This window comes from Hippopotamus amphibius, chromosome 15 (assembly GCF_030028045.1).
Source record: "Hippopotamus amphibius kiboko isolate mHipAmp2 chromosome 15, mHipAmp2.hap2, whole genome shotgun sequence".
In the NCBI taxonomy this organism is placed as follows: domain Eukaryota; kingdom Metazoa; phylum Chordata; class Mammalia; order Artiodactyla; family Hippopotamidae; genus Hippopotamus; species Hippopotamus amphibius.
Window position 1 is genome coordinate 48,462,791 of NC_080200.1, and position 144,179 is coordinate 48,606,969.

A 144,179-nucleotide genomic window follows, 5' to 3' on the forward strand; every position below is an offset into this window, starting at 1 on the left:
AGTGAATTAACAGCTGTTTTTGAAATTCTCTGGCTGCTCATTTTCTTTTCTTTTCTTTTTTTTAAGATTTTTTTATTCAGTGTGGACCCTTTTTAAAATCTTTATTGAATTTGTTACAATATTGCTTCTGTTTTTTTATGTTTTTGTTTTTTGGCTACAAGGCACATGGGATCTTAGCTCCCCGACCAGGGATCTAACCCACACTCCATGCATTAGAAGGCAAAGTCTTAACCACTGGACTGCCAGGGAAATCCCTGGCTGCTCATTTTCTACTGTACCATCCTTGATCAATAAATGCAGGCATATTCTAATCTACTGGGCATTATATAGTACTTGTCCATTACACATTTTGTAAGCATTATTTGACATTGTAGTGTTCTGACATTTATTTCAGAGTTTTACAGGTTGTGGTTAAATCTACCAATTTCCATTAGTTTACAGGATTACTAATAGCCACATAAAGTTGATGGAAATAATCAATAACAATCTAAAATAAGGATATTGATGGAAAAATCAATAAATCTATAATAAGAATAAAAAAAGTTTAATTTGGGGCAAACTGAGGACCATAACCTGAGAGACACAGATTCAAGAACTTGAATTGTGTTCCACCAGACTACAGAATGGGGGAGACTTATAAGGGCAAAAGCTTTTATACCTTAAAAACTACATAAGCTGTTTGTCAAGAATTAGGATTGGAGCTGGGAAAAGTAAGGGTGCTTGCTGAGCAAAAATTGGTTGGGGTCCAAAATGGTTGCATAATTTCAAGGGGAGAACTTGAGATCATAACTTTGTAGCTGCTAGCAGATATTGTTTTGAGAATGGCTGGTGGTGTCCTTGAGTCTGATACAGTCCAGGAAATCCAAGTTCTCGATGATGCTGGAATGTGTCTAAAAACGTGTCCTCAGTGGCCACCTAGCTCCATTTTGGATGACTGAACCACAATTACTCCATTTTGGTTTTCAAATGCACTTTTTTCTTAAATGGTTAAAGCAGATGTAAAGCAGATGCATATTCAATAAGCCACGGATATGCTCTTTTAGTTAGCACAAATTTCAAGTTGTCATGTATAGGCCAGAATGATGTCCTCATACCACAATATGTGAGAGTTTCTCCCATCAACAATAATTATTACCTAAGATTTCAGAGTAAAAAACAATAACTGACTTTGATTTTTGTCATTGTGAAGGAGTGTTTAGATTTGTGGCCACATATGGGTATTTTGTTAAGTAAGAACCCTTTTTCCAATAATACATATGGAAATTAGGGTACATATAGCTGGACAAGCCAGTAACTCTGTACCATAGCAAGCATCCATTCTTTACGTTGCTACATTGATGATAAATTAATGCACATACATGACTGTATTGGGAACAAACATGGTTGATAATGGCAATGATGTTGATAATGAAAACACTACATTGTGGAGAATTTGTATGCTAGTACTATGCTAACTTCCTATAAGCTGCATGTTATTATCTTATGTAAAAAATACTGTTTAAACTGTGGGTCTAAAAACTAGCTCTGACACTTACTATCTGTATGATCTTTGTCAAATTACTTAAATTCTTCATGCCTCAATTTTCTCACAGGTATATGTTGCTATAAAAATTAAATAAATCTTTGTATTAAAAATAACTATGACTGTGATAAAAGTTCAGAAGAAAATTAATCACAATACCTTGTGAATCAGGTACGGACTATTATCTTTTGATACAAGAAATAGCTGAAAGCTAGTGATGTGGGATAAATACCCAAAAGTCTCAGATAATAAGGAATAGAGCCAAGCTAGATGCTTATATTTGAGCTTTATGACTTGATAACTGCAACTAAATCCACAGCTATATGGTCCAGCATCGGACATCTGGCCTAAGCTGGTTAATTTAGAGTCTATTTCCAAAATATTTTAAACTCAAAATAGAAAAGACTCTCAGTTGCTCTCTGGATTGGATGGTGTTAAATCTGAACCTCATGTATTTGTATATTTCATCAATTTGAGAAGGCTTAGGTCAAAGCCAGAAAGAAGAGAGGGAGAGACAGAGAGAGAGAGACAGAGACAGAGACAGAGACAGAGAGGCAAAGAGAAACTCAAGTACTCAAGCCCCTAACTCTAGTTTTCATGAGCAGGAAATGCCCAGCTGCTTCTTTACTCCTTTCATTCCTTCCTTTCCACACTTAATTTGATTTTATAATCCAATAAATTCTTCTTTTTTTGCCTAATCTAGTTGGAGACGGGTTGTTATTGCTTATCGTTACCATCAGCAGCAATATCTTACATCTTCTAGATTAACTGCCTTAATAAGTAACCCAATTTATTAACAAATAAAATTAATTTTGAAATACCAAGCGAATGCTCATGTTTACTTCAAGAAGAATCAACTTACTATCTTAACAGAAAAGCATTGTTTATTTCAAAATTCTGGATCAAATTATCCCATAGGTAAAATCCCATATCTAATTTTGCAATACAAATTGTGTGCTCTGTTTTTCTCATTATTTTAGGAAATATATGGGTTATTGTTTTTAATTATCAGGTAAAATGTTCCTAAAATGAGGAGAGCATGTTCTTCTCAGGCTCAAATAAATTTGAGTCACTTACTCAACTGATTGTTGGGAAAAAAGTTATTGATTGTAAAGGATCAACATGGTACAGTGCTAGGAAGTCCAAGATACAATCCAAAGTATATTTGGTGTCATTTAAATTGCCTTGAGGCAACATCTCAACATATTAGAGAAGAATAAGGATGAGGGAAAGAAGAGGTGGAGGAGAAGAAACAGCTTCTAAAAGTTGGTAGATTGTGAACGTGTTCTTATTCATATATATGTATATATTAATAAATATTCTACTTTTATTAGTCTTGAGGACTTTAGGAACACTTGATATGACCTTTGGTGTATTATGTAACTTACTTTTTCAAAATAATGAGTATTTAAATTACTAATATATTCATATTTACATACTGTAATACAGTGGTAGTAAAGTCAGCTGTTAAATTCCTTTTTAATTTATTAGTATTATATATATCTCCCTACTTACCTGCATGATATATGTTTTTAATGACAGTTCACTGATGTAACATGGAAAATAATGTATTAATAATTTATTATATAACATTTAAATAACATTCAGAAAAGTTTTACAGTTTACAGGTTATGCGAAAATGAAACACAACCTAATAAACCATTTTTCTCCCACTACTTTTCAGGAGAAACAGACAATACATTGAATTTGACTTCCTGCTGAAGCTGCAGATAATGAGGACTTATCATTGCCTACCACTATTCATCTGGACCTATATGCTTCATACAATTGATGCTATCCCATTTCAAGAAAAAGCTAACAGTGATTTACCAAGTGAAAGGATAGTGGGTCTGACACAAGATGATGGTAAAATGCTACATCGCACCAAACGTGGCTGGATGTGGAATCAGTTCTTCTTGTTGGAAGAGTACACAGGTACAGACACCCAATACGTAGGCAAGGTAAGAATTATATATGTTAAGTCTAAAAGCTGAAAGTGATAGTTATTTTTTGCAGCAACTTTCCACATCACTAATGATTATTTTAATATATTTGGCTAATGGTGACATGCAGAAGGCATCATATTGTAAATTCTTTCTATAGGATAGTGTGAAGAATGTGCTTTATTCAGGTAGTTGGATTAGGTCAGTATCCATAATAAGCCTCAAAATAACTAATTTGTGGACTTAATTTCTTGTTAATCAGCTAGATGTGTTTTAATTTTATGTGTGTGCATCTAAAAGATTAAAAAAAAACTTTCTTTGAAATTTAAAGTCATGTGTAAATAACTTAGTGTTATATGAGGCAAAGCAAAATGCAATTGTAATATACCAAAAGTTACTAAAATGTATTGGTCTCTGCTGATGAATAATTTATCCTAATTAAGAATAGTATGCTGTGTATGAGAAATAAGTAAACGAATACTTCTAGATGCTTCTATTACTTAGTCAAACTGAACTACTTCCTGCCTGTAATCCAGACCAAAGGGTTTAAAGCAGAAGAGGAAGAAAAGAAAAAAGAAGTAGAAATAAGACACTACCCTTTGAAAGATTTAATTCCATTTTAGTAGCAGCACGTGAAAAGTTGCTCATTAGCAGTCAGGAGCAAATGGCAACAGGGAATAGGTAACTCACTACTTGTACCCAATTTTGAGGAAACAGATTTAATACCTGTCTCCTCTTTCTTCTGTGTCTTGAAATAGATGACATGATCTTTCTGCCATCCAGAATTTTCTATTTATCTATCTTCCCCTTACCAATCTTATTCATACTATTCCATACATACGATAGTTCCTTTGTTCACTGTGAATTATTCCCAGATTATGCCCATTGCTGAGGCACTTTCAAATTCTGAGCATAAAACAAAATAAATAAACATTACTACTAACATTGCCCATAGATTGTACATTCACTTATATTTTATTGTTGGCACAAGACACTGGAAGTGACTCTAATGGTATAAATATGGTTTGACTCACTGGCAACATCAGGCAAATAAGATAGAATCAGCCAAAAATGAAAACATGAAAAGTACCCAATATCACAAAAGTTATGCTTATCGCTGTTAGATCAGAAATACATTTATCTGTGAAATTGCCAAAATCTTGGTCTAATTCTTCATTTTCTGCGTGTGACAATATATACATATTTTTTTTCAAATGCAGCTTCCTTTATTGGAAGCCTATTATTTCCTCTTCTTTTGATATCTCTTTCCTCTGGTTCCATAGGTTGTACTCATTTTGCCCCATACAGTTCACTTGCTGATTCTTTTTTTCCTCTTATTTCTCCTCAGGTTAGTCTATGGCACCTTCCAGTACCCCTCATTTAACATCACTTTTCACACTATAGTTAATAACTAACATCAGGATATTACTGGTTCAACTGACAAGTGTTTGTGTCTAAGGATTTGAAATTGCCTTATGATTTTTTTTCTAAAACAGTGTATAAAGGACGCATTCAGTTCATGGGGCCTTGCACAAAGGGATTTATCCTTGGAGATTCACAGATATAGAAGAATAGATACAGATAAAAAGAGATATTTGTAATCTTAAGGCAATCAAGGCTCCACTATAAGCATTTATTTTTAGCTATAAACAGAAATGGCTCCTTCTAAAAATTGAGTGCATGTTGATTAATTGACCACCATTACTGCACTGACATTTAAAAATATATATTATGCTTTAGACCTTTTTGCTTCATTTTGCTGGTTTTTAATTAGTTCTGTAATCTGTCAAAAATAGTGAGTGGGTGCCTAGTTTTATTAAATTATTTTTCATAAAATATTTTATCACTTGTCTTGGGAAAATAATCTCTTTTTCACCATGGATAAGTTAAGATGTTCAATTTTTGTATGCCTGTTTATCCTTGACAACCAGATCATGAACCCAAAATAGAAAACTCATTAAATTAACCAGAATATTTTCAAATGAGGATAGTCAAACCAAAACTTTGTGTCAACTATTTTTATATTATCTATGAAAATAATACTTATGCGAAAGAGAAACATCAACCAAAAAAAGCCCCACCCTACTTTTTGTAAAATAATACTTCCTCTGTTTTGTAAGAGGGCTTTGTCTTAGATATGCTGTGCACCATGTATTTAGTTCATTATAAAAATGTGATTTCAAGTACTCCTTAGCGTTTATTAAGCTCTTAAGGGTTTGTAAATTCTCTCCTAACCTGTTCTCCTGGCTTTTGACATTATTATTCATTTGCATATACACAGACTAGTTAGGTCTCACCCCTGAACTTGGTCAAACACAAGTCTGATGACAATTTGAGTTATGATGACAATTTAATTTTTTGAATGTCATACATATTGTCTTTTTGACCACTTTGCTCTGGCTGCCCAGGGTAAACTCAAATCAAGTCTTCTAGGATCTCCTGCATTGGCAATATCCTGTGTGAAGTAAAGACCCACTGTATTTACCATGCACCAAAATTGGAAAAGAACAGAAGTTTCTAATGGGAAGAGATTTTCATAGTTTTTGTTTTTTATTTTGCAGAAGCTAGGTATCACATAAAATGGTAAAATACATTAATTTATAGATGATATAAAATTGTATAAAGTTGGAAGGATATTTAATCCTTGGATGTAAAATGTAGGGTTTGACCCTGAATTTAAAGGAAGCTGTCTTAGCACAAATAAAGTGGCAGCAGCAAAATTTAATAAATGTACAAGTGCACACACACAAACATGCAGCTTGCAAGGTTCAGTCCTGATTGTGCCATTCAATAATGGTGCAGAACTTATAAGTCAACTAAACTTTCCAAACTTCAGATTCTTGTTAGGTTAAATTAAAATGTCATTAAGATTTCTTAACTCCAAATTTCTGATATTTTCTAGGATTGTGGAGGGAGCTGGATCTGTAGGTAGGAAGTGCTAGTAAAAAAATAAAAAATTGCCTGTGGGTAAATCCAAGGTGGTGGGATTGCATATAGCAAGATAAAAGAAACACAAACACATGTGTGCACATACACACATACATCTACACAAAGGTTAGTCTAATGGGATGAAGTTAGACCACTACTATGAACGGCCCCAAGTCCCATGCTGAGATGTTGTTACACACAACATGGGATGTGAATCTGTGTTAAAAGCTCTTGTACAAATTCATTGTGAGTGGAGCACAAATCTGGGATGATCTGTTGCTTTCAGTGTCAGGATGTACTGAAGGATCAACAGGATGAATTATGAGGATATTTTTATAAGGAAATACTATAGAATATTTTCTTATGTCATTTCAGATGTTTGCAATACAAGACAGAAAAGTCAGACATGTTGAACTAAGAACAATTTTTGTTTTCACAATAATGCAAACCAAGGTTTACTAATTCTGCTTTCTATAATAAGGGACACCTTTGGTTCTTACTCAGGAAGATTACAAAGTCATAACAATTGCCATGTAGTTTAGCAGTAATTTAAACAGACATGTGCTTGAATTGCTTGGGTAGAATAGTAATACTGCTTAAGAGAAGAATTAGAATAAATTTAACAAGAAGCATAGCAAAGGCTCCTACTATTCTGTTAGAGAAACTACATATGCAATTGATTATTTACACATTTGATATAGATCTTGAAAAAATCCATAGTTATGGATTAATAATCAAGTGATCATATATCTATAATTACTGACAACTGAGCAGAATTTAAGTATTTTATTTTAATATATGTTAAAACATATATTGTATGAAGAGATACATTTACAGAGATAATGTTTATTATTTTTGAAGGAAACAGTATTCATACAATAATTTTGAAATATCAAGTTAATTGACCAATACATTTTAATTCAAAGATTTGTATTTTTTCATTTTTATTCTTTGGCTGCACCGTGCCAAAGCATGTGGGATCTTAGTTCCCCACCAGGGATCAAACCCAATCTCCCTGCATTGGAAGCATGGAGTCTTAACCACTAGGTGGCCAGGGAAGTCCCAAAGATATGAGTTCAACAACTGCCCTTGCTTTGCTAAGGGCAGTTGTCAAACTGCCCATAAATAGTCACCATCTAAGTTTAATAGAATATCTTTTTTACAGAATTAGCTCTCAATTTTTCATAGTTTCAATTCCAAAATGTTTACTGTTCCATAGCTGAAATTATCCAAAGTATAATCATAGAATTCTGAATTGGAAGGGAATTTAACATTCATGAAATTCTTGGTTACAACTGGATACTGTTGGTGTAGGTGTTAACTAAAATGATGAGAAACAGAAGTACCAGCTGACAAATGGTTAGGAGTCTGATTTATATTAGACTGAGTATCGAATGGTGGGATGACTCTCTCCCTTGTACTTTCATATGTTGATGTGTGCACTAAATATAGATATTTTCTCCAAGCATGTATAAAATAATGTACTTGGATAGGCGATTTTCTCTTAGGCTTTTAGGATATGACAGCATGATATAGAGACAGAAATCAAGTCTGAAATTTCCTGAAGGATATTTGATAAATTTTTATAGCACATTATAGTGTTTTTCAGAATCTAAATAAATGATCTTTATAAAGGTTTTAGACTGTTGTTACTTATAGTGCAGTACATGTAGGAGCTGCTTCTAATTTATGGGCACACTGTATCCTAAAATGCTCTCTATAGGTTCGTTGTTTAAAGCTAAGAACATATGAGAAAAATATTAAGCATTAAGGTTAGGTGCTCAGGATAGTCTACAAAGGCTTATTTCATACTGAATTCTATAGAAAATCTACTTTTACAATAGACTGCTGTCATTTCATTCTTACTGCCAATCCCCTCTCTGCCGGTACTGTAATACTACATCTCTGCACCATTGCATCAGCACACTAATGTAGTCTTTTCACTTGACTTTATTTAACCTTTAATTCTCAAAAATATATTGCACACTGTTTCCTGAATGATATCAATCTCTTGGACAAAATGTATATAGAAAAATGACATTTACTTAGGCAGATTTCAGTGTTCAATATCATTGTATATTCCTTCCTATGTTCTATAGTCCCATAATTAGGTAGCCTTGGCTCCAGGCAAAGTGAAAGCTTTCCATTTCCAAATACTTGACCTCTCTCTGATCATGTTCACAGACCCTTTTCCAGGGAGTATCTAACACCCTTTTCCATAATCTCATCAATTCTCTTTGCTTTAAGTCCTACATCAGGTACACCCTCCTACATAAAGCCCATCTTCATTCTCCCCATCTAGAATTTCCTGTCAAAGTTATGAAATCATCTATCAAAATGTTATTTATGGCAAAATTTAATTACTTTTGTTTACTAGTTTGTCTCCTAGAATCTGTGACCTTTGGGATTTGAATTAGTGTTAGATTTAAGGTTTTTTTTTTTTTACATTCTCAAAATATTTGACACCATATATATATACTCAAAATTAATATTCAGTTTCCATCTCAATAGATCTTTATTGAGTATTTATTAATCTGGGTACTGAGAGATTGACACTGTAAAGCACAGAATGAGAAGAGAAAATATATTTCCTTTGCCTGACACGTTACACCAAGGTTGATTCCTTTTCTCTATTTCTGTTATACTTGAGGGCCCTAAATGTAACCATGCCCCTTCCATTTTGCTCTAGGACCTCAAAACAGCACATACAGTTTAGAACCATTTCACTCCAAAATAATTACTACCTTATTAATATAAATAATTTCAAGTAGGTATTTAGAATTAAAAAATAAAGTTCTGATGAAAGTAGGAATTATTACTACTTCTAGAAATATTTTCATTTAAAATATGTGAGCATTTTTTTTCTGGAATGTAACAAACCATTCAAAAAATATTAGAATGTGGTCAAAAATATTTGTATGATTGCCAATTATATGTGTGATTTTTCCTGATTATCTTCCACCAATTTCAGTGCTTTTGAGCTATTTCTAATACTCCAACATTCTCTTCCTCTACTTCCAAACTTGCAGAGGATCAAATGCACCCTTACACACTCATCAGTGTTAAAAAAAAGAAGAAAATAAAAGAAAAAAGGAAGAAAGAAGTAGAAGTAGTAGATTCTTCAGAAGGGTACAGGGAGAGTGATGGGGGAAAGTATTTAAGCACAAGCAGCATTAATTATTATTACTAGGAATAATTATCATTATCATTATAATAAAAGAAATGTGTGCTACTTACAAAAAACAGGTCCAGAAAATTCAAAAGTAATTTAAAAAAATCAAAGATAACTATAAGTATACCACCAAGAAAAGGTTAAAATGTTTACATATCTGTACTTATTTACTAGTTATATTTTCTTAACATTGATTTTCTATTGTCTATAAATATTTTATTTTGCCTTTCTCATTCAATGCTATGTTTTTGGATATTGTTAAAATGTCAATATTAGCCATGTCATATTATATCATATACATAATCATAAACATTTGAAAAATTTCCAAATGTTCTATTTAGACTGTCTGGTTTTGTACATGTGAGTGTAAACACACACACACACTCCCACTTCTCTGTGATGAAAATTTTGTAGTTTTTAATTTTTAGTGTGTTTTAAGTTATCTTTATTTAGGCTAAATTACTGAAAGTGAAGTTTGTAGAGACAAAGATATGAATGAGTTTAAAGCTCTGGGTGCATATTAGTTAATTGCATTTCAGAAAATTTATACAACTTTTCTTCCAACAACATAGGACATTTGTATGTTGGATATTTATTTGTAAAGTTATCAGTGTCTTTTAATATGGATGTTAGTCCTGCGCATTACTGTGCAATTTTATCTTGAAGAAATGAACACCTACAGCTGAACACTATGTCCTACATAGTGTGGGACACTATGCTGAGTCTTAAAAATAGAATCATTAAGATGAATTGGTCCTTATCTTAGGAATAGATAGAAATAGCTTATTGTAGATAGAGAATTTCCTAAAATGCTATTATTCCTGGCCTGCTAGGAGAAAGACCTAACAAAAGTCTTGATTTAAGGGAAAGATGACACATTTTTTTTTTCCTTATCCAATAGACTGAATTCCTAATATCTAAACTTTCACCTAAACTGGAATCATTCTCCAAATTAATGATGTTTGTTTATTTGTTAATTTAGGAACTTCCATATTTACCTATTCCAGTGAACACATATTTTTTACCAGGTAATCACAAATTTTCCTTGTGTAAATCTTTTGTGATTTGTCCACAGTAAGTCCTAGTAACTCACATTAAAGATTTTATAGCTATGGTGGTGGTGCTCATGAGAAAGGTGTTAGAAAAGTATTCTAAAAAGTGTCCAGCCTTCTTTACAAAGATTTCATAAAGTAATTGTTGTCACTCTAGAGATGCTGTTAAATTTATAATTAGTGGAATTTCCTCAGTAAATATTCTGTTTCTCAGCCAGAACTTCCTAGTGATTTGATTGCTATAAATCATCATAGTCAGAACTATACATTGAAAAATAGAGGCAAAAACAAGAGTTCAAGGTTAATGAGTAAGTGACTTGGCAAATCTAAGGGAAAAGAGGCCTTTTTCTCCTACAGTGGGAAACGATATGTTTGTATACTTTTATTTTGTGGGTGTTTCAACTCCCTCAGTACTTTCTAACAGCAAAATTTTTTTTTTTAATTAAAATTATATTCTCCCACAGTTCATATTCTATTGTTCTTACTCTGTGAATACACTTAAGATTTGTTGCTATTGTGTGTTAATGGTTTTAGAAAAAATTTCAATTTTAAAAACTATTTTGGTAAATGTCTTAATACTTAAAGAATGTGTATTGCTTAGTAACAGAGTATAATATTCTGCAATCTTAGATAAAGATGATGATAGTATTTTTCAGTTCTCTGTCATTACAGTTTGTGTATCTCCTTGTTCCAATTCTTACCGATAGAAGAATATTGAACATTTCTACTTAAAAAAATTCTCCCTATACCTTTGTCAATTTTTTTCATTTATTTCTATGCAAGTGTTAGGTGCAAGGCCAATTATCTTTTACATTTCTGATTAATTGATGTTTCATCATTATGAAATATTATGCTTTATCTTTGGTAATACTACGAGTACTTGCTTGAAGTTTACTTTGCCTGATCGAAATTCACCCATGCCAACTTGCATATGGTTGTATTTTTGTGGTTTATCTTTTTCTATCCATTTGTGTTCAGTCTTTCTGTGTAATTCTATTAAAAATGCAGCTCTTGCAAACAGCTCAGAGTTGGTTTATGGTTTTTTTATCCAGTCTGATAATCTTTAATACTTAATTGGAATGTTAAGTCCATTCATATAAAATGCAATTATTGATATACTTGGATTCGAGTCTACCATTTTCTTATTTTCTTTTGCCCCATTTGTTTTCATACATTTGTTTCTGCTTTCTTACCATCCTTTGGGTTAATTGCATATTTTTTAAATATCTGAATTTGTCCTTTATAATTCATCCTTAACTTATACTGTAAATTGAATTAATATAATATATTTTACAATTGTTTGCAACATGTTTACAATTACTATAGTAATCTTACAACAATATAATTTCCCTAGCCTGTAGAACTTTATTCTATTTTTGTCATATATTTTTCTTCTGTATATATTATAAAGTACATCATACATTGCTAATGTTTATTATTTAGGCATTTTATTATTTATTTAAAAGCAAAAAATTTTAAAAAGTATTATATTATGTGATTACCATTTCCAGTCATGCTTTTCACACAGATCTTAATTTCTGTGTGCTATCATTTCCCTTCAAACTGAAGACTTCCTTTAGTATTAATTGTAGTGTGAATTTCCTGGAAGCAAATTTTCTTAGCTCTTTTTAATTTGAAAATATCAATATTTGACTTATTTTTGGAAAACATTTTAATTGGATATAGAAATATATATTGATCTGACAGTTTTATTTTTTTTCCTTTCAGCACTTTAAATTTTTGCTACATTGCATTATGGATTCTCTTACATTTAATAAGAAGCCAGTCATTATCCATATCATTGTTGCTCTGTACATAATTAGTATTTGTTGCTGGTTGCTTTTAAAGTTCTGCCTGCATCACTGGCTCTCAACATATCTTAGCAAGTATCTTACTTTGATACCTAAATGTGTTCTATTAATCCTGCTTGGTATTCACTGGCCTTCTCAGGGTTTTTTTTTTATCCCATCAAATTAAAAAATTTACAATCATTCTATTTTTGTGGCCAGTTCTGCAAAATTAATAAACAGCATGGGCATGTAGACTTAAGCTACTCAAACATCGGAATGACTGAGAGTACAAAGACATGAAATCCCAAGTGAATGTGATATGCATAAGCAGCAACTTCCATGAATTCAAGTTGAAATATGAATGTTAGAAACATTAAAGGAGACCAAAATGGAGAAATACAATGTGCTTAGAGATTAGAAGATTAAAAAAATAATCTAAAGATTAAATGCCATCACAAACAATATACCTGTGTATTTTTTAACTTTATTTTGAATTAATTTCAGACATTCAGAGGATCACTCAAACTGTACAAAGAACTATACAACATTCAGCAAGATTTACCAATTATCAATATTTCACCCAATTTGTATTTTTTAAAGCTCTTTATTGGAATATAATTGCTTTACACACTTGTACCAGCTTTTGAGGTACACCAAAGTGAATCAGCTGTGTTTATACATATATCCCCATATCCTGTCCCTCCCGCAACTCCTTCCCACTCTCCCTGTCCTGGCCCTCTAAGGCATCACCCATCATTGAGCTTATCTCCCTTTGTTATACAGCAACTTCCCACTAGCTATCTATGTTACAGTTGGTAGTGTATTAATGACTATGCTACTCTCTCACTTTGTCCCAGCTTCCCCTTCGCCCCCTGCCCTGCCAAACCCATGTCCTCCAGTCCATTCTCTGCACCTGCATCCTTATTCTTGCCCTGTCACTGGGTTCATCATTTTTTTCTTTTTAGATTCCATATATATGAGTTACCATACAGTATTTGTTTTTCTCTTTCTGGCTTACTTCGCTCTGTATCACAGGCTCTAGGTCTATCCACCTCATTACATATAGCTCCATCTCATTCTTTTTTATGGCTGAGTAATACTCCATTGTATATATGTGCCACATCTTCTTTATCCATTCATCTGTTGATGGGTATTTAGCTTGCTTCCATGTCCTGGCTATTGTAAATAGTGCTGCAATGAACATTATGATACATGTTTCTTTTTGGATTATGGTTTTCTCTGGGTATATGCCCAGTAGTGGGATTACAGGATCATATGGTAGTTCTATTTTCAATTTTTTTAAGGAACCTCCATACTGTTTTCCATAGTGGCTGTACCAACTTACATTCCCACCAACAGTGCAGGAGAGTTCCCTTTTCTCCACACCCTCACCAACATTTATTGTTTCTAGATGTTTTGATGATGGCCATTTTGACCAGTGTGAGGTATCCCTCATTGTGGCTTTGACTTGCATATCTCTAATGATTAGTGATGTAGAGCATCTTTTCATGTGTTTATTGGTCATCTGTATGTCTTCTTTGGGGAAGTGTTTATTTAGGTCTTCCACCCATTTGGGGATTGGGTTATTTGCTGTTTTGATATTAAGCTGCATGAGCTGCGTGTATATTTTGGAGATTAATCATTTGTGCGTTGCTTTGTTGGCAAGTATCTTCTCCCATTCTGAGGGATGTCTTCTTATCTTGTTTATGGTTTCTTTCACTATGTAAAAGCTTTTAAGTTTCATTAGATTCCATTTCTTTATACTTGATTTTATTTCCATTATTCTAGGAGGTGGGTCTAAAAGGATCTTGCTTTGATGTATGTCATAGAGTGTTCTGCCTATCTTTTCCTCTAGGAATTTTATGGTGTCTGGCCTTACATGTAGGTCTTTAATCCATTTGGAGTTTATTTTTGTGTATGGTGTTAGGAAGTGTTTTAATTTCTTCCTTTGACATCTAGCTGTCCAATTTTCCCAGCACCACTTATTGAAGAAGCTGTCTTTTATCCATTGTATATTCTTGCCTCCTTTGTCAAAGATAAGGTGCCCATATGTGCTTGGGTTTACCTCTGAGTTCTCTATTCTGTTCCATTGATCTTCCTTTCTGTTTTTGTGCGAGTACAATACTGTCTTGATCACTATGGCCTTGTAGTATAGTTTGAAGTCAGGAAGCCTAATTCCACCAGCTCTGTCTTTCCTTCTCAAGATTTCTTTGGCAATTTGGGGTCTTTTGCACTTCCATACAATTCATAAGATTTCTTACTCTAGTTCTGTGAAAAATGCCATTGGTAATTTGATAGGGATTGTGTTGAATATGTAAATTGCTTTGGGTAGTACAGTCATTTTCACAATGTTGATTCTTCCAATCCAAGAACATGGTATGTCTCTCCATTGGTTTATATCATCTTTGATTTCTTTCATCAGTGTCTTAAAGTTTTCTGCATACAGGTCTTTTGCCTCCTTAGGCAGGTTTATTCCTAGATATTTTATTCTTTTTGTTGCAATGGTAAATGGCAGAGATTCCTTAATTTCTCTTTCTGCCTTTTCATTATTAGTGTATAGGAAAGCAAGGGATTTCTGTGCATTAATTTTGTATCCTGCTGATTTATTAAATTCATTGATTACTGCTAGCAGTTTTCTGGTAGAGTCTCTAGGGTTTTCTGTGTATAATATCATGTCATCCGCAAAGAGTAACAATTTTACTTCTTCTTTTCCAATTTGGATTCCTTTTATTTCTTTTTCTTCTCTGATTGCTGTGGCTAAAACTTCCAAAACTATGTTGGATAATAATAGTGAGAGTGGGCACCCTTGTCTTATTCCTGTTCTTAGAGGGAATTCTTTCAGTTTTTCACCATTTAGAATGATGTTGGCTTTTGGTTTCTCATATATGGCTTTTATTATGTTGAGGTAATTTCCTTCTATGCCCATTTTCTGGAGAGCTTTTATCATACACGGTCGTTGAATTTTGTCAAAAGCTTTTTCCACATCTGTTGAGATGATCATATGGTTTTTATCCTTCAATTTGTTGATATGATGTATCACATTGATTGATTTGCGTATATTGAAGAATCCTTGCATCCCAGGGGTAAACCCCACTTGATCATGGTGTATGATCTTTTTAATGTGCTGTTGGATTCTGTTAGCTAGTGTTTTGTTGAGGATTTTTGCATTTATATTCATCAGTGATACTGGCCTGTAATTTTCTCTTTTTGTGCCATCTTTGCCTGGTTTTGGTATCAGGGTGATGGTGGCCTCATAGAATGAATTTGGGAGTGTTCCTCCTCCTGCTATATTTTGGAAGAGTTTGAGAAGGATAGGTGTTAGCTTTTCTCTAAATGTTTGATAGAATTCGCCTATGAAGCCATCTGGCCCTGGGCTGTTGTTTGTTGGGAGATTTTTAATCACAGTCTCAATTTCTGTACTTGTGATTGGTCTGTTCATGGTTTCTATTTCTTCCTGGTTCAGTCTTGGAAGATTGTATTTTTCTAAGAATGTATCCATTTCTTCCAGGTTATCCAATTTATTGGCATAGAGTTGCTTGTAGTAGTCTCTCATGATGTTTTGTATTTCTGAGGTGTCCGTTGTTACTTCTCCTTTTTCATTTCTAATTCTGTTGATTTGCGTCTTCTCCCATTTTTCCTCATGAGTCTGGCTAATGATTTATCAATTTTGTTTCTCTTCTCAAAGAACCAGCTTTTAGTTTCATTGATCTTTGCTATTGTTTTCTTCATTTCTTTTTCATTTATTTCTAATCTGATCCATATGATTTCTTTCCTTCTGCTCACTTTGGGGTTTCTTTGATCTTCTTTCTCTAATTGTTTTAGGTGTAAGGTTAGGTTTTTTATTCAAGATTTTTCTTGTTTCTTGAGGCAGGACTCTGTTGCTATAAACTTCCCTCTTAGAACTGCTTTTGCTGAGTCCCATAGGTTTTGGGTTGTTGTATTTTCATTGTCATTTGTTTCTAGATATTTTTTTGATTTCCTCTTTGAGTTAATGATTTCTTGGTTGTTTAATAGTGTATCATTTAGCCTCCACGTGTTTGTATTTTTTGCAGTTTTTTTCCTGTAGTTGATATCTAGTCTCTTGGCGTTGTGGTCAGAGAAGATGCTTGATATGATTTCAATTTTCTTGAATTTACTGAGGCTTGATTTGTGACCCAAGATGTGATCTATCCTGGAAGATGTTCCATGTGCACTTGAGAAGAAAGTGTATTCTGTCGTTTTTGGATCGGATATCCTATAAATATCAATTAAGTCAAGATGGCCTAATGTGTCATTTAAAGCCTGTGTGTCCTTATTTATTTTCTGTTTGGATGATCTGTCCATTAATGTAAGTGGGGTGTTCAAGTCTCCTACTATTGTTGTGTTACTGTTGATTTCCCCTTTTATGGCTGTTTGCATTTGCCTTATGTATTGAGGTGCTCCTATGTTGGGGGCATAGATATTTACAAGTGTTTTATGTTCTTCTTGGATGGATCCCTTGATCCTTATGCAGTGTCCTTCCTTGTCTCTTGTAATAGTCTTTACTCTAAAGTCTAATTTGTCTGATATGAGTATTGCTACTCCAGCTTTCTTTTGACTTCCATTTGCATGGAATATCTTTTTCCATCCCTTTACTTTCAGTCTATATGTATCCCTTGTTCTGAAGTGGGTTTCTTGTAGGCAGCATATAGAAGGGTCTTGTTTCTGTATCCATTCAGTCAGTCTGTGTTTTTTGGTTGGAGCATTTAATTCATTGACATTTAAGGTGGTTATTGACATGTGTGTTCATATTAACATTTTCTTAACTGTTTTGGGTTTGTTTTAGTAGGTCTTTTCCTTCGCTTGTGTTTCCTACTTAGAAAGGTTCCTTTAGCAACTGTTGTAAGGCTGGTTTGCTGGTGCTGAATTCTCTTAACCTTTGCTTGTCTGTAAAGCTTTTGATTTCTCTATCGAATCTGAATGAGGTTCTTGCTGGGTAAAGTATTCTTGGCAGTACGTTTTTCTCTTTCAGGACTGCCATTCCCTTCTGGCCTGCAGAGTTTCTGAAGAAAAGTCAGCTGTTATCCTTATGGGTTTTCCCTTATATGTTATTTGTTGCTTTTCTCTTGCTGCTTTTCATAATTTTTCTTTGTGTTTAAATGTCATTAGTTAGATTAATATGTGCCTTGGTGTATTTCTCCTTGAGTTATTCTGTATGGGACTCTCTGTGCTTCTTGGACCTGATTAATTATTTCCTTTCCCATGTTGGGGAAGTTTTCTACTATAACCTCTTGAAATATTTTCTCAGGCCCTTTCTATTTTTCTTCTTCTTCTGGGATGCCTATGATCCGAATGTTGGTGCACTTAATGTTGTCACCAAGGTCTCTGAGACTGTCTTCCATTCTTTTTATTCTTTTTTCTCTTTCCTGTTCTGTGGCAGTTATTTCCCCCATTCTATCTTCCAACTCACTTATTCATTCTTCTGCCTCAATTATTCTGCTCTTTATACCATCTAGAGTATTTTTAATTGCAGTTATTTTGTTTTCCAATACAGTTTGTTTGCTCTTTAGTTCTTCTGAGTCCTTTTTAACTGTTTCTTGTATTTTCTGTATTTTGTTATCAAGATTTTGGATCATCTCCACTACTATTACTCTGAATTCTTTTTCAGACAATCTTCCTATTTCCTGTTCATTTATTTGGTCTTGTGGGGTTTTTTTCCTGCTCCTTTGCCTGCATGGTGTTTGTTTTCTCATTTCATTTAATTTATAGGATTTGCTATCTCCTTTCCCTATGCTGCCTAGTAGTAATTCCTCTTTTTTCTGCCCTCTGCCCTCTATGGTGGGGCTTGTCCAGTGACTTGAGTAAGCTTCCTGGTTGTTGGGTCTGGCGCTTGCTTTCTGGTGTGTGGCTCTGTTTCTTTTCCCTATGATGAGCAGGACCATGTCAGGAAGTGTGTTTTATGGTATCTGTTAGTTTAATATGGCTTTAGGTCTGTGTGCTGATGGGTGGGTTCGTGTTCCAGTCTTGTTTGTAGTTTGCTGTGAGGTGTCCAGCACTGGCAGTTGCAGACAGTCATGTGAAGCTGGTTCTTAGACTCTGATACAGGGCTCTGTGAGACTTCTCTGCAATTAATCTTCCCTGTGTCTGAGGACTCCCTAGTAGTCTAGAATCCTGGATTTTGTGCTCCCTCCCCAGAGCCTCCTACTTGACTTCTGATGGAGTAGTCCAGACTTCAGAGCTTGCTTGTCCTGGCAATAAAGGGGTTTAAAGAAGACTGTCCAAGCCCCTGACTAATGACAGAATGTTGAGTCAAACAAATACTAAGTCAATGAAACACATACATGTATAAGACACACAAATACTGAATCCAATAGGACATAAGGCACTAGAAAGACCTGACAGAAGAACCTCAGTATTCCATCAGTGAATCAAAGAGAAAACCAACAGAAATTCAAAACCAAAAAACAAAAAAACAACAAAAAAAAACCACACAAAAACAAACAAACAGACAAACCACACATACACAAACACACATACAGGGAGAATTTGAAAGCTAGGATGAAAAATAATAAAGAGCAAGAATACCACCAGACAGGCTGAAGATTCTGAGAATGAAATCAGACAATTATACTAAGAACTAAAATAAAGACAAAACCTAATAATAATAACCATAGCAGTGTGTCATCTGGAGAATAAAGCAAGGAAACAGAGCAGACCAATAATATTGCTATAAGTATATTAAGATAAAATAAGCTGAAAAAGGATAGAAGACAGGTCAACAGAAGAGCATAGCATGACTGGAAATATGAAACAAAAAAGAAAGATATAGAAATGTATAAAGGATAGAGATGAAAAGAAGGTAGGAGAGATAGAGTCAGCATTATAAAAAACTTAGCTAGAAATAGAAATATATAAAAAGGCTAAAAGTAAAAATAGTATAAGAAATAGAATAAAAAATATGTTATAAAACATGTAGGTCCCTTAGGACTAAGGTTGTAATTAATAAAATAAAATAACAAAAAACAAACAAAACAAAAAACTAGAACTGACCCCAGAATGGACCAGATCAATGGAATTAATAATAATATTTCTGTTTCCTTATGGTCTCAGCTGTAAGTGTCCTTCTACCTGCCTTGGGCTTTTTGTGTTACTCTGTGACCAGCAAAGCTTCCTTTATTGTTCATTTGTAAGTGCTGGCATATGGGGAGAGAGGGTACAATTGTGGTTCCTTCCCCTGGGAGTGAGTGAGCAGTGGTGCCCTGCCTGGGTCATGACGTCTTGGGTGGCTCAGGCTGAGAGAGTGACTCCAACCACAGCTCCCCTCCCCTGCTACAACTCCACTGGGGTGCCCTGCCTGGGTCACTGCTGCTCAGTCAGCCATGGTGGTGCCTGTTGCAGAGAGATGCTGGTGGCTCAGGTGTAAACAAAATGTCTCCAGAGCTGGACCACTCTGCAGACTTTTGGCTCTTGGCTGCAGGCACTCTAGGCCAGCCCTGCCTGGGGGCCTTTGTTATCCCGGAGTGCATTATCCAGGCCCATAAGGATCCTTCCTTTGTCCCTTGCAGGCACTGAGAGAGAGTGGTTACACCCACAGTTCCTCCCCCCTGCTTGTGAGTCAGCAGTATTGAGCCGCTGCCATGGCTGCCCCCCCTTTCCATGGTAGGCACTCTCTGCTGCAGATTTCTTCCCTCCTTTCCTCTCAGTCTGTCTCCCCACTGCCAACAATGTTTCTCACCCTGAACCCATTCTCCAGTTCCCACATTCTAGCTCCCAGACCCCCTCTTCAGCTGTGATCCGATGTCTCAGTCCAGACATGCTGAGCTATGGTGCGGACCCTCCGTGTGTCTCTCACTCTTTCCCATTGGCCACAGATCAGGTGCTTCACCCTCTTTGAACAGTCACAAATGCCTCCCTTCTGATCCAGGGAAATTCCCCATTGGAGAAGGGGTTTCCCCATCAGATAAGGGGCATTTCCCTGAATTCAGCAATCTCCCCTCTGTTTCAGATCCCTCTACCCCAGGGTGTGGGACCCGTCCCTTTCCTTTCTTCTCCTCCTCTTTCTCTTTTTTTTCCCCCCTCTGTCCTACCCAATTATGTCAGGATCTTTGCAGTCCTTTCTGGTATCTGAGGTCATTTGCTGGTGTTCACCTGGTTCTCTGTGGGAATTATTGTGTCTTTTGGTGTATTCCTGATGCATCTGTGAAGAGGGATGCATTCCACATCCTTCTATTTCATCACCATCTTTCTTTTCCCCAATTTGTTTTTATCACCCTATTTATACAGATTTTACATTATGACTGAACCATTTAAATTTTGTCATTACTTCTTGGACTTGTCTCTTCCTGAACTCTATATAAGGTTTGAAGTAGTTGCAAACCCACAATAATTTGGCAAGATTGAACTCTAATTTCTATTTCCTGCTGATGAAATCCACAACTCCTTAGCCTTCTTGCTGACATTTTCTACTAAGTTTTTTGGAGTCAGATATTGTGCATGTGAAGTTTAGACATCTACTTGGAGATGTTAACAGAGACATAAGGGTTCCATTCTCTGTGACCCTCTCCTCCCTAAGACTGGGCTCTTCAGTTTCTATCTTCTCTGGCAAACCCAAACCAACCACTGTCTCCTCAGCCCACTAATACTGCTTCTTCCTTCTTGGGCCCTAATTATATATTCCTAACTGTATCTGGAAAGTTTCCTTAGAGAGAAAGTCTGGTAGTGATATTAGGCCACACAAACTTAACTCATGGTCATAGGCTTTGCAACACCACCTCTTTTGATTGGTGTTTTGTGTCATCAAGCAGTTTTGTATGTCTGTATATCCTTTGTTTGGGTCATGCTTTCATAATTATTCTCAGTGGATATATTTGTCCAGTGCAACTACCTGTGAGGATAAAAATCTGAGTATCAAGATTGCTTTTGAGAAAACACATCATGATGTGAATATGCACGTTTCATGAACCAGTAAGGCTTATTACAATATTGTAAGATTTAAAAATGTTTCAAATGTGCTAAGTCAAAATAAGCTCTCTTTTTTTTTCCCCAAAGGTATACCTATTATTTCTGTTTCATGGTTTATTATATTAGGTAGGACTTTCAGAGTATTTTATATCATAAGTGATAGTGTGAATCAGTTCCTTTCTGTGATTCTATACAATACAATCATTGGTATTTTAAGGTTCTCTGACATGTTAATAAACATGTGATTCCCTGTTTTCTTCCTGGCAAAGAACTTAGACCTTCAAATGGAAATCTGCAGTGGTTACTTGTAAATGTTTTCTATTCACTTTTTGTTTGGACCAGCAAGTCTATTTTAGAGTCGCATTTCTGCTTTTGCATTCACATCTCAAATCCCCTTGTGAACAATGATAAATGTCCCTTCTTTCTAGGGCAATTTTGAACACCTCCACTCAATCTACCAGTACATCAATGAGAGAATGAGGGCAGAAGTCAGGTGTCACTAGTTAGCTTGCATCTTTTGAACTGTCTACTCTTCTACTGTGTACATAACAATTATGTAAAATAAACATTTTGTAAAAATACTTCCATTATATCCATTCAGACTGGCTTATTCTTTGAAAGTATAGATTTTTTCCCCCTAGTTCAGTGTCTGGCATATATTAGCACTCAATTCAGTGTTGATAGTAATTTAGGTTTTTGAGCACAGGACTGTGATGTTATCATCACTGTTATAATCACTGCACTGATTAAGCACAAGATAGAGCTGAAAATGAACAGGCAGATAGCTTCCAAACCTACTGAACTGCTTTAATGGAATTTTGCAAAAGGAAAAAAAAAATATCACATATCATGCCTTTTTACTTATTCATTTTCATAAGTACAAAAATGATTATTTTGCTCATTAAAGATGGCCTTTTCTTAACATCAAGACATGATTTTAACAAAATGGAGCAGAAGAGGGAAAAATTAAGTTTTAAAATATATTATCCAAGATACTTAGGTAAAATTGAGCCACACTAAATAATGTAAACATTACATGTTATTTTGTTAATTTTTAATGTATTTTAAAAAGTAAAGATGAATTGTAAACACTGTTTTAACCTTAAATTCATTCATGATATTAAATGCATATATATGGAATATAAAATATTGGTACTGATGAGCCCAGTGGCAGAGCAAGAATAAAGATGCAAATGTAGAGAACGGACTTGAGGACATGGTGGGAGGGGAGGGGTGAACGGGAAGCTGGGACAAAGTGAGAGAATAGCATTGCCATATATACACTACCAAATGTAAAATAGATAGCTAGTGGGAAGCTGCTGCATAACACAGGGAGATCAACTCAACGATTGGTGATGACTTAGAGGGGTGAGATAGGGAGGGTGAGAGGGAGTTGCGGGAGGGAGGGGATATGGGGATATATGTATAAATACAGTTGATACACTTTGTTGTACAGCAGAAATTGGCACAACAGTGTAAAGCAATAATATTCCAATAAAGAACTTAAAAAAAAAACCCAGAAAATGAAATCACAATACAAAAATGAATGAAAGTCCATAGAAAAAAATATTTATTAACACTTTTCTGGAGATATATTAAAGTAGAGAGACAGACACTCAAATCAGTGAAACTTTCTTTTTTCTTTTTTCTTTTTTTTTGATAGAATCACTTGAAAAGCTTTGGTCATGGAAGGAGTTGAAATTGATGAATATTGTTCTATAACTTTATGTTTGTGATAAATTTAAATTCAGTCTCAACCGTATATCAATAGTTAATATGCTTTGCACTGCTAATCTTCAAGGAACTTTTTAAGTAAAAGAATACAAAATAAAATAGATGCCATAAAGGTGACTGCAAACTAAAGTACAAAAGCAAATGATATATTTATTCAATCAGATATCTAGCAGGACCTTGCACATGCTGTACTGACCTTAGTAACTTAGGTTTTTCAATTTCTTAGGCCATTAACTAAAGTCATGGTGTAGAGCTAATATAGAGAGCACATTGAGTAATTAATCTTAAAGCCCATCTCATGATCAGGTACAACTTCAAAGTTAGGTAAAATATAAAGTTACTATTATATTGCTTCAGTTAGCAATCCTAAGAATAAGACTCAGTGTTCTCAGTCTTCAGTTTTTCCTCCTATCTGCAACCTGCATCTCAAGTGCAGTCCCAGAAGACATTTTTAAATGTTTGGCCATATGCCGTAAGTCCTGATAAGAATTCTTTTAATATTTTTCCTCACATGGGTACAGAAAAGCATCCAATAGAAAAAGTACAACAAATAGATTCAAGAAATACCAATGCACTGAGTTTATCATTGATGTCATCTCTTTTTATTCCTCTTTTGTGGTTGATCTAGTTATGTTGATTTGTCATCCAAATTCATAAGTGTGGTGATGTATCTGTTGCTTCTGTCAGTCAACAGTCTCTCAAAGTCTCTTGTCAGCTTTCTTATAGTATTGAATTCCTGATTTTTTTTTTTTCTGCTTACAGGTCACTTTTCTATACCTCCTCAGAGTACTTTTTCTAAATTATGTGTCTCAGTGTTATCCACTCTAAACATTTTAAATGTTTCTTGCTTAGGGAAAAAGCTCAAATGTTGAGATTACCATTCTTTATTTTTTAATTAATTAATTAATTAATTTATTGGCTGCACTGAATCTTCATTGCTGTGTGCAGGCTTTCTCTAGTTGCGGCAAGCGGGGGCTACTCTTCGTTGTGGTGCACAGCTTCTCATTGCAGTGGCTTCTCTTGTTGCGGAGCACAGGCCCTAGGCCCACGGGCTTCAGTAGTTGTGGCACACAGGCTCAGTAGTTGTGGCTCACGGGTGCTAGAGTGCAAGCTCAGTAGTTGTGGCGCACAGGCTTAGCTGCTCTGCAGCATGTGGGATCTTCCTGGCCCAGGGATCACACCCATGTCTCCTGCATTGGCAGTGGATTCGTAACCACTGTGCCACCAGGGAAGTCCCAAGATTACCATTCTTTTTAAACTCTTAACAGTGGAATATTCACTATGATTCACAGGATAATCACACTATATTTAATTTGCCATTTAACCCCCACCTCTCCACAGTTTATTTATACTCTCCAATCTATTCTCTGACTGTTAAATCTTGTTCACTTTGAAAGGTCTACATTTGATATCACTCTTTATGATCCATTTACCCATCTGCCAGGTAGCAGTTGCTGTTTCCTCTGTGATGTTACTGTATATTTTATAGTATTTTTTAATCTTCTTATCACAATTGTATCTCTCTCTCTGTGTGTATGCATTTGTGTGCATGCTGTGGAAAAAAAATCCTCTTCAAATTTAGTGCCCCTGGTACAATACAGGCATATGTACACACACACATTAGAGCAACAAGAACGGCTTTCTTTAAAAGGAGATTAAACTTTGCAAGCAAATATTCTAAGGCAAATCCTGTTGTCAAAGTACATTTCAACCTGTAGTTGATTTTAGAACATATACAAATAATATGATGCATGATAATGATTCACTCTAAACTCCCTTCTTTTTCACTTTCAGGTTTTTATATTTAATGAATTTTGTGCATTGAGAGTGCAATGGATAATACTATTTAAAGCTGTTCCTACTAAACAGGTATTTCTCTAAAGTTGAGATGAAATAGTGAGAGTGATAATGCATTGCTTTAGTTAGCACTCCCCAGAGTATAAAAATTTGCCTCTTTAAAATGATGTGTTCAAGGCTATAACCTTCATTTGTATTCTATGAGATATAATATGACTGATGAATGAATCCTAATTTTCTCTCATGTCATTTCACTCCTGGTAATATGTGCTTCATCTTGACCATTTTTATAGTGAATAATGCTGGAATCATACAGTACACATTCTCTTTTCTGACTTTCGGTTAAGGCTAGAAATAGAGGCTCCTTTTTTTAGCTTTGCATAAAGCTGAAAAGAAGCAGAGTTTGCAATTATGTCACAAGGAATTTCATAGAATAAAAGGTAGCTGAAATGTGTGAATTGTGATAAGAATGGCCTCTTCTGTGTCAGAAGCATTTTTGAGCTTTTCACTGCTAACATTCTTTTCCTCGCTATGGATCAGAAAATTTAGAGGAAATGAAAGTTTATGCTGGTATTCAATTTGAATTATGTGTGAAGACCCCAGGACCATTCTTATTGTATTCACAGTAGACATTTGAATTACTGTGAGACTTGCAACATTTGTGAGAAAAATCACCTTATTTATATGTATACAGGTATACAAGACAAGGTCAAATTTGCAGAGTGAGTTTTTTCTCAAATAAATAAGGTCTAGTCTATGTAAATATATGGAAAAATTCAGTGACGGTAGAGAAATGAAGATAACTAATGAAAAAACTTCAAGCTGTACTCAATTATTCTGTCATACTTCTTTGGAGTTGTTGCAATGATTTTGTTATTTTCTATGTTTATTTTAGGCTAACTAAATATGTAGCTTGATATAACTTGAACAATGTAGCTTGGTCATAAGTATCCAAGCAGCACAACATTGGGAAAATCATTTATATGACATGTGGAACCACATACAACATGTATCTGTATATATATTGATGTAGTGTTTGTTTTTCCTCATATATTCCCAAGGTTAGGTAATTTGTTAGAAAAACTATAAATAAATCTGTAAGGATTATCCTTTACAATACAATAATGTGATTTATGGTCACTTACTCACCTGGCTACTTGAAAAGTTTAATTGATTAGAAAGAACAGTAATTTAAGGCCAGTAACTGTATAATTTCAATTATAGGTAAAAAGAAAAAGTCAGTGACTATTTAATTTTGTGACATTTCCATAAAAATGAAAACCTGACACTTCTCAAAATATTAGAATTCAGGATTTACTACTGTTTTAAACACTCATTTTAGTTTAAAAATTCAGTGTCATTAAAAATACTCAAGAACTTAAAATTAGTTTTGTTATGAAGAAAGTTTGAGACCCATGACTTACCTTGAAAAAGATATATATCTATACACACACACACACATAAATTTTTTTAACCCACTCATCAGAAGACAAGAAAAAACAAAAATCTAGAATTCTTGATATCAGTTAGCAATAAAACAAGAAAAAGGGAATTAAAAGAAATAAGTGTATATATCAAGCAAAGGAAATTTTGAATTTTAAAGTATTAATACAGTATAATTAAACTCTACAACTATGTATTGATATCTGTTCGTTCTAGGCACTATGCTATATGACATCTAAGGTTTACAATGAATGTTTATAAAAATCATATAGTCCAGTGGCATGGGGATCAGGAGCATACACCCAAGGGAAAAAGCTAAATTTTTTTCAAAACCCACTTAATTGGAATCTCTGCTCTTGCTTACTTCCATGCTCTAATTTATGACACTGTTATTTCAAATATGTAAAATGATAACCATCCCAAAAATCTTTTTCTGGCCAATTAACATAAGAACAGATTCTCTACCTCACTCACAATAACAAAAATAATATCAACACACTTATTAAATGTAGTTCTTCACCAATGAGCCTTGTAAAAATGAAAAAGTTTGAGACTTGGCAAGGGATTTTGAAGTGTATTTTAGCTGTAAGTATCCAAAAATGACAGAAGATAAAATAACAGTTAATAGTTGATGTTGTCACTCTCTTGCTAGAAATGTACCCATTAGATATAATCTCAGAAATATTTGAAGATATATGTACACATGTATTTATTATTCAATATATCGCACTATATTATAACCAATGACAACAACAACAAAAATGACCTAAACATCCATTCACTGAAAATTGCTTAAATAAGAATGAACAATTCCTTCACAGGGAAAAATGAATATAGGAAACTACTTAAAATGATACAAGAAGCTATCTGAGGTAAATTTAGTGAAAAAAAAAAAAAGAAAGAAAGAAAGAATGGAAAGAAAAGAAAAGGAAAAGTGCAGGAGACCAAATTTTAGGAGGACAGATAACACCAGTTAATATTGCATATGTATACCTCTGATATATTAGATTGTATTTCAGGTCAATGAAGTAAGGACAGATAGGATCTTTATATTCACTTTGGTTTATATATTTATAAGATATCTTAATTCTTTGTCATCATCACATGTTGCTTGCACAGTAAGGAAAATACTAACACTTGTATTCAGTTCTGCCTGGGATGACATCCTGTCCAGACTTGGCCTCATCACTCTTAAATTCTAGGCACTTCTACCAAAGCTTAGACTGCCTAATCATAGCAAAATCCTTATTGTCTTTAGATCAGATTATGTTTCTTATACCTCCAGCATTTTATAAATGGTTTGATCTTTTTTAAGTTTCCTGAACCATCTTCCACATCTTTGGTTTGCCATCAACTGGCTGTAACACCTATTCATCTTTCAAAATTTACCTCATATCACCAATTCCAGAAAAGTTTCCCCCAGATCTTCTCTGGGTTTCCTCTCTTCCCTGAACATATTTCTAAATATACTTTAATAACACCATTTTATATTTCCTTTGGGTGTTTCATATTCTGCTAAAATGTAAATCCATCAAATTAATGTTTATGTTTTTTACCTCTGCAGATATAATGCATTGCATGGTGGCTGGTACACAGTAGGGTCTGTAATTTGCATCTGATGAAAAAGTAAAAGAAGACTATAAGAAATAACAAATAGAGTTTTAAAAGGCTGGATGTAATTTAGAATAGTTAGTGTGAGTACCTTTCACTGTTTCACCATTTCTCTCTACTACAATGTAAGCTCCATTCAGCAGGCATTTTCACTCGTGTATCTCATTGTGATATTCCTAATGCCTAAAAAAAGTACCTGAAATAAATATATGTATATATATTCCAGTGATCTCTGGGGATCACTTCACAGTGTCCAGTGAAATACTGTATCATTTTAAAAAGGAATAATTACCAATCTGCACTAATGTTCATATGATATACGGTAAAGATCAACTTGCATTTGTGCCCATCACTCTAGGATAATATATACAATATTACAATATGAAGTAAAAGCTCCTGGGTTTCTCTATTTCAGGAACTTTTAGAAGAAAGCTAATGGTGGTTATTGATTGATAGATTGATGATTGATTTGGTGCTCATTTCACATATTTGTAGCAAGCTATAAAGTATTAATCTGTAATGCTCTGGTTGGGCTCAAATGTCAGCAACGAACAGTTGCTGTCACCGCAAACCAGGAAAGATAGATTTGACATTCAATGCCTTTGTACTTAACCTTATTTTCTCTATATACTTTGAGAGTCTAAGACATACATGGCGTATCCAAAATAGATTTAAAAGTAGTCCAGCAGAGAGCACCCCAAAGTGGACTGGAGCCAGAAGCTTGATTAGCTGCAATCCTACAAAGGAATGTAAATTATTTGGGTACTCTTTTATGCTCTACATTTTCCTCTAGGCAAAACAAGCACTATTCCTTTAAAAGGGCAAAAGTCTCAGTGCTATAGATTGAAGATTCTATCATTACCAGTGGTTATAAATGATCAATTCTGATATGATTTAGTGAGTTCTGATCAATTATTATTCAGTACTTGTATGTATCATAGTAATTGTATTCACAAATAATAGTAACGGGTAGTTTTTTAACATTTATATTCTCATGAAATCACTGAAGATTAACTTGTTGAAAGAGAATAGATATTTTTTTGTAGGGAAATATATAGACTCAGTTTTTAGGAGGGTTCTTTATATTAAGAAAATAATTCTTGTTTAGAAAAAAAATTTTTAAACAGATTAGATAGAGTGTGAGATCATTACATCAAAATCAAACTCAACACATAACAGTAGGTAAAATGAGAAAGTTAGGGCTTTTTGCTCCTATTGGAGGATAGTACAACAGAAGAGGACAGAGATAAGGAGATAAGAGGCTAGCTGCTTTGATGAAAGGTCAAAAAAAGTTAGTAATAAAACCATGCATTTGGTAGTAGAAAGGGCTCTAAGATAAGGAACACAGTGCTAAGTTTCTGTATAGTGGTCGAAGTGACTCTATGCTAGGGCTTTCATATAATAAATAAAATCTCCCACAACAAAATTAAAATTATGTATGGATCTGTTAGTAGTTATATTGGTTGGTTCATTGATTGGCTTGGGTAGAAATTAAGTGGTTTAAATTACTTTTTTCTCATTTTCTTTACTTAAAAAGTATTATAAGTGGGATGATCTGGAAAACACGCAAGAGAAGAAGAGTACAAGTGATAGAATATAGGCATGCTTGATAATTGTTCAGCTAAATGGAGAGGACTCTGCATTTTAGTAAGATATTAAAAGGGGTTAGTGCAGTTCTACTTAAAATTTCAAAAGGTTAGAATATGCCAACTGATACCCCAGTTTACAACTGGAGCTATAATGTATATTTGAAAATTAATGTCACTTAAATGACAAGTGAAAATATTCAAAGCTTCAAGATCATATGAATTTTCTCCTCTTAATACCTACTAGTCATTAAAATGATGCAACTTTTTTTTTTTTCAGATGCACTTTTTTATTTTTATTTTTTTATTTTTTTGGGGGTACACCAGCTTCAATCAACTGTTTTTATACACATATCCCCATATTCCCTCCCTTCCTTGATGCCCCCCCCTCGAGTCCCCCCCACCCTCCCTGCCCCAGTCCCCTAAGGCATCTTCCATCCTCGAGTTGGACTCCCTTTGTTATACAACAACTTCCCACTGACTATTTTACACTTGGTAGTATATATATGTCTGTGCTACTCTCTCGATTCTTCTCAGTTTCCCCTTCACCCCCTGCACCCTCCCATACCTCGAGTTCTCCAGCCCATTCTCTGTATCTGCATCCTTGTTCTTGTCACTGAGTTCATCAGTACCATTTTTAGATTCCGTATATGTGAGTTAGCATACAATATTTGTCCTTCTCTTTCTGACTTACTTCACTATGTATGACAGATTGTAGTTCTATCCACCTCATTACATATAGCTCCATCTCATCCCTTTTTATAGCTGAGTAATATTCCATTGTATATATATGCCACATCTTCTGTATCCATTCATTTGTTGATGGGCATTTAGGTTGCTTCCATGTCCTGGCTATTGTAAAGAGTGCTGCAATAAACATTATGGTACAAGTTTCTTTTGGGATTATGGTTTTCTTTGGGTATATGCCCAGGAGTGGGATGACTGGATCATATGGTAGTTCTATTTGTAGTTTTTTAAGGAACCTCCAAATTGTTTTCCATAGTGGCTGTACCAACTTACAGTCCCACCAACAATGCAGGAGAGTTCCCTTTTCTCCACACCCTCTCCAACATTTGTTGTTTCCAGACTTTGTGATGATGGCCATTCTGATTGGTGTGAGGTGATACCTCATTGTGGCTTTGACTTGCATTTCTCTGATGATGAGTGATGTTGAGCATCCTTTCATGTGTTTGTTGGCCATCTGTATGTCTTGTTTGGGGAAATGTCTATTTAGGTCTTCTGCCCATTTGTGGATTGGGTTATTTGCTTTTTTGGTATGAAGCTGCATGAGCTGCTTGTATATTTTGGAGCTTAATCCTTTGTCCGTTGTTTCATAGGCAATTATTTTTTCCCATTCTGAGGGTTGCCTTTTAGTCTTGTTTATGGTTTCTTTTGCTGTGCAAAAGCTTTTAAGTTTCATGAGGTCCCATTCGTTTATTCTTGATTTTATTTCCATGATTCTAGGAGGTGGGTCAAAAAGGATGTTGCTTTGATGTATGTCAAAGAGTGTTCTGCCTATGTTTTCCTCTAGGAGTTTTATAGTGTCTGGCCTTACATGTAGGTCTTTAATCCATTTGGAGTTTATTTTTGTGTATGGTGTTAGGAAGTGTTCTAATTTCATTCTTTTACATGTTGCTGTCCAATTTTCCCAGCACCACTTATTGAAGAGGCTGTCTTTTTTCCATTGTATACTCGTGCCTCCTTTGTCAAAGATAAGGTGCCCATATGTGTTTGGGCTTACTTCTGAGTTCTCTATTCTATTCCATTGATCTTCCTTTCTATTTTTGTGCCAGTACCATACTATCTTGATCACTGTGGCCTTGTAGTATAGTTTGAAGTCAGGAAGCCTAATTCCACCAACTCCATTTTTCCTTCTCAAGATTGCTTTGGCTATTCGGGGTCTTTTGCGTTTCCATACAAATTGTAAGATTTCTTGCTCTAGTTCTGTGAAAAATGCCATTGGTAATTTGATCGGGATTGCATTGAATCTGTAAATTGCTTTGGGTAGTACAGTCATTTTCACGATGTTGATTCTTCCAATCCAGGAACATGGTATGTCCCTCCATCTGTTTGTGTCATCTTTGATTTCTTTCATCAATGTCTTAAAGTTTTCTGCATACAGATCTTTTGCCTCCTTAGGCAGGTTTATTCCTAGGTATTTTATTCTTTTGGTTGCAGTGGTGAATGGGAGAGTTTCCTTAATTTCTCTTTCTGCTCTTCCGTTGTTAGTGTATAGGAATGCAAGAGATTTCTGTGCATTAATTTTGTATCCTGCTACTTTACTAAACTCATCAATTAGTGCTAGCAGTTTTCTGGTAGAGTCTTTAGGGTTTTCTATATATAATATCATGTCATCTGCAAAGAGTGACAATTTTACTTCTTCTTTTCCAATTTGGATTCCTTTAATTTCTTTTTCTTCTCTGATTGCTGTGGCTAACACTTCCAAAACTATGTTGAATAACAGTGGTGAGAGTGGACACCCTTGTCTTGTTCCTGTTCTTAGAGGGAATTCTTCCAGTTTTTCTCCATTGAGAACAATGTTGGCTTTTGGTTTGTCATATACGGCTTTTATTATGTTGAGGTAATTTCCTTCTATGCCCATTTTCTGGAGAGCTTTTATCATAAATGTATGTTGAACTTTGTCAAAAGCTTTTTCTGCATCTATTGAGATGATCATATGGTTTTTATCCTTCAATTTGTTGATATGATGTATCACGTTGATTGATTTGCGTATATTGAAGAATCCTTGCATCCCAGGGATAAACCCCACTTGATCGTGGTGGATGATTTTTTTAATGTGCTGTTGCAGTCTGTTAGCTAGTATTTTGTTGAGGATTTTTGCATCTATATTCATCAGTGATATTGGTCTGTAGTTTTCTTTTTTTGTGACATCTTTGCCTGGTTTTGGTATCAGGGTGATGGTAGCCTCGTAGAATGAGTTTGGGCGTGCTCCGCCTTCTGCAATATTTTGGAAGAGTTTGAGAAGGATAGGTGTTAACTCTTCTCGAAATGTTTGATAGAATTTGCCTGTGAATCCATCTGGTCCTGGGCTTTTGTGTGTTGGGAGATTTTTAATCACTGCCTCAATTTCTGTACTTGTGATTGGTCTGTTCATGGTTTCTATTTCTTCCTGGTTCAGTCTTGGAAGATTGTATTTTTCTAAGAATGTATCCATTTCTTCCAGGTTATCCAATTTATTGGCATAGAGTTGCTTGTAGTAGTCTCTCATGATGTTTTGTATTTCGGAGGTGTCCGTTGTGACTTCTCCTTTTTCATTTCTAATTCTGTTGATTTGCATCTTCTCCCTTTTTTTCTTGATGAGTCTGGCTAATGGTTTATCAATTTTGTTAATCTTCTCAAAGAACCAGCTTTTAGTTTTATTTATTTTTCTTATGGTTTCTTTCCTTTCTTTTTCATTTATTTCTGCTCTGATCTTTATGATTTCTTTCCTTCTGCTCACTTTGGGGTTTCTTTGTTCTTCTTTCTCTAGTTGTTTGAGGTGTAAGGTTAGGTTGTTTATTCGATCATTTTCTTGTTTCTTAAGGTAGGACTGTATTGCTATAAACTTCCCTCTTAGAACTGCTTTTGCTGAGTCCCATAGGTTTTGGGTTGTTGTGTTTTCGTTGTCATTTGTTTCTAGATATTTTTTGATTTCCTCTTTGATTTCTGTAGTGATTCCTTGGTTGTTTAAGAGTGAATTGTTTAGCCTCCATGTGTTTGTATTGTTTGCAGTTTTTTTTCCTGTAATTGATATCTAGTCTCATGGCGTTGTGGTCTGAGAAGATGCTTGATATGATTTCAATTTTCTTGAATTTGCTGAGGTTTGATTTGTGACCCAAGATGTGATCTATCCTGGAAAATGTTCCGTGTGCACTTGAGAAGAAAGTGTAGTCTGTCGTTTTTGGATGGAATGTCCTATAAATATCAATTAAGTCGAGATGGTCTAATGTGTCATTTAAAGCTTGTGTGTCTTTATTTATTTTCTGTTTGGATGATCTGTCCATTGATGTAAGTGGGGTGTTCAAGTCTCCCACTATTATTGTGTTACTGTCGATGTCCCCTTTTATAGCTGTTAGCATTTGCCTTATGTATTGAGGTGCTCCTATATTGGGGGCATAGATATTTACCACTGTGATATGTTCTTCTTGGATGGTTCCCTTGATCATTATGTAGTGCCCTTCCTTGTCTCTTTTAATAGTCTTTACTTTCAAGTCTAATTTGTCTGATATGAGTATTGCTACTCCAGCTTTCTTTTGACTTCCATTTGCATGGGATATATTTTTCCATCCCTTCACTTTCAGTCTATATGTATCCCTTGGTCTGAAGTGGGTTTCTTGTAGGCAGCATATAGAAGGGTCTTGTTTTTGTATCCATTCAGCCAGTCTGTGTCTTTTGGTTGGAGCATTTAGTCCATTTACATTTAAAGTGATTATTGACATGTGTGTTCCAATTACCATTTTCTTAATTGTTTTGGGTTTGTATTTGTAGGTGTTTTCCTTTTCTTGTGTTTCCTACTTAGAAAAGTTCCTTTAGCACTTGTTGTAAGGCTGGTTTGGTGGTGCTGAATTCTCTTCACTTTTGCTTGTCTGGAAAGCTTTTGATTTCTCCCTCAAATCTGAATGAGATTCTTGCTGGGTAGAGTATTCTTGGCTGTAGGTTTCTCTCTTTCAGGACTTTCAGGATATCCTGCCATTCCCTTCTGGCCTGCAGAGTTTCTGTAGAAAGGTCAGCTGTTATCCTGATGGGTTTTCCCTTATATGTTGTTTGTTGCTTTTCTCTTGCTGCTTTTAATATTTTTTCTTTGTGTTTAATTGTCGTTAGTTTGATTAATATGTGTCTCGGTGTATTTCTCCTTGGGTTTATTCTGTATGGGACTCTCTGTGCTTCTTGGACTTGGTGAATTATTTCCTTTCCCATGTTGGGGAAGTTTTCCACTATAACCTCTTCAAATATTTTCTCAGACCCTTTCTTGTTTTCTTCTTCTTCTGGGATGCCTATAATTCGAATGTTGGTATGTTTAAGGTTATCACTGAGGTCTCTGAGGCTGTCTTCTAGTCTTTTTATTTTTTTTTCTTTTTCCTGCTCTGTGGTGTTTATTTCTCCCATTCTATCTTCCAAATCACTTATTCGTTCTTCTGCCTCAGTCATTCTGCTGGTTATAGCATCTAGAGTATTTTTAATTTCAGTTATTTTGTTATCCATTGCTGTTTGTTTTTCTGAGTTCTTATGAACTATTTCTTGTACTTTCTCTATTTTGTTATCGAGATTTTGTATCATTTTTACTATCATTACTCTAAATTCTTTTTCAGGCATGTTTCCTATTTCCTCCTCATTTATTTGGTCTTGTGGGTTTTTTTCCTGCTCCTTTGCCTGCATGGGGTTTCTTTGTTTCCTCATGGTTGTCCAAGCTTTTGGGGTTGCTTGTCCTGGTGATAGAGGTGTTTATAGAAGACTGTCCAAGCCTCAGACTAATGTCCAAGTATTGGATTAAACGAATATTCAGTCTAGGAAACACATACATGTATAAGACACACAATTATTGAATCTGTTAGGACATAAGGCTCTAGAAAGACCTGACAGAACCCCAGTGTGCTATCAGATATTCAAAGAGAAACCCAGCAGAAATTGACAACTGAAACAGAACAAATCGGAGACAAAAGCAAAAGCGAACAAACAACAAATAACACCCTATACATACAAACATCAATCCAGGGAGATTTTGTAAGCTAGGATCAAATATAGAAATGAGCTGGAGTACCGCCAGAGAGAATGGAGATTCTCAGAATGTAATTAGACAACTGTACTAAGAACTAAGATAAAGACAAAAGCCTAATATTAATACCAAGGCAGTGCATCATCTGGAGAATAGAGCAAGGAGTCTGAGCAGACCGATAGTGTTGCTTATAAGTATGTTAAGATAAAATACACTTAAAATGGCTGGAAGAAAGGGGAACAGAAGAGCGTAATGTGGTTGGAAATATGCAAAGAAAAAGAAAGGAATAGAAGTGTATAAAAGAAAGGGATGAAAGGAAAGTATGAAAGATATTTTGTCCGTACTACCAAAAACTTAGCTAGATATAGAAGTATATAAAAAGGCAAAAAAAAAAAAAAAAGAATAAAAAATATCCTTAAAAAATTATGTTGTAAAACTTGTAGATCCCTTAGGGCTAAGATCGTATTTAATAAATCAAAAAAAAAAAAAAAAAAAAAAAAAAAAAAAGAGAGAGAGAGAGAGAAAGAAAAAAAGAAAAAAAATCCAGGACTGCTCCCAGAATGGACCAGTTCAATAGGTATTGATACTACTATTTCTGTTTCCTTAGCGTCTTAGCTGTAAGTGTCCTTCTCCTTGCATTGGGTTTTTTTTTTTTTTTTTTGCGTTATTCTGTGACCAGCAGAGGTTCCTTTATTGTTCGTCTGTAAGCCTCGGTGTGTGGGGAGGGAGAGGGTACAATAGTGGCTCCTTCTTCTGGGAGTGAGTGAGCAGTGGCGCCCTGTTGTTTCAGTGAGGCTTGGAGGTGCCTGTTGCAGAGGGCGCTGGTGGCTCAGGCGTACACAGAAAGTCTTAGAGTTGGGCCTCTCTTGGGGTTTTTTCTTTTTGATGCTGGTTTTTTTTTTTTCCTCTCTCGGCAGCCTCCTTGCTGCTGGCGTTGCAAGGAGTTTTAATCTAGCCCCGCCCAAGTGCCTAAGGGTGCTTGTTATCCCTGAGCGCCTTAGGTGGCCCACAGGGCGTCTCTCCACTGCCTGTTGCAGAGGCACCAAAAGAGAGGGAGAGGCTATGCGCGCGGCTCATCCCCCCCGCCCGGGAGCCTGCAGCCTCCAGCCACCATCACGGCCGGGCAGCTCTCAGGGACCGGCACTCCTCTGCGCGGACCTCCTCCCTCCTGTCCTCTCGGTCCGTCACCCTACCGGCAACAATGTTTCTCCCCCTGAACCAGCTCTCCGGTTCCCACGCTCCCGCTCCTGGACCCTCCTTTCAGCCGCGGATCGATGTCTCAGTCCGGGAACGCTGAGCTGCGCTGCTGACCCTCCGTATGTTTCTCACTCCCTCCTGTCTGCCACAGCTCCGCCGCTTCACCCTCTTTGAGCCCTCGTAGATGCTTCCCTACCGGCTATGTCGGGCTCCCCGCAGCCCTTTCTGGTGTCCGAGGCCGTCTGCTGGTGTTCAGCTGGTTCTCTGTGGGAATGACTGCATCCTTCCGTGCATTCCCAATGCATCTGTGGAGAGGGATGCACTCCACGTCTCTCTACTTCGCCGCCATCTTTTTTCTCCATGATGCAACTTTTTAGTTTTAGTTTGTTTCTTAATTGAACTATTGATATTTTAGAGAGATATTTATTTTTTTGAAGTAACTGATTGTCTTTTGTATGTTGGCAAAATTTATGAATATTGTTCTCAATGGAAAGCCTCCAGTGCCATAACTATGTTATTAATTGGAAAGTCTAATGTGATACCTATGCTTTCAGCTGTTCTATAATGGCTTAGGTGAACTCAGTGTCCATGAATGAACTGTCTTGATTTTATCACCACGTTTAACTAATAACTTTACTGAGTATAGAATTAATTTTCAAAATTACTTCAACATGAACATGGACAGCATTGATCACTCCTTTATCATTTAGTGTCCAAAGTTGTTGATGAGAACATTCCTGGGCAGGTGGTCTCCTCACTGGAAGCATTTAGGATGCTTTCTCTTTATGTAGTCTTGTTAAAACTTCATGATAACAGGAGAGAAAGAAAATCAAAAGTAAAAGGATCCAAATTCTTATGTTTCATCACTTTATCATTTTTTAAACATTTTTGGAAATATTACTAACATAAAATTAATAACTTTGAAGTACATAATTCAATGGAATTTAGTGCATTTTCAGTGTGCAACCATTACTTCTAGTTCCAAAACATTTTATCACCCCTCATATAAGCCCCATATTCACTAAACAGTCATTACCTAGTCCCCCCAACTCCAGCCCTGTCAACCACTAACCTGTTTTCTGTCTTTAAGTATTTACCTATTTTGGATATTTCATATAAATGGAATCTATACAGTGTGATCTCTTATTTCAGGCTTCTTTAATTTAGCATAATATTTCTGATGTTCATACACACTGTAGCACATATCTGTCCTTTGTTTCCTTTTATAGTTGAGTAATATTCATTACACAAATACACCACATTTTGTTTATCCATTCATCCAGTAATGGATCTTTGGTTCCACATTTTTGCTATTGTGAATAGTGTTGCTATCAACATTCAGGTAAAAGTATTTGTTACAATACATGTTTTCAATTTTGGAGGGTATACAATTAGGAGTGAAAATGCTGGGGCATATGATAATTATATTTTTAACTTATTGATGTTATAAAAGCCTTTTCATGTTTTGTTTGTCTTTTGTATATCATATTTGGGAAAAAGCTATTCAAGTCCTTTAACCATTTTGTAATTGTATTGTATTTTGGTGTTAAGTTATAAGAGTTCTTTATATATTCTAGATACTGGACACTTATCAGACACATGTTTTGAAAATATTTTGTCCCATTATGTAGGTTATGTTTTTAGTTTCCTGATAGTGTTTTTTGATGCACAAAAGTTTTTATTTGTTTGTTTGTATTTGTTTTTTCTATGACATCCATTTTATCTAAGTCTTCTTTTGCTGCTTGTAAGTTTGGTGTCATATGTAAGAATCCACTGCCAAATCCAAGACCATGGAGATTTACATTTAAGTTTTCTTCAAAGAGTGTTATATTTTTTAGCTCTTAAACATAGGGTCATTGATCTGGCTTGAGTTAATTTTTGGCACCATGTTATTTTTATCCCTACTCTCGACCAGTCATTCTCATTAATATTTTGCCTAGGTTCTTATTACATAGATTCCTTCTGGATTTCCAAATTGTCCTTCTTTTATAGTGAAATATTTTACTAGGGTGAATGTAAGTTCTTTCTGGGTATAATAAACACACAATTTAGAATTTCTTTAAAGTAAATTAGTCTTCATTGTAGTGATGCAGTATCTTCTGGGTGCAGTTTTTTAATCTTAATTTACTTACTTTCAAGTCACCAGTTTTCTTCAAACCTATCATAAGCATTTTTGTCTGTTCATATCTCTGTCTATTATTATAGCCATTACCCCCTAATTTTGTAGGTGATCTTTCTCTTTGTGCATATAAAAGATTTCTACAGAATAACAGACTTTATTTCAGGAGGAACATGTGGGAATCATGCAGGCAAAAAAGGAGAGCATTCTTTCCTTAAATAAACAAGGGAGACTAGTGTAAGAAAGATCTATGCTTTTTTAGAGAGCCTTGTTTCAGTCTCTTGTTTAGATTTCTTGTTTCAATCTGAAGGTAAACTGCCTCTTTTTCCCATGTTGGTTAGGGAAAAAGGGTAACAAAAATGAACCAACCAATTATGCCATTGTTTAAATCATTATTTGATTAACTCCTTTAATATTCATGCTTCTTCTCATTTTCCCTTTCCTTTTCTGTTAATCTCAGGATTTAGTATGTAAAAAACAAACAAAACAAACTTCTCCATTCTTCATTAGAGTATTCTTTGTTGTTGTTCTCTGAGTTTTGTGTCTCTTTTCTCAGAATCATGTTAGTAAACCCCACCCATTTTCTCCTCTCCAGGAATTGGCTAGGATTAACTAATGTATTCATCTTTGCTCTCAACATTATTCTAAATTCATTCACTTGAGTATTTTTTTTTCATATTTCATTTGGCTTGTGAGAAAGAACAAGAAACTAAATTTGTTTCCTTAATCTGTCTTAAAATCAGAACTGTCAATGACTTTAAGGTAATCTTTAAACAGAATTCACATGTAAAATAATGATAATTTTGTTTAAAATATGAGAAGTGCCAGAATGTATTAATTAATTTAAAGTAAAGACAGCATAAAGTTGTATAGCATGGAATCTGCAGTGTGCATATTCTTGTGCATCAAATTTTCCACCAAAGAAAACAATAGTTAGGTAAGCAATTCTAAATACTCATGGGAATATCAATTTGACAACAAAATGATTTTTAATAAGTAGACTTTATTATTTCCAATATGTTTTAAGACCATTTCTCACTTATATTACATACAAATGTTTCTCATTAATATTGCATAAAGTGTTCTCAATATCACTCCTATAGCAAACCTGGTTACAAATTTCAGAGATGTTTATTTAATATTGGATATGTGATATTAAAATCCACTAAATATAAATAAACACAATATTAAATTTCAACTAAATAAGTGGATACTTTTGAAGGAACAAGTCAATGAAATTTAAAAATCAGGTGTACAGAAATTATTCAATTAATCCTATCATAATATTTTAAGGAAATATTCAAAACTGAGCACTAAAAATAGAAAAGTAATTAAATGTCATCAAATAAGTGAAAAAAGCACTTGGAAGGACTATATCTAATGTTCATTGAGCACTAACCATGGTCTAGGAACTTTTTTAACATTTTCATACATTTTAATGAATTTATTCCTCAATTCTAACAATGATTGCTATTATTAGGATGATTTTATGGAGATGCAAGAAGGTTAAATCACTTGCTCACATCACATAATATCAATTTGCAGACCTAGGATTTGGATCCAGTCAGTCTGCCTCTAAGAAACATACTTTGTTTTTTTAAGCTCTTTATTGGAATATAATTGCTTTACACACTTGTACTAGCTTTTGAGGTACACCAAAGTGAATCAGCTGAATTTATACAGCTATCCCCATATCCCTTCCCTCCCACCACTCCCTCCCACCCTCCCTTTCCTGGCTCTCTAAGGCATCATGCATCACCAAGTTGATCTCCCTTTGTTATACAGCAACTTCCCACTAGCTATCTATGTTACAGTTGGTAGTGTATATATGTCTATGCTACTCTCTCACTTTGCCCCAGCTTTCCCTTCCCCCCCTGCCCCAACCCCATGTCCTCCAGTCCATTCTTTGCATCTGCATCCTTATTAAGAAACATACTTTTAACCATTACATTATACTGATGGTCAGTGTAGCTTAGTGTATGATATATACATAGTCTATTTGCTAACCATAGAACAATTAGTGTAAGAAACTGTACCTGAAAATATATGGTGAGCAGAATGATGGTCCCAAATATATCTATATGCTAAAACCCAGAATCTGTGACTTTGGTACATTATATGGCAAAAGAAAATTAAATTGCTAATCAGCTAATCCCTCTGATGGCCAGAGGGAGAGAGAGAGACAAAGAGAGAGAGAGAGAGAGATGCAACCACAGAAGAAAGTTCAGAGAGATACTGAGTGAAAATCATTTGACTTGCTATTCTGAAGAACCACTTCTGAAGATGGAAGAAGGGGCTTATGAGTCAAGGAATCAGGCAGGCCCTAAAAACTTGAAAAGGCAAGAAAATGGATTTTCCCTTAGAGCTTCCAGAAAGTAATGCAGCCTTGATGAAACATTGATTTTGGCCTAGTTAGACCTGTGAGATTTCTGATCTAGAGAACTGTAAGGACTGGAAGATAATTAATTTGTGTTACTTTAGGCCATTAAGATTGTGGTAAGTTGTCACAGCAGCAACAAAAAACTAATACAGGGTGTAACTATGCACTTCTCAATATTATAACATTTAACCTGAGCCTTGAAGAAAAACAGTCAGAAATTAATACTTCAAGGAAGGGGGGAGAATACATTCCAAACAATGGAAGCTACTGTGTGTAAAGAGAGCTGGAACTTGCAGCTAAAAAGGAGGAATGATAGACTAGTGATGTTTGGTTTTACATTAAAGTGACTGTTTAATGACTTGTTATGATAATATTCTAACAGTCCATTTTAAGTTGTATTTAAATTGACGTTTATAATGACATACATAACACAGTCAGCATTTGATTTTATGAAGCTTTATCAAAGTTATTATAATTTAAAAATGATCATTTATTTTTTCCTAACATTGTAATTTCCTATTTTCACATCAGGAGTTAGGTTTTTAAGATCCAAAGGGTGGCAATTTAATTTTTCAAGAATGGAAAAAAAATGAGTAGTTACCAAAAGAAAAAGCTCTAAATTTCTCAAAAATCTGTTTAGGGAGAGAACTAATGTTCATAATTGATAATCAGAAATGAAGGGAACTGTGGAATGTATTATTGTTGATTGGAATTTAGATATTTATAAAAAGGAGTGAACAATGATGGGGAGTCAGGAAATTTTGGTTTACATACATTACTGCAATAAAATCCTAGCATGGCCTTGGACACAGTAATTCATCTGCCACTCTATATTGAAGGAATTGTGATCAATTATATTAAGATCCATGGTGAATAAAGAAAGTCAATATAGTTACAGTTTAGTGAGCAAGGAGGAAAATAATGCCTAGATAAACTTGGAGAGGTAGAAGGAGTCAAGGCCACGTGGGTTCTTGGAAGCCATGGTAAGCTTTTGCCTTTGTGTGTGTGTGTGTTTCCGTGTGCGCATATGCGCAAGATTTAGCACAATGAAAAGATGAAAAGCCATGCAAGTGCTTTAATCAAGCAATTTTTACATAAACAGGTTCTATTTTGGAAAGAATCTGTCTGGTTGTTGTGTGGAACATGGATTCTAAAGCTGAAAGATTCGAGGAGACTGATTAGGAGTCAACTGATTACTTATAGATGATCAACAGTGGTGGCTTAAACTAAGATGTTAACAGAAAAAAAAGTGACAATAGGACTTGCAGATAGATTGGGTAAAGGGGATGATAAAAAGAGAGGAAGTATTTTTGACGTGATCAGTTGTACAGTGGGTAACACTATTGACCACAATGGAGTCTACTGGAAAAGGAAAGGTGAGGGGATGAGGAGTAGATGACTGAGAGAGAAATAGAGAATTCTTTGGGGTCCATATAAAGTTTTAAATGGCTTATTTGACACATTGATGGGTATGAAAGGCAGGCATTTAAATGCTAGATTTGAAAAGAGAGTGGCAAAACTAGCGTGGAAATGTCACATGTGATATCATTCATATAAAATTTGTAAAGACATTTGAATAGGTAAACTATGTAGAGAGAAAGTATAAATAGAAGACAGGGATAAGAGCTCTTCTTATTGTATAATAATAAATTTTTTAAGGCAGTATCCATGGCAATGTCTAAGAGAAAATGCTTTATGAGCACACTTGTAGTGCACTAGTGCATAAGTTTTATTTTAAAAAAATTCTTGATGTATGACAGAGAAAAATTTAATAGAATGATAGCCAAATTTTCAAATTCACTCTGTAATAATTGAATCAAAATTATATAATGTCTGTATATATCAAATTACTGTCTCATTAGGTTTTCTAAGGAAGAATGTTTGATATATTACTAAGTATGAACTTTAACGTTTTCAGATAAAAATGAGGAAATGTGTAGCAGAATTATAAAAGCTTCTATAAACACTGAAGTTACACTGAAGTTAATGTGAAGAATCCACTGCAGGCAGTCTGTTTTATGCTTATACTGCATAGAATATTAATTATATAACATGCTTCCTAATTACATATTTATTTTAGATTCCTTTACTGTTTTGAAAACTGCCACACTGTTCAACTTTGACTATTCTTTCCTTAAACTGTTTGTTCCTTAAGAAATGGAAACATTTTGGATTAACAGCAAAATTCATAAGGAGAATTGCTGTCTTTTTTTTTTTTTTTACTGGACCTATGTGTTGAAGATGGAAGTTTTGTAGGCACATTTGAATCAATAAAAGTGGAATCTGTGAGAATAGCATTGGGAATGTCACTGATTAAGAAATGAAAAATGATTGTCCTTACCTTCTGAGCTAAGACAAATGACAGGAAATTGTCAGATCAGACTCACATAGATCAGAGATATTTCCCAATAGTAAGCTTTACTAATGGTTTCAAGGACACATACAATCTATGGAAACATATGAAGGAGGGAAAGGTGCAAGATATTTAGCGCAGCTTCCCAGACCCCTACAGGATGTATCTCAAGCCCACATCTAAAGAATAGGTCTAAGTAGGAAGAGCAGTCACTTGCTTTATAAAACATGGTGTTTTATATTCATATAGCTTACACGATGTTTTCCAGAGAGTATGCCTCATTAATTGTAGATTCTTGATATAATTACTAAACAGGTATATTCTACTAAAGAGTTTTAAAGGTAAGTATTCTCCTCCTACTAAATACCATTAGTTTGTTTTTAGGACATCTATTTTTACCATGTTTGCAATGAGATTAGATCATGTTCACCTGTCCTCTTTCAACCTAAGGAGTGTCTCTTCAGTAATGCAAAGAAACCATTTTATAAGTGAACTATCTCCTAATCTATCTTCTGTCCTCAGTCAGTGTCTCCATACTGTATGTTTCATAGATGCATTTTCATTTTCTGTCTTATATTTTGTGTTATATTTTCTACAAAGATTAATCTTACTAACATGGTGACAATGAATTGGATTTTTTACTTACACACTAATAGGAATTTCCTTTGCAAAACTTGTTAAACATGATGATATGTCTTCAGAGTTGTTTTAATATTCTTTTGTCAGTGCAATTACTCTTATTCCTTCAGCGACCACAGTCATGTGAACATTTTTATATGTGTAATATAAACATTTATTGAATGTTTAATTTTCATAAGGCCAACTAAACTTCCTTTTCTGGACAAACAGATTTCAGAGGGCTTTCATCAAGTGGTGGCTTCAATTCAGATCATAAAATATTTTCTCATCTGAAGAACTATCATTTACAGAAGTCTGGTTTTAATTTAATTCTATATACCAACTTTCAAAGCATTTGTTCATCATATAGCGTTGTCAGAGAGATTAATGCAGTAATTTCCCTATGTACCATACTTTTTGACTGAGATGGCAACTGAAGAACATTGTACTGTGAATTCTGGGTTACACTTGGTTTATGAACATAACATATTCCAGTGAAAACAGGAAAGAGTTTAGGACACTGGTGTCCAGGTGTCAGTGTGTTACACAGTCCATCTATATATACCCAGTAGGGATGACACAGTTTTGCTCTTCTATGTATTCAAACCCAATGAACTGAGTCATTGTAATATTTTTAGCTGTGATATTCAGAACATTAGAAAATAATGATGAAAGCCACATTTCTTTCTGGTAATCCACTGTTCCTTTAAGTTTAATATAATATTCACACAATTGAACTTCCTTTGCTTGGTTCTCTAAGCCATACAGTCACTGACCTTTAAAGCCATCAGGGATCATATCTGATTCCCTATGCTTGTAATGAATAAGCCCTCTGCCACCACAGTTGACAGCCCCACTAAAGTTATTATTAAATTAATCCATATAATTAGAGCTTTGTTTTCTCATAAGACCCATTTCCAGCCATTCCTAGTCTCCTGGAAAATAGCTTTTCTAATGCCTTTGTGTTTAGCAAGACTTTTTCATCATCCTGACAACATTCTAGGAATGTTATTTCAATCCTACTGAGAATTTCCATACAAGGTCCTAACATACCCACAGAATATTTGAAACAACGGGGCTGGTGCTTATCAAGTCACCCATATGTTGTTGCCATGGAATAATGAGCAGGAGTTTAATATTTCCTCCGTGAGGGTAACAAGTCCTGTGCTTTCTCCCTTTACTAGCCATTGGTCATCATTAGATATGAGGGAAATAACTAAGAGTATTATTCTCCTGTGGTGAGATGCTCACTTGGAAGTTGCATCCCTTCCTAGTATTTAATTCTTTTATGGGTACCTTTTTCATTTGTTATGTCTCCTATTTCTATTTATTACCTTTCTTTCCACCCAAGATTGACTTTTAAGCTTAGTAGGCTTATGTACCTATAGAGCTGGTAATAACAGCAGCCTTATTAATACTTGACTTCTCCCACCCCTGTCTCTAGGCAGATGAGGGATTTGAAAGGTAGAGAATATAGGACAAACCCTGCTGCTTGGTAATGGAACTGCATTTATAGGCAGTCATAATTAGGCCACAAGGATTGATAATAGAAATATGCACAGTAAATTTAATGACATCAAAATCAGGCCTTAGGCATTCTTTAGGTATACAACAGTTTTAAATGGGTTTGGCATCACTGGAGAAGGAATAATGGAAGAAAAATTTTCTTAGAATGAAACATGGAGTGTTTTATAATTGCATCCCTCCCCTCCCCTCTAGATTCTACAAACAATTCCAGTGAGGATCTCACATTACTTCCTCTCATGCTCAAAATTAGGACATACTCATTTAAATGATAAGACAAATCATAGTTGATTTCACTACCCATTTTTTTCTTAAGAACTTTTATTGAGATACATTTGACATACAATAAACTGCATATAAAGTGTACAATTTGATAATTTTTTATTAGTAATGTATATATGGCAATCCCAATCTCCCAATTCATCCTACCCCACCCCACCCCAGCTTCCCCCACTTGATGTCCATATACTTGTTCTCTACATCTATGTCTCTGTTTCTGGCTTGCAGACTGGTTGATTTGTAACATTTTGATATATTCCACAAATACATGTTAATATATGATATTTGTTTTTCTCTTTCTGACTCATTTCACTCTGTGTAACAGTCTCTAGGTCCATCCATGTCTCTACAAATGTCCCAGTTTCATTCCTTTTTACAGCTGAGTAATATTCCATTGTATGTATGTACCACATCTTTTTTATCCATTCATCCATTGATGGACATTTAGGTTGCTTCCATGTCCTGGCTATTGCAAATAGTGCTGCAATGAACATTGGAGTGCATATGTCTTTTTGACTTATGGTGTTCTCTGGGTTTATGCCCAGCAGTGGGATTACTTGGTCATGTGGTAGCTCTATTTTTAGTTTTTTAAGGAACCTCCATACTGTTCTCCATAGTGGCTCTATCAATTTACATTCCCACCAACAGTACAAGAGGGCTCCCTTTTCTCCACACCCTCTCCAGCATTTACTGTTTGTAGATTTTCTGATGATGCACATTCTAACCAGTGTGAGGTGATACCTCATTGTAGTTTTTACTTGCATTTCTCTAATATTGAGTGATGTTGAGCAGCTTTTCATGTGCCTCTTGGCCATCCATATGTCTTCTTTGGAGAAATGTCTATTTAGGTCTTCTGCCCATTTTTTGATTGGGTTGCTTGTTTTTGTTGTTGTTGTTTTGATATTGAGCTCCATGAGCTATTTATGTATTTTGGAAATTAATCCTTTGTCTGTTGATTCCTTTGCAAATATTTTCTACCATTCTGAGGGTTGTCTTTCCATCTTGTTTATAACTTCCTTTGCTGTGCAGAAGATTTGAAGTTTCATTAGGTCCCACTTATTTATTTTTGTTTTTATTTCCATTACTCTAGGGGGTGGGTCAAAAAAGATCTTGCTGTAATTTACCTCAAAGAGTGTTCTTCCTATGTTTTCCTCTAGAAGTTTTATACTGTCTGGCCTTATATTTAGGTCCTTAATCCATTTGGAGTTTATTTTTGTGTATGGTGTTAGGGAGTGTTCTAATTCCATTCTTTTCCATGTAGCTGTTCAGTTTTCCCAGCATAAATTATTGAAGAGGCTGCCTTTTCTCCATTGTATATCCTTGCCTCCTTTGTCATAGGTTAGTTGACCATAGTTTATCTCTGGGCTTTCTATCCTGTTCCATCGATCTATATTTCTGTTTTTGTGCCAGTACCACATTGCCTTCATTACTGTAGCTTTGTAGTATAGTCTGAAGTCAGGGAGTCTGATTCCTCCAGCTCCATATTTTTCCCTCAAGATTGCTTTGGCTATTTGAGGTCTTTTTTGTCTCCATACAAATTTTAGAATTTTTTGTTCTACTTCTGTAAAAAAATTCCATTGGTAATTTGATAGGAATTGCATTGAATCTGTAGATTGCTTTGTGTAGTATAGTCATTTTCACAATGTTGATTCTTCCAGTCCAAGAACATGGTATATCTCTCCAACTGTTTGTGTCGTCTTTGATTTCTTTCATTAGAATCTTATAGTTTTTTGAGTACAGGTCTTTTACCTCCTTAGGCAGATTTATTCCTAGGTATTTGATTCTTTTTGTTGCAGTTGTGAATGGGATTGTTTCCTTAATTTCTCTTTCTGATCTTTCATTGTTAGTGTATAGAAATGCAAGAGATTTCTGTGTGTTAATTTTGTATCCTGCAATTTTACCAAATTCAGTGATTAGTTCAAGTAGTTTTCTGGTGGCATCTTTATGATTTTCTATGTATAGTATCATGCCATCTGCGAACAGTGACAGATTTACCCCTTTTCCAATTTGAATTCGTTTTATTTCTTTTTCTTCTCTGATTGTTGTGACATGGACTTCCAAGACTATGTTGAATAGTAGTGGCGAGAGTGGACATCCTTGTCTTGTTCCTGTTATTAGAGGGAATGCTTTCAGTTTTTAACCATAGAGAATGATGTTTGCTGTAGGTTTGTCATATATGGCCTTTATTATGTTGAGGTAGGTTCCCTCTGTGCCCACCTTCTGGAGAGTTTTTATCATAAATGGGTGTTGAATTTTGTCAAAAGCTTCTTCTGCATCTATTAAGATGATATGTGGTTTTTATCCTTCAATTTGTTAATATGGCGTATCATATTGATTGATTTCCATATATTGATGTATCCTTGCATTCCAGGGATAACTCCACTTGATCATGGTGTATGATCTGTGCTGTTGGATTCTGTTTGCTAGTATTTTGTTGAGGATTTTTGCATCTAAATTCATCAGTGATATTGGTCTGTAATTTTCTTTTTTTGTGGTATCTTTGTCTGGTTTTGGTATCAGGGTGATGGTGGCCTCACAGAATGAGTCTGGGAGTGTTCCTTCCTCTGAAATTTTTTGGAAGAGTTTGAGAGGGATGGCTGTTAGCTTGTCTCTAAATGTTTAATAGAATTCAGCTGTGAAGCCATCTGGTCCTGGATGTTTGTTTGTTGAAAAAATTTTAACCACAGTTTCAATTTCCATACTTGTGATTGGTCTGTTCATATTTCCTATTTCTTCCTGATTCTCTCTTATACCTTTCTAAGAATCTGTCCATTTCATCCAGGTTGTCCATTTTATTGGCATATAGTTGCTTGTAGTAGTCTCTTATGGTGCTTTTCATTTCTGTGGTGTCCATTGTAATGTCTCCTGTTTCATTTCTAATTTTATTGATTTGAGTCCTCTCCCTCTTTTTCTTAGTGCCTCTTGCTAGAGGTTTATCAATTTTGTTTATCTTCTCAGAGAACCAGCTTTTAGTTATTGATTTTTGCTATTGTTTTCTTTGTTTCTATTTCATTTATTTCTGCTCTGATCTTTATGATTTCTCTCCATCTACTAACTTTGGGTTTTGTTTGCTCTTCTTTCTCTAGTTTCTTTAAGTGTAAGGTTAGATTGTTTATTGCGGATTTTTCCTGTTTCTTGAGGTAGGATTGTATTGCTATAAACTTCCCTCTTAGAACTGCTTTTGCTGAATCCCATAGGTTTTGGATCATTGTGTTATCATTGCAATTTGTCTCTAGGTATATTTTGATTTCCTCTTTGATTTCTTCAGTGATCTCTTGGTTACTTAGTAGCATATAGTTTAGCATCCATGTGTTTGTGTTTTTTACAGTTTTTTTCCTGCAATTGATTTCTAATCTTATAGCATTGTGATCAGAAAAGATGCTTGACACAATTTCAATTTTTTAAAATTCACTAAGGCTTGATTTATGACCCAAAATGTGGTCTATCCTGGAGAATGTTCCATGTGCACTTGAGAAGAGTGTGTAATCTGCTGTTTTTGGATGGAATGTCCTATAGATTTCTATTAAATCAAGCTGATTTATTGTGTCATTTAAGCTTGTGTTTCCTTATTAATTTTTTGTGTGGATGATCTGTCCATTGGTGTAAGTAAGGTGTTAAAGTCCCCAACTATGACTGTGTTGTCATTGATTTCCTCTTTCATAGTTGTTAGCATTTGCCTTTTGTATTGACGTGCTCCTATATTGGGTGCATATATATTTATAATTGTTATCTCTTCTTCTTGGATTGATCTCTTGATCCTTATGTAGTGTCCTTTCTTGTCTCTTGCAAATTTTTATTTTAAAATCTATTTTATCTGATATGAGTATCACTACTCCAGCTTTCTTTTGATTTCCATTTGCATGGAATATCTTTTTCCATCCCCTCACTTTCAGTCTGTTTGTGTCCTTAGGTCTGAAGTGGGTCTCTTGGAGACAGCATATATATAGGTCTTGTTTTTGTATCCATTCAGCGAGTCTGTGTCTTTTGGTTGGAGCATTGAGTCCATTTACATTGAAGGTAATTATCAATATGTATATTCCTATTGCCATTTTCTTAATTGTGTTGTTTATGTTTTTGTAGATCCTTTTCTTCTCTTGTGTTTCCCACTTAGAAAAGTTCCTTTAGCATTTGTTGTAGGGCTGGTTTGGTGGTGCTGAATTCTCTTAGCTGTTGCTTGTCTGTAAAGCTTTTAATTTTTCTGTCAAATCTGAATGAGATCCTTGCTGGGTAGAGTATTCTTGGTTGTAGGTTCTTCCCTTTCATCACTTGAAATATATCATGCCACTCCCTTCTGGTTTGCATAGTTTCTGCTGAGAAATCAGCTGTAAACCTTATGGGAGTTCCCTTGTATGTTATTTGTCATTTTTCCCTTGCTGCTTTTAATAACTTTTCTCTGTCTTTAATTTTTGTCAATTTGACGACTATGTGTTTTGGTATGTTTCTCCTTGGGTTTATCCTGCCTGGGACTCTCTGTGCTTTCCGGATTTGGGTGGCTATTTCCTTTCCCATGTTAGGGAAGTTTTCAACTATAATCTCTTCCAATATTTTCTTAAGTCCTTTCTCTCTCTCTTCTCCTTCTGGGATCCCTGTAACGCGAATGTTGGTGTGCTTAACATTGTCCCAGAGGCTGTCTTCAGTTCTTTTCATTCTTTTTTCTTTATCCTTTTCTGCATCAGTGATTTTCACCATTTTTTCTTCTGGCTCACTTATTTGCCCTTCTTCTTCAGTTAATCTGCTATTGTTTCCTTCAAGTGTATTTTTCATTTCAGTTATTATATTGATTATCTCTGTTTCTTCTTTAATTCTTCCAGGTCTTTGGTAAACTTTTCTTGCAACTTTTCAATCTTTGCATCCAGTCTTTTTTCAAAGTCCTGGATCATCTTCACTATCATTATTCTGAATTCTTTTTCTGGAAGGTCACCTATCTCCTCTTTGTTTAGTTGTTTTTCTGGGGTTTTATCTTGTCCCTTCATCTGGTACAAAATCCTCTGCCTTTTCATTCTCTTTATCTTTCTTTGGCTGTAGCTTTCAGTTCCACAGAATGAAATACTGCTGATACTGCTTGATACTGCTGTCTGTCCTCTTGTGGAAGAAGCTATCTAAGAGTCTTGTGCTGCTTCTTTGTGGGAGGGACTAGTGGTGGGTAGAGCTGGGTGTTGCTTTGGTGGGTGGAGCTCAGTAAAACTGTAATCTGCTTGTCTGCCAATGAGTGGAGCTTCATTCTCACCCTGTTGATTGCTTGGCCTGAGGAGACCTAGCACTGGAGCTTACAGGCTCTTTGGTGAGGTTAATGGTGGATTCCAGACTCTCGGAGGGCTGACACCAATGAGCACTTCACAGAACCCCTGCTGCCAGTGTCCCTGTCTCCACAGTGAGCCACGGCTGCCCCCGCCTCTGCAGGCAATGCTCTAACACCAGCAGGTAGGTCTGGTTCAGTCTTCTAGGGGGTCACTGCTCCTTTCCCTGGCTCCTAGTACAGACACTACTTTTTGTGTGCTGTCCAAGAGTGGAGTCTCTTTCCCCCCCAGTCCTGTGGAGGACTTGCATTCAAATCCAGCTGGCTTTCAAAGTCTGATACTCTGGGGATTCCTCCTCCAGTTGCTGGGCCCCAGGTTGGGAAGCCTGATGTGAGGCTCAGAACACTCACTCCAGTGGGTGGACTTCTGTGGTATAACTGTTCTCCAGTTTGTGAGTTGTCCACCCAGGAGTTATGGGATTTGATTTCATCGCAATTGTGCCCCTCCTACTGTCCCATTGCGGCTTCTCCTTTGTCTCTGGATGTGAGGTGTCTTTTTTGGTGAGTTCCAGTGTATTTCTGTTGATGATCATTCAGCATTTAGTTGTAATTCTGGTGCTCTTGCTAGATGGAGTGAATGCATGTCCTTCTACTGTGCCATCTTAAACCATCTCTAGCCACCCATTTTTAATAACAAGTGTTTCTGTTGCCTATTGAATAGAGCAGTTCTCTGTGTGTAATGTGTTGTGATATGTTTGTATCCTAATTCATTCAGTATAATCATAACAGTGTAAAAATATGTGTAACTTGAATAGAAGAATTATACCCACATAGGCCACACTGACAGAAAATTGCCATCCTAAACCTTTACATGTATTCTATGATGTATATCTGTTACATGATTAGAAAAACTGAAATAAGAATTACTGTCAGGCCTGGATAACTCATATTTGTAACCCTTAGGGCTACCAGTGGAGGTCATGTGGTATGAACTATGTCACGCCCTAGTTCTTAGGAACTTAGCCACAGCCATTTTCAAGCAATTCCTTTTCTGTTGATACTGGATGACTTTCTTGACACCTAAAATATTTTGCAGGGTACTAGAAGAATTTGTTATCTCTCCACCCATCAATGATTGGCTGAGCCCCAACATGTCCTTTCATTTAATTAACCCAAATAGCTAGTTTTATAAATCTAAGTAGGGCACTGCTCTAGCATTCCATTGCCTTTATGAGCTGTTATCTTTTATTATTGTTGCTTAATGAACATCATTTTATAGTGATTATTCATCACAATTTACATACAACAAAAGTAAAACGATTCAACTATTCTTAAGAGCTTGATGATGTCACATATGTTTGTATATACTCTATCTCACAGACAGACACACACACACACACACACACACAGACATTTGTGACCACTTCTCAGAACAAGGTATAGAGTCTCCATCATTTCTGAAAGTGCCATTTTGACCTTTCTAATTGAGATACTGATACTGTGATTTATTATCACCCTATATAAGTTTTGCTTGTTTTTGAACTTTATATAAATGCAATCATACAGGAGGTTCATTTGTATTTTTTTTTAGTTACTGTACACTGTATTTGAAATGCATACAAGTTGCTGAATGCATCAGTGTTTTGTTTTTTTAATGCTGAGTAGTGTTCAGTTGTATAGATATGCATGAGATATACATAATTTGTTTATCAAGTCTATTAACTGTGAGATTATTTTGAACATAATTTATATGAACAATTTGATACAATAAAAATTAATATGAATCATACAATATAAAATTTTATACAGGTGTTTAAGTGTGTATTGTCATCTATGGGTACATACCAACGAGTGTGTATAGTTGGTCTTAGGATAAGTAGTATAAAATTGATTTTGTTAAAACCTGCAAAATAGTTTATCAGATCTATAAAATAAGTTACCATTCAAATTGGACAGTTTCCACAGCCTATCTTTGTCAATTTAGTTTTCAATTTCAGGTATTCTGGAAGATGTGTAGTATTTCTCATTTTCAAGATTGAAGCATTTTGATGAAGAATAATCAAAGCATTCTTGAGAATGTTTTTATGTTTACTGACTATTCAAGTATCTACTTTTATGAAATGCCTGTTGTTTTTTTACCCATTTTGTATTGGATTCTTTTGCTTTTGTTTATTGATTTGTCATGTTTTCATATTTATAGAGATGAGGCCTGTCCTAATATATGTACTCTGAAATATTTTATTTCAGTCTATGGCTTGATTTTCCCTTTCTTTACATTGACTTTTTTGTGATTTTTGCATTTTTTGCTTTGTTTTTAATTAACGGACAATTTTTTTAAAGCAGTTTTATATTTACCAAAGATGAATCCAAAGGAATGGTTCCCTCTCCACTCACTCCATATAGCTTCCCCTATTATTAACAACATGTGATAGTGTCGTGCATTTGTTAAAATTGAAGTAACAAATATTTTAACGTTGTAATTAACTAAAGTCCATAGCTTGCATTAGAGTTAACAGTTCTGTGGGTTTTGACAAGTGGCTAATGTCTTGGATCTATACAGAGTAACAGGCCCTAAAATTCCCATGTGCTCCCTCTATTCATTTTTTCCCTGACTCTGCCATTGCCCTGACACCATGGATATATTTTTATCTCTAAAGTTTTGTCTTTTTCAGAATATATAATATATTTAAATCATACAGTGTGTAGTCTTTTCAGACTAGCTTCTTTCACTTAGTAATGTGAATTTAAATTTTCTTCATGTCTTTTTCTAAAGAATTATAATTTATTTTCCAAAATCAGAGACAAAATGTAATATAGAAAAGGTTTAATAAAACCAGAAAAGGCAGAAAAAGATTAAACAAACAAGAAAAGAAACAAAGAACCAGGGCAATGAATAAAAATAATTACAAATATGGTAGATATTAAAACAATTATATCAATAAACCCTTTAAGTGAGAATGGTTTAAATATACCAATGATAGAGAATGGATAAACAATACAAAACTTCACTAGGTGTTGTCTAAAATGAACTCACTTTAAATATAAAGATACAGAAAGATTAAAAGCCAAGAGGTAAAGATATTCCAAGCTAGGAGCAATCAAATGTTCAAGGAGCTATATTAATTTCAGTCACAGCCAATATCAGATCAAGAACACTTGTCAGCAATAATGAGGAACAATGCATAATGATAAAAAGGTCAGTTCTCCAAAAAGACAAAACAGTACTTAATGTGTATGCACCAAACCATGTAATATCAAAATACCTTGTTGTTTGATAAGTATATTTTAATTTTTATTAAATCAAATGCATTGTTTTATTTTCTTTATTATTAGTTCCTGCTGGTTTTGTATAAGAAATAGTTGCCTACATTTGTATCATGAAGTCAAAGTCATGATTTTTTTCCAGAATGCTTTTTTTTGTTCCAGCTATCACATTTCAATCTGTAATACATCTCAAAATAATTTTTGTGGATGATGTGAAGTATGGATGAAGTTTCTTCACTTTTGAAATACTGATATCAAGTTGCTTCAGCAGGATTTACTAAGAATTCTTTCACAATGAAATTGCATTGGCACTTTTTCTAAACTCAAGTGACTGTATATCTGTGAGTTTATTTCTAGATTTTCTGATTGTCCTTGTTTGTGTTTCTAATACTTCACTGACTTCATTACTGCAGTCATACCTAAGTTTTGGAATATAGAAATATAAGTTCTCTTACTTTGTTTTTCTTCAAAGTTGTCTAGGCTACTCTAGGTCATTTATATTTTCATTTTAGGTTGTCAATGTGTTATTAAAGTACTTGTTGGAATTTTGATAGCGATAGCACTGACTCCATATATGATATATGATATAAAATGTTAAATATATATATTTGGGAAGGGGGAGGAAAGACATAATACAGATCATACATAAACAGGCTATGAACCAGATTTTTGGTCAGTCCCAGCCCAATTTAGTACAGAGCATATTGTGATGAATGTTCCATGTGTGCTTGATGTGTGCAGATGTTAGTTTTTGTGCTATAGAAATATCATTGGTATTTATTTGGTTAATAGCATTTTCCAAATATTTTACTTCTTTACTAGTATTTGTCTTTTTGTTCTATAATTACTAAAATTACATATTAAATATCCAACTATAAATATAGAATGAACTTTATATTGATACAGCTACTTTCATATACATATATGTATATACATGGATTAATATACACCCACATATAATTTCATTGTTCTATCAGTGAAGTGCTGAGCTGTTCTAAAAGCAATACTCCAGTAGAAAAGCCAAGTAAAAACCTAGCCTCCAGATCTTGGTTTCTAATGCAATTCTTCAATAAAAGGAACCAGGGCTTCTTGATGAAATGGCTGATTCTAGACGCGGGAAAGGAAATATACAAGATGGCCCTGGAATATCTTGTATTGCTAGAAATTGAGAAAATGCACACCCACAAAAACACACAATGAAGATGAGGGTGTATCAAAAGGACACATGAATTGACTGTGAGTGTTCCCAAAGGGCAGAGCTGGAAACATTGGAGCAATAAAATAAAAACCCAAAAAGTCCATGCTGATATTAATGCATAATCATAAAATAAATAAACAGGAGAAAATAAACACATCTTCCATGTAGAGAAAATCCAAATAATTTATGAAGATACTCCCCCTTTAAGGAGGTGAATCATAACTCTTCACTCCTTAAAAGTTGGTAGAACATAGTGACTTCCTTCCAAGAATATACTAAGGGAAGGGAGAAAAAACAGAGTAACCTTACAGTGGAGACACTGGGCAAACACTAAATCAACTAAGTTAACCTCAACAGTAATACATCATGTTGAAAATAAATACCTTTGATTTGATGTGATGAAATGGCACTTTACCCTGTGGTCTTTCTTCCCCAAACCGATAATCCTAGTATAGTCTTGAGAAAGAACATCAGATACAGAGGGACATACTACTAAATACATGACATACACTCCTCAAAACTTTGGAGGTAATAAAAAACACAGAGAGTCTGAGAAACCATTAGAGAAGCCTAAGGAATATGAGGACTAAATGTAATGTGGAACAGATAAAATATACTAGGTTAAAAAGTAAGGGGCTCCAAATAAAAGACTTTAGTTAATAATAATTTGCCAATATTGGCTCATTAATTATATGAAATATGCTATAATAATGTAAGAGGTTAATAAAAGAGAAACTGGGTGTGTGGTATGTGGAAACTAACTGTGGTATCTTTGCATTTTTTTTTTGTAAATCAAAAAATATTCTAAAAATATTAATATGAACATACAGCATTAAGTGAACCTATATGTTCTTTATACCTAAATTGTTATTTGCTGTTTTAATTGTATGTAGATAATATAATGACTCACTGTGATCATCTATTCTAAAATCTCATAATTTCAATTATATAATCTAATGTATTAGTTTCTTATAAGAAATAAGAGCTAATCATGTCCATAATAAAATTCAACTGTGATTTGGATTTGTCTACTTCTTCTTTTAGTTTTGTGAAATGTGCTTCATGTATTTTAAAATTTGTTATTATTTCCAGCCACAGTAATATCAATAATTGTTATATCTTTCTGAAATAATGCCCCTTTTATCAATATAAAATATTTCTCTGTATCATTTCTCAAAGTTTAATTTGTCTGATATTAACATAGCCCCACACACTTCCTTACAATTATTATTTCCTATGTTTTTATTTCTTTACTTCAAATATATTTGTGTTGTTATATTGAAATCATGACTCTTGTAATCTATGTGTAGTTAAGTATTTTTTAGTGTATTCTCATAATCTTTTTATTACTTGAGGTTTTAGTCCATCAATATGTACTGGCCTACTTGTTTTGCATTTGTTCTACTTATTCTTTTTTTAATCCCTTTTTTGTTTCTTGCCTTTGTTTATGGGACAGTGTTTCTCTTTATTTCCCCATCTTCCTTTTTCTCTCATAATTACTATTTCATTTTACCTCCACTATGTTCCTTTCAGCTTTATCTTCTTGTATTACTTAGTGGTTGTGCTAAGGATTATGGAAGGATTATAAAGATAAAGATAAATATCCATCCTTAATTTACTTAAGTCCAACTGGAATATGATGTCATAATTGCAAAATGTTATAACTTTGCAAAAGTGCAATTTCAACTACCTTTTATACACTTGGTGATTATTGCTATATAATTTGTTTTTACTGTTGTATAAACCTCATAATATATTGATATTACCCTACATTTAAACAGTCAATTGTCTTTAAGGAATATTTTTAAAGTTTCTTGTATTTACCAACTGTTTTGCCCTTTGCAAGGCTCCTCATTTCTTTCTTTATGTCAAGGATTCAGTCTAGAATTATTTCTATGCAGCCTAAAGACATTCATTTAGTATTTTTTGAAAGGAAAGTTCTGTTACAATGAATTCTCTCCACATTTTTTCTCTCAAAATGTTATTATTTCTTCATTTTTGAAGGTTATTCTTACAGAACAATTCTGGATTTCATTACTTCTAACGAGAATTCAGCTGTCTTTCCTATTATATTTTTTTTCCTGAACATATGTGTATTCCTTGGATGCTTTAAAGATCTCTTTGTTCACAATAGAATCAGATTTAAAACTGATCAAAAAATAACAAGCAAACATTAAAATGTTTGAAAATTAATAATACACTTCTATATAACCAAAGAGATCACAAAAAATTAAGAAATATGAATATTTTCTCTAAACCATAGTTTTCATTGATTTGACTATGATGTGCCCAGATTTACATTTTTTTGTAACTATTTTGATTGAAATTCACTGAAATTCGATATATGGCCTGACGCCTTTCACTAACTTGGAGAATGATCATCATTATCTCTTAAAAAAATTATTCTCTGCCATACTTTTTCCTCCCTTTTGTAACTACATGTATATTAATTGGTTCTCTAATTACACATACATTTGTTGTTTCACATATCTGAGTTGTTTGCTTCCAACTGAGATGGATACACACACACACACACACACACACACACACATATATATTATTCTTCTCCTGATACTTTAGTAATTAATTTATATTAATATATTCTGGGTATTGTGGATGATACAGTGTCCTGTTAAGTCTTGATTCTAGAATCTGTACTAACGGGTCTATGTTAGTCTTTTTTTCATAGGATGTACGCTTTACTCATAGGTTACAGTCCTTTCTCCTATGGCAGGGCTTTTCTTAACTCTTAATTTAATGCCCAGGATATTCACTTAAGAAGAATCATTTTGGTTGTGTGAAAACTCCTACCTCTTCCCATTCTTTGCAATGGCTGAAATTCTCTGTTAAAAATCTTAGATCCTCAGAAGTGGCCTATGCTGGACCTGCCTCCCTGTACATGTATAATGTATGATTTTACTGTAAATTTTAGCAGAAATCTTACACAGCTACCTTGGTTGGGCTCCTATGTGGTTCTCTGGTTCTTTCCTCTTTATACCGTCTCCAGCAAATTTGTGCCACAATAGCAACCCTGAATTCTGATCTCTGTTTTCTCTGCCCAGCAGAATCTAAAATCTCTGTATAGGCTTCACTTCCCTGCAGTAAAACCCTTCCCAGGAAGAACGCTAGAGTGAATTTATAGTTCATCTTGTTGTTTCCCCTCTACTGTTTAGTTCCTAAAACATTTGGCTTCACATATTTTGTCCAGATTTGTAGGTGCTTACTCTGGGAGGGTAAGTCCAGCTAATGCATTCTAGCCCAAACTGGAAATCTTTGCGGTGTAAATATATTGCATATTAGTGGCCTTCTATTTAGGTTTTATTTATAATAAAACTGGATATTAGTATAATAGTCATGAAGCCAATACCTAATATAAGTAAATTTAAAGATAAGTTGTTTGATCTGAAATAAACACAAAAAATATAATGTTAAGACTGACATACAATGTACTATTCTTGCAAATATATTGGAAATGTATTTTAACATTATTAAAACAGAAATGTATTGTAATTGTTATTAATATTTTTAGCAAACTGTCAGCAAAAGCTCTATGGCTTTCCTCATTAAAAATTGAGCAAGATGTTAGAAAATTCAAAATATAATTTTAAGTATGTGTAATGGTTGTTGATAATAAGAGTTGGGCAATATGGCATACTTTTGCAATAAAAACACCTTAAACAAAAATTAAAATAAGCAAACAAAAGACCCTTACTTATAATTTTTAAAGGAAAATTGATTAGAGATTAATTTGCTTTGATTTTGCAAACTTTATTCTGAGTTCTTCAGAGAAACAGAACACATGTAAGGTTTTAAATAGGTTATATATATGTTTACACACACACACACACACACACACACACACACACACACACGTACTGCTTGAAGTTCTGTCCACAGAAAGGATTTCTATTTAGCACTGTCCTTCAAGGATGTCCCAGAAAGGGACTGTAGTGTTGTAGTCCAATTTTCAGTGATTCCTGAAAATCATGCAGAACTTTTTTTTAAACCAGACCCAAGACTTCTTCTATCACCTGAAGAAAGAACTCCTCATGGGGCTATAGGTGCAGATTGGGGAGAGAGGGCATTATAGCAGGAGTGGGGATGATAGACATTTGGGCCACTTCTTCCTGTAACTTAACTTATGTTTTCAGGGCATGTCTAGGCCCAATCACATATGTACCAGTTCCATTTGGTAATGGAGTGCTGTTGTGCATACTCAACTTTATAGCTTCATAGGTCAGATAACACGCAGTTCATGATGAGCATCTCAGGTTGCATGGTAACTTGGTATCCATGGTTAAGCAATCAGTTTGTAGGGCTCCATAGTAGGTCAAGAGGTTTTCCTCAAAAGAAGATTAGTTATCCACAGAGGATAGTAGGGCTTCGCTCCAAAATTAGGAGGGTCTGTACTGCAGTGTCTTATAGGGGCTTGTCACAGGCTCCAATCAGCATCCCTATCTGCCACTGACACTTTAAGCACCTCTGGATCTGTTGCATTATACAGCCAAAGTGGTAGAGTAGCTCGCATACCAGCCTAGACCTGCTGCAGAGGCTTCTCAAGTTCTGAGTTCCACTCAAAGCCAGAAGCTTTTCAGGTGATTTGGTAAATGGATAGGGATAAAACACCCAAATGAGAACTATGCTGCTTCCAAAGTCCAAAGAGGGCCACTAGCCACTGTGCCTCTTTTTTGGTTGTAGGATAGGCCAGAAGTGACAATTTATTATTTACTGCAGGATGGGTTTAGGGACACACTGGGCCCACTGTGAGATGAACCTCAGGTAAAACTCCATCAGTCACCTGACTTTCATATGCCTCTACTCATGTTGATAGATCACATTGACATTTTGGATCTCCTGGAATTAATGTTAGTTCAGAGTCAGTGTCCAGTAATACCAAAATGTCCAATTATTTTTTTCCTCAGTGCACAGTTATTCCAGCAAAAGGCATAGGTTTTGGGGGGAAGGAGGGAGAAAGACTAAGAGTACAAATTTTTGGTGTCTACAGGGGTCCTTCCTCAAGAAGACTTGGCATCCTCTTTATTCAAGAGATTCTGAGTCTGTAAACTGATTCTAACCTGGGAAATAATTGACTCTATGATTCATGTTGGTGTTTTGCTCTCTTGACCTTTGAACTTTTCTGCTTTTATGGGTTAAGAATGAATTTAGTAGCCTCCCTATCCACTTCTAGGAACACCATAATCAATTAGCCAATGCCATAGGTCTGTGTGTCAGACTATTTGGACTGCTGCTGTGACTCTGCTGTCCATTAGGGTAATCCTGCCACCTATGTTTTGGCAGGTGAGTGCTGCACTTAGCCTCTGTCATTCTGTGACCCAATTACTCCTATTGCATTTAGGTTTCCCAATTCAGTGATAGCAGTTACCACTATAAGACCTGGCCTACAGAGAAGAGTGTCACAAGGCTCTTCAAGGATGCCTGGGCTCCCTCACTATTTGTTTCTCATAATAGTAGTGAAAGATACATCTTCTCGACCCTCTCAGTGTGGGTGAGTAGATCTTAAATGACAAAACTACTTTAACATTCCAGTCCCCCTAAAGACTATTGATTTTCTCTCTGGAAAACCCAGACTAATACAGATTTTATTTATATAAATTACAATTTATATATATTTATATATATATTATGAATATGGAAAAAATTAATTCTCTTTCTCTGGAAATACATATATATATATAAATACATATCCATTACATTATTATATACCAATATATACTTATATTATGTTATTATATAAGCATATATATGTAAAGAATTGGCTCCCATGATTATGGAGCCTGGAAAGTCCTAAGATCTGTAGTTGGCAAGGTGGAGATCCAGAATGCTGATGGAATAGTTCAAGTCCAAATGCTTGAGAACCTGAGAGTCAGTGGTGTAACTTCCAGTCTGAATTGAAGACAACAGGCAGAAAGAGTGAATTCTCCCTTATTCAGTCTTTTTTGTATGCTGGCCTTTAAAGGATTAGATGAGGCCCACCCACTTCAGGAAAGAACAATCTACTTTAGTCAATCTACAGATTGAGTTTTAACCTCTTCCAGAAGCATCCCTGAAGGCACATTTGGAATAATGTTTAATCAAATATTTGAACATTCTGTGGCCCAGTTAAACTGACATGTAAAATTAACCATCACAGTTTTAATTTTTAGCCTATTTTGCATATACATGTTTACTTTTTCCAAGTTTCTAAAAACAAAAAAATTGTAGCAAAGCAAAACTAAAAATGATACTGTTGGAAAATAATAGTTAACATTTGAAAAATTTATCCATGATTTATTTTGCTTTCAGTGTATTTATTCAAGTTTAGAAGCAACAAGTAAGTTATGACCAGGAAGTGAAGACTACTTGGTTTATTAATGTCTGAAGAAAATAATTATAATTTGGTGCTCTTTATTTCTTAAGGGATTTTATTTGGGCTTTGTTCTATAATAGATAAACAATATTTTTAAGATTTCTATTCATTTTATGACCTTTTAAAATGTTGAATTTAGGGTTTATTTTTAAGACTTTTTATATTTAAGTTATTGTATAATAGGTTTTACTATTGATATCTATCAATTCTAAATGTATAATTCAAAATTAATAATGCACATGATAGAGAAATTTAGTATTTTAAGACAGTAGTTTTTGTTTTTGTTATATTATACTAGAAAATAACTATTGGGAGCTTTTCTTCTTAGAATGAAATTGTGAATTAAAGGCACTGCTTTAAAATATGTTTGATTTTGTGTAAAATAATTCTTTTAAAATGGCATTTTAAATTAACAGCATAAGGTATATATATGAAATATTGGGACAGGATTTAGAAAATGTAGGAATAGAATGATACATTTAAATCACAATGATTTCAATATATGAATGACTAAAATAATATTGTTTCATTGTAAAAATTTATTTAGCAGCTAAAATTTAATATTTTCAGAGAGCATACTTATTCTGAAAGTCATGTAATTCTATAATTATTTTAATTTCCCTTTGGACATCATCCTCTGTCCAAACAGCATGAATTTTCCTTTAAATTTTAAAAATTGAATATAAAACCATTCAGAGAAAGTATAGTGACTAGGATTATTATTACATTTGACTAAATATTTTTCTAAACTTCCATGTATTTTGAATGAGTAGAAAATCTCTGAAAAGTAAATTGTTTCCATAGGGGTTTAAATCTAAGTAACATGTAGAATCACATATAATCTAGTGTGATAGATACAGTTACCTGCACATTTTAATAATCACAATAGAATGTTAAATCTTTATTAAATGCAAAAGATAAAGGTATAACAATATTTATTATAGTGTTTTTATAATTATGTTAAATAAATGGAAAAATAGTGGGGAGGGATATATAAAATTTAAAACTAATTTTCATTTGTGTATACATATGTAAAATTTCCATGGAAATCTTATAACAGTATAAACTTGTTCCTACTTTTTATTTTGGCTACTTATTAATAATTTCTATAATATAAGCATGGGATAGGAATCCCTGATATAGTACATGATCTTTATCCCATTTAATAGTCCACAATTTTTCATAAATTGCAGCATTATCCCTGGATTACCATTGTTTCAGTCTGACAAATGATAACTGACCAATGTATCATGTTTCTTTTTCTGTGTATAAATGTGAGAACACTAGAATGCATGCTGTGGGAGACATTGTATAGTTTATTTCCCATATTGCTTCTGACTAAGTTTATTTAGTTTCCCTTTATTTTATTGAGAAATTAATACAAATTTATTCATAAAAATGTATAAGGCATATACAACTTAAAAACAAAGGAAAACAGTTTAAAACTATACATCTGCTTGCAATATTATGTATATGTTAAGAGTATTTTTATAAAAATAAAGATATAAAAAGCTGAAATTATACTCTATACACTGTATTTTAACATATCTCACTTAAATGATTTATATCCAACAGTACATATGTAGACCACAATTTTAATGGCTATAGATAATAGCATTGCAAGCATTCTAATCACATTAATAAAATGAACATTTTAGTTGTCTCAACATTTTTGCCAAATTTAAAAAAGGGTTTAATACCTATAAATTATCAATCTACACATCTACTTTTTCATCTTTTCCTAATCATTTCCTTTCAGTAAAAGTATCTTTCTCCTCTTAAAAGTACTAGTAATACAAAGATAATTGTACAAAAATATTTATTATAAATTAGCTTGAAAAAAGTATTTGAAAAATGCAATCATTAAAATAATTTTATTTATATACAGAGATTTCTAAGATGTAATTTTAGTAAAAAAAAGGCAAGTTTTATATTACTTATGATCTGACTTTTCTAATGATCACTGAAAATTAAACATGTTTTATATGTGTAAAAACATATTAGTTTTTAAAGAAGAGGAACTATTTGGTGTTTAAGAAATATATGTTGAGGCCCTAGCAATTTTATATGTATTTATCAATTTTCTCTTTTGGATTTTACAGTTTAGTGGGCACAACAAACAATTTTACTAAATGGAATGAGTATCATGATAAGAAAGTGAAATGTGCTTTATAACTACAGAACAGACATATTTATTCTAGTCTAGAGAGTTAGGGAAAGCATCCCTAAGAAGAAAATTTTTAAATGAGATTTGATAAACATTTAGTTAGGGGGAAATGCAGAGAAGAGAAAGTGGGTTAAAAGGTAAGAGAAACATCTGCATACATCAGGTATGAAAGCTGGAACAGGCCTTCAGGGAAATGAAGAAAACAAAACAGGCAAAACAGAACAATCGGTATGTATGGAGTGTATAGCAAAGTGGATAAAGGTGACAGAAACACATCTGGAGATGAGAACAAGATTATGGATAATGTGTAAACAAGGCTATAGAGTCCAACCAAATAGGATAACAATAAAAGTAAAGATTCTTTTAAAAAAGAATATTATCCTCTTTTAATAGAAGAGGCTTACACACACACACATACACACACACACACACACACACACACACACACACACACACACACACACACTTTGCCCAATATAACAGAATTTTGCAGGAGACCAAGCCTAGTTTGTAAGACTTTAGATTCATGGTTCTTTTGCACTGTACCTGGTTGAAGATTTTTAAGCTATGAAGTAATATGACTAGATTTGTGATACAGAAAGATCAACTTTTTAGTATGGAAAAGTATTTGGAGTAGAACAAAAGGGAAGTAGGCATCAATTAGAAGATCGCTGCAGTGGTACAGATAAGATATGATGAACAAGACCAGGGTGGTAGCCATAAAGATGGAGACAGATGGTTGGGTCGGGGAGATATTTCAGAGAAGAAAAGGCTGCATATGGTTATTTTAACATTGGACTTAAAAGTAAAGGAGGAGTAAGGTATGAATCCCAAGTCTATAATTTTGGCTACCATAAAAAATAGATTCAAATAGTCAAATAGTTCAAAGATGGAATGGGACACCAAAGAAATAGGTGGAGTCTGAATGTGTTGGGAATTGTGAAGTATATGAAAGAAGACAACAGAGCAGGGATAGACTAGTATAGACAAGTTTCAGAATAGTGTTAGGTTTACAAAAACAAGGATTTTTTCCAACTCAAAATTTCTGTGAATACGTGATCCATTTATCTGTTTTAAATACCAAATGAAAAACTTTCTGTACTAACAAGTTTACTTTTAAGATGGGTATGAATAGAAGGAAGATGATGTATGAAAAAATTCCTAATATTTTCATCAAATTATTTATATGGCCAATGGAAAATCCCTGTGTGTTTTATATAACTTGAAATTTCAAGTGTCTATAAAATACATCAATTTCCAAAAAATGAGAACATCTTGCTTGAAAGATTACCTCCAAAGTCATGTAGAGAATAATCTATGAGGTTAATATTCTGTCTCTGGTTGGTCTCTGATGACAGAGCCTGTGCATCTGCAAGCATTATTATACTAAAAGGAGGTAAAATCATTTAAAATTATGATATATATCCTAAATTTATCATCATAATAAAGTCAGAAATTCCTCACATCATCTCTTTCAGTTTAGTGATTTTAAATGTAATGAAGAGTATATTAAATATTTTACACTTAATATCTAGACTAATGGATTTTTTTTTTAATGTACCAGACATTTAACTCTTGCTAGCATTCTATTCAAAAATATCTTGGAAACATCATGTTTTGAAAAGTAGATTTTTACTTTTATTTTATTTTAAATGTAGTCCCTTGTAATATATAAATATGTGTTTAAAAATTTTAAGAATAATAAAGCTAAAATGTTTAATCTCTCCACAGTGAAAATTAAGATAACTATTGCAATCATCGTTCCAGTGATGTCATGTGGAGATAAATTAATATTTGCCAAAATTATTTTTCTGTAATAACAATGCATATATTTATAGAACTCTTCTTTTCTACCTCTCTGAAGCTACACACTGACCAAGATAAAGGAGATGGAAATTTAAAATACATATTAACAGGAGATGGGGCTGGCAGTCTGTTCGTAATAGATGAAAACACAGGAGATATTCATGCGGCAAAGAAATTAGACAGAGAAGAAAAGTCCCTGTACATTCTTCGTGCCAAGGCTATAGACAGAAAGACTGGGCGGCAGGTGGAGCCTGAATCTGAATTTATCATTAAAATCCATGATATCAATGACAATGAACCAAAATTCACAAAAGACTTGTACACTGCCAGCGTTCCTGAAATGTCTGGAGTCGGTAGGTATATGCTAATCTATGTAAACTAAGTTTTTAATTTTATTTTTTGCTAAGGTAGTTATTATGGACATACAGTTATAGATGTGATCTCTTTCAAGATAAGAACTATAACTGAAACTGCTATTTTGTCTTAGCTATCTCACTTCTAATGATTTTCAATTGCGTTTCTTAATATTTCCTGCTAAATAGTAACTGACACGTAAGATGATTACTGAGAACAATTATTCCACTGCATTTCAACCAATGTCTTTACCTCTATTCACTGCCATTCAAATAGCAGTCAAGTTAAATGTATTTATGCCTGAAATGAAAGGAATATCAAGTAGTATCAGCAGTTTTAGACAGTTTTGGTTGCAATACTTTGCATAATAACAATGAATGCTTGCGTTTGACAAATTTCTTTTATTCGGCTCATTTGATCATTGAAACAACTTGATGTGGTAGGAATGGGAAATAGAACTTTAAATCCCCATTCTGTTAATTAGGAACCCTGGATTCAGAAAGATTAAGTGACTTAATTAAGATTAAATAACCTGGTCGCATAACAATATTCCAAGTCTTTTAAATGTTATTTTAGCTATGTTCCACCCAGTAATGGTTCATCCTGAAAACTAAAAATAATCATTTCATTTTTTAAGGCTGCTCATAATTTTAAATGCCATTTGTTATTATGCAATATTTTTATCTGTATATGTAACTACATTTAGCTATATTTATATGAAAGGCTTAGATTTGTTAATAAGAGCTGACTCAAATCATATTTCTAAAAAAACCGTGGTATAAACTTACTATAATATCCCAACATGCAACTGATTTTCAAAATTTGATATTTAGCTGAATATCATTTCAAAATCAGTTAGAAGTACATAACTTTGACATTGTTGTAATTAATACATGGGTAAGTCTAAAATAACTTCTTAAAGATGAAAAACAAACTTATATCCACCTTTACTGAGTGACTGATGTTAAATATTTCTTAACTGTGTGTGCCATCTATCCAGAATAACCAAAAGTTTGTGAAGAAGTTATTTCCTCTAAACTCAGATGAAATCTCGTCTGTCTGAGAAAAGTGCAGTTCTTCTGCCTTTTCAGGTATTCATTCCAATAATATGAAAAGCACTTATCAAATTAGACAAAAAGTCCTATGAAATCACAAAGCCTAGGATGAAATATGAGTGGTTGTGTTTTCTTTACTATTTTAAAATATCTGTTAGCCTGGTACAGTTCCATGGAAAGTACTGGATTGGTCCCTATAGGTTGACCAGTGGGCTAATGTAAATACACATCATGTCTCTTTGTGGGTTTATATTTGAGATAAGGAAACATCTAAAATCATGCTCTCCATTTCAGCTTCCTATTCTTGAGAATTCTATAGTTTGGTTTTCTAATTAATACCCTTTAACCACTGTAAAGCATTTTTTTCTTTTATGTATGTTATTTTGCCAGATATTTTAACATTTAATAGTACAAAAACTGTCACTTAGCCTTCTCCAGAAAGATTTGATATACCTATTGGAGTAAAAAGTATAATTAACATGACAGATGTTTGAATATGATAAATTTGGATAGTTGATTTAAATTTGAATAAATTTTTAAAATTTTAAAGCATTACCTCATTTTTAAAAAACAGAATATTTATCAGAGAATGTTTATATTTTAAACTCAAATAACCTATAATTTCTCCTGTATTATTTTGGGCTATTTAATGGGATATTATCTTCCACCCAGTATAATCTAGCTACCTAATTCAAAGATATTCTTTCTCATCTGAAATATTAATAGAATCCAGATTCTATTAATATTTATCAAGTGTGTAATAAGATCAGAACTGAACTAAGTACTTGTCTATTTCATTTTTTTAAAACCTTTCAGTTGTTCAATACCTGTATTAAAATATAGAATATATAAGTTTATACATAGGAGAAGGTTTGCAGATTATCTTGTCCAAAAAGTCCTTCATGCAAAGCAATCTGTATTTCATTTATTTTAATTGTGGGCAGTACAATTTCTGATGAATGTAGACCTTAAATATGAGAATTTGTGCCATCACCAATTATATTTCCTGCATGTCTACAATTAAAAAAAAAAACTGAGAAAAGTGTATAGGAGGCAGCTGTATGACTCCAGTTGCAGATTTTGGTATTAATAAACAAAGATTTAAGAACTACAGGTAAATCTTGATCCTATTTATAGAGGATAGTTATTATTCTTTATTACTAATGTTGACATTACTGCACTAATTGATTCTTCCTTGGCGCACTCATAGACTGTATGTGTATCTATTTATAAACAGGAATATACATATCATAAATATTGGATTGGCCAAAAAGTTTGTTCAGTTAGTGACTACGTTGTTCAACAAAGTCCTTAGTGAAAATGAAAGATGTACCTTTCATTTGTATTTAAAACTGAATGAACTTTTTGGCCAACCCAATACTATATGTATATGTGGAAGATACTATACTTGATTTAATTACCTCTTTTAATAAATAAGTAAAAATGACCCCAAAAGAGTTAAACTGGCTTGCTCAAAAACATAGAGATGACTTATTACTATGCTAGATTTAGAAAGAAAAAAAGTTAATAAAATTCAGAGATAGCTGGATAATTTTAATACCTTACCATTTTTCTCCATTATAAAACAGTTAATGGTTATTATGCAAAATGTAGTTTGGAAAGCTAATTTTATTAGATTCTTCATGACTCCTTGAAAGTAGAATTTTTCTTGTTTTATTATTTTAATTCAAATTTCTCAGTGAAAGTAAATCCAAATAAGTGTAAGGAAAGGGGAAACTGCATTTTACAATATGATTTTAGATCCATATATATATGTCTAAATGAAAAGTATACATATTTATATCCTGAAACTGTATTGTTATTTTGTAAACTCTCCTACCTGATTTAAAGGAAAAGAAAGATTAACTCGTTAAAGTTTTATAGTTGTGATTTTCTCTGCTTTTACCTATACAAATAACCATTTACAGAGAAATGTAAAGGGTGATACTTGGGAACTTTGTTAGGCTATGTGTGACCCATATATTAACAGCTAAAGCCCATGCATAATCACATAATAAAGAATGCCTCCTTTCTAAATGAAGTAATGCACAATTATTTAATTCTAAAATTATTTTCATTATATTATTGATTTTAAATTAAATCAAACACTTGAAAAACTACTATTATTAACTTTGAGGGTAAATGAGAATACATAAACTCTTTTTTCTCATCTTATCCTTCTTTCCAATGTTGCAGTCCAGTGTTCTCCTTTATTCTGTCCCCTTCTACATGATTATTTTTGTCTTAATATATTTGTCTTTTCTTTTCCTCTCTCACCAAATCCTCTCCTTGCTTTTTCCCCATGTCTCTGCTTATTTCTATCAAAAGCATACGCCATATTTCATTTTGGTTCTCAGACATGTGCCTTCTTTTCCCTTTTATTGGTACTTAAAATCAAATGACTCCAATTAACTCTTGAAATCTGAAACACATTTAGCATCTTCTGATCAGAACACCTAATCTGGATGATATGTGAGGATATTTAGTGAAAGAAAATGGGATACACTTTGAATTAGATATTTGTAGCAGATTCCTATGTTTTATGTTTTCCATTTTTTTTGGTCATTATACTTTGGTTAAAGATTATCTATCAACTTTCTATATTTGCATACATTCATCTCTCTTAAGGCAAATTCCTATTGTATAATTTTGGCGGTTTCTCATTGACTGGGTATTTTTCCTAACTGGTCCCTCAAAAACTTACCTAGTTCCCCTCCCACACTGCCCACCCAAAAAGGAATCTGTTTTTAGTTTTTCACAGGTTACACAAATAACTCATCAGTGAATGCTTCATGTCCTAAGCTAGGCCCTTTCTTAGAGGCACACTGCCTGTAGATTCAAGTATGTGTCTAATCATATGTCTAGACAGGCCATTTAGTACAGTATTTAAAATGAAGCTTCTTCATACTGGCTAGATCAAATCCCATCCTATCACCTACTAGCTGTGTGATCATGAGTGACCTCTATATGACCCAAGACCTATTTTATCATGAGCCTAAAATAATAATACGAATCAAGAGCTGAGAACTCTGCCTAGTCTACAGTAAGTATTTTGTCAGTGTTAGATCTTACTATAACTTTGTACTAGAAACTCTGCTGGGTTTTAGAGATGAAATATTGAACAAAAGCAGACATAGCCCCTGCCTTTGGAGAGAATACATCACATAAGACAAAACCTAAAAATAAATGACAGTTAATATGTGTTTAATAAAAAAGTAAATACTTAAATTATTGAGAATAAATGGAACATATATAGCTCATAAAATTTAGAGGATATAAAATCAAAGCAGTGTATTTCCTTTTAGTCTTTCTTTATAAACAAATATTTATAAAATTAATACAAAAACACCTAAACCACTTTCTATCTAATTTTGTTATTAGTATGAACTGTAAAATGTCCTTATATTTATGGGAAAAGAAAAAAAAAACTATCCATTCCCTAAATTTCAACACACTACCTATTTCTCTGTTTTTCATTTTGCTATCATAAAAAACATATCAGTGATATGCTATCAGTGTTTATTGGTGTTTAACAACATTCCAATTTTTACCATGATTCTGAGAGGGGGGACAGTATTTTATGTGGGTATTTGTAGCATTTTAGCCATGTTATAGGATTGATTTCCATTCTTTAATTTCTTTATTATTTTTAGGTCAAGTATTTTCAGGTAAGTTCAAAGATCATATACCCATGATAAAGAGCAAATGATCAAAACCAAATTTAACAACAAAATATTATTAAAAGTGTCAAAAAAGTATAAAGTTGTGTTTTTACCTGTGCCCATTATGAAATGATAGCCACAGTCAAAGAAAAATGAATCTGGTAGCAAAAGAAATGCCATGAAATCAATTAATTAAATACTCACATTTAGCATCTTGGTTATGCTTAATAATTCATATTTCAAATAATGCTCAAGCATGGAAACAATTGTTAATTTAACACATGTTCACATAGGGTTATATAAAAATAAATATAAATCAGAAAACCACTCTAGTTGAACTTTTGAACATTAATGTGGGGTGGAAATCACTTTATGATTTCTGCTTTGGTGTAACTAGGACAGGAGTGGATTTTTTTAAATGGTAAAAGAGTACACCTGGGACTAACTGAGTAAATTGTAGTCTGTCCTCCCACAGACATATCAATTCCACTGCAGCTGAGGAAACAGAGGCTTCAAGAGGAAGAGCTCATGTTCTCATATTATGCTAACTAATTTTGAGAAAATATAAAAATACTTGTTAAATTCATGTCTTCAAATATCTTGATGGAAAATAAAGCTATTAGCTTTATCTTACTGTGCAATATGTTAATTTCTAGAATCTTCATAAGCAAATATGTGCAAATTTTGAGAAACATTCACTACTACTCAATTAGACAAGCTATGCGTGTGTAATGTATGTGGAATATTAAAGTTGGTTAGAGTCAATATGGAACTCACTTTTTCTAAAGAACTTTAAAATCTGTGTAAGAATCAGAGTCAACATTTTGAAAAATTGTGTGTAATATGCTAGAAAATGTCCTACAAACTCGTTTTGCTGAAAGAATACATGGTAGACTTTAGTTAATGGTAATTTTAGAATCATGCCTTGAATCTTTATAGAGTTCTAGAAAATATAAGAAAAGTCCATCAATATATCACATTATATTTATCTCCTGAAGCTAGCTCCTTTAAAGCTCTTTTATCTTTAAAAAACAATGATGTTACAAAGTTAAGAGAAAATAATTTAATTTCTGTAAAATAAAATTAAACTGAGAGTGATGGTAAATTATAGTATTGCATGTGAGACAATCATACACTTTTTTAACTCTGGAGGGGTATATCTACTGATTCACATATGTGTAGCAAATAATACATAGCATGTCAATAGGTATAATTGTATATGACTATGTTTACTACATTTTAAAGAGAGGCACAGACACAATAATCATATATATCTTGCATACCAAAAATTTTGGCAATTTTATGTCTTTTGTTTCTTCATAAAAACAGGGCCTCTTTATTTTCATTCAATTTACAATATATAGTTAATTGATCAGAATAAAAAGCAGCAGGAGTTCTTTCAATGTTGAGTTTATCTTTGAGTTCAGATTTCCAGTTAGCAATAAATGTACTAATTGAAAATTACATGTACACTGTATTCAGTGAAAAATTGTTTTCTGTCATAATATTTTCAACCAATTAACAGTGCATATTCATCTTTATAAATTTTGCTTTTGACTTTTTTAGATAGCTCAATAACAATAACAAAATCATTAAGGAATATTTAAATTAAAAAACAAAAAAGTGATTTTTTTTTTAGCAGCATAATTTAAACAAATTTCTTGAAACATGTACTATGGTCTAACACACCACATTTCCAGTAACATGTTTTCATATGGACAGCTTCAAATTTCTAAGTATTTAAATGTCTGTGTTTGGGTGGGGATTCATGTAGGTACATCTGTTATACAAGTGACTGCAACAGATGCAGATGACGCCAACTATGGAAATAGTGCCAAAGTGGTTTATAGCATATTGCAAGGACAGCCATATTTTTCAGTGGACCCAGAATCAGGTAACAACATTTAATACTTGGTCTCTTTCTCATTATGTAATACATCTGGATGCACAATTAATTTATAGATTTTTCTATATTTAAAAAGATATCTCTTTAGTATCATGTTTTTATTTATTCCTTATATTGGGTGGGCCAAAAAGTTCGTTCCTGTTTTTCCATAACAGAAAAACCCGAATGAACTTTTTGGTCAACGTAATTGTTACTCCATGGAAACAGAAGCAGATTTCCTATTATTTAAAAAGACTTGAATCCTTAGCCCTTTAGACTATTATTTATTGAGTTTAAATTTATTACACTAAATACCAAATTTCAGAGATTCAACACATAAAATCAAAAAATTGTGACAATCATCAAAATTAAACAAGCTTATTCATCTAAAGACTTTTGACAGAAGTTAGTCTTTTTTTAATTAAAAGGATAATTAAATAGATTTAGCAAAAATCATTTCCTGAACAATAGTCCATGGAAGAATTCTTTTCTGTTCTGTAATTATGTTAAATTTGTTATGGATTGAAAGGCTTATCTAGGTACATTGACATGCTATCATCTGTCTGTTCTGATTCATTTCTGTATAGCTTAATTTTAAAACTCAGTGATTGAATTGCAAAATATTTGTCTGTTTTTTCCAAAAGGCATAATAAAAACTGCATTACCAGACATGAGCAGAGAAAATAGAGAGCAGTACCAAGTGGTTATACAAGCCAAAGACATGGGCGGCCAGATGGGAGGGCTTTCTGGAACCACTACAGTGAACATCACTCTGACAGACGTCAACAACAATCCTCCTCGATTTCCCCAGAGTAAGAGAGGTTTCAGTGATATCATGTTGAAAGTTTCTCAAACACTTTATAGGCAGTTTAATACATTTACCAGTAGTTTCACTACTAGTTTATCAATAAAGACGAGTCCACAACCCCTCCTCCCATAGAATATCACTATTTCCCACAAATTAATTAAAAGTGACTATATCATTTTCATCATTGAGTAGGTAATGGAGTAAACAGGAAATGAGGTTCTTTTTGGCAACTTTAATTATCCTCTTCTACCTTTTGAAGAGTTGTAAGATTTTCCAGACTACCTTTCCCAACATTTCCTATGATCATCTAGTTTTTTCCTTATCTTTTCCTGGTTGTATGCGTGGACTCTCAAGTCTGACCACCAGGCTTCAAATCCCATGTTTATCACTTGTCTTGCCTCAGTTCTCTTGTTTGTATGTAAGAATTATAATACCTTATTTAATCAATTTTAAAACACAAGTTTGTTGATGTTTTAATGTCTCTGAAGTCAGATACTACATTAAAATCAATGTTAGTTGTTTTAAATGGCCACATTTTTCTTTCTTATTGGCCCATAGCCTTACGGAATGACTTTGTTGTGATCACATCTGAGATATGTCATAGTTTGCTGGTATCTGCTACCTACTTGTGAAGATTAGATCAGTCAGCAGCCTTTCAGCTGTCATCTTTTTAGGCATGTATGTTAAACCATGGATTCTTTGTAAGCCATGAGGTCCTACAAAAACAGACTCTCATTCTCTGCTGAAAATATTTCCATTTTTACAGTAAATAAAAGTATAAGGAGCCCTATTTTGAAATGTTTTGTTTAGAGCTCTCAAATTTTGAAAGGTTTTGTTTAGAGTTCTCAAATTTCAATTAATAACATTGATTCCAAGACAATAAAGTGTTTTTTTCAAGCTAATCAAGTTTGAAATACTTGATGATACAGCTTTGGATGGTAGACATATGATAAATGTTAAAAAAAATAAGGGTTGCTGAGAATATGAATAATAACCCTAATTAACACAAATCTAAACTTTGCATTGTTTCCTTAAATATAAACCAAAAGAATATGATGTGATGAATTCTCAAACGACTTGCCACTCTATAATTCTATGCTCTAATATACCATTAGCAGAAGGTTTGCAGCTACAATAGGGATAGTAAAAATGTTTTTGAACTAAGAACTGGGTGAAGCATGTTAAAGACATAATTTCATGTAATTTTCATAAGAAACCTATGAGTTAATTGTTATTATCATCTCTATTTTATAGATGTGGAAATTAAGGGTTAAAGTATTCAACTAACTTGCCCAGTGATGAAAATTCAAATCCAGGGCAGCTGGATTCAGAAGTCCCTCTTCTTAACCACCAAGAAAATTGGAAAGAGAACAGACTTTGAAGTCAGAGAGACTTAGTTTTGCCTTTTGCTTTTCCCAATTTTACAGGATTTCCTTGAGCCTTATCTGAGGATAAAACACCTGCCTTCATTCTATAAGGACTAATGTTAGAATTATAGTAAATATATTAACATAGAAGGCTTTTGGCCTTATATATATTTCAACACATTAAATGTTTAAAAACATTTCTAACTTTCATTAACATTTTTTGTGATATTTTCCTATTATCTCTTGAATAAACCCTTAGAAACTAAAATGCTTTTATAAACAGTGCAGTGTAATGGCTGAAACTGCAGGAGACAGAAACTTTCATGTCCCACTTAAAGATATTAACAAGCAAAAAAAAAAAGAACTTGCTGTGTATGGATTTATTTTTTCTATCCCTGAGTTAGAATATAAGAATAAATGTATGTTCTAAATAATTTAGTATATGTAAAAATATATAATGACAATGTTGAATGCTTCAGATAAGCAGTAAATATGAGCTTTCCTTGCCCTCTGAAGTCAAAAGTTCTGGACTCTAATATCTGGTCTACCATGTATTATCTAAATAACCTTGAGACATTCACTTAATCTTTCTGGAACATATATTTCTCATTACAAAATGAGAGTTCTCTGCCTCTATAAATTATTTTTCCAACTTAATAAATCTATAATGTTTGACGGCTTACAATTCAATAAGATGAAAAAGTCTCCTAATTTAAAATTAATTTAATTAAGTAAAAAAGGCAGGGGAAGTGAAAGATTTTTGTTATCTAAAGATGAAACAGCTTTGATTTAATTTTCAGGTACGTATCAGTTTCATTCTCCTGAGTCTGCACCTCTTGGAACTCATCTTGGGAGGATAAAAGCCAATGACCCTGATGTGGGGGAAAATGCTGAGATGGAATACAGCATTGTTGAAGGAGATGGAGCAGACATGTTCGATGTCATCACTGACAAGGATACACAGGAAGGGATTATAACTGTCAAACAGGTTTCTTCTTGCTGTCTTCATTTCTTTCATTTAGGGCTGTATAGTTTATTTTTGCTTTTCAGGGAAGAAAAGCCTAGGATTTATTTCTCCCATCCTTTACGTGCTTCTATCCTTCATATAAATGGAAATAGTTGTGATTTCACTTCAAATAAGTTAAGCATCTTTATTACTGACACTTAAAAATTGATATAAAACCTCAACAGCTTGTGCTTATAGCAGACAACAATCAAACTAGTATTAGATAATCGCAAAAGTCTTTGTTTTATGTTTCTCCACGGTATTATTTCATTCATTTTTTAAAATATTTAAACTGTTAAGTACGATGGTCTGTTAAAATAGATGAGGCCTGAAGATGCTTGATTTTTTTAAAGCAGTGGAGGAGAACATTATAAAAAGTTACATAGAATAATCTAGCTAAATATTGATTACTTTATATCATCCTAATTTCTCTGCTTTCATTCACATCTTTTTTTCCACAGAGTTCAGGTTAATGAAAAAAAATTTTTTTTCTTTTTAAAACACTAGTTTTAGAACTGTAGGGCTTAAGGAAGCAACTTATATGAATGGTTTGCTAATTCTCAGCTTTATATTTCTGCTGATTTTAAGTTTTTATAACTTTAATAATAATAAGTAATAATTAGTAATAAAAAGTAGCCTATCTGTTTTTTTCAAAAATAACTTTTTATTAGTTATTTATTTTATACATATTAGCATATATATGAGTATGTATGTATTTGTTAGATAATACTTCATTTACCTATGACCACCAAAGTGTAAAATGCATTACTAAGTGTGAATCCATCTTAATGTGTATACTATTATATTGAATTATTCCCTACAAATATGTAAGACAAAAAAATTTTTACTAATTTATTTGTTATACCCATGAAGCAATAATTGGGAAAGTTATTTAACCAGAATTACAGGTACTAGTAAGAGAGGTAGTTATTAAATTTTGAAATTGTCTTCTATTTTTATGTCTGCTATATTATACTAATTTTTCTTATTCTATTTAACTTCAGAATTTAGATTATGAAAACAAAATGCTGTACACTTTAAAAGTAGATGCAAGTAACACTCACCCTGATCCACGATTCCTACACTTGGGACCTTTCAAAGACACAGCTGTGGTCAAAATATCTGTGGAAGATATAGATGAGCCTCCTGTGTTCAGTAAAATTTTTTATGTGATAGAAGTAGATGAAGATGTAAAGGAAGGCAGCATCATTGGACAGGTTACAGCATATGACCCAGATGCCATGAACAATTTAATAAAGTGAGTATTTTGAGAAAACTTAAGCTTGAAGAAAAATAATAATCTTACTATTTACAATCTGTGTAAAAAAAAGTATGATGTATGATCAAGTACAGTAATAAAACCAAACACTTTCATAGCACAGACTCTTAGCTGGGCTGTCTTCTAAGTGCTCTGGACATATTATTTCATTTGACTTTTATCACATTTTACAAGGTAGCTCCTATCATTATATCTTTCTGTAGATAAGACTAAGATACTGAACATTTAAATAACTTGACAAATAATTACTCACTGGCAAAGCTGGGTTTGAGGTTCAGGCTGTCTGGCTCCAGTGTCCATGATTTTAATCCCTTAGTTATTGATGTAATTCTTGTCTCATTGTCCTTCTTAGATAAATCATAGTTCAAATAATAAGATATCTAAACAAATAAATTAGAAAAAAATGTTCTTCTAGAAAAGGTATTGAGATACCTTGAAAATTGATAAAATACCGTCTTTTGAAAATAGTCCCTAGGCACATTTTACATCAAATTTTTTGAGAAGCAAAGTATCAATTATATTCTATTAATAATATAGAGAATTGGTAGAGAGAATAATGATATTTGAGAACAGTAAAAGTATTAAAAATTCGTATAGTATTGTGAGGGACAATGTAATATTTCCCACAGTTTGGATATTGTTTTAACCATTTCAATACTTTTACATATTGTCTGTTAATGTGTGGCTAGTAAAATGCCTAGAATTATGCTTTGTTAAAAATTTAATTTCTTATCCAACAAAGACCTGTTGGTGTAGCACAGAAATCTGTACTTAATATCTTGTAATAACCTATAATGGAAGTGAATGTTAAAAAAGAATATGTACATATTTATATATATGTGTAACTGAATCATCTTGCTGTATTCCTAAAACTAACACAACATTGTACTAAATCAACTATATTTCAATACTTTTTTTATTTTAATTTTTACTTAAATGGTTAAATATTTATTGGGAATGCCCAAATTTCCTAGAATTCATGTCATACTATTATACATAGAAAGCTAATGAGCAGAATACTAAAAATATAAGTATTAAATTTGGTTTAAGATGTAATAACTATTCAAGTGTTAATTTACAAAGCAATGTTTGTTGCACTAAATATACCCTAATTTATATTTAATTTGTTGGTCAATTAATATATTTTTAAAATAAAGAAACTTCATGAAATTTTAATCTGTAATTAGTACTCAGAGTTTAGCTTGAAATATTTGGTTAGTTTTAGGTTAATTAGAATAGAATTCACTTAACTTTCTCTTTTAAATAAACATTAAGGTTCAAATTATATATTTTGTATGTTGTTCAACATTAATTTAAAAACATGAATTATAATAATACCAATGCATAAAATGTTATTTTACTCTGACACTTTTGTATCAGCATACATTAAATGGATTAATTTAAAATTCCCTTATTGTATAAAACAAAACTCCCAAAATTAAATGAATAAGTAATCCAGTTTTCCAGTGGTCTACACATATGTTCCAGCATGATTATATTCAAAATGTTTGTTTATTTTTTACTGAAATTGAGTGTGGCTGATGGGTTTTGGTGTCTCTTATATGTATATTTATTTTTGTAAGTAAATAACAAAAGGAAGTTTAAAGTGTTTTCGTGTTCTTTACAATATTGAAATAGAAAAAAAAAACACCACTTATATTAAAGATGGATAAGGGGTCATCCATACCAACAGCTGTAAATGCTCAATAAGTATCTGTCCCTGATAGATTTTGCAATTTCCAAAAAATAGTAGTCAGTGTTGGCTGAGACTTCATTTCTACCTAGTATTTGTGGCACCAAATGCTTATGCTTAAAATTCCATATTCATGTTTTCAAAAAAGTTATTGATTGTAGCTTTTGTCAGTTAACATCACTCACTGTTAGAAAGCTTTAGACAAGTGACCGTATATTGACTCTTTTAGATTAAGAACAATTTATTAGCAAACTACTCTACGTTACTCAGTATGAATGAGACAGGACCATAATAATTTCTGTATCCTTTTCTCATTCATTTATTGTATCTTGCATATTAGGAATTCAATTAATGTTGGTTAACTTGAGATAGGCAAGCTGATTTTCCATGTTGCCAAGGGTATTTATTTATTCAAAGAACATCAAGGGTTTCATTAAGTTTAATCACTTTAACCATCCTTTCTACACAAATGCTTTAATCTTATCATTAAATCAAATAATAAGCAATGAAATATATGCTTTTCTACTTCAATTCTAGAATCAGATTCATGACATGAGAGTAAAATATTTTCCTATCCTTTCCTCTATAAAATAATTGTTATCATTTATTGAGCCCTTGCTATGATCTGGAAGCTATCCAAAGAGCTTTATATTTATTAGATCATTTAAATCTCATCACAACATTATAAGGCAAGTTATCACCTAATTTTTTAAATTTTTTTTATTTTAGATTGGAGCATAGTTGATTAACAATGTTGTGTTAGTTTCAGGTGTACAGCAGAGTGATTCAGTTATACACATATATGTATCTATTCTTTTTCAAATTCTTTTCCCATTTAGGTTATTACAGAACATTGAGCCGAGTTCCCTGTGCTGTACAGTAGGTCCTTGTTGATTATCTATTTTAAATGTAGTAGTCAGACTCACAGACTTAGAGAACAAACTTATGGCTACCAGGGGTGAAGGTAGTGGGGAGGGATAGACTGGGAGTTTGGAATTGACATGTATACCTACATTTTATAAAAAATGCAAAGAGTTTAAGGAACTTTACTAAAGACCCTGTACAAATAATTAGCAGACTGAGGGTTCAAACTGCTGTTGATCTGAATGCACAGCCAATATGTTAGCGGATATATTCTGCTTTCTTACTGACCTGATTGTTAATTAGAGATAATTAATATTGTTTCACATTCATAAACTAATTTGACTGACCTCAGTGGTACAAAGCAAAAAAAAAAAAAAATTGTCCTTGAGGACAAAATTATACAAAAAGCAAAATATGGATTTTGTCCCTCAGAATTTGGTCTAGGAAATTTCATCTTTTTTCCATTTCCCACAATAAGAAATTTCTTGTTTTGCTTCCATTTTATTGAGACATAATTTATATATAGCACTGTAAAAGTTTAAGGTGTACAGCATAATGATTTGACATACATATATCATGAAATGATTACCACAGTAAGTTTAGTGAACATCTATCATTCCATGTATATACAAAGTTAAAGAAACAGCAATTTTTTTTCCTTCTGAAGAGAAGACTTAGGGTTACTCTTTAACAACTTCCATATATAACATATAGTAGTGTTTAATTATATTTATCAAGTTTTATATCAATATCACTAGTACTTATACATGTTATAACTGGAAATTTGTACCTTTTGGCTGCCTTCATCCAATTCTCCCTCCCTCCACCCCCACTTCTGCTAACCTCAAATCTGGTTGTTCCTCTATAAGTTTGTTTGTTTGTTTTTGAAGTCTAATTTTCCTACAACGCTATGTTATTTCCTGTTACACAACATAGTGATTCAAAATTTCTAAGCATTTCAAAATGATCACCATGATAAGTCTAGTTAGCAACTGCCATACAAAGGTATTACATAGTTATTAACTATATTCCCCACACTATACATTTCATACCTATGACTCATTTATTTGCCAAGTAGAAATTTGTACCTCTTAATCTCCTCACCTATTTCTTTCCTCCCCAACCCTTTCTCTGGAAATGACCTGTTCTCTGTATCTATAACTGTTTCTGTTTTGTTATGTTTGTTCATTTGTTTTGCTTTTTAGATTTCACATACAAGTGAAATCATATAGTATGTTTTTCTCTGACAGATTTTACTTAGCATAATAACCTCTAGATCCATCCACGCTGTCACAAATGGCATAATTTCATTCTTTTGATGGCTAAGTAATATTCCAGTGTGTGTGTGTATGTATACACACACACACACACACATATACCACATCTTCTTTAGCCATTCATCTATCAGTGGGCGCTTAGGTTGCTTCCATATCTTGGATATTGTAAATAATGCTGCAGTAACATAGGGGAACATATATCTTTTCTAATGAATGTTTTCTTTTTCTGTTTCTTTTTTAGCATCTAACATGATGTTGCATATTATATACATGTATATGATACTACATACGTATACTACATATACATGTACTATATGATAGGTTGCCTTAAGGAATATGGACAATTTTATATACATTATATACAAAAGTAATTCTTATAATCCATGAACATGGTATATCTTTCATCTATTTGTGCATTGTTCAATTTATTTTATCACTATTACATAGTTTAGCAAGTACAGGTCCTTAGCCTCTTTAGTTAGATGTATTCCTATGTATTTTACTCTTTTTGATGTGATTGTAAATGGTATTGTTTTCTAAATTTCTCTTTTTGATAGTTCATTGTTAGTGTCTAGAAATACAACAAATTTCTGCATATTATCAATAATTTTGTATCTTCCAACTTTAACAAGTTAATTGATGAGTTCTAGTAGTTTTTTGGTGGCATCTTTAGGATTTTCTAAGTATAGTGTCATGTCATCTGCAAACAGTGACAGTTTTTATTCTTCCTTTCTAATTTGGATGGCTTTTATTTCTTTTTCTTGTCTGACTGCTCTGGCTAGGACTTCCAAAACTGTGTTGAGTAAAAGTGGTGAGAGTGTGTATCCAATCTTGTTACTGATTTTAGAGAAAATCTTTCAGCTTTTTACCATTGAGTATGATTTAGCTGTGGGCTTGTAATATATGGGCTTTGTTATGTTGAGTATATTCTCTCTCTACCCACTTTTGTGGAGAGTTTTTTATCATAAATGAATGTTGAATTTTGTCAAAAGCTTTTTCTGCATCTATTGAGAGATCATATGATTTTTACTCTTCAATTTGTTAATGTGGTGTATCACATTGATTTGCAAATATTGAACAATCCTTGCTTCCCTGGGATCAATCCCACTTGATCTTGGGGTATGAACCTTTTAATGTATTGTTGAATTCTTTTTGCTAACATTTTGCTATGGGTTTTTGCATCTGTGTTCATCAATGGTATAGGCTTGTAATTTTTTTCTGGTATCTTCATCTGGTTTTGGTATCAGGATGATGGTGGCCTCAGTATGAGTTTGGAATTATTATTTCTTTTTTACATTTTTTGGAATAGTTTGAGAAGGATAAATGTTTGGTAGAATTCATCTGTGAATACATCTGGTCCTGAACTTTTGTTTGTTGAGAGTTAGCATGAGGTTGTAGTTACCATGAGGTTTATATATAGCAATCCATATATATATGATTAAGTTACAGATCTCTTATGTTCAAACAGATTTTAACAATCCTGCATTTTTATTCCCCATCCCCACTCCACATTTACTGTTTTTGACATCATATTTTACATCTTTTTTTGTATATCCCTTAATTACTTATTGTATATTTAGATGATTTTACTACTTTTGTCTTTTAACCTTCCTACTAGTGTCGTACGTCATTTATTTACCACCTTATCTGTACACTTGCATTTACAAATAAGATTTTTCCTTTTGTAAATTTTCTATTTCTAGCTCTGCTTTTCTTTTTCTCTCAGAGAATTCCTTTAACTTTCCTTTAAATTTGGTTTGGTGTTGCTGAACCCTTTAGTTTTTGCTTGTCTATAAAACTGGTGATGTCTCCATCAAATCTGAATGAAACCTTGCCAGCAATACTATTATTGCATGTAGGTTTTTCCCTTTCATCACTTTAAATATACTGTGTCACTCCCTTCTGCCTGTTGAAAGTTGACTGATAGACTTACGGGAATTTTGTTGTACGTACCTTGTTGTTTTTCCCTTGCTGCTTTTAATATTCTCTCTTTATCTTTAATTTTTGTCATTTAGTTACAATATGTCTTGGTGTGGTCCTCTTTGGGTTGATTCTGTTTTGGACTCTGTGCTTCCCAGCCTGGATACCTGTTTCCTTTCTCAGGTTAGGGAAGTTTTGTGCTATGCCTTCAAATATGTTCTCTGCCCCTTTCTCTCTCTCTTCTCTTTCTGGACCCCAAAATACTAATTGTAATATGCTTAGTGCCTTACCAAATGTCTCTCTTAAGTTGTTCTTTTTTTTTTTGTTCTTTTTGCTGTTCTGCTTCAGTGATTCCCACTACCCTGTCTTCCAGCTTGTTGATCTATTCTTCTGCATCATCTAATCTGTTGATTCTTTCTGGTGTATTTTATATTTCAGTTATTGTATTCTTCATGTATGTGTGGTTCTTCTTCATATTTTATTAACTCTTTGTTAAAATCTTCTAACTTCTCACTCTGTTCATCCAGTCTTCTCCCAAGTTCTCTGAACATGTTTATGATCATTACCTTGAGCTCTTTATTGTGTAGATTGCGTCTCTCCACTTCGCTTACTCCTTTTTGTGGGGTATTATCTTGTTCCTTCATTTGAAAAGTATTGTTCTGCTGCCTCATTTTGCCTAATTTCTGTTTTTATTTCTATGTATTTGATAGGTTGGTTACATTTCCTGACCCTGGAAGTGATCTTTTTTTAGTAGATATCCCATGTGTCCCAGCAGTGTACTAACCTCTGGGTCATCAGAGCTATATCCTCTAGGGGTGCCCCCCTGTGGCCTGTGTTGGTCTTTCTGTTGAGGCAGATTGAGTGCTGTGGGTGGTCTGGTAGGAGTGGCTGGCCCCAGGTCTACTTGTTGCCAGACCATCCCTCTGTGTGGAGGCTGCAGGCTGCTGTCTCTCAAGGGGTAGGGTGATAATGTAGCTGGCTCTGGGGCCCCAGATATCCCAGGGTTATTACCAGCCCACTGGTGGGTAGGGATCATGATTGTAGTGATTGTGGGGCTGGGGGTCCTGAATCTCATGTCACTCTGTTTTTGGATGGGGCCAGATCCCAGAGGATCCCTAGACTGTTGCTGGCCTACTAGTGTGTGATGTTGGGTAGTGGGGCTAGTTCTGGTCACTAGTGGGCAGAGTTGGGTCTTGGAGTCTCTGGCTGCAGGGATCAGGGGCCCCAGAGCTGGTGCCAGCCTTCTGGTGGGTAGGACTGGGGCCCAGGGGGTTCTGGGGCTGTGCCTGCCCACTGGTAGATGAGACTGGTCCCAGGGCAAGTGCCAGCCCACTGGTGCAGGGAGCATATTAATACACCTATTAAAATATCCCCAAAATCTTCTGCCAAAGTTTCCTAATGCCCCTTTGTAATACTTCCCTCCCAAACATCCTGGAACCCAACCCCATCCCCAGGCAAACACTGAACTACTTTATAGCAATATAGATTAAATTTGATTGGATTTTCTTGAATTTATACAAATGAAATCATACAATATTTATTCTCTTTTAACTTCTTTCATTTAAGCATAACTATCTTGAGATTTTCCATATTGTTGAGCGCATTAATAGTTTATTTTTCTAATTGCTGAATAGTATTTCAAAATGTGGAAATACCACAATTTGCTTATCTGTTTACCTATTGGTTGACATTTTGAGTTGTTTCAAATATTTGGATAACACATTTATACACATTTGCATATAACTACACATACAAACATTTGTGTATCAGTATTTGTATAGTTACATGTTTTCACTTTTCTAGAGTAAATATCTAGGAGGGTTATGACTGGAACACATGGCAGTTATATGTTTAACTTTTAAAGGGCTTATACAATTTTATATTCCTACCAGCATGTGTGATGGGTCCAATTTCTCTACATCCTCACCAACCTGGGTACTGTCAACCATTTTAATTTCAGTCATTCTAATTGATGTATAATAGTATCTCCTTTACCCTTATGGCTAATGATATTGAGCATTTTTTTCCATATGTTTAGATCACCAACATATGTTTTTTAATGAGGTGTCTATTCAGAATTTGCCTAAATTTTACGGGGTTATTTCTTTGTTATTGATTTGAAGACATACACACACACACACACACACACACACACACACAGAGGATACAAGTCCTTTAACAGATATGTGATTTGCAAATATTTTCTCCCCAAGTCAGTGGATTGTATATCCATTCACTTAAAGTGACTTTCAAAAAGCAAAAGTTCTCAATTTTAATAAAATCCAATTTATTATCTTTTGAATTTATGGATCAAGCTTTTAGTATCTTATATAGGAAGCATCTGCCTGATCCCAAAATTCTCATTCTATTTTTTTATCTAGATTTATCACTTTTAGTATTATACTTATACCTATGATTCATTTTAAGTTAATTTTATATGGTATGAGTTATGGACCAAAGTGGTTTTTTTTTTTTTTTTTTTTTGGTATATGAATGTTTACATTGGAAACCCAATGTTTCCAGCACCACTGGTTGCAAAGACTATCATTTTCACTGAATAAACTTTGTACATTTGTCAAAATTCAATTGTTTATATAAGTATGAAACTAACTCTGAATTCTCTATTTTATTCCAATTATATATTTACCTGTGTTTACAAAATTGGCACACTGTTAGCTTTATAAAAAGTCTTTAAATTAGGTAGTATTTACCATTAAAATTTTTTTTTCCTACCTGAAGTTGCTTGGAAATTCTAGGCTCTTCACATTTTCATATATCAACTCCTACAATAGAGCCTCCTAAATTTTTTTATTGGGATTGTATTGAGTCCATTTATCAATGTAGGCAGAATTGATAATATCTTAATGATACTGAATATATTAATCTATATAAAATATGCATTTCTCCAGTCATGGAAGGTTTTTTTTCCAGCCATGGTTTGTGCTTTTATGTATACATATCAAGAACATATTTTATATTTTTTATTGCTTTATTGCACTGGCAAGAACTTCCATGACAATGTTAAATAGAAGTGATAAGAATGGAAGTCCTTGCCTTCCTCCTTGTCTTAAGAAGAAATTAGTCTTTCATTCTTAAGTATGATGCTGTTAGCCTATTTATGCTTTTGTATTTAAAATATGTTTCTTACTAGAAGCAGATAGTTGTGTTTTGCTTTACTGCACAATGTAACATTCTGTACCTTTTAATTGTGATGTCTAGACCATGTATTTAATGTGACTACTGATACTATTAATTTTAAATTATCATCTTGCTATTTGTTTTCTGATTGCTCTACCTTCTCTGTTTCATCTTTCTTATTTTCTGCCTTCTTTGGATTAATACTCTATTTTATTTTGTATTCTTTTTTATTTCCTTTTTTATGTTATCACTTTCTTTTTTTCTGGGTATAGAATTTTAGATTGAGGGTAGTTGTTTTTTTCTACCTCTATTGTAAAGATTTTGCACCGTCTTTCCATTTATTTTTCTCTTTGTAACTTAGTTGTTCCTTAGCATGTATTTAAATTTTGTCACTAGATTTTAGCAATTTGATTATGATGTGATTTGCTGTAACATGCCTCATATATTTAGTACTTGAAGTTTATTAACCTTCTTGGGTCTGTGAGTTTATGGCTTTTCTCAAACTTGGAAAACTTTTCAATCACTATTTATTCAATACTTTTGCCCTACCTACCTCTCTTTCAGATCATTTAATTTTAATTATGTTAGGTCTCTTGAAAGTGCAACAGAGCTCACTGGTGCTCTAATTTTTAAGCCCCCCAACCTTAATCATTTTAAATAGTTCCCATTCATCTTCCTTTTCAGGTTTACTAATCTTCTTTTTTCTGAAATATCTTACGTGCTTTAATTCCATCAGAGTATAATTTTCAACTCCCAACAGTAGTTTCTTCTATACATCTATATCTATATTATTTCCTTATTCTTTCCTCTAGTTAAACATACAGAATACATTTAAAATAACTTTTTAAATATTATTGTCAGCTATTTCTGTCAACTGTGTCATTTGTGGGTTAGTTTCACTTGACAGATTTTTCTTTGCAGTCACATTTCCCATTTTTTGCTTACCCGTGATTTTTGATTGCATGACAAACGTGCTTATACTGTGTTTAGTGTGTGATAGCTTTGCATTTTTATAAATACTCTTGAGCTGTGTTCAGATGTGTGGCTAAGTTACTTGAAACAGCTTAAACCTTTTGGTCTTTGCTTTAGCATCCCTTTGTCTAGAACTAATTTTGCCCCATAAACCAGGTAAGAGATTTCTGAGTATTCTATCAAAGCCCCATGAGTTATGAGTTTTCTACTTTGGCTGGTGGGAACTAGACTATTTCCAGACACATGCCAGTTCAATTTTGCTCCCTCTGGCCCTTATAATTGGTAACATCTGTGGCTTCATTTTATCTGCTCTCTTGTATGTTCTGATCAGTACTCAGCTGAAGAGTTGAGTAGGATCCTCTTCATATCTCTGTGGTGCTCTCTCTGTGAAGCTCTATCCTATGAAGTCCTCTGCCCAGAAAATTCTAGCCACCTTGGTCTCCCTGGACTCTCAGCATCATCTCCTGAACTCAAGGAATTGATAGGCTCTATTTGGGCTCCCACTTCCTGCATTATTGTTCAGAAACCCTCCCAGGCAGCAGCCAATTTTGAGGATCACATCATTTCTTCCTCCTATCTCAGGAATTACCCTCTCTGTCTCCTGGTATCTAATGTTTCAAAAATAATTGTCTCATATATTTCATCTGGTGTTTAGTGGATTTTGGCGGAGATGGGGGTGGTAAATCCAGCCCCTGTTATTTTATAGTTGAAGAGGACATTCAAAATATCATTTCAAATATGTTTTTGATTATATAATTGCAGCCATTCATTTTTAGAAAAGTAGATTGCATAGGTAATTTTGTAGCAAATAAGACACCTATAATTCTCCTCTCAGTAGATACTCCAGTGATATTTATTCTACTTCCATCAAGTATTTCATCTTTCAAACAGTTTATCAATCTCCTATTTTTTATTAAGTAGAGCTTATATAATATATATGGGTTTATGTATTCTACTAATTGTGAGTATTTGCTAATGTCAGTACAGTTTTTAATAAACTTCCATCGTAAATATAACATACTACCATGTAGGTAATGCATCACTGATGAAAATTTAGATTGTTCAGAGATTATATATATATGTACACATATATCTCCTTCCCTATATCTGATAATTTCCTCATGATACAATTTTAGGAGAAAAAGTTCTTGGTCAAAGACTGACAGTAAAACTTGCACTCTTGCTGTATGGTATATAAAAGTGGCTGATACATTTTTAAATTCATAGCTCCTCCAGAAATATTTACTTTTTGTAGGGTACTCAAGTCTTGAAAAAACAATGAGCAGTAATTTTACATGTAAAATCTCAAGAATTATGACAATGGGAAGAAAAATATTTGGAGAACAAATGAATCTGAAATTAAGTTCCTAAAATCATACTGCCACATCACCAAAATATAAAGCCATGCCTGAAAATATAGCATTAAGCTGATTCCTGTTAGCATAAAAATGTATGCAAAAAAAAAGCTTTATATATTCGATTATAGTATGAAAAACTAGCAGTAATTCAATAAGGAAACAACATTGTAATATTTGACTTGTTCATTTGCTCTGATAGCATTTAGAAGGATGACTGATCCCCAGAGAAGGAATAGGCTATGATAAATATCGTGGAGAAACATTTTCCAGGGAAAGTTTGTGAAGTAATTCTCACCCACCAGTAAATCTGTTCATCAAATGTACTTTCAGAAATACATCTGCCACTTGCAACATAAGATTATGGTTACAATTAGCAGCTGTTGTCAGCTCCGCTTCACCTCATTAGTAATCATAGATTTCCTAAGTTATAGGGTTGATTATAGCTTTACAGGTTCTGAAAGAACATGTTGTCTCATTTCACACCAATTTTATGCTCAACATATTTAAAGTTCAACAAATTTTAGAAGTAATCAGTTCTACCACAGTCAAATAGAGAAGTAAGTACAAAACAAACCTGCTGGTGAGAAATTTAGTTATGTCAAAATAAAATGTACATGATTCCAGCATAAACTGGAATAAGTGCCTTCATATATCATATATCAGTACTTCTTAATACTTGATTTTATTACAGAAAGTAAAATAATAGTAATTTCAAAATCATATCACTAATATTTGGGAAAAAAAGGTTAGAACTATTTGTTCAAGCAGTATCGCCACATTCTCAAGGAAGATTTCATAGTTTGAAGCTAGAAAATACATTTCTAGAAAGCAGTAGCTGGAAAGGAATGAGCAAACTCATAACCTAATTATACTGACTTCATGGAAGATGTACCTGGAATTCAGGAAAGGAAAAGGAATACTATCTTTGACATATTCCTACATGTTACTGATTTGTTCTGGTGTCTATAATTTAATTTACATTTTTTGTAGGAGGTGAAAATAAAGGGATCTACTGTGTGTTTGATTTTTAATTGTAGAACTTAAAAAACAAAAAGGAAACAAACTATAACCAGAGTTCAGCTTCCACAGTGTTAGCTCTCTTGTGATCTATTTACGTTATTATTTTTGCTGCTGATATGATTGGCTCCAGTTTCTGCCAAATGTATGCATTCAAAAAATTATGCCAATGATATTTTTAAAACTTATTGTTAAAAATTCAATATAATGAGATCAATAAAATATTGTTTTAACAAGCCATCTGCTGGGACATAGAGACAGTTTTGTCCCATGTTAAGTGTTTAACAGCCTCTTTTTGATCATTTGCTGTAATCCAGTGTACTTATTATTTATAGGTAAACCAGAACATCCTATTCTGTGTTGAAAATAGAACACTGGCTGCTAAATAAATGAAAATGATCTCTGGGCTTTGAAAAACTGCAAGGCATCATCTGCAGTGCGGCAAATTTATAAATACAGATCTGAAAGTTTGCGGTGTTAATGCTAAAGTGAACTATTTATAAATCATCAAGGTGATTCTCCTTCATGAATTGTTAACTTGAAAACAGTGTCTTTCAAGGTTGAACCTAAGAGTAGGGCAGCCAGAAACACAGACCTATTTTGATCCCACACAATCTCCAAGTGAGTCAAAGCTAGATTTGTATAATGTTAGAGCTGTTAACTACTCCTCAATCATAGAAACCCCCATAGTAATCTCTAGGGCGAGAGGTAATGGGCACAAAGTGATCTTTATTTTCCTCTTGATCTTTGATTTTCCAACAATGGAGATAAATATATACAGGTGAATATTATGATTTGAGTTTCATTCAACACATAGATGTGGTTATGTTCTTTTATTTTCTTTCTTTGTGTTCCTTTTAGGATTGTTGGTATTCACAAACAGAATTTGGTGTAAGTACTTTAGGGAAAAAAAATTTTTTAAATGTCCCTGTGATTTTTCTCAGGCCACATTAGGAACTAAATTGTAGGAGGATTGAAACCTAGAGATAGGAAACCTTCTATTTTGTTTCATTTTAGTACCAGTTAAGCAATAAAAATTAAAAAGACAAAATTTCATATGATTTTTATTCTTTATCTTAGTACATTAATGGGTATTTTTAAAAAATAAGAACTATCTCAGACCCTTGTCTGACAATGAATTCTTAGTTAAAACTCAACATAACTTTTGCTTCTAGGAAATATATACACTATTATGCATTTTGTATATTATTTTTATATTTAGGTTTTAAAGTATTCTCCAATTACTTAGCATTTCCCACCCCGGAAGGATAGTTACTCTTGGGCAGTGACCATATGTCATATGAGTTTTTTTTAAAAAATCCCCAAATTCTTTTTATAACAACCATGTAGAAAAATTACAATCATAATTATTGCAAAAGTAAGGGAACCTTTTCCATGTAGCTCTGTTGTCCATTGCACAACACTTCCAAAGGATAACAAGAAGAAGACTGACTTGGTCTCATATTTTGGGAGTGACGTACAGAAATAAATCTATGCAAAGATTTCAGCTATTCTATCTTTGAGATGAAATATAATATATATACATATAGTATGTATATTTTCCACATGCCCAAATACTCACTTTGAAGCAATATTTGTTAGTTTGAAACAATAATTCTACAAAATTTAGCAGAAAATAAATTAGGTAACCAGCTTCATATTCTATATTAAGTCATTAAAATTAGTTTTGAAATCTGAGTTTACTAATGGATCCCGTAAGTTAAGCATAGTTCTTATAATAATAGGCTGTCACATGTTCTTCATTAAAATAACCCAAACAAAAAATCATAATATATAAATGTATTTTCATCCAGTATTTTCAAAATTGCCAATGTTTCACAATGTTTAGAAACCTAAATACCTATTTTTTTTGTCAAAGTCAGTGCCTGATGGTGGATATATTACAGGTTTATAATGGGAGTTGTTAATTCCCTAATTCACCAGATTAAAAGGGAGTTCATTTGCTAAGTCTTAATAGAGACCTAAAAAAATGAGGATGCCATCAGATGCTAATTAGTCTGTTAATTCTCTGTCATTGCTGCTCCTTTAGCTGTCCTTATTTTAGCCAGTTTATCCCATGGTCTATAACCTTGCCATACAAAGCCTTGTCTATGGACTTTATAACACGGGATTCACCTAAGAGTTTGTTAGAAATGCAGAATAACAGTTCCCACACTAGACCTACTGAATCAAAATGTGTTTTTACCAAGATCCCCATATGATTCATATGAAATTAACATTTCAGACACACTTAGGTTCCTGGAGGGCTCAATTAAACACTCAGCAGCAAAAATCTTAAATGTGCAAAAATGGTATCTAGTACAGCCTAACATGGCCTGATGTAACTAAAGGATTTTCATATAAGCTAGAATTTTACTTTTCTGCCTTCTTCTTCCACTTTTAAGGGTTCATAGGATTAGTTTAGGCCCATCTAGATAATCAAGATTAATCTCCCATCTCAGTGTCTTTAGCCTTAATCATATCTGCAGAGTTACTTTTACCATGTAAAGTAAAATATTCACAGGTTCCAGGGATTAGGAGATAGATGTCCTTTGGAGGAGCATGGGCATTATTTTGCCAACCACTGAATGATACAAAGTTTATGGCGACATCTTCCATATATATCCCTGATGAGAAAGAATCATGTAATTCTGTGGTCCTTTGTCATGTCAGTTTTTATTTGGAACAGTCTGAAGGGAGAGATTGGAGGAAGACCTTTGATTCAGCTAAAATGATCCTTGAATAGAGAACCATTCAAGAGCCATGTATTTTACAACAGCCTCTGCGTGTTCACTTATAAGGAATTTGTGGATAGATGTTTTTATGTGTTATTTTCAACATAATTTCAATTTATTCAATGCAATTGATGCTATCAAATTTAATATGACTTTAATATGTCTCAAGGACTGCAATAGGTCTATGATAGGATAAATAAATCAAGTGACAATTAAAAACTCACTTAAAAGCTGCCACAAGGATTCATGAGTATAACTAATGACTCTGAAGTACACATAATTACAGAAAAGTAATAATGAAAACAGCCAAATATATCAGATTGTCTAAATGACAATTACATTAAGTAAAACTTCAAGAAAATTATTGGTATTTTACTTGTCATATTTATCAGACCATTGTGTGCACTGCCTATAACTTTAAGAAATGGTAGATAAATTAATCATCTTAAAACAATGCCTGGAATTATGATTCCCTTTTCTGCTAGATACTCTGTTGATCGGCATACTGATATGGACAGGATTTTCAGTATTCACTCAGAAAATGGCTCTATTTTCACTTTGAAACCTCTGGACCGGGAATCAACTCCTTGGCACAACATCACTATTACAGCCACAGAAATAAGTAAGTTGGAAATACATCCATCTAAACATATTATTTTTCACCAAAGTAGTAAAATAGTAGCATTAAGTAGACTCTTTTTGTTGAGTAGAATAATTTTATTATTAGCAAGATCTGAGAGAAATGATTATGTTGGATTTTTAAATAATTTTAATAATTATAAAATATTCATTTGTTTTAAACTTGATTTTCTTTTACATCTTAATGTAGAATAAAATTGTAATCTAACCTCATAAAAATAATTAATCAGTCTAAGGAAATTATTTCTTACAAATAATATTCACTCTCAGTTATAGTCTCCTCTTTCTATCATGCTTTTTCATCTAGACCACATAAGAAAGCTGAGATATCCATCAGCAAACCATTCAAGAAGTGAATACCCCAGAAATGATCTGTTGCTAAGTTACAAATGGGGCAAATAATATCACTACTACTCTGTAAATGAGACTGAAATCTTACACCTGTTCTCATTGCAGATAACTCAAAACAAAGTAGCCACATTCCTGTCTTCATCAGGATTCTAGATATAAATGACCATGCTCCGGAATTTGCCATGTACTATGAAACATTTGTTTGTGAAAATGCAAAACCTGGGCAGGTAAGTTATTATAAACTTAAAAAAAATTTCCCTTCCACAAAGGCAGACAACATTGCGTTAATTTACTTGCGCTATTTTTTTTCATGCAAACTATTGTCAGTCCTCGTCACTTATTTATCTCTTCTTACCAAAAAACTCACAATAATCTTAAAAGGATGACTATTAAAATATTTTTATGTAATCCATGCTATAATAGGAAAAATTATAATAGATGTTTTATTTTATATACCAGGTATGTAATGAATGTCACATAAATAAAAAGTTCCTACCTAATTTCATAATTATACTGATACTGAATTATAATCATGAATAGAATGAAAATACATTATTAAATAAAACATGAAGTATGAAAATAAAATTGTTCTGTGTTAATATAAAGGAAATCATAATAATTGTTTTGATTACATTTTGCTACTTTCAATTGCTCAATTAGGACATTTTGGTTGAGACAAGCTATATTTTGTTTGTAATTTTTCAACTTTAATATTATTGCGATAAAAAAGATTATACAAGAGTTATGAAGTCCTCATATAAAGTAATATTTCAGATATCTCTAAAGTAATTTTAAGAAAAGGCAGAATATTTTCATTTTTTACATAATATAGTATTTTACAAATGGCAGTAACTGCATACATTTTACTGAAAGAAATTTTAAATGAGTTATTTGGATATTTCCTTGAGAAAAAAGTAGGTAGATGTTAAGAATCATATATAATTCTCTCATGTCTTTTTAATATAGACAATAAAGTAGAACACAGTCTTTCTTCTATCTCAGTAGAGATTATAATGAACTGAATAGTTCTGCCCCCTCAAAATTCATATGTTGAAGCCCTACCTGCCAGTGTGGCTGTATCATGAAGATGGGGTCTCTGAGGAAGGAATCGCAGTTAAATGAGGGCATAAAGTGAGGCTCTGACCTGACAGGATTCGTGTCCATCAAAGAACAGACACCAGAGAGATCACCCTCTATTGTCATACACAATCAAAGGAAAGGCCATGTGAAGATGTAGCAAGAAGGCAGCCATCTGAAAGTCAAGAAGAGACCTCTCACTAGCAGTCCACTATGCTGATACCCTGATCTCAGACTTTCAAACTTCAGAACTGTGAGAAAATAAATTTCTGCTATTTAAGCTATTCAGTATGTGGTGTTTTGTTATGGCAGCCCAAGCGGACTAAGACAGAGATTCATATCACATTTCACTTACGTATGCAGAAATACAAATGAAGTTTTTATTTTCTTTTCACTAGCAAAGAATCATTACACAGTTATTTGGATTAAAAATTGTTTTCCTTTTTTCACTTTGTGACATGTAATGTGCATATTTTCAGTTTGGTGAATGATTATTTTTAAATTGATGCTTACTTTTCATAGCATAGCGTAGCTAACTTATTTAACTACACATTTATTAATGGAAATTTAGTTTACCAACAAAATGTTACTCTAGTAGACAGCACTACAGTGAGCATTATAATACATTTATATTTATATACTACCTGGTTTCATTTTTCTGTAATGAAATCCTCAAAGTAGAAGTTAATTTTATCTATAAATACTCATCAGTGCTTCTAAATAGCACTTGGAATATGTTATATAGCTAGTAATAACTTCCACCAAATGTGGATAATTGCTCATTTACTGGGCAAGACTAGATTTTAAATACTATCTACCAATACGTAAACTCTCACAATAATTTTAACACGAATTCCTCCAAAATTATCAAGGCTGAAAATTTTATAGCTATGTTAGTTTTCTGAGTCTACCATGAAAAATTTACACAAACTAGATAGCTTGAAACAACAGAAATGTATTCTTTTAACAGTTCTGGAGGATAGACGTCCCGAGTCAATGTGTCAGCAGGTTCACACTCTCTCAGAAAGCTCTAGGGGAGGAGCCTTCCTTGCCACATCTAGCCTCTGTGGTTGCTGGCGATTCTCATCATTCCCTGGCTTGTGGACCCACATCACTCCAATCTCTGTCTCCACTGTTATTCGATATTATTTCTGTCTCTCTTTTTGTGTCCATATTTCCCTCTTTTTGTGAGAACTCCATTCACTGGATTAGGGCCCACCCTAATTCAGTATGACTTTATCTTAACTTGATTACACCTACAAAGAACTTATTTCTAAATAAAGCCACATCACAGGTACTGGGGATTAGGACTTAAACATATTTTGGAGGGACACAAGCCCACTGATAATAGCCTGTAGGTATTCTCTACCTATTTATCTATTAGTATGCTTCTTTATTGTTTCATGTGAGTTAGTTATTCATTATCAAATTAATATTTGATAATGATAAAGTATAATTGATATTAACTAATTACAATCTCTTAATGTAATTAGTTAATAGTAACTATTACTATTAACATATCTATGTCATTGTTCATATACTTGGTGGAAAACAATTTTCTTGTTAAAATTAACAAAGTTTTAAAATGAAACCTAATATAGATGTCAAGCTACTGATGTATTCTCTCTTAAAATATGTTTAAAGAATGGCTCATCCAATCATTTCAAGAAAGGATCAATGTTAAAATATTACTAACTATTAGTTACACTAGTGCTATTCTGGAACAAAAGTTTGAGCAGGAATATTAGATCTTATATAAATTTTTCTATGTCATAACACCAATATTCTAAGGAGAAAAATCATATTAAGTTTGTATTAATAATTATGCACTTTCAAAAGCATTGTATGAAGAAACATAAGGTTACATGTCACTCTGTCAATAAAATGAACAAAATTATAGTTGATATCAAATTAAAGAGGAAAAAGTATTAACTAGTGAGTATGAAGGCTGGCATGGCCATAAAAGGCACACAATAACCAAAACAATGGCTACATTAAACTACTGTGAAATTCTAATAGTTCTTCATCACAGAATGTTGGACTATTATATCTGGAAGTAGTGCAACTATTTGTTTTTGTAGAAGAAAAATTTGAAAGTAACAGTAATTAAATGACTGTGATTACAAATCACACAGATGGCAGACCCAGGACTGGAAAACAAGCACCCTGATGTGTAGCTTTGTGTTTTATCCACAATAAAATGCTCAATGGAATTTTTCTGCCCAACCTGTCAGTTGCTGCTCCATCTTCACACTCTGGCACACCTCTGATCTACAGGGAACACAGCTGAGAGGTGCTATCATTTCTCAAATTCAACAGTGTTTTGACAAAACTTTAGAAGTGTCTACTTGTGTATTCTTCTAAATTTTGCAAATACCATTAAAAAGAAGAGCAAGCAATTGGAATAAAGTATGCAACATGATTGTAATTATGGTGCCCCATAGCTTTAAAATCTTCTGCTTTCTGGCATTATATGGCATATTGCTCATTTTTCCAAAACTATAGTCTCCTTAATCTCTAGGAGTGGTTGTGTTAAGCACTTTTGTTTTCTAAAAATACATCTGTTATGTTACTTGCTTTGAAACAATCATTATCTAGTGGAGGCAACTTATTGGTAACCAATTCATAATAAAATGGACTGGTAGTATATTATTAACAATGTTAAAAGACAAAAAATATTGGCATGATCAAATTTTTCTTTTCTTTTCTTGAATACTATGGTGGCCAGGAATAAGACAATGGTTCATAGAGGTGCTCTGCAAACTGATACTTGATGGGCATTTTTCATTCAATAAGTTACATCAGACAGAACTATTAAAAAAAAAAAAACTTGGCAAAATTTTCTGAAAATGGATTTTTTTGTTTATTTAATTTTAGTGGTAAATTTAAAGCTCAAACACTGATTTAAAATCAAGAGTTGCTTTTTGTGCTCTAGTTAATTACTTTTTCTTTGGTTTTAGTTAATTCAGACTGTCAGTGTCATGGACAAAGATGATCCTCCCCGAGGTCACAAATTCTTCTTTGAACCAGTGCCAGAATTTCCCCTCAATCCAAACTTCACCATTGTAGATAATAAAGGTACAGAACATTTTTAAAGACAAATAATATGAAACCTTAAGAGGCAAAATTTTAAAACTGGTCTAACTTTATGTTTTTTCAGATAATACAGCAGGAATCATGACTCGAAAAGATGGGTATAGCCGCAACAAAATGAGCACGTATCTGCTGCCAATTTTAATCTTTGATAATGATTATCCAATTCAAAGCAGCACTGGCACACTCACCATTCGTGTGTGTGCCTGTGATAATCAAGGAAACATGCAGTCCTGCAATGCTGAGGCCTTGGTCCTCTCTGCTGGCCTGAGCACGGGAGCTCTCATCGCCATCCTTCTCTGTGTCGTCATACTACTTGGTAAACTATGCCCCTGAATGATATGCCCCCAAGATATGCTCATTCAGCTCAAGGAATTCTCTCCCTCATTACCCAGTGATTGCACACCAGAAAGCACTGTTCTTTACAGCTAAAGACTGAAAATTTTAACTTGTTATTAAAATTGTTCTTCCAATTGAAAAACAAATGAGTTTTTGACTGAGGATAGTTCTAGCATTCAAGAGACCAAAGACAAGCATATAATAGCTAGTGATATATGCATATATTTCAAAGTATGTTTTATATTAATAGTGTTTAGTGTTAACTAACATGGCCACATTTCTAAGGAGATTTCATTTCATAATTGATTTAATTTTCATATAAACTCTTTAAGGTAGATAATTTTATTCTTTCTCAGAAAGGTTAGATAACTTACACAAAATCACTCATTCAGAAAATGTTTTAACTAGCATTAAAACCCAGATTATTCTATTCAGAATTCACCTTTCTATTATCCTCAAAACAAAAGACTACTTTACAAATAATATTCCTAACAAATACTGTTATGTATATCATACATAGAATTGGCCAATGCATTTAAGTTGTCACAATAAGATAAACTGTTTTTTTTCCCATAAAATCTGTTAAATGTAGGTGCAATACACCAAATTAAACGTTTAAGTTTATTTCTTAAAATATCACCATGGCATTCTGGTCATACCGATTCCAGCAGTATTTTCTAAATAAAGTCATGCTTCCAGTTGCAAATGCTTTATTTAAGCATGCCCTAACAGGACAACAATTTAATTCAATTAAACAGTTGTTCCACTGTAAAACACCCCCCCAAAACGTTTCCATCAAATATTCATCCAAAATGAATGCTTAGGGCAAGAGAGCTAGCCAAATTTATGTTCCAATGCTCATATGTGCTGGCTTCTTTTCACTGCAAATCCTCTCAAGCTATCTGGATGAAATCCCTTTGGCCAGATATTCTTGCAGGACTTCAGTGGGGAACTGTTGAAAGTGAGGGGAAAACATTTGTCTCAGTTATGATGATCCAACTATTTAGAAAAACATTTTCTCAGAATGGTTTAGAACTTACGCACTGCTACCATCAGTAGCAGCAGTCCACATCTCCACCTGCTGCTAAGAAAGTTCAATTCCTCTGAAAATATTTTTGTATCCCCATGGAGATTAAATGTTGGCTTACTCTTTTAGCTAAGTGCTACTGATATCATATTGCTTTATTTGCTCAAATAGTTCTACTTTCCTAATTTAGAATAATATGGAAATCTGTATATTTCAAATTTAATTTTTTAATTTCAATATTAATATAACACATACTCACACATAAAGACATGCATGCATACATGAGGAAACATAATCCATGTCCCCGCAAATAAGTTTAGATATTATAACATTATCCAACTAAATTTTATAATATTTTTCTCTATGCAGAAATCCTAGAAGCCTTCTTTTATTCTGAAAAAACCTGCCATCTTTCTGCCCTGGGAAATATAGAAGGCACACAATTCTCACATTTTATCTTCCCAATTCATTGCCTAAATGTGGAATGATTTTCTATTATTTTTGTTAAAATGGGTTCTAACTCATAAGGTTTCATTATAAAAGTTATTTAAGCATTCTTGTTATTTCAAGTCTTCATACTAATGGATAGACTTAGTTACTATATTTCTAAAGTTAGGAGAGTCTGCTTTTTGCAAGGTGGTGATATAGCATGGGCAATAATATTGTAGACCTATCCTGATACAGTTTGAAGAAATGTAGTTTGCAGTTTAAATCCATGTTACAAGGCAAAGTAGGGGAATAAAACTTAGGACACAGATTTTCAACCTTTTTGGTTCCTTGGACACCTTTGGTAGTGAAGACGAAGCTTATGGACCTATTTAGAATACTAATTTAAATTTATAAAAACAAGACATGTAACCCCAAAAGAAATATATTTATCCAAATTAAACAAAAAAGCAAAACATGTTTGATTAGTGTCATATGTGCTTTGTTCTAGTGCAAGTGTAATGATCTTTCATGATATATCCTAACTATAATGCAATACAAAGTATCTGTGATTTCTATAGGTTTAATAGCCATACATACTGTTACTATCACTACAGTTTATGCTGATATCTACACTAGAAAAAATGCTAAATTCAAGTTATAGTGAATATAAGGATGCATTTTTTTCTATTCCTTATCTTAGCCTCTCTGAATTCCGTTCACATAGCTTAGATTAATAACTTCAGTTGAGGAAAATGAAGCAGATACTTTTGACCTGACAAAGCAGAAAATCCTCAGAACAGATTCTGAAGACCATTTGTGAAAGTTAATAAACATTATATTAGTTAAGAACCCTTAAAATAATTTGACTATATGGTTGTTCTTCTGTGCATAGAATATTTATAAATTAATTCATTCAATATTGAAATTAGAAAGAACCCTGTTTTTTTTTTTACTGCATGATTCACTAGATTTGATTTGATTTCAGATCTATTTTGGACTTAAATAACCATGATCATCCTTTAACAGATGAGAGTATAGATATGTCTAGTTTTTAATGAATAGTTTTTTAAAATGTCTTCAACATGATTCTGAATATAGCTCAGCACCCAAAGCCTGATCTGTGGAGGTTAGTGAAGATACTTCTAATGAAATTTTTGTTTTCTTTCTACCAATTAAGAAGAGCTGAGAAAAGTGTGTTGGCCAATATGACAAATAACATTGGATGGGCCTTAAGTGTAGTTGTAAGGGACTCAAGGGCCATGGTGAAGTGCAGTCTCAATGGAAATGAGTTTGTGTAATCTCAAAACAAAGACTGAGAAAATGAATGGTAGGTTTTAAGCCAACATGTCCTTATTTTTCAGCAAAACATCAATAGTATTGACAAAACATTTAACTTCCCTAAAGTAAGAGAAAATCTGGTTTTTATATCTCCCCAGCAATGTATAAGTATGCTTTTGGAAAATATTCTTTATTTAATTCTTAACTTTCCTATGTATAAAATTATGGATTTGGTCCATTTTCAATGGGAAACATATTTTGTTGGAAATCACGCGATCTTTCTTACATTTTAAAATGTAGTTTTCAATTTCAAAATGTATTTATCTTTCAAATGTTCATTGTCAAATATATACATAATAATTTAAATTCCAGTAGTATAACAAGAAATAAGGAAGTATATCATATCACATTCATAGTTAACTTGATAACATAAACAAGGAAATAATAAAACAATATGGCATATAGAGGGAGCACATTTAACATTTCAGCCCCAAAGCTTGAATGCAACTATATGTCAAGGAAGTCCTTAGAAACAAGGTAATATCTGTAAGAAGAGTACAAGGTAGGGATGAGTTTGAATTTGAATTTTATATTGTAGCTTATGGAGTTATATTTCAGATTTTAAGCAGGCTTGCAAAGCCAGGTCAATAAAATAAATTAACTAAACAGTTATGACATACAGGCATAGATGAGATTAGTAGCATAATATATATATACATGCGTGTGTATGTGCACATATGTATGATATGTATATACATAATATATATTATACATACATATACACATGACATATGCATATATGTTAGTAATCTTTTGCATGCATTCCCTTGTGTCATTAAGAGAATATTAAATTTGAGCTCAATTTCTCTTGAGATAATAATGATTGTAGCTTTAGAAACAAACATGAATTGGGGAAGAATGAGGCATTACATATTTATAGTTGGCTAATTGAATAAAGTTTTCAATGCCAGAGATTGAGTCATGAAAGTAAATAAATGGCAGTATAATATCTGTTTCTTTATCAAGATGATATACCCAGTCATAGGCCCAAATTATCCTGTATTTGTGTAGGATAATTACTCTTTATATCCAAATGAACTTAACATTTCTTACACTACACCAATGTCACAAATACAAAAGTGTGTTATGTTAATTTAAACCTGAATCAGGGAATCTCACAATTTCTATCTCTTTGTTTTTTTCTTCTTGTTGTTGCTGTATTTGTTTTCACTTGCTTTTGTTAATAGTTTTAGTTGTGCTGTTTGCTGCATTGAAGAGGCAAAGAAAAAAGGAACCTCTGATAATTTCAAAAGATGATGTCCGGGACAACATCGTGACCTATAATGATGAAGGCGGTGGGGAAGAAGATACCCAAGCTTTTGACATTGGCACATTAAGGAATCCAGAAGCAAGAGAAGATAGTAAACTTAGAAGGGATGTAATGCCTGAAACAATTTTTCAGATAAGGAGGACAGTACCTCTGTGGGAAAATATTGATGTACAAGATTTCATCCATCGAAGATTAAAAGAAAATGACTCAGACCCAAGTGCACCTCCTTATGATTCACTGGCAACATATGCCTATGAAGGGAATGATTCAATAGCAGATTCACTCAGTTCTTTGGAATCTCCCACAGCAGATTGTAACCAAGATTATGATTACCTCAGTGACTGGGGGCCTCGTTTTAAAAAACTCGCTGATATGTATGGGGGTGACGATAGTGACCGAGATTAAGAGTATGGTATGACTTCATGGATGTCAGCGGAAATACTCTCTTTGTTACTAGATGGAGTGGCCTGCATTCTCTTCCTTGGAGGAAATTTTTAAAAAAATAAAAATTACAAACAATACGTAGGTGTTGTCTTAGGGTTTGCTTAATCAGTAAGTTTCTGTGAATGAATATGAATGACACAGATTTTAAAAAAGTAATAATAACCAGTTCACTCTCTTTGACTAACAATCTCTGAAGGAAAGTATATCACATCAATAATCAATAAAAAGTATATAAAAGGCTTTTTGTGCCTTTTCTTAGATATAAGAAGTTTATAAATAATGTTTTCTTAACTGATTTACCGTCACCTTTACTATTAAATGAAACATTGTGCAACTGCTTTGTAAATTAATATGAAAAATATATCCCTAAGAAATAGGAATGACTATTACTGCCATATTTATTTAGTTGAAGAATGTCTTTGTGTTAATTCATTCATATTTTTATAAATGTATATTTATATTTTTGTATTTTTATGAAATAAAATACTATTTATAAAAATAAATTTCATTTTACTTAATTCCTAGAAGCAGTTCTGATCTCACTTATAATATTTTTTAAATGTCTTTAAAAGTAAAACATGATTTACTCAGGGAAAAACAGCTAAATTACTGCATGTGATTTGGAACTAGATTGTGGTAGGACAATACTGGGCTTTGGTACAAATTGTGATTTTTCTGCTGCAACCACGCAAATATGAACAAGTGTTTATTGAACCACTGATGTCTACCCATCGATAAGGATGTGAGACACATTTGGAATATAAAATATTGTAAATATACCTGTGAATAATTAACTTTAATTTTTTATACAATTCTTTCCTATGGGATCAACCAGTGAATTTTATTGAGAGTAAACGAAGTATGTGTCAGTAATGTGTAGATGAAGAAAAAACTTTAAACCACTCTTCCTTCATCAATAGTATAGTTTTCAGAATGAGAAATGATAGTTCTGACTTTTCTCTTTATGATTAGATAATTCATGGAATATAATTTGGGTAACATTTAAAATGTGTATTAACAAATTACTGGAGTTTTTTTTAATTGATAATTTTGTTGAGGAGGTTGGAAGCCACCATATTTGAGGAAATCTTAAAAAAAACTAGTGACACATAGACTGGAGATAAGGAATCTTAAGGAATGTACATTTTATTAATGATTGGGATTGTCCAGAAAACAGAATATAGATACCCTAAGACATGGGAAATAAGAATAGAGAAGGAGAATTGTGCATGGTAATCATTTGCAAATTTTGAAAGACTGTAATGTAGCAAACTTGCCCTGGTTTAGTCTGGAGAATGAAACCTAAACTGCAAGACAGAAACTTCACAGGAAGATTACATGATATCCATTTTCTATGTTATGAATTATCCTTTTCTTTCTCTTATATTTAACTCCTCCCTTGAGGAACACATGTCATATTCTGGGTGATTCCTAGGTGGAATTTATATAGAAATTTGGCTTTGACTAGTCTGTTAGCAAGCCTTTTAAAATAGCAAATACTTATCAAATTATAAACACATACATATGTATTCTGTTACTATGTTGTCAAGTATTTAAAGACCAAGACTATTTCAATAACTTTAACACCAATAGCTAACACATATTAAATATTTAATTTAATGCTAAGAAAACAAAAACATACTAGCTACTTAAAAAATATTTGACAATTTTCTTATTATTGGAATTGCCAAGAAAACAGAAAATTTTTAGTTTTAGTTCAGAAAGTATTAATTTTTACCTTAAAAAGTAATTAGTTTCTCCATTGCTAGAGGTCTTCCAGCATAAATCAGACAAATATTTGAGGAGGATTATATAGAGTGGCTTAAGGTGGTCAGAGAAAATGAATTAGATATCTATTAATGCCTCTCATTATCATTTATTCTATAATCACTAGAGGGACAAGTGACAGTAAGTAAACACATTTGAAGATGGCCCAGAATTACAGTATGAGTAAAAGCTACTTATAAAAGAAGAGATTATGTCAAATCAGAAATGGGGGGAATTGGTAGTTTCATTGTCTGCCTGAGTTCACCATGCTGTAAATACTAAGAGCACCACAACAAACCAAGCTTCAGTTGTAGACCTATAATTGCTATGAGAAAATCATATTGATACCAGATAAAACATATTAAATTTTTAAGCCCGATTATGAAGAATTGTTAATTTGACTACCATTTTTTGGCAATTAAATAATGAAGTTAGTTTCAGAGTTATTCCTTTCCTTCATCTGTAAATCACTGATAAACTACTGGAGTCTTCATAAGGGCAGTGATAACAGATTTCATACTTAATAGGTACATGATTGTTTCTGCTATAAATTGGAATATCAGATTTCATCAAAGAAATTACCAGATTTGTGTAATACTAATACTTCCCATAATTTTCCAGTAATCCTTGAAATTCCTACAGTGGAAAAATGCTTTTGGGAGTCAAATGAGATTTTATTATTTCCTTACTGACAAGTAAAAAATTATCTTCTCCAAAAAAAATAGACAATAATATTTACCCTACTGGGTTTGGTTAATTTTATTTCACTAGATGCACATGATACACTCACTAATATTAGTTTCAATTACTTGATTCTCTTGCACTGTGGAGTTGGTAATATTTGAAGAAAATTAATACTTAATATGTGCTTACTTTTCAAACAAAATAAATTAATTAGCTTTAACTACTTACACTTGAGATAGAATTAAATTAAAACCATTTGCATAACCATTTTTCCTAATATAATTAAAATGTAATCATTGTTTTATTATGAATGTTCAATAATTTCAGAAAAATATAATATCTGTTTACATTCATATCTGAATATTGTTCATTGAGAGGAATCTACCTACATTATTAGAACTTTAAAAGACAACCTGAATGTTATTACATTCAATCCTGCTCTCAGGCATATGAAATAGATTCTGATGACTTAAAAATCAAACTTAGTAAAGAAAACTAAAGAGCATTAACAACAAAAGCAAGCCAACAAATAAAAAAAAAGAGTAACAATATCTTACCTTAGCCAGTGGTTGAATTGACCTTCTTGATTATTCCTTTTATCCTGGCAAAAGCACTACAATTGGCTTCCAGGATTCTTCATTATTTTGGTTTTCCCTTTACTCAGTCTCTTTTACTTGGTCTTTTTCCTTTTTATAACTCCATAATTTGGAGTAATCCAGGCTCTAATATTTTTTTCTCTATTTAAATCCTGGCCCTTAATGATCTTACTTATTCTTTCAGTTACTATACATATCAATATCTTGATATAGATATAGCAATAATTACAGGTATAAACTGAAAATTTCCAAATTTAGACCTCCCATCTTTACCTCTTTTTTTTAATAATCCAAACATATATACAATTATTCTAAATTTCTAATTGCATTCTAATTATGCGGTATATGTCTAGATTTAACTTCTAATTTTCACCCTAAAGCTGTCCTATTTTCCACCTGTTTATGTAGGTTGATGACAAATTGATCCTTTTACTTGCCTAGGCCAAAAACCTTATAGCTGTCCTTCATTCCTCTCATTCATATCCAATACTTTAGAAAATCTTATTGACTGTACCTTCAAATTTATTTGGTATATAATGACTTTTCATCACATCTCCTGCTACAATCCTGGTCTAAAGGTCTTAACTGGATTATTGCAATATTGTTCAAAGCATTGTTTCTTTCTTGCCTTTGCCTCCACCATCTATTTGAACACCATATACAGAGTGGGTTGCATTTCTTGTTTGTTTTGCTTATTTTGTTTTAATTTGATAAATATGAGCATCTAATTTCTCGATTCAAAACTTACCAACTGTTCTTCAAAGTAAGAGTCAGTCCTCCCAAATGATCTACTCGATCAGGATCATATTATCTCTTTGATCTTATTCACTTTTATATCCTTAACTCCTGTCATTTCAGTTATTCTGGTTTTCTTGTTGTTCCTTAAAAATGTTAAGCATTTTCCCTTTGAACTGACTGATCACTCTCCTTGGAACAATTTTTCCCCAGATATCCATGAAGTTAACTGTGTAACTTTCTTTAAATCCTGGGTTAGATGCCACTTTCTAGATGACAACATTAAACAATCTATTTAAAATTGGAATCCTCCAAATCCATTTCTCCTTTCTTCATTTATTTTAAAACAAATATTTTCTCAGCAAATATCACCATCCAACATTATATACAATTTGTTTGTCATCTAATTGTTGTCTGCCCACTTCTACTAGAATTATTTTTGGTTCATAAACTGTACCCTGTATGCATAGGACAAGGAGAGAATGAAGAAAGAGGCAGGCTGCTCCACATTAATAGGTAGCAGTTTTAATAACCAAGGGATCTTACATATGAGGCTTGCCTTTGTAGCCTTAAGACAAGTAGATCTCTGCAATCTCCCACCAAAATCTTAAAAGTTTATGTAGAAGGCTTACCTGGGTCCAGTCACATATTCAATCCAGACAGTCTTAACATACCTTGTTCTCTCAAGGCTGTGTCTTTAAAACAACTCCTTGGTTTGGGAATGGTGGGCGGAAGGTGATTCCAAAGGGTGGAGAGTGGGTGCAGAGCCTCCAATTGCCCAGGTCCAGTGTGCAAGTTAAACAGCAGTAATATCTTCTTGATAACTTCCTCCAACAATGACTGGTACCTGTGGGTAACAATTTTCATATATTATATTCACTAAAATATCCCATGTGTCTAGATTAGTGCCTCATACCTTGTTGAAAAGCAGCAAATATTTTACAAATGGGGAATGACATGTTCAATATTTAGATAAATACTTAATTTTGTAAAATATTATGAATACATAGGAGACTAAAATAAAACAAATGTAAACAAAAATAATTATACTCAATTTATAACAATGTGCATGCCTTCAATATGATATTGATTATAGCCTAGAATTTTAAACCAAAGTACTATTTAACTGAATTTTGGTTGATCATCATTAAGTCACTATTTGAAAAGACCTTTTCAAAATTAAAAAAAATATATATGAATAATTTTCCAGTTTTTTTTAAGCTTCACAATGAACTAAAATTATACTCAATGATCTTTGCTTCTCAAAGAATATGGTAGTGAGATTTTACTAGATTTCAGGCCATCAGTTCCAAATGTGTGAATCAAAACAGAAGTCAAAACATAGAAGGAATAAAATAAATATCTTTCTCTTCTGCTGTTTTAATTATTTTTACAGTCTCCTAGTCATTAGGCTGTTCTTAGCCCACAGGTTTCTGGTACTTGGGTAGTAGAGTGAGGGTGAAGCTAACTGACCAAGTCTAAGAAAACTTTTTCTTACTTAAATATGTTTAAGTAAATTTCAGTAATAATATGTGCCTATTTTTGAAGAATAAATATTATTTGATGATAATTTATATGAAATAGAAACACCAATTATTTAACTCTATATGTTCAAAATAGCAATGTACCAACATTATCTGATTTGCAGTCTTTGTTGCTGTTGTCTGATGGGGTATTGTTAGCTAACTTAGGCTTAAAAACATGAATAAAAATCACTATATTATTGCCAACATTTAAAATTCAAGATATTTTACTTACAAATTATTTCCTCTAGATTTTCTTGAAGAATTTACTAGTGAAATTAAGCATTTTTTTCTTATGTTTATGTGTCACTCAATTTCACAAATTGCCAGTTCATGTCTGGAACAGTTTTCTTTTAAATATTTTAATTTTCTTATTGTTTCTAAACACATAATTATATAATTTTGATAGCAATAACTTTTAAATAATATATATTATAAATATCTTTCACAAATATGTGGCTTGAGTTTTTACTGTAATTTGTTTCAATGTAACCAAAATGATATATGCTATGGTTTATGGTTTCCCTGCTATTTTTTGCTTGGTTTTCTGTGTGTTCTTATTGCTACTTTAACTCCAAACACTGCCTCAATTGTCTAAATCTTATCTCTAGAAATTTAGAAGCACGTAAAAGTAGGGGACCAATTTCATTCCTTGAAGAAATCTTTCTTCAGCCACCAGATCACTCAACTGGGATGGATTAATTGCCCTGTATGCCAAGTGTATCCAGGTACCTCCTCCCCTGATCAACCTGGGCATTTCCTGGATCTCTCCTTCAGAGTTAACGCCTAATTCCCACATGCCATGTCAGTGTGCATTCCTTGCTCCTTCTCCCCATCACACTTAAAATTATTTGGTTTATAAAGCTACCTAGTGATGGCATTGCTTATTTGTGTCTACTATTATAATTCATTATATATTTTCTTCCAATTTTATTGAGATATAATTGATATATAGCACTGTATAAGTTTAAGGTATACAGCATAATGATTTGACTTACATACATCATGAACTGGTTACCACAATAAGTTTAGTGAATATCTGTCATCTCATAAAAATACACAATTAAAGAAATTGAAAAAAAAATTTTCCTTGTGATAACTCAAAATTTACTCTTACCTTTCATGTATAATGTATAGCGGTGTTAATTATATTTATCATGTTGTACATTATATCACTAGTACTTATTTATCTTATAATTGGAAGCTTGTATATTTTGACTACCTTCATCCAATTCCCCATTCCCCCACCTCCCGCCTCTGGTAACTACAATCTGATCTGTTTTCTATGAGTTTATTTGTTTGTTTGTTTTTGAAGTATAATTGACCTGCAACACTGTGTTAGTTCCTGTAACACAATGTAGTGATTCAATATTTCAAAATGATCACCTTGATAAGTATAGTTATGGTCTATCACCATACAAAGATATTATATAATTATTGACTATATTCCCCACACTGTAGATTTCATACTCATGACTCATTTATTTTGCGACTGGAAATTTGTACCTCAATCTTCTTCAACTATATCTTTCCTTCCCCCCCAAACCCCTCCCCTCTGGCAGTGACCTTTTTTTTTCTCTGTATCTACGACTCTGTTTCTGTTATATTTATTCATTTAGTTTTTTTTTTAGATTCCACATAGAAGTGAAATCATATGGTATTTGTCTTTCTCTGTCTGACATTTCACTTAGCCTAATACCCTCTAGGTCCATCCATTTATTGCAAATGGCAAGATTTCATTCCTTTTATGGCTAATATTCCATTTTATATATGTGTGCATATGTACATGCACACATATATCTTCAAAGTGGTCTTTCAAAGGTTTGGAAAAGTTCTGTCTGCAGCATAGTGGGGTGTCTGATTACACAAATAAGTTTTAGGTAATGATAATATCTGAAACTGAAGCCATCTAATATCTAATAATAAATAGCAAAGTCTAACAAAACTGCAATATATCAAAACAAAGTATTAAAAGTGTATACTCTGCTATAGTATAAAACTAGCAGTTCAGTAGAGCACATACAACAATGATTTACTGTGTACTTATAGTGAACCAGGTACTGAGTGCTTCATTGCCATTCTTTAATGGCATGAACATCAAGGATAGGCTGGATGGAGCAATGGGAACTTTCATCATTGCAATGCTTACTATTAAATAACAACATATATAATAATCTCTACTTTATAGGAAGGATACAATGAGTCAATACATATTTTTTACTAATTACTTAAACATAGCAAAATGTTAGGATATTGTCCAAACAATATCACTGACAACAAAACTAAGATGGAACAATATGAGTAGTGTTTTTTTTGGTTATTTTTTGAGTTTGTTTTGAATCTTCTTTTAAAACTAACAATAATTGGTATTCATACCTTGAAGATGGGTAACAGTAGGAAGTTTGCCCTGTTCCCTTGCACAGGACTGGGGCAGAGAAAGCACAATGAAAGAACAGGGATTTGAGGTCAGAAGTGAGACCTTACATTCTGAATTTCCACATGATGCTTTGAAACATTTGAAAGACCACTTGAGTTATTCTGTGGAGCAAGCAAATGAAGATGGGGCCTAGCAGCAGTTAAACATAATTCCAAGAAGGGTTATTGTACGTTAAACCCATCATTAGCCATATTAATTCTAAAAAGGGACTACCTGGAATTTGGGCATCTCTTACTAGGATAAAAGAAGAGAAATGGGCAATGGTAACACTAGCCGCATTACCTCTTTCTCTTCTCACTGAATAAAATATACATATTTATGTTTTTTTTGCCATGTGTATTCAATTAAATCAAATCACAGGCAAGCCAGGGCAGCATTTTGATGGCCCTCTCCTCAGCCCCACAAACAACCATTCCCTAGAATGATTTTAAATTTGTCTAAATCCAGATATTTCTCTAGTGCTGAGATAACTTTTCAATGATGAAAAGTTCCAGACATTGCCAAGGGTAAAACTAACATAACATTGTGCTAAACAGACGTTCATATAGTGATTCCCAGTCACTGTTGGCATCTATATAATGAAATATTTTGAAAATGTAGAGAACTGTTCATATATTATCTGACTGTGTTTGTACACTCAGATTTTAATATTCATAGGAAAAAGAACATACTTTGAATTACACCTACCCAATCAATGGAGAAGAACTCTTTGTGAAGCTTAGAGTATTCTAAATATCTCCTTGTTTTCCTGTATTTATGCCATCACGCTAATAAACTACCTAAATTATAAAAAATGGAGCTAACGCATTTGCATTTGTTCCCATCTCAGAATTGTTGATGTATTTGCTTAATAAAATGGCATCTTATCAAGAAATAATCATGTAATATGATCTAGTTCTTACTTGGGTATTATTTATTGAATTATATTAACCTAATAAACTGAAGGAAATGTCGATCTAGTGTCACTAAATAAGAGAAGAGACATGCTCTGAACAGGGGAGTTGATTACACTGATCTAAGCAATGGTTAATAAAATAGTGGGGAAGTTATTTCCATTTCATGGTCTGTAAAATTAATTCCTTAACCTTCCTGCTATAATGAAAGATCATATTCTGCATTTTCATTAATAATCTAGCTTCATACATATTATCACAAAATTATATTAAATATTCTCAACCTTTATTCATTAAAATTTTAATGCAATAACCATCAGTTTTGCTTATTGAATAACAAATAATTTAGAAACAATGTTAAAAGATATTTAAATGCAAATCTATGTTAAATGGAAGAGTGATCTGAATTTCTAAAAATTTTTATTTAAAAACTGACTCTAATTCAGTTGAAACTAATAGAGCTAAACTGCTTGCTGTTAAGTTCATATATGACAAATTAATTAGTGATTTGTTATTTTCAGCAGCTTAACAAAAATATGTTCTATTTATTCTCTAAATACTATATTCATCTTGCTTTTAGGAATAAATATGCATGCCACCAGGCAACAGAAGCCTATAAATAAAATAATATTTCAGAAGAAAAATGAATGTGTACTTAAAAATTTGGGGCACCTATTGTTGATAAATTTCTGCATATGTAGCAAAAATACCTTTGTGAAGTGGGATCATGGCTGTGAATTTAAGAGTAAGAGGAAATTCTGCTAATCTTTGAGGGAAAAGCTCTTTTTACAGATTCATTTGAGGGTCCAAGAGGAAAAGCAGTAAATATAAGTGAACAAAAAGAAAAGCCCAAAGCTAAAAAATATATTGCAAATCTCAGAAGGTTGTAGCATTTTCAGAATTTTTTAAAAAGCAGAATACTGTTCTGAGACAAAAGGGAGGAAGGTTATCCTTACTCTTCAATTATGAGGAAAGGGAAATTAATTACCTCATTAAATTTTAACAAAATTAAATCCCAAATAAAATAAAATCAAGCACAGAAAAACGAGTTAAGGGCTAATCCACTGAGAATCAAGGTAACAATTATTTAAGTAATAATTTGCTCATATGAAAAGTTCTCATGTTCTCTTATAGCATTCATCATCTTTCTAGACAAATGTTCTTTATGAAAACAAGCCTATCAATGTGTATTGACAGGAGAAAAATAAGTGGCCAAGAAGACAGTAAATAAGAAGAAAGAACCTACATCCTTCCCTGGTTTACCTTGCTTATCTTATTTAAACTATGTTTTTTACCATTTCCATTTTTGGATTTATCAAGTGGCCATCATCATTAGCTTACTCAGTAATATACATAACCAAAGGAGAAATCTTCAACTCTGAAACTGTTTATAATGAATAGGAACATGCATACACATATATTATGACTCTGTCAAGTGCAGGGGGCAAAATAAATTCTGGAATCAAAATCCAGATGAAACTTCTTAGAAAACTTACTTCTTTGGAGCAAGTATAAAATTTCAAATGAAAAAGAATCAAGTCTAAACATACAAATATACATATATACAAACTTATATATACATTTTGTCATATTCTGATTAGCATCTCATAGGTAGTTTCAAGGGAAAATAAAAACAAATGCTTACAAACATAAGCATTACAAAAATTATTGTTAAGGTCATTACACTAAAATCTGTTCTATACTAAGCTGTAGACTTTCACATGGACACAACCTTTAATGGCTTTGCTGTGTATATGTGTTTTAGACCCAGGCACTGTGCTAGAGATTAGTTGAGTACCAATGACAATAGCGTTCGCGTCTTTGTAGCTTAATGTCTGATAAAAAAGTATATTCCCACTAAGACAATGGTGGTCAAGTTTTTGTGCTAATAACAATTTTAAATACTAAAATTTGAATAGCACACCTGAGTGAATTAAAAAACTCAAGACAACATAAAAATTTTTCCATCAAATTATAACAGTATCTGAGAAAAAAGTCATTTCCTTGCCATTAGGCAATTCTGTATAGTACTATTTACTGACTTGACCAACTGTCTTCATATGCCCAAATCTAAGTTTTCTCGTTTTGTAGGGCTCAATAGTCATTTTACTTCAGGCAAATTCTTTGTGCTTTCTGTGCTCCTTCATATGGAATTTCAAAAATTCTAAGATACTCTTAAGGGTGGTAGAGAGAGGGGGAAGGGTGCAGGATTGAGAAATTGAGAGATAGCCTCCATCTTTTCCACAGGCACAGTTATTCTCACCCCACCATCATAGGCTATTTCAGTATTATAGTTTTCAGAATATAAGCAGTAGTGGAAAGAGCCTCCAGAATTTTCCTCACCATTCAAAATCAGGAGATACATGTTAGACTTTCCCTAAAAGGTATCCTGGCCCATTTTCTCTTTTCTGCTTTGATAACAGCACTAGAGCAAATCACCTATTCAGGAGCTTAGAAAGCAACTAATCAAGGAGAAAAAAGAAGCCAGATTGTGTTTTTAAAAGATATCCTTGATCTGCTGGTGTGAATTATGCTTGATTCTCTTAGAGTAACACTTCACCTGACTTTGGGAGGTAGGACTACAGTAGATTGAAAAAATTGGACATAGATTCTCTACAACTCCTCAAACCACAATAGCAATCTATTTCCACATGCCTTAAATCTAGACTGGCATTTCAACTTGTTTTAATCTAATAGAATGTGGGAGAAGTGATTTGTACAAGTTCCAAGCCTATACCTCAAGGGGGTACTTGCATCTCTGCCCGTGCCCTGAGAATGATTCCTCTCTCACTTGAACAAGCCTGGCTAGCCTTCTGGAGGATAGAAGATCACACTCATATGAAGAGAGAATCTAGCCTATTCCAGCGAATGCCCCAGAGTTGTGATCAAATCCAGAAAATAGTATCCAGGCCAATGTGAGAAGGACCACACACCTGACAAATTGCCAACTCATGGAATGGTGACCTAAATGAAATGCTTTTGTTTTATTAGAGTGCTAAGTTTTACGGTGGCTTATTATATAGAAAAAAAGTAGCAGAAGCACTCAGGAAGAATCATTTCCTACCCTGCACATTGAGGAGGCAAGTTAAAATGTCAATTTTCCATGAACAAGATCTTTGTAAATCTGACATCTCGTGCTATCCCTCTGCTTTCCTGTAATCTTAAACACATAAAATTAGATGAAGAGTAGGTGCTTGGTGATTGGTGAGCAAAGACACTATAGGAGTCTCTTAGTGAGCCACAGAGAAGTATTTAATGGCATATTTTTGTCCTCATCTTATATTTAATTTATCAGAAAAGAAAGACATCATGCCCAACCTGTTCAATGTGTTTAACTGAAGAAAGGGATTATATATGAAAGAGTGGACAGTATTAAGAGAACCAACAAGAGAGAGTGAAGCACCCAGTGGCCAATGACAATGAGAAGACTTTCCACCATCTCTAAAAATAATATGAAGGAAAGCAATGCGGACTTCCTAGATTGCACAATGGTTAAGAATCTGCCTGCCAATGCAGGGGACACGGGTTTGATCCCTGATCCAGGAAGATTCCACGTGCCGCAGAGCAACTAAGCCTGTGCACCACAACTATTGAGCCTGCGCTTTAGAGCCCATGAGCCACAACTATTGAGCCTGTGTGCCACAACTACTGAAGCCCCTGTGCCTAGAGCCTGTGCACCACAACAAGAGAAGCCACGGCAATGAGGAACCTGCACACCACAACGAAGAGTAGCCCCCACTTGCTGCAACTAGACAAAGCACATGTGCAGCAACTAAGATGCAACACAGCCAATAAATAAAATAAATAAGTAAATAAATAAATAAATAAATAAATAAAGGATATATATGTACAAAGAAAAGAAAAGAAAAGCAATGTGACAGAAACAAAATTTGGAATAGGGTTCCTAATCAGGATCTGCGTAGAGAAATCTGTCTAATACCACACTCAAGTCAAGGGGAGAGGCACAGCAATATTTTGATGTCTCTCTCCTCCTAGCTACTTCTGGTGTTTTCCACTGGATAAATGCTAAGGGAAGCTAAAAGATGTGGAAGCCCAGTGATGTAGTCACACACTGCTAGATTTTAGCATCCTGCAGCACAGAGCAGGTCAACTCAGCAGATCAGAGAAGCCTGGAAAATTTATCTGGAGAGACAATAAAAAAAATGGTCTATTATGAGACCTTGGTATAAGTCCCATCTAACATACATAACTGTACACATACAAAATTAATGCTTCCTGAGTGAACTTATGTGGCAGGCATTGTGCTAATTGTTTTATCTCTAAGTATACACTTACTCATCTTGAAAAGACTATGAGATTAGTATTATTGTTGTCTCTATTCCTCACTTGTGGAAACCAAAGCATAGAGAGATATTTTACCAGAATCACATAGCAAAGAGGAAGAAGACTGAGGATTCAAACAAATGACACTCTGGCTCCAGAGTATATGATTTTGTGCACTTCTCTGCATTGGTTTCAAAAGATTTTATAGTATCATCACTGATAAATAAGTAGGGCTAACACCCTGGAAGCCTAGAGCTAAAAAGCAGAAATTAATTAGCAGAAGTTAAAATGGGTTTTTCAAAAGGAACCCGAATATCTAGAGGTATAAGCACTATATACCTATCATTTCCCACAAACATTGAGCAGACTCAGCCAGGAGCTACCCCTGTAAACACTCTCAGTCCAATTGGAAGAGACTGTCATGCTCATTCTACCCCTGGGGATTCCATATGAATTCTTGCTTATCACCTGGAAGAAAACTCTAACATAGTGCTTTGTACTAAAACTTGTTTAATACATACCTAGTAGCTGTTCAGTCAGCAGTCACTCAGTCAATTGGCCTAAACATGTCTCCTATGAATCTCCTAAGGGGATTCTGAACAAGCTGTATAACTGTGTGTCAACTCTTTCCAAAGGACCCAACCCTGGTAAGCATTCTTATAACCCAAGGCAGATAGTATCTCCTATCAACCTGAACATGATATTATGGGACTGTGATTTGCTTCAGAGACTTTAAACAAAATTGTCCTATCAGTTATAAATCAAATGATAATCTGAAGAGAAAATGATTTCAAGTTATTTTTGAAAGACAATATTACCAGAATAATCAGTCCACATTAATTCTATGATTTCAATTTTTAAAAGAAATTTGGCAATTTATTTCCAGTTCTATATGTCTGGGATGGCATTATAAACCTCTGTATTAGTGGTAATAACATTCTGACTAATCAAACATATCAAAGAAAAAAATTAACCTACATGCATAGAAGTCTGTCATTATAAAACACTCTAAAGATCAAACTATGCTTATGCAATTATTCCATACTCCCCCCCACCCCCCCAAAAAAAATACTACACCAAAATCACAAGGTCATTTTGGAAGCATTAAACCTTAGTGTTAAAGCAATAACTTCTTTATATTAATAAACTTGCAAAAGTGTAAAGATTATTGAATTCTTAAAGTCTAAAGTTAATAAATTCTCAGAAAATATTATCTTTTTGATTATTTAGTGGGTTATTGTACTTTATTCATCTTAGCACTGCTTCAGTAGAAAACATCAGAGAGAATAATCCTATACATCTAAAATAAATAACTCCTATTTCTTGGTAATAGATTGTCTTAAAATATAGTAACTGACAGTAAAATAAGGAATATTCATGAAGTTCAAAAGTCAACCCAATTAATATCTTGTGTGAGATGTATACATTTCCCTTTGTTTTTAAAAATTTAATAAATTAGATTCCTTTAATATAAGCTTTAAATGCACTAGCTACATTTCTCACTTTTATTTTTCTACAGCCAACTACTACACCAGTGTGGTAGCTCCAGGAGGACACAGATCAAATCCTATTTATTCACTTATCCTTAGCACATAGCACATGCCAACACTCTGCAATTAGTTTACATATATTTGTTGGTTGCCTGAATGAAAATATTTGGCATGAATATTCCTTGTCTTCAAAGAGTAGAATGAACTAGAAAATCCTTACCTCATAAAAATAAAGTGACTTTGTAGAGAGAAAATTAAATGACAGACAGAAAGCTTTCCAAAGGGATTGTCTCCACTAAAAAGACTTATTGAATAATAATAATAAAGTCAAACTCACTTGCTTATCCTTTGTCAGCAAGAGAATTAACAAAAAGACAATAAATGTGAAATGATCTATGAAGAATTTTCCTAGCAACTATGCTTACAGGATCAGTGAATGAATGCCTGAAAGAAGTATTGCTATTCTAAGACATGGTGACAAAAAATAATTCATTTAAATGAAGAAGATATTTGGAGGAGACTATATTTCTGAAAGGTTACTGAGTGGCAGCCTTGTTAAATAATATCTCTTTTAAGGAAGAAAGACATGAGTAATTGATCACAGAGAAAATGCTTGCTTGATTTTATATCTAAAGAACATTGTTTCTCTAAATCACTAGGATGAATCACCAGTTGGCATTCATTGCAGTCATATACCAGTGGGAGCAGATGGAATATAAAATGGTATGAAACATGTCTACTGAGGAAACAAGTATTTTAAAAGTTAATGAAAGACAAAACAACAAGAGTATAAAGTAGGCCTAGTAAATGTTAACCTAGTAATTATGACATAAAGAGAACCCTTATACTTTTAATGATTATCCGAGTGGTAAATAATAATAGTAGTAATAATAATAATACCAGTAATATATTTATCATTTTTCCAAGCATCATCTTTTTTTTTTATTTTTCTCTCTTTATTGGAATATAATGTTTTACACTGTTGTGCCAGTTTCTGCTGTACAACAAAGTGAATCAGCTGTATTTATACATATATACTCCCATATCCCCTTCCTCCCGCAACTCCCTCTCACCCTCCCTATTCCAGCCCTCTAAGTTATCACCCATCATCAAGTTGATCTCCCTGTGTTATGCAGCAGCTTCCCACTAGCTATCTATTTTACATTTGGTAGTGTATAGGGCATTAGGTTTTTGTTTTTTTGTTTTTTTTTAATTTATTTATTACCCTTGGGGGTACACCAAGTTCAATCATCTGTTTTTATACACATATCCCCGTATTCCCTCGCTCCCTTGACTCCCCCCCCACCCTCCCTCGAGTCCCCCCCACCCTCCTCATCCCAGGGCATTAGGTTTTAACATATGAATTTGAGGAAGACACGAATATTCAGTCCATAGCATGTAGAGTTCTTCTTCCTATGTCTAGGGACTAAGTTTGTTTGTTTGTTTGTTTGTTTTTGTAGTCTTTTTTATTTATTTATTTTTTTATTTTTTTTGGGGGGTACACCAAGTTCAATCATCTGTTTTTATACACATATCCCCATATTCCCTCCCTTCCTTGACTCCCCCCTCCTCGAGTCCCACCCACCCTCCCCGCCCCAGTCCTCTAAGGCATCTTCCATCCTCGAGCTGGACTCCCTTTCTTATACAACAACTTCCCACTGACTATTTTACAGTTGGTAGTATATATATGTCTGTGCTACTCTCTTGCTTCGTCTCAGTTTCCCCTTCACTCCCCGCCCCCTCCCATACCTCGAGTTCTCCAGTCCATTCTCTGTATCTGCATCCTTGTTCTTGTCACTGAGTTCATCAGTACCATTTTTAGATTCCGTATATGTGAGTTAGCATACAATATTTGTCCTTCTCTTTCTGACTTACTTCACTCTGTATGACAGATTGTAGTTCTATCCACCTCATTACATATAGCTCCATCTCATCCCTTTTTATAGCTGAGTAATATTCCATTGTATATATATGCCACATCTTCTGTATCCATTCATTTGTTGATGGGCATTTCGGTTGCTTCCATGCCCTGGCTATTGTAAATAGTGCTGCAATAAACATTATGGTACAAGTTTCTTTTGGGATTATGGTTTTCTTTGGGTATATGCCCAGGAGTGGGATGACTGGATCATATGGAAGTTCTATTTGTAGTTTTTTAAGGAACCTCCAAATTGTTTTCCACAGTGGCTGTACCAACTTACAGTCCCACCAACAGTGCAGGAGAGTTCCCTTTTCTCCACACCCTCTCCAACATTTGTTGTTTCCAGATTTTGTGATGATGGCCATTCTGATTGGTGTGAGGTGATACCTCATTGTGGCTTTGATTTGCATTTCTCTGATGATTAGTGATGTTGAGCATCTTTTCATGTGTTTGTTGGCCATCTGCATGTCTTCTTTGGAGCCAAGCATCATCTTAAGCACTTTAGGCATATCACAGTACCTGATCCTACAAATAACATTTGAGAGATGTGCTTTTATTAATCCTATTTTCTTGGTAGAGTAAATGAGACTCAGAGGCTAAAATACTTTAGGGAGTTGTAGATACAACATTCAAATTAGATTCACCCCACTATATTAGCTTATAAATGTCATGCTATATCAATTATATTAAACAATATTCTGAGTTTTAAATTGTGTTAACAAATATGCAAATGATGTAAGATATTTTAGTGGAATGCCTTAAAATTTATTAACTCAAGAAACATTTTAGTGCTTACTCCATACCAGGCTCTTAGGGTGTTGAAGATAAAACAGTAAACAAAAGAGATGACACCTTATCTTATTTCTTACCCTACTTCAAGGTGCTTATTATTTTAGTGGAGAGTATTCAATATTACTTATTGAATACTGACTATGGCTTTGCTACTTCTCTCAGCTTTTTAAATCTATAATTGATTCAATCTATCATTGAGGTAGAATGATTATTACATGCATTTCTGATATAAATAAATAGACACAGATTAGATAATTTGCTTAGGTTCTCACAGTTAATAAATAACAAAATTGGAAAGATTCCCCAGTAAGTCTGCCTCTAAATTCTGCAGAGGTAACCACTGTATAATAATCCAGGAATAGTTTATCAGAGGGCTATTGTAGCTTCTAAAATGCTTATTTTAGTCAACCCCAAAATCTGCTTCCTTAAGGATAAATTAAATAATGGAGTACCACAATGTTTATTGCAGCACTATTTACAATAGCCATGACATGGAAGCAACCTAAATGCCCATCAACAGATGAATGGATAAAGAAGATGTGGCACATATATACAATGGAATATTACTCAGCCATAAAAAGGAATGAAATTTAATTATTTGTAGTGAGGTGGATGGACCTAGAGTCTGTCACACAGAGTGAAGTAATCCAGAAAGAGGAAAACAAATACTGTATACTAACTCACATATATGGAATCTAAAAAAGTGGTACTGATGAACCCAGTGACAGGACAAGGATAAAGATGCAGATGTAGAGAACGGAGTTGAGGACACGGGGTAGGGAGTGAAGGAGAAGCCAGGACAAAGTGAGAGAGTAGCACTGACATATATACACTACCAAATGTAAAATAGATGGCTAGTGGGAAGCTGCTGCATAACACAGGGGGATCAACTCCATGATTGGTGATGACTTAGAGTGGTGGGATAGGGAGGGTGGGAAGGAGTTGCAGGAGGGAGGGCATATGGGGATATGTGTATAAATGCAGCCTATTCACTTTGTTGTAGAGCAGAAACTGGCACAATAGTGTAAAGCAATTATACTCCAAAAAACAGCTAAAAAAAATAAAAGTAAATAAATAAGGTTAAAAACTGAAAAAAAAAATAATGGAGTCTGAAGATGGAAAAAGTTCTTGAATAAGTTGAACATTATAGTTTATAATAGGAAGATTCACCAGCCTCAAGTATAAGCCAGAATTCATGGAGCTGGAAATGACAGAGAACAGAGACAGGCCTGTGTGGAACACAGCTATCAGCTGATTCTAATACTGATCCTGATTTATAACACGAAAGAGAAAGGAATTCCTATCCTCTTTAAGAAACTAAATTATTGTTGTATCTCTCTGTTACAGATTTACTTTACCATGACCAAAAAAAAAAAGAGATAATTATTAAATAATTCATGTCTTCTCATTAGAAAACGGTATAATTAACAGTACCAAATAAATCATGTATTTGGAAGAAAAGTTTAAATTTAGCTTATCTATTGGCTGTCCTCCAAATATAGAATAAGAGCAATTTTATATTTTCAGACATTTACTAAATATTATCCTTAGCAGCACTGGAATCCTCATGCCATTTATACAAAATGCCGCACACTTAGTATATTTTATGTGGTAATCCAGCTTTAGTATCCTACTCATCACACACACACACACATACACACCCCAACTAGTCAACAAGTGCCTGGTTTATATTCATTTTATCTTTGTCACCTTGACAACTATACTCAATAGCTATAACACAGGAAGATTATAAGGAACAAGAGCTGGAAACAAGAGAATTTTTGTTTTTATGAGCTTGGTATCAGTAAAATAGTGTCAGTAGAACCATGTTATTATGAATTAAAGGATACAAGACAAAGGTAGAAGCTTCCATCTAAAAATTTGGGAATTGATAAAAGAGGGATCTTTTACTCTATTTAATTGGTATTTTTTAAAGTTTTTTTTTTTTTTTGGTACATTTGCTAGCATATTAAAGAAAGGTACCCCATGGGATATGATACAAATGCAATTGCTTCTTTAAAATTAATTTAGTGAAATATGGTAGAAACTGCTGTTTTTGTCTAATATCTATTTGTCTTCCTACAAAGTAGTAACACTTTCTGCTTAGCAAACGGTCATGCACAATGAATATTATACCTGTGTCCCTTGCAGTGAAGGTGGCCATATAACTGATGCCAACTATTAAAATGTGAGCAGGATTCATGTGTGCAGCCACTGGAATGGTACACTTTGCTTCTTCCACTGCCTTTAATGCAGGTAAGATGGAATATATGTATAAAGGTAAATTACTAGGGATATTGGTGAAAGAAATAGATGAGACAGAGCCAATATAGTGGCTCAGACTTTTATATGATAAAGAGATCCATTTCTATCTTACAAAAATTGTCAAAAGTTATTAAACTTTGAAAGCATGGTGACTATTCAGTTATAGGTTTTGGAATGTTCAGTTCTTCATAATTATCAAAATGGTGAACTCATTTTAATGTTTAATGTTTACTGTTAGCCAGCCAAGCCAGAATATTGTGGATTAATCATTTGTTATGGAGTTTAGTTCCATCATATCTCAATTATTTTCTCCCTCACTTGGTAGCTAATATTCCTGACCTTTCCAGGTTTGGATCACAAAAAATGAAGAAGAAAAGGGGAGATAAGAAGGTTGATATAAAATAGGTCAGTTCTTTCTCTATGTGGTCCACATCTTGTAAACAAACACACAGATAAACTTGGAACTTTGTCCGCAAATATTTGTTTTCCAGATCTAGAGGATGTTTCCCCAATACACCTCTTTCAAAGTATCTAATCAGTATAAACCTTATGCCCTCCAAATTTCTTAGGCAAAAATTACTTCTATTAGCAAATAAGGAAAGAACAACCTTCATATCCCAATTGCTTGATTCAATATGAGTGAAGTTTATTTTATGCTCATCCAACCATTCAAAGTGGTTATAATGAAGGTGATTTTCCATACAGCCATTCAAGAAGTAAACTGGGCTCTTCAGTTTTGCAATTCTACCAGCCTTTGTATTTGGCCAGGCAGGAGATAGAGAGAGAGAGAGGAAGAGAAAGAGAGGAGGGTCTTTTGGGGAAACCTTGGAAGCATTGTATCTATCTACCTTCCACTTTGCAATGCCCAGAATGTAAACATACAGCCACGTGTAAGGGAAGTTGGCAACTATCATCTAGATATAGTCCCAGGAGGACAGATATACAATTTTAGTGAATCAGTAGCCAAAATAATAGCTATGCTCTGAACAAACCCCAGACCATTCTGTCTCACAAACTTCAGTGATACCTCTCAGTCTCTTTTACTAGTCCCAACTGAAATCCTTCCCTCTAGACCTACAGTGTAAAAGAGCTTTTTCCATCCTGCTTCTTTTGTGAAGATTTTTGATGAAATTTTGGATAAAGCACCCCAAATATGTCTCCAGAAAAATCATTTGCTGTTAACTTTTTTTTTTCAGTTTTATTACTTCAGGTTTGGTATAGGTTTCTATCCAAGAGAGTCCAGACTCATGCTACAGGTTCTAGAGAAACAATTCTAACAATTTGTCAATTTGTATTTGGGGCTAATATCACAGCATTAATCATAACACTGTCTCTTGTAGAATTTCCATTTTAACATCTTAGAGAAGAGTAAACTCTTACAGAACAAAAGTAAAAGTGAGTAAAATTGGAGAGGTTGAAGACATAGGAAAGAATTGAGATGGGAGAGACTTCTGAAAAGATGAGAATCAATGGTGCTCAGAGCATAGTTGGAAGTATTTCTTTAGGTAGAAGAAAACGAAACAAACTGATGCAAATACAAGCAATTCTACTGAATTTCTCATAGGAACTTGAGTGAGTTTCTAATTATTGGCTTCTGTTTTCTACTGAGTATTAGATGGGAAGTATTGAAATGCGAAATTTGGAGAAAATGAAGAGGCTTTGAAATAGCTGACTCTAGAACATCTTAAAGTATATTTCATGGAATATCTACCTTGCAAGATGCACTATGAATAAAGAGTCTGTGGTCAAATGTAGGGAGCATTACCTACATATACAATGAAGATTCTCACACTACACCACCATATTATAGGGTCCAGATTTTGGTGCTGAGAATGGACATGTCACGCAACATTTAACCCAGTGACTCATTAAGGAACTTAAAACTATAACTTTCTTTGACTACATCTATTTCAATACTATTGAACTTAGCATTTCATATAACCCATATGAGAGGGTAGTCAATACATTTTCTCAAGTGGTACTAATTATTATAACGTTCTCAAAGTAATAAAGAAAAATAGACTATGTGCATCCAATTTGTTCTCTCTTTAGACATTTACCATAAAACACAGCAATTTTAAATAATTAAGCTGAGTGGTTATACGGATGATTGTGGACTGACTCAATTTCTATTTTGTTGTCAGACCATACTGCAAGAAGGAAAAATATATAGAGGTTATGGTAAGGGCAAGATTGTTTTCCAACATCTAGGAGATATGCTCTTACTTCTGAACACTAAAAGCCATAGTCATATTTTTCCTAGATCTGATTGGAATAAATTTACCCTTTTCCCATGTGGTGCATTTACCCTTATCCCATGTGGTAGAAGCCCACGGTAAAATGATTGGCCCATTACATTTCAGAGTGAAAGAATGAGGGCCAAAGGTATAACACTTTGAGGTTCATAGCATTTTATGGCTATTTACTGAAGTAAAGGTTCAAGTGTATTCATTTCAGAAGACAAAAGAATTCTTCAAGTCCAGTTGAAAGAAGAGTTTTCCCCAAAGCATGCAGAAGTTAGTGCATAGGTCAACTCAATAGAATCATTTCCAATCTTATGTAAAATCAGCCTTTTTGCATAAGCCAATAAACATTTTTCATAATATCATTTAAGGCAATTACCCAGCTTAGAAGTGAATGTGGGTATCGGTAATATTTCTCTTGACATTATCATCTGAAATTCTGATTTTCTTCTTCTGAATTCTTAGACCTATGTGATATATCAACTAACACTATAAATTTGGATCAAGTTTACAATAAAGCACTTGGATTAGGTTTACAATAAAACTCCACTTTCATCTTTCCAGATGGCTCCCTGACAATCTGTACACATAAAATAATTATTTAAAAATACTAACTTATAATTACAGAAAAATAGGAAAAGTGCATATCAATTTAATTAATCAACAATTACAGAGCTGAAAAATTCTACAAGACCAAACTAAATTGTAATTCATCATAAAGGGTTTAATTCCATGACTACTATGGACAATATGGAAAATAATGACACAAACTTATTCACTCATCTTTCCTCATTAGACATATGTCCCCATTTTAAGTCAACCAAAACATACCGTATTATTTACTCAATATAGATTATGGTACAAAGAACTTAGTTTATGATTAAATGTATATTTAAATTTATTAAGTCATTATATTAAATACTGTATATTTTGCATAAATAAAAAACACCTCTGGGACATTTGTAGAGACATGGATGGACCTAGAGACTGTCACATAGAGTGAAGTGAGTCAGAAAGAGAAAAACAAATGTCATATATTAACACATATATGTGGAATATAGAAAAATGGTACAAATCAACTGGTTTGCAAGGCAGAAACAGAGACACAGATGGAGAGAACAAACATGGACATCAAATGGGGAAAGCAGGGAGGGTTGGGGGGGAATGAACTGGGAGATTGGGATTGCCATATATACATTACTAATAAGAAAAAAAAAAACCAAATTGTATACTCTAAATATATGCAGTTTATTGTATGTTAACTGTATCTCAATAAAAGTTCTTAAAAAACAAACAAACAAAACACCTATCATAGCACAAATGCAGCTCTTCAATTTTGTGTCAAGGTATTCACCAGGTAGTTTGTAAGCTCTCTATTTTGGAATGGATTTTTATAAATTTCTTTCTTCTTTCTGAGCCATCTTCATTCAAATTGTCTTCTTTCTCTCTATTGACTTTTGCCTGTTTCAGTGTACTTTGTAAGCAAGAAATTCTCTGAAATGATCCAATGTGTAAAAAGGATTAATTCTATTAAACTTTCATTTTACTTACTGAGAAAATTTATAAACTTTCTGTGTCTTTGCTCTTTCTTTTTCACACTTTTATTTTGCTCTTTGAAGATTTTGCTTCTGTCACTTATTGTGACTCTCTTCTCTTCTTATACCTCCATCTTACTTCATGTTATAATAATATCAATGCAAAATAGATATTCCACTGTGTAGTGTGATCCCTTTATAACTTTATTTTGGAGGATGGTTACTGCACCACTTTTTGCACAGTAGGAATATTTTGTATTCTTAGGAATCCATTCATTATTTTTGGATTTAGAAAAAAATGATCCTTGGCAAAATACCAAAAGGATGATCAAAACCTCAGGAAACAAAGTTACTCACCTGTCAATGAAACTCCTGGCTAGCACATTCTAGTATCCCAATTACAGCTACTGAGCAAGATCAAAGAAGCCATTTGAGTCAGGGAAAGTAGGAAACGGAATAAGAGCACTTTCACTTTTACCTTTTTATGGTCCACCACATTTAGATTTAAATGGTCCAGCGTAATCTTAGATCTGCATTGGCAGATGTCTCTACCCATCAGCATTCAGTGGTATTCTTCACAGTTTTTAGATAAATGTAGTCATAAGCATTAAACAAAAGGCTCTTGTACTGAGTGTATGGTGATAAAATTAAAGATGTAAGCTTATCCTTAGAAAAATATGGTTAAAGACTTTTGCGATCTGTGTCACTTGAAACAAGACAACTGAGGCAGTCTTAATCTTCTTGGAGGATTTTTTTTGCATCAAAAATTTTAATAAGTTTACTTTTTTAACTGGTGTCCCTACCCTGGTGGTGCTTTAAGTAAATAGTTTATCTAATAGCTAAATCTGCAAAGCCTGCAATGAAGACCATGTGAAATGACTCTTCTAAGTGTACTTTAAAACTACTCTATCCAATCATAGCACTTATTTTTCTATATAGACACTGTATAATGGTTATTCTCCCTAATCAATGATATCTAGTCTTCTTCATTTATTTTTGTATACCAGTTACTTAATGTGATGTAAAACTCATAATAGACACTCAAAACTATTCATTTATATTAAGAAACCCTGAGTAAAATTGAGTTCTAAGGTTATATAAATGAACATAAAAAATAGTTATTATTTCTTTAGAAAAACAATGTTTAGCCATGTTAATTTTTCTCCTGTGCAAATTCTAATTATATTCTGAAATCATGTTTGAATATTTCTAGACACACTTGGGTTTTCTGTAACCTCTGAAATGTATTTCATTTATTCATTCATTTATTCTGTCAGTTAATCAATAGTTTATTTAAATAATAGCATGGGATTAATATGTGCTACACACAGATTTATGCATCATTAATACAGCTGTGAAAAACAGACAACTTCACTGAAATATTCTAGTGGATGCAGTTTCTATTCTAGTGTAGAATAGGCAGAAACGAATACAGATATTAAATAGTATAACAGAGGGCTGATTAAATTCTATGAAGAAAATAAAGTAGATTAATTAAGCAAGAAAAGTAGTTTTTTTATTAAATGTGTATTATTTTATATAAGGATTTTATTAAAAGGCTCCCTGATGTGGTAATATTTGAGCAGACAGACACTAGAAAAAATGGGAGGGAAAAAAGTGCTTAAAAATCCCAGAGGAATGTTTCCCAGGCAGAGAGAAAAACAAATGCAAAGTCATCAATATAGAAATTTGCTTGGCATGATCACTGGAACAACAAGAAGTCTGGCAAATGAAAGTGAGAAAGAGGGAAAGAGGTAAGAGAACGTTATAGGCACAGCAGTGGCTTAGATCATGTACAGCCTGGAAGAGGTCCATGATATGGAATTTAGATTTTAGTCTGAGTAGGACTGGGAAACCCTGGAGAATTTTGAGCAATATGATGTGACATATTTTAAAAGGATCAAATTTGGTGTCATAGACAAGGATGGCTGCAGTGGAGGTGGTGAGGAGTGGTCAAACCAGGTATACTTTTCAGTGGAACAATCAATAATGTTATTGATACACTGGTATGAAATATAATGGAGAAGGCTCAAGGATGATTCCCCAGATTCGGTCTGGGCAAGTAGAAGGAAAAAGTGTCCTTTTTCATTAAATTGGAATACTGTAGAAGGTGTCAGTTTAAAGGGAAATTACAAAGAGTTTCATTTTTTACACATTAAGTTTGAAGTGCTTTTTAGGCATCTAAGTACAAGTACTTAGGACATACTTAAATGGAGTTAAGGAGTAACAGACTCTGGGCTTGAGATATGAATTTGCAGCTCATCAATGTACAGAACATTTTAAAAGTTTAGAGATGGGATAAGATTATCCACATAAAGATCAATTTGTCAAATGCTACTGATGGTTGAGACAGATGAAGTTTTCAAACTGTTCATTGGATTTGGCATCCAGGGTCTACTTGTGGTTCCAAGAAGAGCTATTTCAATGGAATCATAGGAAATGAATCATGAATGAAGTGTTTTTGAAGGAGAAAGGGAGGACTATACCAGAAAATTAAAAAAATCAAATTTAAATAATTTCCTCTAAGTGACAAGCCAACAAAGTTTACGTTAATTGGAAGGGGTTCAGGGTCAACGGAGAGTCTTGCAGTTGAGAGACATTAAAGCAAGTATATGTTGATGAAAATGATTCAGTAGAAAGAAAACAGGCCGATAGAGGAAGTAGAAAGTAGGGATAAATTCTGAAATGATGGTAAAGAAGGGAAGAGATAAAAAGCACAAGTGGATATTTTTGCCTTAGAAAAGAATCAAAATATTGTGATAGGAAGGAAGCCAAAGAACAGATTCAGATAGACTTGATAGATTTGGTAGTACGAGGGTGAGTCAAAAATTATTGGCACTCCAGTTATATTAAAACTTCTTTTGGCTGCACTGTCTTATTAGTGCTTTCCATTCAAGGCTACTGTCTCCTCAGTCACTGCTGTGCAGATGTGAACATGTTACATCAGTTCATTTGTAACTGTGGTGTGAGCAAAAATTGATGCCCCACTCGTGATTTCCGTGAAAGAAGAGCAGTATGCAATGATTCATTTTTTGTGGTCTGAGGGTGTGCACGTCCACACACTTCTGCCCACACTGTCGACACTCTGCAAAAACTTCATTTTGAGGTGTTAAAGCATCCTACCTATAGTCCTGATCTTGCTCCATCAGACTTTCACCTGTTTGGACCCCTGAAAGCAGCCCTACGAAGACAAAGATTCCCTTCTGATGCGGAAGTGTAGATAGCAGTGCATTTTTGCCTTGCAGCTCAGCCTAAAACATTCTTTAATGAGGGAATATGAAAGCTTGTTGACAGATGGACAGAGTGTATTGGAAAGCAAGGGGATTATGTCAAAAAATGATGTATTTGTCTTTTCTAAAAATTGATTAAAATAAATTATAGAGCCAGAGTGAGGATAAGTTTTGAATCACCCTCGTAGATGCAAGAAGAAATTTTCTTCTCAATGCTTCCATTTTATCAGTGGAAAAGAGCTAAAGTTATCCTGGAACAAGCAAGAAAAGAAAGTCTTAAATAATACAGGAGAGAGGAGAAGGTGTGACATAAGTATCTCAGAGTGCATCTCTGCCATCAACTGTACTTAATTCTATCTGAAATAAGAGCACGTCCTCCCTTTTACCCTTTTAAGACTCTAATCCCCAGTGGAGTAGAACTGACCCCAAGTAGAATTGACCACTCTTTCTTCTGGTTTACTACTTGACTCTGAATCTTGTTCTCCTCCTGTAACACTCTCTGGCAGTTTAGTTTTATCATGGTCTCACTCTGATAGACTAAGTGGCTCAAATGTAAGAACTGTTGTCTAAGAGTTCATGGTATGCCCAGTGCTTTTCACATAATATTCTCTTACTATATGTTTCATTGAAGGAACAAATGATACTTTATACAATGATGAAGCCTTGATTAAGAGATACAAATTGAAGCCCTCATGATAAGCTTAAATATCAGACAATTCCTACAGCATGATAACTAAGGAATATTCCAAATTGTACTATTTACACAGTCCCAGAAATCTCAGGTTTCAGCCGAAATGTCCTCAGTAATCCACTTGGAGTACTTAAAATGCCTCTGGTGCTTTTGAAGCCTAAGTCTTCACTAATAAAGCAAATCAATCAAACGTCCTTCTCTTGGGTGAGGGACTTTATTTTGGCCTATACTTAAATCTTAAGTATATAGGAGTATTCCATTCAGATACCACTATTTGTTTTGTGTCAATTAGACTGTAATTTTTACTTGAAACTTAAATATATTTCTAAATACTAAAGATCAATACTAATTTCAGAATAGAGAAGATGTTGCTCACTTACATAACAGTCATATTTGAGAGTGGATTTTAGGGTATGATTGCATTCTATTGGGTCGGGCTGAACACAATTTTAATAACTGTTCTATATTGTCAGCCAAAATTACTTTAAAAAAATTACTTCTAGCCAGATCTGCTTCCATATATAAAACTCTTTTTCTTAAAATACTCTTAGCTGTAGACCTAAAATCCACATGCCTGCTTGAATCATTCCCTGGCTTGACTCAAAGGCAAATTAAACTCAACAAGACCAAAATGAAGTCATGATCTTTTACGCTCAAAAATAATTATCTTCCAGCATTCCCTATCTTAGTAAGTGACAACTGATTCCACCCAGTTATACAGCCCAGAAACCACAATATCACACTCTCCTGCAGTCTTCCTTATCTAGTCCATCATCACATTTCTATCAATTTTTTTTTCTCCTAAACACTGTTTAAAATTGTCTAGTTCTTTCCACATGCAAAACTACCTTGTTTCTCCAAGGTACTGACAGATCATTCCTGGATTTCAGCAACAGCCTTTTAATTTGCCTCCAAGTATCTTGGCCTCTTTCAAACCATTTTATTTATTCTGTATCTGGGAATAGTTTTACAAAGTTTAAACCTTATGTATGTTACTCCATATCCTTAGAAATAAAATTAAAAACAAAATCAGTGCATTCCCTTTGTTCTCAAATTCTTTAACATGACACAGAAGATCTGGCTACTATATACCTCTCCCATTTTGCCCCAGATATGCTCCCCACTCTCCCTGAATACCAGCCATTTATGCAAATGTGACATGCTTCTGTTCAAAGACACTTTCAGTTGCTGTCTCCATTGCCTGGGACACTGTTAACATTGCCTCACACATCATTCCACTTTGTGAAATTGTACTCTTCCTTTCAATTTAACTTAAAAGTCACATCTCCAGAGAAGATTTTTCTGGTCTATCTGAAACAATCAACTCCTCCTCTTACGCCATTTCAAAGATTTTATTTATTTTGTATTTATTCAATGTTATAACATGTACTGTTTCATCAGAGCTATGTGTATTTTACATGTATTTTTGTATATTTTGTGATTATTTGCTTGATTACTGTCTATCACATAGATGGAAACTCCACAAGGTTCAGCAAAGCCTGTGTGCTTTGCCCACAATTATTTTACTAATGTTTTCTTCAAAATGAGCTCATAGAATGTCCTCATTAAATACTGTTGAGAGGATAGCTGAATAAAAATACACAGAACACTTATGTAGAGCAATAGTGCTCCATAGAATATATAATAACTTCCCAAAGACAGAGACATTATGGACTTATTAGAAACATTCTGATTTTAAACTAACAAAAGCATGCTTTCTTTTTTTTCTTTTTCTTTACAGAAGCAAGGTGCCAGAAGCAATTCTGAAATCAATTGTTCAGAATTGCACAAGCTAAAAGAGGTTTCTGCAAACTTTTTGTTTGTTTGAACAGATGGCAACTGCTCATATAAGAAAATACATGCTATATAAAAAAATAAAGCAATTTAAAATCAAATAACAAAATATATTTAGATTAATGATATATCTATCAATAGAGGAAACATTCTTTCAATGATTATTCATAAATCATTACTCAATTTTCAAATTTTCTTGGTGTAATTTGAAGCACGTTTCTTTTATAATTGAGGACAGGATAATGGTTTTCTTATACATAATTATTCTGTTGTGTTTTACAAGAAATAACATACATAGTGTAATATTTAAAAACAATTTAATACACATTAAACTTTACTAAATTAAGTATCATACTTCTAATCAATATGAATTTTAAACATAGTATTAAAGGAAAAGTTTCATAAAGGAAGTATTCTATAGAATCAAGCCTTTAAAAAAAACTAATACATTTGTGTAAAATATACTTCATTCCTAATTATATGGATGACTCCTTCAATTTATATTTTGTATTTGTTACAGCTTAAGTACAATAGTCCCTGAAAAGGAACAGGGAGAATTGTTATTTCCCTGGAGGCTATGCCAGTCACTAGCTACTTGGCTTTGGGCAATGCACATTGGCATCCTGGATCTTGTTTCCTCGTATCTCAAATGAATGTGCTACTCTTGATTATTTCTGAGGGAACATTCAAAGCCATGATTCCGCAGTTTGATTTTCTAATTCAAAGAGAATACAGTATTAATGTAGTCATAGATTTTTATCCCTGGAGTTTCTTTAATGGGAGAAATTTAGATAGCTTAAAGAAAATCACAAAAGTAAAAGTAAAAAGGGTAAGTAGACCTGGGGATTATTTCTCAGTTTGGATTCTGTTGCTGAGAGATTGTTTCCGTGGTACACATTCTGTCAAAATCCCTCAGAAAAGGTGTCTATATTACCATTATTTGCTCTGACAATATCAGCTGTCAACAGTCTTATACTTCCTTTTCAAAACAGAGATTGAAGCAAGGGCAAAGAATAAAATGGTGTAAACTCGTTACTGTGCCAAAATTTAATTCAAACACATTATCATTAAAAACTATAATCTTGTGCTCTCTCAAGATGAGATACTCACTCAGGGATCCTGCACCATTATCTTTCCTTAGAGACGATTAAAAAAAATTCTCTGTAGGGAAGTGAAGGCCAACAAAAATCACCATCTCATCTCTTTAAAACTAGAACATGTTTCATCTTTCTACATATTAGATTTATTTAGAAATTAAATAAATTTTTAATTTGAAAAGTTAATTTTATATAGCAAGTCAGAAGTAAATTACATGTTATATGTATGTATATATGTGTTTTATCTACATACACACATTACAAAGTCAGAGAATGTATTGTTTAATAAAATTGTTCTTTGACATACTTTTTTCTAGCTAATAATGAATCACAGATACCCATCAAGTAAATTCAGATCTAACTTACTCTTTTAAATAGCTAAGTATTCTTCTTTTTTTCTAAACTCTTTATTGGAATATAATTGCTCTACACTCTTGTACTAGTTTTTGAGGTACACCAAAGTGAATCAGCTGTATTTATACATATATCTCCATATCCCCTCCCTACTGTGACTCCCTCCCACCCTCCCTGTCCTGGCCCTCCAAGGCAGCACCCACCATCGGGTTGATATCCCTTTGTTTTACAGCAACTTCCCACTAGCTATCTGTTTTACAGTTGGTAGTGTATATATGTCTATGCTACTCTCTCACTTCATCCCAGCTTCCCCTTTGCCCCCCGTCACCCCCAAGCCTGTGTCCTCCAGTCCATTCTATGCATCTGCATCTTTATTCTTAACTTGTCACTGGGTTCATCAGTACCATTTTTTTAGATTGCATATATATGTTAGCATACAGTATTCGTTTTTCTCTTTTTGGCTTACTTTGCTCTATATGACAGTCTCTAAGTCTATCTACCTCATTACATATAGTTCAATTTCATTCCTTTTTATGGCTGAGTAATATTCTATTGTATATATGTGCCACATCTTCTTTATGCATTCATCTGTTGATGGGCATTTAGCTTGCTTCCATGTCCTGGCTATTGTAAATAGTGCTGCAGTGAACATTATGGTACATGTTTCTTTTTGGATTATGGTTTTCTCTGGGTATATGCCCAGTAGTGGGATTGCTGGATCTAAATAGCTAACTATTCTTTATATGGAGTGTTTTGTTTTTGTTTTTTTAATTACATGCTCAGAACAACCAACATTAGATAACATATTATTCAACATATTTTTGTACACTACATGTATCAGATTGTTGAGTTCTGCTGATCCACCATTTTGTTAAAATTAATCATGTAATGAACCTTGTCTTGCCTTGGCTTTTAAATACTGTTTTCTGAATTTGTGTTTTTCTCATATATTGTACCATTTTATACCTGGGGTATATACAAGAATAAAGAATCTGAAACAGAGCAAGCATTTTGCTTTAGTATAATATTTACCTCTTATATAACAACATACCAAATTGTACATTGCATACATCACTATTGTTAATTTGATTCTTTATGTGAGATATCTGAGATCTCATAGTTAATTAATTTAGATTCAAAAGTATTTTTCAATGATAAAATTAGTATGCAATTTTAATGCCTTTAATTTAATCTAAAATAAAATATTTTATTTAAGGTTCTACTCCAGATTCTTTAAATTTAGTCCTTCCAGCATATACAACATAGCAACTGGGAAATATTGAGTTATTTTTTTAATAAATAAATACACACCTCAAGCACATGTATTTCTTTCCACTTGAACTTTGAAATAACCTCTTTTAGGAATTATTGTGAATGATTTTTGGCTTGCTCTTGATCTGCTCATTTTTGCTCTTAATCCATGGTTTTCACATCTCAACACTTGTACTCAGTGCTTGTACATCCCTCTGTCTCCTCTAATTTATCCATTATCCTGACCCTTGTTCTGACTTATGTTTACTTTGGCTTGTCCTTGCCTTTATAGCTTTACGTGATCCATGATTATGACATTCTCCTAAGGTCTTGAGTGGGAATTTCTCTATTCAAGGTTTTGGACCAACACAAAGGCACTGGCTATTGAAAACCCCAGGTTTCATATGAAGGGAATTAATGTGGCAATTTGTCATGGTTCTTCTAAGAAATGACTGTAAGAAATGCAGACTTGGCTGTTCTCCATTCTCACCCTCAGCATCTAATACAAATGGTCTATGATTGGTGGCTTAGCCCAAAATTCAGTTGACATAACTGTACTTCCAGTAGGTTTAAAATGTTCCATTCTGGTACTCTTCCAGAGACTGGAAGATAGGATAGCAAATTTCAATGTTTCTCAAGTTTCTCTACAAGTATGTCAGTACAAAAATACAGAAGTATTGCATATCTGTTTTATCAAACAAGGAGATTTATGCTCTTGTAATGAGTAAAAATCCTAGTCTTAGAGGATTACAATATACTAGTTCCTAACAAGTGGTTACTTGCCTCAGGGCAGAATAGTTTCCATAGGCCCCTGGGGGAAGGGCATTGCTTCTTGATTACATTTCACCAATTAAGTGTTTGCCTGCAATTTTGAGACAATCCGCAGGATGAATTGCAAATCTTTTCAGGCTTTAGGTGCAAATTCTGAATTTTTATCTCTAATTAAGCTACTTTTACTAATAGATAAAATTATAATGAACTAAAAGATCAAGAACACATTTTTTCCTTCCACTTTTCATGCAGCACGAATGTGAGAAGTGACAACTCTCTTGTAAAGAGCAGCGCTGTTGTTTCCTTCTTCTTACTCCTTCTGCATTTTTGTACTTCTTGTGGCTGAGGGAAGTGAGCTACAGAATTAACCATTTCCCTGCTGGATCAGAACTTCCAGCCAGCAACCTGTGTCTTTTTTCTCTTTTTGTGTAATGATTTATTTCTTCACTCTCTTATCTTTGCAGGTGGTAGTATGATACTATTATGGGTTAAACTCTGCCCCCCATCCCCAACATATATGTTGTAGTCGTAAACCTTAAAAACTCAAAGTGTGGCCTTATTTAAAGATGGGGTCATTACAAAAGAAAGCAAGTTGAAACGAAGTCATTAGGGTGGGCCCTAATCCAACATGACTGCTGTCCTTATAAAAAGCAGGAAATTGGACACAGAAACAGATGGATAAAGGAAGATGACATGGAGAAACATAAACAAAGATGGTCATCTACAAGCCAGGGAGAGAGGCCTGGAACAGATTATTCCCTCTGGAAGAACAAATAAAAATTAATTCTGCCTCATAAATAAGAAGAGAGACTTTTCCTTCGCCTCCCTTTTCTTGGATCATTTACGTTAGAAAAATTGCAAGTATAAGTTCTTTCTCTGTCTCTTTGAAATATATATAAATATTTTTAGAAACTAAATGAGCTTTTTTGTCAGCTCTATGACTCAGGAATGTCTTTTTAAGGACCTGGGGGCTATCTCTTTGAAATCTAAACATCTAAAGAGACAGTACTCACAGTTTTTGTGGGAGGGTAGGAGCTTAACCTCTATGGGTACTTTTTCTGAATTGCAAAACTGTCTCCTGTTACAAAAATATGAGAAGTTTGCTTTTTCTCTTCTTAAAGCCAATTAGATAATAGAGGTGGTCACCCAACTTATAGATGAGTCTAGAATAACTATGTGTGAAAAATGTTGCTGTCAAGTACTCTTACCTCAGGCCTAATTAATGTTCATCTTGAGAACATGTATGTAATGGGCTGTATCTGCCTGATTATATAAGAGGATGAGAGTTTTTTCTGTCTTTGCAACCTCTTAGGGGATTGCCTGTTAGAGCATTATGTTCTGCTTTAATGATTATTCAATAATAAAAGTATTTTCTTTGTCTAATTATCTTTATGGGGCTATTTTCTTGGATAGGAGAGAATTTTGTTTTTAACTATATTTCCCCAGTACTTCACATCCCTCAAAAGGAACCAACATTGCTAACATCTTGATTTTGTATTTCTAGCCTCTACAATCTTGAACCAGTAAATATCTGTTACTTAAGCCACCCAGTTAGTGGTACTTTGTTGTGGCAGCCTTAGCAAACTATTTAAATGTTAAGACTAGGGTTTGAGTTGAAGGCCTAGGAAAATTTTAAGACCCTCATCCCAGTTTGTTAGACTTCTATTCATTGATCTATGTTATTCTAAATACACTTTCCCTTTAAGATTTCATGGAAATGGGGAATTTTGACAATGAGAATTCTGGTATTCCCAGGCTTTAACAACATAGCACTTTCCTAACATATATTCTACCATTATTTGACACAAATTTGATACCATTACATTTTTCACCTACTGTATTAGAGATTAATATCTCAGAAACATATCATTGAGCTCTGTAAAGGAATTCCCTACTTAAATCTTTACATGTCTGTATGCCTGCATGATTCTTAAACCATTCCAGAACTTAAGAATTGAGCTCCAGTTTAATGCCCACCCAAATAATGTCATGATGAACAATGATCAGTCAAAAGAGAAATGGTTAGATTTTTTTTCAGTAACTCCTCAAAATTGCTTTGAGAAGCCTATCATATTTAAAGTAACTGTTTTGGTCCTATATCAAACACCTATACTACACAGAATAGATCACTGAACTCTCTCCAGAGTAGTATGAATCTATCTTTTCTTGCAAATTAATAATTCAGACTTATACAAACTATTTTGTTGTGGTGGTTGTTTGTTACTCTTCAATGCCTTTGTTTCTGAAGATCATTATGTAGATAGAGATAGTTTGTCTTTTTAACTATGATGGGGGAGACCACAGTAAAAAAAAAATAATAAGTTTCGGCTAAGATTTTCCACAACTTTTCACTGTTAAATGAGTTTTTCCTTGAGTGCTAATATGGAGAGGAATCCAAGCAATTCTCCATTTGCCCCAGCTTCTAGGCCCATGGAAGGATGCATCATGGATAAGGGACAGGGGAACATCTGTGGAAATCACCTTAGATTTTTTCTTAGAATAAACAGTTGGCCCTATTCTGCCCCTCTCTTTGCTTCCTAACTCAAGTCAGAGGGTGGTGTCAAATAAATATAAATTTGGACCTAGATAGAGAAATACTTTACTCCGGGGGGGGGGGGGGGGGGACTATTACAAAGGGAGAATGGCTGGATATAAGAAACCTACAAGCATCTCAGAATCAAATGAAAAAATGGCTTGTCTTATATGAGGTGAGGAGGGGTAACAAAAATCAGCAAAACTTATATGGGAAAGTTTTACAAGCAAGGGAAAATAATCAGTGGTGTTTGACGGGAACAGTGCCTCCCTGCAGTCAGCCAGTTCCCAGGATGAGCTTTCAGCTTTTGCTCAGATTTGGGGGAAGTTAAGATTAAGGAATTTGCAGGGAGGAGAGAAGCCTGACTAACGTCTGGTCAAGACAAAGCAGCGGGTGTGAAACGGGTAACTGAGAACATTTGGTCAGTGGGGATGAAAAACCTTCTCTACTCCAGGAAATGTGGTTCCTCTGCTCAGAACTGGACCATGATGGGCAGGGGCTACCTGGTAGTTCTGTAGACCAAACGCAACTTTACTAACACCAACTCAACTCCAGAAATTCAACCCTTTGCCTAGAAACAAACACTCCCTTTGGGATAACGTCACAGGCAAAGCCGATTAACAATTCCTAAGAACTAAAAATAGAATCTGGGTAATAAAATAAAGTCTAACCTTTTTTTTTTCTTTGTGGTTATAGTCTCACTTAGTCATTGGGTGCCGCCTGCAGAGGCCTTGCACGTGGCACTTCAGGCCAGAGTTCCTAGGGCCAAATGGCGGCGCCCCTCAGCTCTGGGACCCTCAGTTCAAGATGGTGGCCACAGACTGTGTGCAGAGACACTGCACCCAGCACTGTGCTCTGGAGCCTTAGCAGCACAACTGTGCCCACGAGAGAACTCCGCCCCTCCCCTTCCTGCTGACAGAGCCCTAGGAAGCAGCCCCGCCCACAGCCTGTCAGGAGAGCTTGGACACTAGAGCCTGAGCTCACACCTCTCCATTCTCTGATCAAAGACTAGAGCTTTCCTTAGCTTCTGGACTGAACTCGGTCATGTTCTACTGGTGCAAGCTACCCTGGTAAGGAGGACCCTTGCTGGGAATCGACTTGAGATGTTTGTAACATCTTCACTAAATCACTTTTTTAGGGAATCAATTATAATGTCCTGTACACTTGGAAACTAGCAAAGCTGTGAAGTCTCAAAACCAGTCTCCAGGGAAACACTGTGTTTTCCTAAGCTTCGTATATAGGAGTCTTTAATCTCTTCCTGTTAAAAAAAAAACAAAAACAAATGAATTAAAAAAAATCACGCAAATGTATATTTAGTATTAAATAATTATTCAAGTATACTTGAATAATTTTATTTTATTTTTGGCTGTGTTGGGTCTTTGCTGTTGCGTGTAGGCTTTCTCTAGTTGCGGTAAGAGGGGACTACTCTTCGTTGTGGTACATGGGCTTCTCAGTGTGGTAGCTTCTCTTGTTGCAGAGCATGGGCTCTAGGCTTGCTGGCTTAGTAGTTGTGGCACATGGACTCAGTAGTTGTGGCTCACAGGCTCTGAAGCGCAGGCTCAGTACTGTGGCACACGGGCTTAGTGGCTCCGCGGCACTTGGAATCTTCCCAAACCAGGGATCGAAACCATATCCACTGCATTGGCAGGCGGATTCTTAACCACTATGCCACCTGGGAAGTCCAAGCATACTATTCTTTAATGATGCTTTATTTTCCATGTATCTTAAAGTTATTTAAAAACTTAGTGTGTTTTATAATTTGAAGCAACATAGGGAAACAAATTACAGAACACTTTTTAAACAAATACTTTTATTTCTTATCAATAAATGTCAATTTGTAAACATGAAGTTTTATTTTTTTTTTCTGAAACAGTGGGGGGGGCACTAAAGATGATAAAGGTGATGGAAATGTATAAGGAATACATTAATGATGCAATAGGAAAATAATTTTACTGAAGCAAAGGACAGATGTTAACCATATCAGACTTTTCTCAGGGATGTTTATGTATTATAAGTATACATTTGTAATCATATAAAATTATGAATAAAGCTTCAGGGTAGAAAACATTAACTCTGAAAATTGTATAGCCACTGACGACTGATTTTCTGTTGAAATGACTGAATCTATGAAATTATAATGTTTCCTTTGTTGTTTTTTTTTGCAAATTTCCTGTTCTCAAACTTCTCATTATTACTCTCTGTATCCATTTTTCTAAGAGATATGTGCTTTGCTTCTTATATTCGCAGAAACATTGGGCTTAACTGCAGGTATTGTGGAAATACATTAATGATATTTAGAGAAAGGACAAAAGGGAAATGACTCACTTGGTAGAAAGTTATGTCAATATTGTATCTGGAATGATCCTTGTTACTAGCTTGGAGTACAAACACAATTACCTCACTTTTATTTATTCAGTTTATTGCTTGAGCACCCACCTGCCCTCAGTGACAGAAGTTCCTGTATTTCCCAAAGCCTCCCTCAATCACCCTACTCGGGCAGGAACACTAGTGACTTAGTTCAAAGAAGATTGGTCCTGCTGCGAGAAGCCAGGAAGAAAGAGAAAACTAGGAAGTATGACCAGTCCATTAATGCCATGATTTGGTTCTCTGCCACATGAGGTTACAGGTGGTCCTGTATATTCTGATGGCAGGAAATTTGTTCATGTTTGCTACAATATTCCTACTGATTCAGCTCTTTTCTTCCCATCACCCCAGCAGCATCCCCCTGAGCTCTGAGGATGCTTCTCTTTTAGATCACACTCACATGCTCAGCCATTGCCCACTAATACTTAGCATAGTGCCAGGTGGACTATGCTGAAGAAGATCCCAGCCCAGCCTCCTGAGGTGCTGGAATAAGTCTTCCGCATGGAGGCTGGTTCACTCTGCCTACAGGGGTATCACCTTGGCTCATTCCAACAAGGGATCTCCCCATTGTACATACAGAGGAAAGACAAATGTTGCTAAGCAACAAACACATACCCATTTTACATACTTACAACTACACCTACACACAAACTTTCACTGGCGAGGACTGCATGTTTGCCTTAAATTTTCATAACTCAGAGGGTCTTTTAAATCTTTCTCTGCAGTGAAGCAATATCCTTCAAGGCACTGTTCTTAGCTTTACAGTAGAAGTGGCACCTCATTCCAATACTAATTTTTCATGAAGAAAAGTCTGCTGCAAGACTATGGCTACTAAGTGAGGCCAAGTAATCACTATTGATGTCTTGAATGCCCTTAGGGGGAGAGTTAATCAGCCATTTGCATCTCCCCCAGCATCTGGTAGTTTTACCCAGCATTAGTTTTTTTTTTTTTTTTTTTTTTTTTGGTAACACATGTAACTGAAAAGGATTAATATCCAAAATATATAAACAATGCCAATGGTCAAGAAAGAAACAGTGTAGTAGAAAAATGGGCATTTCACACAAAGGAAATCTAAATGGCTAATAACCTTAGAAATTCACACAAAAATTATGAAATCCATTTCACATGCACAAAAGGTGTAAAAAATAGAAGTTGGACAAAACCATGTGCTGATGGGATGTGAAGGAATGGAGATGCTGGTAGGAGAGCAAGTTGCCTCAACTCCTTGGGAAGACAGTGGCACTCACCAGACCCTATGCTGTTCAAATAGCCCTGTGTGTTGGCTGGTCAAACAAGCATCTGCTGCAATGGATGAGCCAGGCCTCTCCAGGACTGGCCAGTGCAAGAAGCCCATGGCCCTGAAGGAGGCCCCATGCCACCAACACCAATGAATCTCAGAAACCTTCCCAGTCTCCACACATGGGGGGTGAGAGGTAATGTTTCCCCAGCTGGAACAGGTATGGTCAGCAGCCTCATGTTGGCCCCAGTGAGCCTGCCCATTGGCAGTCATGGCCCTGGTTGTCCCTCCCAGTCTGAGTGAGACCAACCTGTGTCATGACACAGGTGACTTTGAAGGCACTGGGACTTCCCCTGGCTCTCTTGGATCACTTGCTGTGAGGCCACAGCTGCCATGTTAAAGGGCACTCAAGTTGTCCCGGGAGTGAAGAGGCCCCATAATGAGGAGCTGTCACCTCTGGCCACATCAGCATTAACTGGCCAGGCAGCAGTGGGCCCTCTGGCCCCAGATAAGCCTTGGCTAAATCTTACTACCGCCTTAGGAAGAACTGAGCCAGAGCCATTCAGTGAAGTTGCTCCCTGACCCTCAGAAATGGTGTGAGATCAAAAATATTTACTGTTTTTAGCATCTATGCTCCACAGTGATCTGCTATATATCTATAGATAATTGAGGAACCTTGTCAAATGCAGATTCTCTAACAATCCACTGCCAGAGGCCTAGGATCCAGCACTTTAACAAGATCCAGGTGATGCCAGCGGGCCTGCACGTGATACACAATAAGAAGGAGGATTTGGCTCCTGCCCCCACTACAGTGAGAGGCAGTGACCCAAAATGGTGTGACGTCAGTGCCTCCATGCTGCAGGAGGGGCAGCCAAGCTGTGAGGAGCACGAGGACAGCCCAGCACAGTGGCGGTGACCAGCCATGAGCACCAAGCCTAGTTGGGAAGGTTGCACGGTGGACTCGCAAAGGTTCTGTGAGGCCAGAGCCTCCCGGTGAGTTCTGATTCCATTTAATTCAGAGTTTGCTCAGTGGACTCTGGAAGGTTCTGGGAGTTCTGGTTTTGTTTAATTCTGAGTTTTCTCCATGGGCTCCAGAAGTTTTTGTTAGTTCTGATTCTGTTTAATTCAGAGTTTGCTCAGTGGACTCTGGAAGGTTCTGTAAATTCTTGTTTTGTTTAATTTCCAGTTTGCTCTGTGGATTCCAGAAGGTTCTTTGAGTACTGGTTCCATTTAATTCTTTGTTTGCTCTGTGGATTCTTGAAAGCTTCAAGTTTTAAATGGTATATTCCTTTGGGGTATAGTGGTGTGAAGCTTATTTATATGTGCTTTTAAAGGCCCATTTAAAATTATTTAGTATGACTGTACTTATATTTGAAATATAAAAGATAACCATATTTAGTTATATTTGTAACATAAAGTACAATCCAAAAATTCATTAATGCAGAACACCACAATAAACCATATGTATATCAGTACCTATGCAATCTATTTTCAATTTAAAAAGTTTCAATTTATTATGAGAGATCAGTATTCATGACCCATGAGTATTTGGGAGGTCACTTAACTATGATATCTTTTTTTTTCATACTTTTATTTAAAGGAAACATAGTTGAAAATGTACAGTTGACATTGTAAGCAAGAAAATACCTTTAATTCTTAAATTTGTATGAATAATGTGATAATCATCTCCCCATGATTTATTTTTACCACTAATTGGAATGGTTGTGACATTGCTTTTAACTGGATAGTTCTTAAATTTGTTGAAAACATATCTGTTTAGAAATATTACTGAATAAACTAACACAAATATAAAAAGACAAGTTTACTCATTAGTAATTGATAAATTAATCACCTAATTATGTTTTAAATAGAAATTACAGCATCCTGAAATCCTCTAGCATTGATTTGCACTAGGTGTAAGAATTGGATTTGGGGCTCGTGCTGGTCTTCTGTAAGTGCTAAGAAAGGAGTTACATTTTAAAAATATGAGCTGTGGGCCTTGTCATGTTGCCATATTATACACAACTAAAAGCTTCTGATAAAATAATGTTTTCAAAAGCCATTGTCACCTGCAAACATCTCAGCTTGAATTAATTTCTCAAATTCAGAATCCTGTGTCTAAGCAGAATACTACAGGGATGAGTGATGACAGAGATGAAAGCATTGGTATGGTCACTGGGGAAGGTACTCAGCCATGATTCAGGGATGACCTAGCAATATGACATCAGATGAACTATTTTATCTTTTAATACCTCAGCCTCCTGTTTACAAAGAAGGGATAATACTTGTATTCATTACCTTTGTAAAATGTGGATAATTTCTTTTCAAAATAAGGTATTATTAACCTATCACCCTGACCTCCACAGACAAGATAATTAACCACAAGAAATTCAAAAGTAATAATTATACTTGCAAATAAAAAGAGAAGTATTATGAAGTTGGCTGGTTCTGGTCCACAGTACATAGTTAGAAACCCATGAGGTCAAACCTAATACTGTGTATTAATTATCCTATCCTCTAACCAAACATGTTTGCAGTGAAACATGAATATTCATTAAAAGGGCTAAATTAAGACTATAAAAACCTCATACCAGTTCAGGTCAGGTTTTGTTGTTGTTGTTGTTGTTGTTGTTTTGGATTAGAAAATTTCTATTTCACAATTTAAGTAAGTTAGAATTTTGTTTCAGGTAGTCAACATGAACATATTACAGAGTAAAATATAAACTTTGCCTTAAATTTAAAAAGTGAAGTCAGGAATTTTCAGGAAATTCTTTACTTTTGGAAAAACAATGAATTTCTAGAGATTCCTGTTTGCTCCTGTTGTTTAAATATCATTGAAGTCAACCAGTTTAAGAAGCAATGTTTCAGTGTTTAGTGTAAAGATCAAAAGATGTAAGAGATAGGAAGTACTAAGAACATACATGAGTCAATGTAAATAACTAAACAATTGCATGAATAAATGTGATGTAGTATGATATAGTTTAATGGGAAGAGCGGAGAAGCCCAGAATCAGAAACAAGCTGAGTGATGTGGGGAAGGGGGTGGGAATTGGACATAAGAGAGCTCACTGAGGGAAGAGGAGGTTGTTATAAAAAGGGGAAAATGAAAAGTAAATGGAAATGCCCTGAAAGGCATCTCCCCACCCCAGTCACAGTATTATTAAGGCTTGACTTCATTTCTTGTGAAACCATACTGTGACTTCTTAAATTTGATTTAGAAATATAATCACTACCAAAGGACATAATACAAACTTATGGCAATTTGTAATATACTTATATGAAATAAGTTTCAACTGTTATTACAGGAAGATAAAATTTAAAGTACCTTAAATGACATATTAAGCAAATTCAGATCACTTTAAGCTTTAACATTTTCATTAATAGATAATAAATCATGTGTAATGATTTAGAAAACTAAACACCAGAATCCCAGGTAATTTATGGAAGTAAATATTTTATAGTTTGTTTTAAATTCTATTTTAGGGATAAATATTATGGAATAAAATAAAGACCTTCATTACTGTGGGAATATCTTTTTATTCATCTTTCTACTTACATGTGTATCTAGCTAGAAAGAT

At 33.8% G+C, this 144,179-nt stretch overlaps 1 protein-coding gene across 2 annotated transcripts; it reads left to right on the forward strand.

The window, feature by feature from the left end:
- The first annotated feature begins 3,255 nt into the window (after positions 1-3,255).
- On the forward strand, positions 3,256-102,076 carry CDH9 (cadherin 9). 2 transcript variants are annotated; one of them, XM_057709505.1, is made up of 11 exons: positions 3,256-3,483; positions 65,777-66,071; positions 72,564-72,683; positions 73,319-73,486; positions 75,650-75,837; positions 76,860-77,113; positions 92,594-92,730; positions 93,204-93,325; positions 97,136-97,253; positions 97,336-97,587; positions 101,589-102,076. In XM_057709505.1, the coding sequence occupies exons 1-11, from the start codon at positions 3,256-3,258 to the stop codon at positions 102,074-102,076; spliced, it is 2,370 nt and encodes a 789-aa protein (XP_057565488.1). The 2 variants fall into 2 exon arrangements, with proteins under 2 accessions (XP_057565488.1, XP_057565489.1); XM_057709506.1 differs by lacking the exon at positions 72,564-72,683 and having other exon boundaries at positions 3,415-3,483.
- Positions 102,077-144,179: the final 42,103 nt, after the last annotated feature.

What these genes read in the sequence shown, in the direction of transcription:
- CDH9 (XM_057709505.1), top strand. Translation starts at nt 3,256, where the DNA reads ATGAGGACTTATCATTGCCTACCACTATTCATCTGGACCTATATGCTT. An exon ending in AAAATGCAAAACCTGGGCAG is followed by an intron (nt 93,326 to 97,135) that starts GTAAGTTATTAT and finishes CTTTGGTTTTAG; the next exon opens with TTAATTCAGACTGTCAGTGT. An exon ending in CACCATTGTAGATAATAAAG is followed by an intron (nt 97,254 to 97,335) that starts GTACAGAACATT and finishes ATGTTTTTTCAG; the next exon opens with ATAATACAGCAGGAATCATG.